Genomic DNA, 121,896 nt, shown 5'->3' with positions numbered 1-121,896 from the left:
AATTATCCATTTGAAGAAATAATACCATGTGGATAAAAGTAAGTCCTCTAGGTTTAATTCATGGGACCTGACACCATCCGAAGGATAAAATTCTGTCAAGTCAGCTATATTTTTATTCTACTGGCCTAAGAGGAAAATTTCCTCAGCCAATTGATGTTTTATAAATAAAGGTTTACTTCGGCAAACTAAAAAATTTCATGTATTCTGTCAAATGTTAGATTAGGAAATGGCACAACAATTTTCTTCTATCTTAATCTAGTTACCTTCCTTGATACTGAACAACAAGTAAAAGGAATACATGGAACTAGCCAAGGCTGACCCATTAAGAATATGCTTGCCCTCAATAGGCAGGTCTTCTATCTCTCTCCATCAAGAGAATGAAAATGAAGCCCAGATTAAGTCAGAAACAATCAATTTGAGGTTCTGATTATGAAAAATAGATGCTTTAGAAAAAATTTAAATTTCACTATAATTCCCTCTAACTGCCTGCTTCTAAATTCCACAAAAGACTTTCATTCCAATTTATAAAGACAGATGAAAACCACAAAAACTGGTCCCTTTCAGGGGAATTTGTATTTAATGCCCCAAAGGGTATAAGTTGAAGCATCTTTACATCAAATATGGCACACACTGCTGTATTTCATATTCTGGATGGCTCCACTAAAAGCCATACTGCAGACAATGAGTCTTGTTATAAAAGGATCATCTGCACAGTTAAAATGCAAACACCAGTCCACACACAGACACACAGCAAAACCAAACAAGTACACTTCCTTCCTTCCCCGGTGGAAGGGAGGTTTTAGAAATGTATGAAAAATGGCCTTGAAAACCTGCTATATCAAACACCTCTACAGACAAGAAAAAAACAAACAAAAAAAAATCAAACATTTGTTTTCCTTTTTCTTTAATACAGTTGCCATCTTACATGATATACTATTAGGCACCTTCTTAAACAGCATCTAGTCTACCTTCTCGGTGCACCGGTGGGCATTCTAGGATAGAACTCATTACCACTGACATTCATGGAGTACTGTACTGATGTGCAGTACACCTGACTCGTTGGTCCATAATTGAGTAGTGGTATTTTCTAAATGGATTAACGCACACATCCAGACCACATTAAAACTTCAACTTAGAGTTCATACAAGGTCCTTTTCTATAGTAGCTGTCACTCAGGACTGCGGTTTGAAATCCAGGAAGTGGGAAGAATGTCTTTTTATTTTGTTGTTGATGCTTCTTTCTTCCTTTCTCCTTCCTTCCTCCCTCTTTTCCTTTCTTTCTTAATAAGAAGGTTAAAAGAAATGGGTTATTAAGGAAATCAGAGTCTAGTAAACATTGAAAACTTAAGATGGTCACAAAGTCTTCTTGGTACTGATGTTAAATTAGTGGCAAAATGTTTTTCGAAAACAAACAAAAATCTAAAAACCAGCTCAGGCCAGTGTGCTTATTTAAGCAACTGGCGTTCCTCTATGCTCTTGAGGCGTTTCTTCCTGGGCTGTACAAAGTCATCATCTGAGTCATCACTAAATTTATTATCTTCTGAGTCATTTCTGAATTCTAGTTTAGGAAACCTTTTTTCTGGATAAAGATTCTTCAGAAGTTCTTCAAAATAGCTTTCAAGTTTTATACCAGCATTGGCCACTTCTGAATCAGGCTGTTGAATAAAAATAAAAATATGAAATAAAAAAATGTTTAGTCAATAAAAGTAGTAGATTTCTTATATTTTTCTCCCTTTTACCTGAAGATTATGAATATCAGTGGATTGTTTTACAAGAAATGTTTACCTATAGCTTTGATGTAAAGTAAATAATAGTCTGGGGCAAGACAAAGTCTAGAGAAGAGCAGATAAGAAGTAAATAAAGGCGTTGACTCATCTAGATTACCAAAAAGATATCAAAGAGATGCTGTAATCAGAATCCAATAACAGGTATTTTTTAGAACAAATAAAATATCTACCTTTGGAATGAGTAACTGATACAAAGGACAAACTATCATCAAAAAGCTTTAAGTCTGATAGATGTTTAGATGATAAAGTTTTTGAGAAAATTCTTAATTGAGAATTATTTAAATCACATTCTTAATATTTCAATATCACAAAGACTAGAGTCTGGAAATGCCATATTTTAAGAAATAAAGGTGAGAATGACAAAGCATGCTTCTGGGTTAGATAAAGATATTTTCTAAACTGTTTTTAAGTTGTCGACTGTAATTTGCATTTCCACTCACCATATAATAAGCCTTTGACTATACATGTGGATAACGTTTTCCTAATGACCTCTTTCATTCCCTGACATAGACTCAAACTTCTGAAAATTTATGCTACCACAGATAGATATCTTCATCTCCTCATTTGTTGGTAAGGTGTTTGGTTTAACATTACTTTCACATTGCTATTTTCCCCACCTTCTCACCTCATTGAATTCAGCACAGTTTTGAAAGATCAATCTAAAATCAGCTACAAAATCTTCAGGCTTTGTATACATGCAATAATCTTCTTGTAATCTTTTCTTGATGGTTGACAAGTCCATTGGATTTTTAATTATTTTGTAATAATCAGGCACCTTTCAAAAGAAATGTGATGCTATAATAAATAAATTCTACCTGGTCCCATATACATTTTATAAGAAGTAGTATATAATTCAGATTGTCCTTACTGCTTTTCTCAGTTCTGTTTTGTCACTGATAAGGAAATATATTCAGCAAAATTTGCAAGCACTTACATGCTTCCAAACATTGGTAAATGTTTTGTGTCACTTTTATCAAAAATTTTCATCAGTTATTTTTAATGAAAAAAGCCTACTACATTTTCCCTCTTACTATTCTCCTTTTTCATTATTAAACAAAAAAGCAATCATTAGAAAAAGTATTACTTCAGGTAAGATTTGACATGTTTTTGCTGCATATGTTATAGCAAGTGGGCTCTGAATCTGGGTTTGAACCACAGTTCTGCTACTCAATAACACTCTCCTGGGTAAGTTACTGGGTTCAGTCATTTCACTGAACCTGTTTCTTCAAATTTCAAACAGAAATAATTCTACTATTCTCATAGCATTTTGTAAAGATGAAATGAGATAATACATATTAAGGGGGCCTATTTTGCTGCTTCTGTTATTCATGCCAAATGTAACAGTAGGTCAACATTAGAAAAAGCACCAAATTCCAGGTCACATTTTTAAGTGAATTAACTTCTTATTGGCATATTTTTGCCCTGCTTCTTTTGGGCACAAAGGGCCTTCCCCGCTAAAGACTATTTATAGTGGACCCTCGAACTGTGCAGGTACACTTATACACAGATTTTTTTCCACGAAATTCATACAGCAGTACTACAAAATCTGTGATTGATGCTGCAGGCTGACTGTAAAGTCACATGAAGACTCCACTGTGCAGAAAGCTGGTACCCTCAACCTCTGTGTTGTTTTAAGGGTCAACTGCATTTCTTTATCCGATCTTAACTTCTCAAAACTTGTTTACAAGGAAAGAAGTTCACTGCTTCTCAGCTCAGTGTAGTTTATTTGTCTAATTTTCTAATGTTGCATTCAATTAAAAAATTTTTAACAAATCTATTAGCTTTTTAAAGGAAATTCAGATGTCAGAGAATAGAACACATTTTGAGTAGCAGGTTCTTTCCAGCACTCTACAATAATGCACTAAGTGAAAGTGAAACTGAAGCTTGCAAAGTTGTGTCTGACTCTTTGCAGCCCCGTGAACTATACAGTCCATGAAATTCTCCAGGTCAGAATACTGGAGTGGGTAGCCTTCTCTTCTCCAGGGGCTCTTCCTAACCCAGGGATCAAACCCAGGTCTCTCACAATGCAGGTGGATTCTTTACCAGCTGAGTCACTAAGGAAGCCCATAATGTACTAAAGTCACATCAAACTTGAAATATGAAGCTTTTGAAGTCAATGGTAAGCATACACACCTCTTCCTCTATTGCTAATATACCCATTTGAATGCAGAGTTCCAAAGAACAGCAGGGAGAGATAAGAAAGCCTTCCTCAGAGATCAGTGCAAAGAAATAGAGGAAAACAATAGAATGGGAAAGACTAGACATCTCTTCAAGGAGATTAGAGATACCAAGGGAACATTTCATGCAAAGATGGGCTCGATAAAGGACAGAAATGGTATGGACCTAACAGAAGCAGAAGATATTAAGAAGAGGTGGCAAGAATACACAGAGGAACTGTACAAAAAAGATCTTCATGACCCAGATAATCACGATGGTGTGATCACTCACCTAGAGCCAGACATCCTGGAATGTGAAGTCAGGTGGGCTTTAGAAAGCATCACTACGAACAAAGCTAGCGGATGTGATGGAATCCCAGTTGAGCTATTTCAAATCCTGAAAGATGATGCTGTGAAAGTGCTGCATTCAATATGCCAGCAAATTTGGAAAACTCAGTAGTGGCCACAGGACTGGAAAAGATCAGTTTTCATTCCAGTCCCAAAGAAAGGCAATCCCAAAGAATGCTCAAACTACCGCACAATTGCGCTCATCTCACACGCTAGTAAAGTAATGCTAGTAAAGCCTGCTCTAAGCCAGGCTTCAGCAATACGTGAACCGTGAACTTCCAGATGTTCAAGCTGGTTTTACACAAGGCAGAGGAACCGGAGATCAAATTGCCAATATCCGCTGGATCATCAAAAAAGCAAGAGAGTTCCAGAAAAACATCTATTTCTGCTTTATTGACTACGCCAAAGCCTTTGACTGTGTGGATCACAATAAACTGTGGAAAATTCTGAAAGAGATGGGAATACCAGACCACCTGACCTGCCTCTTGAGAAACCTGTATGCAGGTCAGGAAGCAATAGTTAGAACTGGACATGGAAAAATAGACTGGTTCCATATAGGAAAAGGAGTCCGTCAAGGCTGTATATTGTCACCCTGCTTATTTAACTTATATGCAGAGTACATCATGAGACATGCTGGGCTGGAGGAAGCACAGCTGGAATCAAGATTGCCAGGAGAAATATCAATAACCTCAGATATGCAGATAACACCACCCCTACAGCAGAAAGTGAAGATGAACTAAAAAGCCTCTTGATGAAAGTGAAAGAAGAGAGTGAAAATGTTGGCTTAAAGCTCAGCATTCAGAAAACTAAGATCATGGTATCCGGTCCCATCACTTCATGGCAAATAGATGGGGAAACAATGGAAACAGCAGCTGACTTTATTTTTTGGGGCTCCAAAATCAATGTAAATGGTGATTGCAGCCATGAAATTAAAAGATGCTTACTCCTTGGAAGGAAAGTTATGATCAAACTAGAGAGCATATTAAAAAGCAGAGACATTACTTTGCCTACAAAGGTCTGTTTAGTCAAGGCTATGGTTTTTCCAGTGGTCATGTACAGATGTTAGGGTTGGACTATAAAGAAAGGTTAGCGCTGAAGAATTGATGCTTTTGAACTATGGTGTTGGAGAAGACTCTTGAGAGTCCCCTGGACTGCAAGGAGATCCAACCAGTCCATCCTAAAGGAGATCAGTCCTGGGTGTTCATTGGAAGGACTGATGTTGAAGCTGAAATTCCAATATTTTGGCCACTTGATGCGAAGAGCTGACTCATTTGAAAAGACCCTGATGCTGGGAAAGATTGAGGGCAGGAGGAGAAGGGGATGACAGAGGATGAGATGGTTGGATGGCATCACTGACTCAATGGACATGGGTCTGGGTAGACTCCGGCAATTGATGGACAGGGAGGCCTGGCGTGCTGCTGTTCATGGGGCCGCAAAGAGTCGGACATGAGTGAACTGAACTGATTACTTGAAGTCTGCACCTATAAATCAAAATGTGTACAGAGATGGGAGGGGCGGGCACGGGGGTGTCTTTACCTGAAATGGAAAGTTTCTTTCCCAATAGCTTTAGGATATAGATACCTAAAACTCCTGAGAGAAACAATTGATATAAATCATCCCAGAGAATAGTAAGTAAAATACATGAGAAGAAAGAATACATGAAAAAAGAACAGAAGTTTTGGGGCAGTTAGTTAACATTAAAATGTAGTCAAGATTAAAGCATTCAGTATGTATTAATGGGGCTTCCAAGGTGGCTCAGTGGTAAAGAATCTGCCTGCCAATACAGGAGACGCGTGCTTGATCCCTTGGTCGGGACGATCCCCTGGAGAAGGAAATGGCAACCCACTCCAGTATTCTTGTCGGAGGAATCCCATGGGCAGAAGAGCAAGAGGAGTGACTAAACAACAACAATGCAGTAAGTTTTAAGATTTTGATTAATGTGAGAAATTTACTGTTGAAATATGGTACAGAAACTAGATTCTCATAAATCAAGTTTCAGAAAAATCATCCCACTGTACAAAAATGCATTTTAATACTTTAATTCACCATTAATACTTACGGTCAGAGGAACTGGGTCTTGAAAAGCCAGGCTCATTTCATGGCAGTAAAGAAATAAAAGTAGGCGTTCGCACTTCTAAGCATAAAATAAATAAATAAGAAATAATGAAGTCACAACTAATTTTTAGTAGCAATATTAATAGGTCTAAAAGTACCAGAATGAAAATTAAAACCAGATGAATACACAGTATCACTAGAAACCTATCTGAAGTTTTTAAAAATCAAATTTCCACTTATCTCTGCAATTTTTATACTGAATTACTAATAGTCAATAAAATGACTCATAGTCAATAAAAGAAGAACATCCAGGTGTTAAGTGATCCAGAGGTGGATCTCTATCCATGGGGTGTTGGGTCCTAAGGTCCCTCTCTGAATGCAGAGGTTTCCATCATGCACTCTGCTATTTCTCTGCTTACAAGTCTACCCCAGTAACCACCGTGTCTCAGCGATACTGCATGTTTCAGCCCTCTCTTGCATGACAACTTTCATACTGACGTTCTACTTAATAATTTAGCAAAGGAGCTTCTTTAGTAATAAGTAAGGTTAAATACATTAGCTGGCTTTAAGGTATAAATCCAGTACCACTGGGTGAAAGAATGAGTTCTTTCTAGGAAGAGTAAATAGAAAAACCCATCTCTTTGCTGCCAATTCTGAACAAATTCCAAGGAAGAAAACATATCTGTAGTAGAAAATAAAACTGAAATTTATTAAAGGTTGGCTAAATTTAAAAGTCCAGACCACATAAAGGATATACAGTCTACCGTGTTCAATTACTGTATTTTAAGCTTCTAGGAAATGTATATATAGCATTGCTATTTTATTTCATTAAAAAAGTTATAATCTGCCATTATTTAAGATTTTTGTATTCTGTGGAAGAAAAGTACTAAATTGATAATACACTTCTTTGATGACGGCACAGCTGCATCACAATGACGGGGCATCTAACCAAAACAACTAAGTTTAACAGTTTAGGCTGGAAACTTACCCTTTTATCTATTGGTGTTAGTTTGACAAGGCCTTCAGTTTTCCTTTTTTCTGAGTTGTGAATGGGAGCATCACAATCATATTCAACTTCGGGTTTAGATAAGTCTCGGCAGAAAGTGCAGATCCACTCTCCACTGTTGGGGGAGGAAGTATCTGACTGAGTTCCTGCTGCATCACTCCTCTCCTCACCACCTCCCTTTCCCACCCTGCTCCGTGCCATCTGTAATGCAGAATTATTTACTTGGCGTAACTGTTAAATCATTGAGGATTTACCACCTATCGCCTATGTACATGGCACCATGCTGAGAGCTTACCAACAGAAATACAGTTCATGGGCCTAAGGGGTGTTAGTCCAGTGAAGGGGGCATGAAACATACACACAAAAGAAAACAAATAAAACACACACATTAATCTATGGCTGATGTGAGGCACAAATGGCATTTTCCCCCAAATGATTAAAGAAAAAGAAACACTCTTGGTACTATTCTTGTAACTTTAAGTTTGAAATTATACAATGGTTGTTCTCTATTATTATCATCTCATAAGGCCTAAGAATTTACTGAAGATGTTTATAAATAATAAAACTCAAATGCCTGGCAAATAAGATGCACTAAATTACGACAGTTGTGCATAAGAACTATTGTTCTTCACGTAATTCCCTTGTGATAATTTAAAAGGCCAGCTATGTTTTTTTTCCTTGACATAACAGACTAGGTTTTTGAGAGATGAGAGAAGCAAAGGAAATGGGAGACAGGGTATGGAAAACCCTATGCTGAACATTTTTGCATATACATTTATGCCAAGTGGATTTCTATTTAAATTTTTACAAAGGTTTTGTGTTTAAAAAAAAAAAAGGCTTTGTGTTACAGGATCATCAAATGTCATTGCTGTTATTATATATAGTGAAAGATTGTAAGCAAGGGAAGCAAATGCCATCTTACCTTGGAAAATTTGCCAGTGTGGGCACGTGACAAGAGAGATGGAATACTTTGGGACACTTCTCACAGCACAGGAGTTCCCCTCCATTCTGACAAACTGCACACCAGTCCTCATTGGGGTCATCCTCTTTCCTTGTCTCCCCAACATGAAGGGGAGACTTCTGGGAGGCATCTAGCCACTCAGACTTTCCATTTGAGGAGTTTTCCTGGTGAAGTCCAGGTTGATCTCCTGTGCTATCAGGCGCATCTGATCTCAACACAGACTCCTCAGATGCAGCGCTCTGACTGCTATTTAGAAGCAGGGAGGTGAGTATGCTTCTTGGATAGTTGGTCTGCAATGGAAAGAGTTAACTATGTATATGGATTTCTTAAACTGCCATTCTTTATCAGCACTACTGCAATTCTGGATTTAATTTGCTTACTCATGAGCACCTGGTTATTTCAAAGGCGTCCATGAATCTGCAGGAGAGCAGAGTGTGCTTACTGCTAACTGGCCCTAACGGTAAAGAAAACATGGACCTCTCCTGAAAAACATCTTCCAAATGGAAGATCAGCAGCAGTACGGGGGTGTGGGATAATACAGGAAAAATCTTTTCGATGGCTTCAGAAGTGGGGGAATAGGTTCTTAGTGTAGAAGTCAACCATGTAAATTGTAAATACATTTTACTGGAGACATTAATTCAAATTATACCCAAACACAAAACATTCCTACTGTAGATTTTTTTTTTTAATCATTCTTAGAAAGGTATACTGCTTTAATTCTCATTGGTAATTTCACCTCTCCAAGTGCCATTAATAACTTTAAGGTGAACCTAAATTTTATGCTGGAGCCTAGAATGGTGAAAATTTAAAATTAAGAACTAAATCTGTTATTTCCTTTAAATGTTAAAATAAATTCTTAAGTAATAAAATGTAGGTTCAGTTAAAGGCATGGTTATTCTAATATCATTATTTGGAGATAATTATTTTCAAATTATTTAGCTTTTTCCTATGCTAGTTAGTTCTATATTTCTAAAGAGTATGCTTATACTGTAATTTTCCAGATTTAAATTTTAAAGATTTTCTATTTTATTACACATGTATGTATTTTTCATACTATGCAAGATTAGATTTTCCTTCCTGACTCTCCATACCCTCCTTATACTTAACACACAATTTATGCCATCTTCTTAACATAGTTTTATTAAGCACTGATTTCTTTTTAGTTGGCAGGGGCAAGTATAACTGTTATAGCCAGCATTTATTCTAACTGGTCAGTATCACTGCTGTACTGGCTAAGTATCCTGAAAAATCAATTTTTGGTCAAATGCATGTTCAGGTTATATTTTGATTATATCTAGTTCTTGTTTAAATTTGTATTTCAGTGTTTATTTATATCATTATGACTATATACTGTTCATTGCATAACCACAGTATGTACTATGGTCATTTCCTCTTTTGTCTAACTTTTTGTTTTTGACTATGAGTCAATAATTGTTGTTGGTCAGTTAAGTCATGTCCAACTCTTTGTGACCCCATGAACGGCAGCACACCAGGCTTTCCTGTCCTTCACTATCTCCCAGAGCTTGCTCAAACTCATTTCCATTGAGTTGGTGATGCCATCCAACCCTCTCATCCTCTGTCATCTGCTTTTCCTCCTGCCCTCAATCTTTCTCAGCATCAGGGTCTTTTCCAATGAGTCAGCTCTTTGCTTCAGGTGGCCAAAGTACTGGAGCTTCAGCTTAAGCATCAGTCCTTCCAATGAATATTCAGGGTTGATCTCCTTTAGGATCAACTGGTTTGATCTCCTGTGTCCAAGGGACTCTCAAGAGTCTTCTCCAACACCACAGTTCAAAAGCACAAATTCTTTGGCACTCAGCCTTCTTTGTGGTCCAACTCTCACATCCATACATGACTACTGGAAAAACCACAGCTTTGACTACGCAGACCTTTGTCAGCAAAGTGATGTCTCTGCTTTTTAATACACTGTCTAGGTTTGTCATAGCTTTAGTTCCAACGAGCAACTGTCTTTTAATTTTGTGGTTGCAGTCACCGTTTACAGTCATTTTGGAGCCCCAGAAAATAAAATCTGTCACTGTCAATTACCTTTCTCTAAAATCTAATCCATTTGCTTCTTTTTTAGACATCCAACTCTAAGTTACTCTCACAGTCTCCAACAGGGTTATAAAATGCCTCTCCATACTATCACAGTTTTTCCTCCTCCTTCACACACCCCTAATGGAGTCTTCTGTCCCCCTACAGGGCATACAAGTGGAGCTGTTAAACTGGGGACTAACTACCCTTTTCTTTGCCTCTCTTCTCTGTTAGATCCTATTTCTGGGATTCTATGTCTTCCTCTTTCTGGGTTTACTTCATTTTCGATGAAGCATATTTTCAAATATCTTCCTCAGAATGAGTACATGCAATTAAATTTTTGAGAATCTGCATGCATGTCTAAAAATGTTTATTTCATCTTTATACATAATCATTTGAATGGGTACAGAATCCTCCCTACAAAATATCTTTCTTCACAATTTTGATATTTCTCTATTCGTTTCCAGCTTTGAGAGTCTGTGTGGAGGACTTGGTGACATTAAAATGTCTGATCCATTATGTAAGGTGTTTTTCTCCTCTGGAGGCTTTTAGAATCTGTTTAGAATACTGGCATTCTAAAATTGATGATGGTACATATGACTTGCATTTTTTTTTTTCATTTACTTGTTTTGGTACTTGGTAGGCCCTTACAACTCAGATGCTCATGCCTTCCCAGATGCTTATGGGCTTCCCTGATACTTGGTAAAGAATCCGCCTGCAAGGCAGGAGACCCTTGTTCAATCCCTGAGTTGGAAAGATCCCCTGGGGAAGGGAACGGCTACCCACTCCAGTATTCTGGCCTGGAGAATCTCAGGTAGCAAAGAACTGGACACGACTGAGCAGCTTTCGCAAAGAGTTGGACACGACTGAGCAACTTTCACTACTCACTAGAACTGCCCTTCAGTTATAGGAAGTTTCCATGTAGTATTGCTTTGACAATTACCTTCCATGTAGTTTATTCTCTCTTTCAAATACCCAACCTCCTCATTTAATAAGCCTCTTGTTTTGATCTACTGAGAGATTTCCTCAAAGTTTTCAACCTTTAAGTTGACTATTTTTCTGCCTTTAAATACAATAGCTTTTACTTCCTACAATCTATTTAAAAGTTCCTTTCATCTTATCCCTCAAGTAGGAGTAGTACTGCGATCATGATTACATTTTGAGCCCTGGATTCTTCATCTGATTCTTGTTTCACTATTACAACAGGAAAATCGTAATTTTCAGGTGGTCCACTGTTTTCTTGTTTTATTCGAATTGGCTCCAACATGACCACTGGGACTTTGTGTGTAGAATCAGCTCCTGCTGGTTTGCTGGAAGAGCCAGAGCTAGAAATATAAGAAAAAAGGAAAGAAAACAAAATCTAAGAAAGCTACTCAAAGTATCTTAAAAAGAGGTATAACAATAGCTTTATAGGAATAATGCTGTATCTTCATGGCAGTGATAACTGTGTTACATCAGTAAAAATGATACATAACTGAAATGCATCTGTTGTATGCAAAATAATTTCATTTATGTATAAAAAATGTTCCATGTGTTAATCTACCTAAATAGTTACATTATATACCTGGAGAGATGTTTAAATACATTTAAATAAATCCTGAATTAAAACTGACTTCAATATTCTAAGGTTCTAAAATTAGGCAGCCAGATCTTAGAACCATCTTAGAATTAGCACTTTTTTTAGTCTTTCCCATTTCCTTCTCTAGTCAGTGAAAAAGAGAACTCTAGGCTCAAAGAGTAAGAGAATTAACTAGGGACATAATTCATTTGTATGAGAGAGTTAATTCTTAGGTAGGTTGGTAAGAAGTCTGGGGTCCTAAGGAGAAAGGGGTCTGGGGCTCTTGAGGAAAAGAAAAAGACAAACTTTTTCCTACATTCTTGCATCTTAGTCACATAAAACTTTTTTTTTGTGTGTTTGTGGTAGAGTTTTATTAAAGTATAAAAAGGACAGAGAAAGCTTCTGATACAGACATCAGAAGGGTGAAGGACAGTGCGTCCTCACTAGTCTTAGCAAGGGAGCTGTACACTTTTTCAATTGGTTATTACAGTCAAGGTTGTAAAGGTCTTATCAGGCCCACTCCCACAATTTACATTTTAAGATGACAGGATTAGAACTAACAGAATACTATACAAAAAAGATCTTAACCCAGATGGTTTCTAATAACCAAGATGGTGTGATCACTCACCTAGAACTTTTTTTTCTTTAAGCCCAGAGCTAATGATTACACAACAAAACAACTTATCTTGCTCAAGGGTATGTTTTTCTTTAAACTCTGTACCAATAATTATATAACAACAGTGTATCCTACTCCAGGACATGTTTCTCCTTCTTAAGAACCTTCTGACTAATCCTGTCATCTTGAAGTGTATGTTGTGGGAGTGGGTCTGGTAAGCTCTTTCTATTGTTAGTTCTAATCCTATTATCTTAAAATGTAAATTGTGGGAGTGGGTCTGGTTAGACCTTTACAACCTTGAGTCAGTCTTTTGATTTATTGTTAATAACCAACTGAAAAAGTATATAGCTTTCTTGCTAAGACTAGTGACTGGGGCACTCTCCACCCCCCTTCTGATGTCTATGTCAGGAAGCTTTCTCTGGCCTTTTTCACTGTAATAAAACTTCTGTCACAGAAAAGCTCTGAGTGATCAAGCCTGGTCTCTGATCTGGAAGCTAAATCTTTGGAGATAAGGAATCTGAAGGTAAGCTATCAGAACTGCTATTTTAAAAAACAAAAGTTTTTACAGATAGGTACTATGTTCTCTTAAATGCAAGTGTCTACCCTTCAGAGTATGTTTCCTCCATACGATTAGGAAGTAAGAATTGGACTCACTATTCTTACTTCCTAATCGTATGGAGGAAAAACATACAAAAACCACTACAATATTGTAAAGTAATTAGCCTCCAACTAATAAAAATAAATGGAAAAAAAAATGTGAGCAACAAGGGAAAAAAAAGAGAATTGGACTCACTACTGATGAGAAATTTGCAAGCAGTATGGAGTGGTGTGTAATGGAAATTAAAATACAATTTCAACAACTGTAAATTATTTTAAAGCAAATTCAACGCGTGGTATTTAGAAAAGTCAGAACGCCAGTTTTAGTATAAAATTATTATTTGTTTTCCTTAAGTTTTTATTTGTGCATGTCCCTATACAGTGCAGTGTGTTACACATACATCATTTCTGCTTTTTTCTTGCTAGTATGCTAAACTCAAATGTATTTTCTAATTTTCAACACATGCACAGATCTTTTCATATCTTTAAAGATAAAGATACAAAATTGATTAACCCCTTAATTGATTTCACTAACATGTAGTATATAATTATTATACACTGAACAGTAAGTTGTGTCAGTTTACCTTCCTCGGCTCCCAACGCTGGAGGCACTAGGTGAACGTATTGGCGGGTGGACACTTGTCATAGTAACAGGTCCTGAGGAGGAAGAAATCATACACATTCCTAAAATGAATATCTGTATTTAATTCCTATTGAATGTTCTCACTTAGTACTACACTGAAACTGGAAACACATAATGAAATTATATTAAACAAAAAGTAATTGCTGAACTCCCAGCAGAGCTGCAGTGCCCTGAAGTAGCAGGGCTGTTCAACCTCAGCACTATTGACAGTTCAGTTCAGTTCAGTTCAGTCCCTCAGTCGTGTCCGACTCTTTGCGACCCCATTTAGGGCCAGATAATTCTTTGATGTGGGGGCTGTATGTGCATTGTAAGGATGCCAAGCAGCCCCCTTGGCCTCTACCAGTCATTAGATGCCAGTAGCATCTCTACATACACGGCATCTAGGGGTGTAAGAATCAGAAATGTCCCCAAACACTGTTGAATGTTCCACATGAGAGTACCAGGGTAGGAGCTTAGTGAGGACACTAATGTCAGCAAAAGCTTCAGACGACAATAAAAAGTTGGTTGGGCTGATATAAAAGCAGTCCAAGAAAGAAATCCACACAGAGACTAATTAATGGAAGACACTGGAGCGATGTGTAGAAGGTACTTTGCCCTGTGCTGGACACAGAGTCAGTACTGAGTAAAGTTAGCTTTAGTAATCCTGCTAAAATGGTTTCCAGAAATGTGTCAAGTTATACTCCCACCAGCAATGTATCAGAGCATTTCTCCCATTACATCCTTACCAATGAGTATTTTCACTGTTGAAATCTTGCTTATTCAATAGTTAGAAATCATGTCTTTTGATTTCATGACTACTCCTGAGATGGAACCACGCATCTTTCTTCCTCTCGCCCCCTCACTTTAGGGAGTTATTTCCTCTTTAGGGAGTAATCTACTCATGGAGAAGGAAATGGCAATCCACTTCAGTATTCTTGCTGGGAAAATCCCATGGTCAGCGGAACCTGGTGGGCACAGTCCCTGGGGTCACAAAGAGTCGGACATGACTGAGCACGCGCACTGCAGGGTCCTTTGGTGATACTGTGTGCTTTTCTTATTCATTTGTATGAACTTGCTACATAATCAACAGTTTCTCTGCCATCTTTTGTCAACAATTTCCTTTCAGTTTGTTTATGTTTTAAATAAGTACCTCACTTAAAATTCTAAAACTGCTTTATTATGTGGGACTAGTGAATGGCCTGAGATTCTCCTCTTTCCTTATTTGGTCTAAGGCCAAAGTCTCTGGGAGTAGCAACGTTATAAGGCCAAGGTATCTGGGAGTAGCAACATTAGTCAGAGGGCTTCTCTCTTGGAGGAAATAAGTAGTTCTGTCCAAAATTCTTAAAACACAAACACCAAACCAGGGTAGGAGCAATCAACAAAAAAAGTGATTGTTACTGAGACATTTTAACTCTGGGCAGATTCTATACAAAAAGAGACAATACTATAGGCAACTTATCTAAAAGAGAAAGTAAAATAGCAATTTCCTCCTAGGAGTGTGTGCTATGGTGCCTCTAAGTTCTCTTGAAACTGAAAATGTTGAGAGGCTTAACCTTTGCTTCCCACTTTGAAAGTACACTAATTTCAAAGATTACCTAAAACACAGATCCATTTTAATCATCCGAGAGAAAAAGGGAAGGTGGAGGGCGATCCTTTTTAAATTATTATTATAAGTGAAAACTGAAAAACACTAGTAAAACTTTTACAAGTCCACGTCACCTGCAAGGCCTGGCGATGGCACTGATGAGTTCGGGGACTGGACAGCTCTGTTTGAGGGTGGTCGTGGCTGGCCGTGGTCGGCACTGGGATCTTTCCTCACGATGTTGTCCAGCATAATAGTACTTGAACAGTCAATCTGGTAAGAAAAGAAATTATTTCATGGCATTCTGACTCGGCTACTTCAAATTTATAAGAAAATTTTAGTAGATGTAAATATCCTTTTGAGAAGTTCTGATGTATATTTTCCCCATAAACAATCTTGGAAAAAAGCTCTCATACTTCTTAATATTTTCTCATAGTAAATATACCGAGGTTACACTATTTCACAGCTCATAAGCCAGGAGAAAGGAATACTGTGTGCTACCTCCTTAAAAGTGAAAACAAAAAAACTATTTTAAAAATTTTATTTAAAGATAATGGAAGTACCAATTAAAAAAAACTTGGTGAGACGAGCAGCAAAATTTCACATTTTACAAATTTCTTTAGTGTCTGGCTTAATGACAGCCAACTGGAACCTGATATATTTTCTCGATCTGCTCCGATGCTGGTTGTGGCTAAAGAATATGAAGAAAATCTGGTCTTACACAGGGAGGACCTTGTAGCCTCTGAAAAGTTTGTACAGACCCTCATGTCCCCGGCCCAGACTCTGAGAACTCATGCTCTATATGCACTGGATAGATGAAACAAGTCCACATGTCACACATTTTGAGAACATTAACTTCACTTAAATACATTGTTAATGTTTGGTAGGAAAAATCTGATCCCCTGTAGATTCTTGCTTTAACACATTTATAAGCAATTGACTGCTAAGCCAAACTACTGATAAATTTCTACTAAGACTTCTACTAAGATTCAAATTTTTTTAATTTTATTTTTTATTGAAGTATAATTGAATTACAATGTTTTGCTAATTTCTGCTGTACAAAAAAGTGATTCAGTTATACATATATACATTATTATTCATATTCTTTTCCATTATGGTTTTTCATAGGGTACTGAATATAGTTCCCTGTGCTACAGTTCTTTGTTGCTAATCCTTGTTACTTGTGTATTCTATATATATCAGTTTGCATGAGCTAATCCCAAACTCCCAATCCAACCCTCTCCTACCTCCCTTTGGATGCAAATATTTTTAATGCTTAAATATACCATTTGTTTCCTAAGGATGTCTTTGTGATTAAAATCCAGCTTAATGGTTCCAGCCTTTCTCAATCAAGATTCTTCAAGAAAATTAAGTCCTACATTCCAAGGGCATACACTGTATATAATGAATTTACTTCTCGCCTCTGCATCTAGAATGGTACTAGTTATGAAGAAACCTTGGAAGGATGGAGGAAATAGTCCCTCAAAGCAGTTTCTTTCTTCTGTGGTTCAGATGAGGAATCTCAGTTGAGAAAGGCTGGTACACAAAGGGTCATCTGTATTTGAGGGCTGTAGAGGAAATTTTACTTTCTGTGGGTCTTCTTTCAGTTGGGGGAGGAGGGAAGTAAATGGGGTTATTTTCCTTTAATATTCTTTGGGCACTACCTTGGCCAATACAATACTTATGGCCAGAGTGCAAAAAGTACTGGATTGACTAGATTTGTTAGATCTTAATGTAATAAAAGTTATTTACACTGTGGAGGAATACTAAAAGCTAAAATAAAATTATAGGAATGAACAAAAGTTTTCCTATTATCTATGCATGAAAATAAAATACATATACTCTACCCATCTAAATAATATACAATTATTTAAAAATGAAGTAACTCCAGTAAGGTTAGTGATTCAACTTTTAGGAAATATGAATTGATCTCAGTAATTTGAAAAAGTAAATAATATAACATTTTAGATTTCCTTCACAATCCTATAAGATTTCTTAAAAGTTCTTAATGTTTGCATGAGTGATTACCTAAGCTTGTAGGATGAAAAAGGTGAAACATATATCAACTCATGTGTAATTGATTTGTTTCTTCAATGTTATATTTTCTGTCTTGAAAAAAAATTTTCTTTTTGAGCCATGCCACAGGGCATGTGGTATCTTAGTTCCCTGACCATGGATCAAACCCACACCCCCTGCACTGGAATTGCAGAGTCTTAACCACTGGACTGGCAGGGACGTCTCAAAACAGACTAATTAAAAAGTCATACTGACAACCAGTTTAGAGGTATATGTTATTTAATTTAAATAAAAAAATCAGAGGTAATACTGCACTTGTCAGTAAAATGTTATCATTTCTCTTATTAAAACCTGCCTCCAACCCTTCTGATGTCTTAAATGTTAGCCTTACTCTCTAACCCTATTTTAATAAATTACATTCCAGCAATTCTTCTCCCATGTTTTCACTTCCCTCCTTCCCTAGCTTAGATTCCATAACTAATCACCATAATCATTCACTAACTCATTAACTCCAGTGCCCTGAAAGACATTCTGCAGTATGTTTAAATGTTAATACTAATCTTTTTATGATTCCTGCTGTTACAAGATTTTTAAAGGATAAAAACAACTTCCAAACACAAACACACAGCCTATAATCCAACACACCCATGGCCTTTCACCAGATTCAAGTTCAGTTAAAATTTCTGAAACAGATTTTTTAGTAGAAATTTTGTGTATACTTACATCTGGAAGAGAAGGAAGATTGTAGGGACCTCCCACCGGTGAGCTCAAATCAATCACAGGTGAGCCGAAAGCCTTCGCATCATACCCTGCTGCACTAGTAATGGTGGGGCTGGAGGGAGTAGATGACGTGCTGTTGGCAGTCGAGGGGGCCGCGTGCCCACTGCTGATCTGCCACTGTGGTAGCAAGAAGGGAGAAGAAAGGTTGCTTATCAGCAAGCCTGTTACATAAAATGTCCATCTAATCCCTGTTCCAGATACAAGACAAAGTAAAAGACACATTCTACTATTTGAATTCAACCGTAATTTTCATGGAATGGGGAGAGGACACTGGTATATATAATTTTCAGTAATTCTCTCCAAACATAAATAATAAAAAGCACTGATTTCTCCCAGAAGACAACAGTATACACCAAAAACCACAGCACCCAATCTTGGAAAGCTTATAAACATCAGAAAAGAAATATAAACATGTACATAGCAACTACAAATAAAGACAGAGCACTGAAAATACACATTTTCTTCTGTCCCTACCTGATATACCTGAAACTAAAATGACAGTTAAGGGAATGTCTTTTTTTTTTTAAAACAACACATTGACCCTAAAGACAAAGAACTAAAAACAGGACAATCGTTGAGAGTCTGTTTAAGGATTAAATCTTATGTTCCCTTCCTACTGTAACTACCCCAAAATAATAAGGACTTCCTTCACCTCCACAGAATAAGACTGGAAATTATGTTTCCAGAATAGGTAAAACAGTGTCTTTGGACTCATGGGCACCAGGCTCAGTTGAAGGCAGAAGTATTACACTGAAAATGAAATGAAGATTAAGAAACCATACACACACTGAATGCTGAGCTTCAATGAGCATCAGGCCCTGCATTTCAGACATGAAACAAAGAGATCTTTTGGGAACGGAACCATTACCTAAAGACGGCGACATCAGTAACTCTCCTAATAAACATGCCAAGCAGCCCTCACACAAGAGCAAAATTCAGCAGTAAACAATAGCCCCACATTCCAGCTTTTAGTTTTTTTAAAAACACCCATTCCTTATATACAAACAGGCAACTAAGCATCAAGAAACATCTGAGAAAACTGTCATTTATGTTACAGGTTGAGATAAACCCATTAATACTAGGAATGCTAAAGTTTACAGAGATGAACCACCCTGCTGTCTAAAATTTACTTTGAAACCTATCAAAAGTAAGAAGGTTTGACTGATGGATAAATGGATAAATGGATATACAGATAACAAATGAGACAGCAAATAGAGCAATCTGTCCCCTATACAACTCTCTCAACTAAGTTTGAAAATTTTATGATAAAATACTTGAGGAGAAAAAAAGCAGCTAAGAGGTATCTTAAGACTATGCAGAGGAGAAAACTCCCAAACACAGTATCATTTATATAGGGACAACACAATACAGAGAGACAGTGACAGAAATATTCTAACTTTGAAAAACCTAACTTATAATCTTCACTGAAAAAACTAAGTAAAAAACTCTGTGAATATGAATGCCAACTTAACCACCTACCACCCACCCCTCACACCTATCCATCCATCTGTCTCTCTCTTCTTCCTTCCCACCCCAGAACAAGCACAGTTACAGTTCATGTGTATCTTTCCAGGTTTCTTCTATGTATATGAAATTAAACAAAAAAAATAAAAACACTCGCAAAAATTTGACGTTTCTTCCCATATATACTTAGAAGATCATATATAGATTACTGCCTTTTCTTATTAGCTAGAAAGCATTTCCATCGTACCAGTATATATTATAATTTAAGCGATTCTATTAAGACAAACTCTCCATTATATTTTCCTCCTAGTTTATTTATTCATTCATGTTTAGACTTTTGACCAGAAAACATTTTAAAAAACACTCTTAGAGTGTGTGTCTACCCGTTAAAAATAATACACAGAGGACTTCCCTGGTGGCTCAGTGGTAAAGAATCTGCCTGCTAATGCAGGAGACACGGGTTTGATCCCTGATTCGGGAAGACCTCACATGCCGTGGAGCAACTAAGCCTGTGTACCGCAACTATTGAGCCTGTGCTCTAGAGCCCGGAGCCACAACTATTGAGCCTATGTGCTGCAACCACTGAGCCGACATGCCCTAGAGCCTGTGCTCCACAACAAGAGAAGCCACTGAAATGAGAAGCCCATGCCGTGCAGTTAGATAGTAGCCCCCTCTCCACAACCAGAGAAAAGCCCGAGCAGCAGGGAAGACCCAGCACAGCCAAAAATAAACAAACAAGCGAAGGCTCAGCAGTTGTGGCTCCTGGGCTGTGGGGCACAGGCCTAACAGTTGTGCACAGAGCAACTGAGGCAGCACAACAGTCGCCCCAGTGCGTGTGAGACGTCCAATCAGGGGTCAGACCCATGTTACAGAGCCATGAGGGAGATGAACAGGAGTACCCAGAATGTGGTCGGTGCTTTTATACACACTACCATCTAAGTCTCAGCACAACTCGGCAAGGTACTCACTCATTTAATAGTAGGGGCAAATGAGATTTGAGAGAGTAAACTTGTACAAGGCCACAAAAAGTATTAGGAAAATAATCAGAATGTAAGATCTAACTGTAGCTTGGTCTCTATTCACCTCATCTCTAATGATGAAATATAGATAGGTATAAATTTTATTGAAAATAATTAAAATGTCAAAATGTCATTTTAGAAAATTTATATCAAGGTCAAAGTAAGTATAAAAACACACAGATACAGCATGTGTACTTTTAGAATATTACTTTAAAATCATTTGATTAAAATGAATATCACAGAATTATGGGGAATAACATCATATTCTTTATTTTGGTCTTGGCAAAAAAATTAAACTGAAATCAATCTACTAGTTATAAGCTGGAAAGACCTGACACAAGTATTTGGAGAAGATGAAGTGCTGGGAGAACTTTAGCTTTTTAAAACAGTAATACCTAAAAAGCATTTTACCTGAAGACATTAAGAATATAAATATTAAACCTTCTAAAATTTAAAGGCGTGTGTGTGTGTGTGTGTACATATATACTGTTTAATACTTCATATTAAAACTGTGTGATACTAAGTTTGTTTCCAAGAAGTCTCCTTGAAACACTCTGAAGATTCATTGATTGGTCTCTTTTGAAGTATGCCATCTGTATTTGTTAGAATACTTCCATACTCACCTAAAAGCTACACACGTTAATATTGAAAAATTCATACCCATGACTAATTATTCAGGGCCTTAACTTCTGTATAAGTAGCTTGATTTTTTCTTGTTAATTACAAAGCATCGAGATCCTTTCTCCTAGCTTTGTCTCTTTAGGTCTGTATTTTATAAACTTTGTAATTCACAAAGTAATTCACCTGTTTTATGGCTTGTTGAGCCAAGAAAGCCATCTGCAAGGGGTTGGGCTTCATTGCTTGTCGTGGCGTATTCTGGTTTGATGGGTATCTTAGTTGTTGATGATGAGGAGGGAGAACTGGTCCATTGGGCTTGGGGCTATGATTCTGAAAATTTATCAAACGTGGAGGAGGTTGCTGGAAAAAAGACATTACATCAATTCAGTGGCAATCAGCTCCTGAAAGACGAATTACAGAGAACTCTATTTTATAACTTTTATAGAAAGAAAGCAATTCTGCCACAGATGAATCATTTATTAATATTACAATAAGGGTATGGGGGGAGGGGACAGCCGCCCAGAATGTGTATAAGCATTTAAAGTAAAGAAGTTTTACTAGGAAAAGACCCTTGGGAGAAGATTTTTCCAATCAGAGTTAGATCTAGACCACAATGGGAAATGGGGAAAACTTGTCTTTGGGATTTTTCCAAGTCCCTGATGACTACCTTCTGCAAAGAATTGCCCTCTTCAAATCTAAAATAATATGATAGTAGAATAACAATTACTGATAGTTACTGAGTAGTTATCACATGTTGAGTACTAGTTAAAATGCTTTACATGCGTTAACTCATTTAATCTTCACAAAGATCCTCCTCGGAGGCAGGGATTATCTCTGTTTTACAGAAAAGGAAACTTGTCCAAGATTAGCAAAGATAGGAAGGAATGGAGCTAAGATTTGAACTCAAGTTCTCCGGCTCTAAGGTCTGTGCAGACCTCTAAGGTCTGTACTCTACGCAGACATTAATAATGAAAACACATGATATTAACAACATTTAAAAATGAGTGAATTTTAGATCTTATTGAGATCAGACTACATGCCAGGAATTGCAATTGGCGTTTTACACGTTATCTCATTATTACTCCCCTCAGTCAGTTTAGAAGCTCAGTTGTGTCCAACTCTTTGCGACCCCATGGACTGCAGCATGCCAGGCCTCTCTGTCCATCACGAACTCCTGGAGTTTACTCAAACTCATGTCCATTGAGTAGTGATGCCATCCAACCAAGTCATCCCCTTCTCCTCCTGCCCCCAACCCCTCCCAGCATCAGGGTCTTTTCCAATGAGTCAGCTCTTCGCATCAGGTGGCCAAAGTATTGGAGTTTCAGCTTCAACATCAGTCCTTCCAATGAATATTCAGGACTGATTTCCTCTAGGATGGACTGGTTGGGTCTCCTTGCAGTCCAAGGGACTCTCAAGAGTCTTCTCCAAAACTACAGTTCAAAAACATCAATTCTTCTGCACTCAGCTTTCTTTATAGTCCAACTCTCACATCCATACATGACCACTGGAAAAACCATAGCTTTGACCAGATGGACCTTTGCTGGCAAAGTAATGTCTCTGCTTTTTAATACGCTGTCTAGGTTGGTCATAACTTTTCTTCCAAGGAGCAAGTGTCTTTTAATTTCATGGCTGCAGTCACCATCTGCAGTGATCTTGGAGCCCAAAAAAATAAAGTCTGTCACTGTTTCCACTGTTTCCCCATCTATTTGCCATGAAGTGATGGGCCCAGATGCCATGATCTCAGTTTTCTGAATGTTGAGTTTTAAGCCAACTTTTTCACTCTCCTCTTTCACTTTCATCAAGAGGTTCTTTATTACTCCCCTACCCCTGCCATTTTACAAATCAGGACACTAAACATTAAAAAGCTGGGATAACCAGAAAAAGTCACACAACTCATTAAAGACAGCACTATGGTTTTAATCCAAAACTAGTCTGTCATTTCATTAGTCAAACATGTTCTGGTGTTTAACTGGGGGTTGAGGTACTAATCACAGTTTAGAGGGTGAGTTTCTCTAAAAGAAAACAGATTTTGAAAGGAAACCCTTCAAGGACAGCACTGGTTGATTACAGGACAGCGTAAGGACAAGTTTAGTTTGCTCACAAATGCTACCCTTAGAAATTGACACCAGTGTTCCACAAAAAAGGTAACCTTAACATTGCAGTCTCATCTTGACTATCCAATTCTACGGTTGGCAAATTATTGCAATGTAAATACTTATTTTCAGACTATATTAACTGTATATGACCAGAAGTTCTCAGAAAGGGAACTTATGAACCCCCATATTCAAAGAGGGGGCAAATAAATGAATTTATAAAGCTGAAGTAGCAACATCTTAAGGCGGACAGCTATAAAGTGTAGCCTTGCCCTTTTTTTGTTCTTTTCCTTCTCTCATTTTTGGAATTTATCTCCTTTCCTGGGTAAATGTCTTCTCTTTCTCCTCTCCTGCAAATTAGCTGGCACTGGGTTTACACTTAGTAACTTACAAGAGTGACCAGCAATTACAGACTTAATGAAAAGTAGACTTAGACACTGTTTCAAGATCAAAGGAAATTCTGTGGATAGAGAACAGAAAAATATGAGAAAAAGAGAGAAAATGCCAAAATTTTACAAAAGCCTGAAGCCATAGCAATTCTTGATTCTTCTATTAAAGTTTTTCACTTGAAGGGTTTTATATCACAGAAACACAAACAAAAAATAATTGGGGAAGTATAGTGGAAAACTTCTAAATTCTTCCAAAAGACTATTTTTTAAAAAGTGGAAAAGCACCCAAAATGATCCTTAAGGGAGAACAAAAGCAGATAAAAGTTTTGCCTACTCCTGCCCTGACTGGGATTTATATATTGATTCAGTCAAGAAATGACATTCAGGGGAAAGAAAAAAAAAAAAAAAGACATTTGATGCCAGAGTACTATACTCCTATGAGAAATCAGTGTGGAACTGGATGTCCACTCTCCCATCAAGGAATCCCAGTGTAGAAAGATCTAAGGTGATTGATTTTTATCTCCTCTCCTAAACTGTTATCGTTGACTGAGTTAATTTCTAAGAACTCCACGACAGGAAAAGCAACTTGAAAGAACAGGACTAGAAACTAGTTATGAACATAAAAGAAACAGCAAAACCAGTGCTATTTTAATTAAATGGAATTAGCCTGCAAGAAGGAAAAAAGGGAGAGAATAGAGAAATAATTGAGAACTTAAGTAAAGTGACATATATTTATCATTATCCTCACCCTCATCGTAAACACTTTTATTATTATAGGTTGTAATTTTACTCTAGGTCAGTAGAACCATGAAGGATAGCAAATGTCCTTCTAACATCCACTCACTGTTTAGGAAAATTAATATATACAGAACAGAAAATCTGACCCAGGAGTGAGAACCATTAGGCATACAATAACAGACTCAGATTTAACAAACTTCGAGCTGTCCACTGCAGTACGACAGAGTATGCTGGACACCTCTCAATAAAGAGATGCAGAGTGTTTATTAGTTTGTACCACACAGTCATATAACTGTGTAGTCTAGCTCTGTATCACCCAGTTCTTTAATCATTCAGATTACATGGCTATTTTCAAAGAAGGAAGAAACAGGGAACTCCTAAGTAAGTGATTTTTAGAGCAGGCCTTTAAATTGACCTGTGTCTTCAGGCTAGAGGTAGAGTATGACAAAGAGGCACACATATACACCTGTCTACAGACAGATATTTTACCAGATGTACATGCAAATAAACTGCTAGAGAACTAAGAAAGCAGGTAAGCAGGGCAGTGTAAAAGTTTAAAGAAGAGGGAAAAAACTGATGAGTGAAAAATGTAGGAGCAGATATTTGGTAGAGAGAAGATAAAAATGAGAGATGACTAGAAGAGGGTTCAGGGGTCACCGAGAAGGGACAGAAAAAGAGCAGTGTGCGAAGTAATGACGTAAAGATGAGAAAATTACAGCTGATATTCTAACAACACGGGTTTAGACTGTGTAGGTCCACTTAGACAAGGATCTTTTTCAATAGTGAATACTTCAGTACTGCACAATCTGTTTAGTTGAATCCTCAAATGCAGAGCAGTGGATATGGAAGAACCATGGCGGGTGGTGGGGGGTGGCTGCCTGTAAGTCATATGTGGATTTTCAACTGTATGGAGGGTCAGTGCTTCTAACCCCTGAATTAACTGTTCAAGGGTCAAATGTGTTGATAAGTGGGAAAATTAGGCTGTATAATAAAGATTGTACATTATATATATATATCATACAGCAGTACACCACAGAAAGAAATAATAAGATCAAACAAATTTCTGAGATAAGCAGGCTAAAGGCTCTATCAAGGTCACTTCTGTTTGGTTACTGCTTCTATAAATAGCTGTTTCCGAGAATGTGACTGAATCACACAGCATACAGTAACTGCCTCAGTTCCTCACTTTTTAATGAAAAGGGAATTAATGCAAATGATGGATTTATCCTGTTTCAGGTTAATAAAGTAATAAAAATCACTTTTTCCATCTTTCAGATACTCAGATAAATATTAGTCATGTAAATGCTTAGCACTAGTCACTCATTAAATATTTTCTCTCTTTTCCTCATCAAATATATGTCCAAAACAATTTCGGTGCTCTGCAGTCTATCTGCAATATGTTACTCTGCAGTCTGGGGGGGGGAGTAACAAAAGAATTCCTCCATTTTCTTAACAAAATTTCAACCCTGCCAGTGGCACTCCTGGGATCAAAAGTGTACACATCTTTTCCCACAGAACACTCACCAAACAAAGACCTTTTAAATTGCTTGCTATTTGCTTCCTTTAAAAACCTGGGTTAAAACAAAGTTCGAAAGCAATAATCAGCTGGTCATACTAATTAATATTCTCTTGGATTTGACATGTCTTCTTAATCAAATTACCAGACAGCCATAAATCACAAATAAAATCACCTCAGGCCTACACAGAAGCAATTTAACAAAATCAGGATTCACACATGCCCATAAGTCTTATTCAGGGTTGAAGCAAGTCTCCTATGAAGATCATCTGTCTTGTATAACTGCTACCAAAACATGCTATTATGCCCATTAATTGCTTTTTCACAAAAGAACTGCATTATGTATGCATTCCTCTTAGTGCTAGAAAAACACTAGTAAAAAATTTCTCCTCTAATGACATGTTTCCTTTTAATCAAGTAATAGATAGTATTCCTGATTCTTTTTTTGTTTGGTTGATTAAAAACTGAGCTAAGTCCTGTTCTCAAGCATAATGAGAATTCTTAGTCTAGTTCTGCATGCTTTGAACATTACTAATACTTATTAATCCCTGTGCCATTTCATTTGAGTCACTTACTGCTCAGTTCAGTCACTCAGTCGTGTCCGACTCTTTGTAACCCCATGAATTGCAGCACGCCAGGCCTCCCTGTCCATCACCAACTCCCAGAGTTTACACAAACTCATGCCCATCGAGTTGGTGATGCCATCCAGCCATCTCATCCTCTGTTGTCCGCTTCTCCTCCTACCCCCAATCCCTCCCAGCATCAGGATCTTCTTCGCATGAGGTAGCCAAAGTATTGGAGTTTCAGCTTCAACATCAGTCCTTCCAATGAACACTCAGGACTGATCTCCTTTAGGATGGACTGGTTGGATCTTGCAGTCCAAGTGACTCTCAAGAGTCTTCTCCAACACCATAGTTCAATAGCATCAATTTTTTGGCGCTCAGCTTTCTTCACAGTCCAACTCTCACATCCATACATGACCACTGGAAAAACCATAGCCTTGACCAGACGGACCTTTGTTGGCAAAGTAATGTCTCTGTTTTTTAATATGCAGTCTAGGTTGGTCATAACTTTCCTTCCAAGGAACAAGCGTCTTTTAATTTCATGGCCGCAATCACCATCTGCAGTGATTTTGGAGCCCCCAAAAATAAAGTCTGACACTGTTCCACTGTCTCCCCATCTATTTCTCATGAAGTAATGGGACCAGATGCCATGATCTTAGTTTTCTGAATGTTGAGCTTTAAGCCAACTTTTTCACTCTCCTCTTTCACTTTCATCAAGAGGCTTTTTAGTTCATCTTCACTTTCTGCTGTAGGGGTGGTGTCATCTGCATATCTGAGGTTATTGATATTTCTCCCGGCAACCTTGATTCCAGCTTGTGCTTCTTCCAACCCAGCGTTTCTGATGATGTACTCTGCATATAAGTTAAATAAGCAGGGTGACAATATACAGCCTTGACGGACTCCTTTCCCGATTTGGAACCAGTCTGTTGTTCCATGTCCAGTTCTAACTGCTGCCTCCTGACCTGCATACAGGTTTCTCAAGAGGTGGGTCAGGTGGTCTGGTATTCCCATTTCTTTCAGAATTTTCCACAGTTTGTGATCCACATAGTTGAAGGCTTTGGCGTAGTCAATAAAGCAGAAATAGATGTTTTTCTGGAACTCTCTTGCTTTTTCGATGATCCAGCGGATATTGGCAATTTGGTCTCTGGTTCCTCCGCCTTTTCTAAAACCAGCTTGAACATCTGGAAGTTGCTGAAGCCTGGCTTGGAGAATTTTGAGCATTACTTTACTAGCATGTGAGATGAGCGCAATTGTGTGGTAGTTTGAGCATTCTTTGGGATTGCCTTTCTTTGGCACTGGAATGAAAACTGACCTTTTCCAGTCCTGTGGCCACTACTGAGTTTTCCAAATTTGCTGGCATATTGAGTGCAGCACTTTCACAGCAGCATCTTTCAGGATTTGAAATAGCTCAACTGGGATTCCATCACATCCTCTAGCTTTGTTTGTAGTGATGCTTTCTAAAGCCCACCTGACTTCACATTCCAGGATGTCTGGCTCTAGGTGAGTGATCACACCATCGTGATTATCTGGGTCATGAAGATCTTTTTTGTACAGTTCTTGTGTGTATCCTTGCCACCTCTTCATAATATCCTGGTTCTGTTAGGTCCATACCATTTCTGTCCTTTATCGAACCCATCTTTGCATGAAATGGTCCCTTGGTATCTCTAATTTTCTTGAGGAGGTCTCTAGTCTTTCCCATTCTGTTTTTTTTTCTCTATTTCTTTCCACTGACCACTGAGGAAGGTTTTCTTCTCTCTCCTTGCTGTTCTTTGGAACTCTGCATTCAAATGGGAATATCTTTCCTTTTCTCCTTTGCTTTTCACTTCTCTTCTTTTCACAGCTATTTGTAAGGCCTTCTCAGACAACCATTTTGCCTTTTTGCATTTCTTTTCCATGGGGATGACCTTGATCCCTGTCTCCTGTACAATGTCACAAACCTCTGTCCATAGTTCATCAGGCTCTCTGTTTATCAGATCTAGTCCCTTAAATCTATTTCTCACTTCCACCTTATAGTCATAAGGGATTTGATTTAGGTCATACCTGAACAGTCTAGTGGTTTTCCCTACTTTCTTCAGTTTAAGTCTGAATTTGGCAATATGGAGTTCATGATCTGAGTCACAGTCAGCTCCTGGTCTTGTTTTTGCTGACTGTTTAGAGCTTCTCCATCTTTGGCTGCAAAGATATAATCAATCTGATTTCAGTGTCGACCATCTGGTGATGTCCATGTGTAGAGAGAGTCTTCTCTTGTGTTGTTGGAAGTGGGTGTTTGCTATGACCAGTGCATTCTCTTGGTAAAACTCTATTAGCCTTTGCCCTGCTTCATTCCGTACTCCAAGGCCAAATTTGCCTGTTTCTCCAGGTGTTTCTTGACTTCCTACTTTTGCATTCCAGTTCTCTATAATGAGAAGAACATCTCTTTTGGGTGTTAGTTCTAAAAGGTCTTGTAGGTCTTCATGGAACTGTTCAACTTCAGCTTCTTCAGTGTTACTGGTTGGGGCATAGGCTTGGATTACCGTGATATTGAATGGTTTGCCTTGGAAACGAACAGCGATCATTCTGTCATTTTTGAGATTGCATCCAAGTACTGCATTTTGGACTCTTTTGTTGACCATGATGGCTACTCCATTTCTTCTAAGGGATTCCTGCCCACAGTAGTAGATATAATGGTCATCTGAGTTAAATTCACCCATTCCAGTCTATTTTAGTTCGCTGATTCCTAGAATGTCGACATTCACTCTTGCCATCTCCTGTTTGACCACTTCCGATTTGCCTTGATTCATGGACCTAACATTCCAGGTTCCTATGCAATATTGCTCTTTATAGCATCAGACCTTGCTTCTATCACCAGTCACATCCACAACTGGGTATTGTTTTTGCTTTGACTCCATCCCTTCATTCTTTTTGGAGTTATTTCTCCACTGCTCTCCATTAGCATATTAGGCACCTACCGACCTGGGGAGTTCCTCTTTCAGTTCACTTACTGTAAATCAGTTCAAATTCTGAGAAACAGGGAGTATAAATTAAGAAATAAAAGGAACTGAAAATAATGAGACAGTTTTTGTGAATTAAAATAAGAATGGTACATGGCGGGGAAAAAAAGACTTGTTCTAAATGGAGTGGATAGAAGCTTTGTCTATAACAACAGCAGAAATGTATACTGTCTAATATTGCAACTCTTCTAACTAATGTATGGTAATTAATCCACAGGATCATGATTTTGATTCATGCTCTGAACTTGTTACTGTATTGTTAGTACTGTTGAGTTTATGACTATATGAAAACATGTGTAGACTCTTCCACCCACTCTACATCACAAATAGAATTTACATGCATATTTTCTTCAGACCCTTGAGAGGGATAAGTAGAAAATAAACACATGCTTTTCCCATTTCTTCACCAGTGATTGAAATCTTTGTTATGAATTAAGAAATTATACAAATAAAAAGATGACAAAACTTAAAAAAAAAATAATGGTGCATGGAACATTTGCTCAAATAAAGTTTGAAAAAGGCAGACTTCTAACAAACCACACCCTTGCCCTTTTCTATTTCATTCTGTCCTAGTTTCCAGATGCACTGGGTTTTCTAAATGCTGCATCTTCACAAAGGATAGATACCTGAAGCATTAGTCATCCTGAAGCACTAATGTAACAATTATGAGTTACAGGTACACAAGTTTCCCATCAATCATATGCATGGGTTATTCAGGAATGCAATCATTTATCCTCTGTTATAAAGATGACAAAAAACAGATGAGAATAGATGTCCCAGATGAATAAACCATTAATTTCTTTTTCAGAAGAGCTACGAACTAGAGTTAAATTAGGGACCCTTGATGCGACAAATTTTTATAAATTAATATATTTAAATCATGGAGGAAGGACACCTTGGTTATTTTAGCAGCTGCTGAATACAACTGTACTATAATTATCTAAGTTAGGACAGGCCTGCTTCCAAATTTACCTGGTGAGAGATGGAAGGTTGCTGGATGGGCCCCTGCATTCTAGGGTTTGGTAAACCCACAGGTGCTGGCCTCCGTTGCACCTGTTGCCTCTGAGCCATTACCTGTTGCTGCATATGCTGGAGTCGTAACTGAGCTAGGCTGATCTGGGTTGGAAACTTGGATAACTGGTTTGAAGATAAACCACCTGGTGGCTGTGAATTCTGTTCCACGACAGGATTCTGCTTAGGCATTTGTGGTTGACTCTCTTTATCTTCAATTACTAAAGAACCTAATCAAAGAGAAAAAGTTAAGTTCTAAAGATTTTCTGATAGTAACATACCGTATTTTGTAAAAGGCTATCTTTGCTCATTTTCAGGATTTCCAAGGAACTTCTTTTTGTCTTAGGAACCCTTTACACACTTAAAGATAGAAACTCCAAAGAGTTTCTATTTATGTAGGGTCTATCAAACAAAATCTACCACATTCAAAACTAGAAATGAGAATTAAAAAATATTTTTCCATACTAATTCATTTAAAAGTGACAACCCAGAGTAACATATTTTTATGGAAAAAAACAAAAACAAAAAACAAAAAACTTTTATTTTTATTTTCAAAAAAATTTAGTGAAGAATGGCACTATTTTACATTTTCAAACATCTCTTTAAATGTCTGGCTTAATAGCTGAACTCTCATAACTGTTTCTGCAGTATCTAATATATTGTTTAAATTGAAATACATGCAGAAAACCCAGCCACATATGGGTATGTACTTGGAAAAGGGATACCTATTACCACCTGAAGGAGCTTCAGACTACACTGTGAGAACTGCTGTTGTATAATCAAAACAAAACACGCAAACCTGACACTGGATGTGAGAACAATACCACAGAGTATTTCTGATTCAGTTATCTCTCTACGACTTAGCAATTGAATGACAACAGCTAGTTCTTTACACCTTCACGGAGCAAACTATGTTAATCCTCTGATGGCGAACACCATGCTTTATAACTACACTGTTAAAAGAGATTAAAGGTACCTCTCACAAGGTCTGGTCCAAGAGTAGGGCAAAGCTTGATTTCTTCAATAGCAGAGACTCAAAAAGTTCCTGATTTACTAAGCATATGCATCCTTAAAAATATGGTTATCATTCATTAAATACTTACTCTGTATTAGGTACCGTGACAGGAGATCTATGTATATTGTTAAAATCCTTCATACAGATAAGGGATCTAAGGTTCAGAGAGACCAAACAACTTATCCAAAGTCCCAAAGACACTAAACTGAATATTCGTCCAAGACATTACTTTTCCCTTGTACTCTTCCATAACATGTTTCTCAGAAGCCATAAATACACAAGCTTGGGAAAGTTGTATCCTTCTCAGAACATTTAAAATGTGAATCTCACTTTAAATGACAAATTATAGAGCTATAGCTACAGTAAAGGATACTGTCTTACAAATTCCTCACAAATAAGAGGTGTTTTTGTTTTTGCTGATTCAGATTTACCTAAACTATATTCACTTATGTGTGTACAGTTACATATTTTCTTAATTTTACCTATGTCTACATCATGTGGACTATTTTTTAAGTGATATGCTTATAAGTACATATAAGGCGACAAGACTGTTTCTGTGGATATAAAACTGTGACAGATTCTCTGTATAGATACATATGTGGTGGAGGGTAGAGTAGGGTAAGAGATAGTTATATACATGCTTTGTATTAAGATGCTTCTTTAGTTATATAGGTGAGAATATGTATGATTCCAGCTGCTGGCTATGTTATCAATCAATAAGTATATACTTCTAAACTGTGCTGAGGAGTCTCACCTTATCATTTCTTCAAATCTTATTACCATTCTTTCTGTTCTCATGTATGGATGAAATTTATGTAAGCATATTTCTTCCTTTCTTGGAGTGTTCTGAGAGCACTGGCTCTCTTTCCAGCCAGTTCTTTCTTACCCAGAATCTAGCTTAGACAATGAGAGAGCAACCCTATTTGATGATTTTGAAACAAAGTCAATGAGCCCAAAAACTGCCAAAAGGTGGTTAATGAAGAATGTATACGAAATTCTTATTTCTGTTTCTATAATTTCCCTGTGAGAAATTAAGAAAGGAGGCAAAAATTGAAGATTTTTTTTACTAGCACATAATGTAACAAGGACTGCCTGCAAGGACATGCGATGTTACCAAATGATAATAAAAGTCCCCCCTTTTGATTAACTCAGTAGGCTCTAGTACTTCAAATTTGGGCAGTTATCTGTATGCATGATACACTTCAATTAGGAGGTTAAAAATTATTTAATTATTACATAAAAGGCAAAACAAAAACAAAACAGAGAGAGAGAATTCCTCCCTAGCAAGAAAAAGCAAATAAATGAACTATTAGTACCTGACAACTGGGTCTCAAGAGTAAGTAAGCCAATAATTGTATGAGAAATACTGTTTTAACAGAAAACATTCTAAAAAGTACTATATTAATGGCAGACACATGTCAAAAGTTTTAACAACTGTTCTGATAAAGATGTCACTAACAGTACAAGCAAGATTCTACTTGCTTGAAGAAGAAAAACAACAACTCCTAAATCCAGAAGTCTAGACACTCAGTGAGTCAATAAAAGGATGTTTCATATCACTCACATATTTATATGTGTGTTTATATTCATGCATGTGTCACACATATACACACACTAATGAAATACCAGGAAAAATCTATATCTTTAAAACAAGATAATAAAAATATTTAGGGCGTGGAAGGGAATACATTTTCAACAAACTCATAATCATTAAGAGTTCCAGAAACAAATGGCACTTTGAGAAAATCGACATAACAGCCTACCTAAATTGATTATATTTTGAGCCCAGAAACTAGGATCACAGTGAAACTGGATGGTATTGTTGGTCACTGGGGAAGCATCACACCTTGCTCGAAGGAGGTGCCGTAACCGGTACGTAATCTAGAAGAAAGCAGAGAGACAACTAAGCATCCAAGTCTTTCTTAGGCAAATAATTTATCAAGTTCCCAACAAATACATAAAAAATGCTTTCTGTATCACATATATGCCAACACAAGTGTTCATATGTAAATTATAAAAAGTGGACAAACAACACAGTTTTCCTTCAAAAATGTGTTAGAAATAAAGTTCTGTTTTACTGTTGAACACAAAACAAACCTATCCTAAAGTGATAGGTTAAAGTTAGTTCACTGAATTACAGGAGTTTCACAGATGCACCAACCATATATTTGTAAAGTAAAATCACATTCTGCTTTTGTTTTACTTACTCTTTCAGAGAATTCAGAGTGGAGATTAGGGGGCTAATGGATTACAGAAAATACAAATGAATCTCTGCTCAGGACATTAAGTACAGCCTTAACCAGACCTGCTAGTAGGATGGCTCTTCTTGCTCCTGTGCTGTGAATCTCAGTCATCACACCACCTCCCACCCTCCTCCACACTGCAGTCCTCAGTGAATGCTCATTCTCTCTCAGTCTTTAAAGAGTTCAGCTCTGGGCTCATGATCACCATCTCCAATATTATTCCTGCCATAATCCTAGATGGGCCACGGGACTGGAAAAGCTCAGTTTTTGTTCCAATCACAAAGAAAGGCAATGCCAAAGAATGTTCAAACTACCACAACTGTGCTCATTTCACATGCTAGCAAGGTAATGCTCAAAATCCTTCAAGCTAGACTTCAACAGTGCATGAATCGAGAACTTCCAGATGTACAAGCTGGATTTAGAAAAGGCAGAGGAAACAGAGGTCAAATTGCCAACATCTGCTGGATCATAAAAAAGCAAGGGAATTCCAAAAATAACATCTACTGCTGCTTCACTGACTCTGCTAAAGTCTTTGAACTGTGGAAAATTCTTAAGGAGATGGGAATACCAGACCACTTTACGTTTCTCCTGAGAAACCTGTATACAGGATAAGAAGCAATAGTTCCAACCAGTCATGGAACAACTGACTGGTTCAAAATTGGGAAAGGCATACATCAAGGCTGTACACTGTCACCCTGCTTATTTAACTTCTATGCAGAGTACATCATGTGAAATGCCGGACTGGAGGAATCACAAGTTTGAATCAAGACTGCTAGGAAAAATATCAACAAACTCAGATATGCAGATAATACCACCCGAATGGCAGAAAGTGAACAGGAACTAAAGAGCCTCTTGATGAAGGTGAAAGAGTAAGAAAGCTGGCTTAAAACTCAACATCCAAAAAACTACGATCATGGCATTTGGTCCCATTACTTCATGGCATATAAAAGATGAAAAAGTGGAAATGGTGGCAGATTTTATTTTCTTGTCTCCAAAATCACTGTGGACAGTGACTGCAGCCACAAAATTAAAAGACGCTTGCACCTTGGAAGAAAAGCTATGACAAACCTAGATCACATATTAAAAAACAGAGACGTCACTTTGCCAACAAAGGTCCATATAGTCAAAGTTATGGTTTTTCCAGTAGTCAAGTATGGATGTGAGAATTGGACCATAAAGAAGGCTGAGCACTGAAGAACTGACACTTTTCAACAGTGGTGCTGGAGAAGACTCTTGAGAGGCACTCAGACTGCAAGAAGATTAAAACCAGTCCACCCTAAAGGAAATCAACCCCGAACATTCATTGCAAGGACTGATGCTGAAGCTGAAGCTCCAGTACTTTGGCCACCTGAAGAGAAGAGCCAACTCACTGGGAAAGACTGAGGGCAGGAAGAGAAGGTGGCAACAGACGATGAGATACTTGCATGGTATCACAATCAATAGACATGAGTTAGAGCAAACTGTGAGAGATAGTGAAGGTCACAGAAACCCAGTGTGCTGCAGTACATGGGGTCACAAATAGTCAGACATGACCTAGCAACTGAACAACAAATTCTGGATGATTTTATATACAATTAGATGACCTTTCTTTCCAGATTATTCCCTCTAGTGCCCAGATCCCAATAATCCTACAAACCCTAAAGGTCCTAGAAACTTTTGCTCTTAAAATTTTTCCTGTCCTTTGACTTTATCTTACCTCCCAATCTTACAATATCCCTCTGAAGTGAAGTGTTAGTCACTCAGTCATGTCCAACACTATCTGTCAATTTCTCCTTATCTAGCTTAAATCCCAGGAGTAATCCTCATAATCATTTCCTTGCATATAGTCTCAACACCTTTTTCTCACATGTCAAATTACACACACTCCCTTCTCCTCAACCTTTCTCTGAAACACCAACCAACAAAAAACACTGGTTAAATCTAACTTTCTAATGACTGTAATTGGACTGGTAAAGGGACTGATCGGACTTCAAAAACACAGCCTATTTACTAAGGTTCACAGGCTATCATATGACATTCCTCTGGTCCTTCATGTCCATACTCTCCTAAATGACTATTTCCAATGACTATCTCTTACCAAACCTCCAGCATCTCCTGAAAAACAAACAAACAAACAAAAACCAGGAACAGTCAGAGACCTTCCACAAAGTTCCATCACCTACCAGTACTAGTGGTCCCTCCTATCACAGTGGATTAACTGGCCAGGCTTCCAGCTAAAGCGAATCATGCACTCATGCAAGTCCAAGTGTTAGTTGCTCATTTGTGCCCAACTCTCTGCAACCCCATGGACTATAGCCCACCAGGCTCCTTTGTCCGTGGAATTTCCCAGGCAAGAAAACTGGAGTGGGTCGCCATTTCCTTCTCTAGGGGATTTCCGGCCCAGGGCTCGAACCTGGGTTTCCTACACTGCAGGCAGATTCATTACCATCTGAGCCACCAGGGAAGCCATTACACTTGCACAATAGGGCCCAACACCCTTGCTGATTCAAAGACACTACTCAGCAACTTTCTCCCCTCAGGCTTTCAGTAGCTTTTCACACAGGTGATCACTTGGCCCTCACGGAAGCAAAGCATTTTCTTCATTTGGCTTCCAGCGAGCTACAGTCTCATGGTTTTCCCCTAATTTCACTGGCGGCTACTTTTTAAGGTCACCGAGTATAGGTGTGCGTTCCAGTGTCACATCTCAGTCTCCAGTGTTGGTTCTTCTTCCTTTCCCACACCAGCGTGTCTTGCAACTGCTCTCTCTCCTACACCCACATGCTTTTTAGAGATCTCATCCAGTCTCGCCATTTACCCAACTCAAATTTGTATCTCAGTACTTATTCATCCTACTGCGTGTCCATTCACTGTGTAACTCTCAGGCCTCCTTGTTGTCCATGTCACAAGTAACTCCCATCTCAGTCTCTCACTTGCTGTCGGTACCTGTGCTCCACCTGAATACTCTCTGCGAGTATGTGCCTGGCTTGCTTTGTCACCTTCTTCAGGTGTTTGCTCAAATATCACCCTCTTTAGGTAGAATTCCCTATCTGAAGCCACAATCCTACCCTAGTGCTCCCAGATTCTTCTCTTAACTTACTGTTTTCTCTACACACTCAACACCATGCAATGGTCTATATATTTTACTTGTTTTGGTACTATCTCTCTTCACTAAAGTGCAGCTTTTTAAGGGCCGATATTTTGCTTTGTTTTCTGTTCTCTTAGTATTTAGAATGCTGCCTTAAATATAAAACAGGCATTCAATAAATGTTGAATAAATAAGTTTGCTTCCTTTAACTGCTAAATTATCTCAAATAGCTATACTAAATTTTGAGTAAAAATGTTTATTCTGGGACAATGTAGAGTACATGGCACAGTGTTTGGCAAACAGCACTCAACACAACGCTCTTTTCCCTAAGTTTTTCTCGTTTCCTTAATTCTTTGCATCTTAGTAATTCTCACTATAAAACATTCTCAATATGATGCTAATCAAAAGAATGATACCCCCAATTTTTCCTTTGTAATATGCTTTATCATTTTCTAAAATTGAATAATTTATTTTGAAGTAATTTTAAAATTGGAGAAAAGTAAAAATAACCCTTCACTCAGATTTCCCAACTGTTAATATATTAAGCACATTTATTTCAGGGTCCACTCAGGGATTCCTGTGCACACACAATACCATTACCAGTCTTTTTACAGACCTTCCGATATAGCAAGCTGAAGACATTAGGTTCTGTCTCCTCTAAACACTCCAGTGAAGACATTCTAAATCAAAGATCCTCTAACATAAGCAACAAAGTACAAATTCAGAAAGCAACTCTGTTGCAACATAACCACTCAACCCAGAGACTTCATTCTAATGCCAACTGTTCCCACAGTGACTCTCTCAGGATGCTCACTAGAAATACAGGTTGCATTCAGTTGCCATGTCTCTTCGGTCTTTCCCTGATATGTATGTCTTTGATGATTTCAGGCTTTACATTCAGTAGGATGACTTTCAACCTGGGTTGGAGTGTATTTCCTCCAGTATAGGTGAAATATTCTTGTCAGGAAAACCACACAAGTGATAATGTGCACTTCTCAGGGCATCATATTGAGAAGCTCAGGATATAAACTGTCCAACCATTGCTGATACTAATCTTCATCACCTAGTCATTCTGCTGCCCAGTTTCTCTACTGTAAATTCACCACTCTCCCTGTTTATAACTGATCAGTATTTTGCAGAGAGGTATTTCAGGGTTATATGAAAACCCTATTTCTCACCAATGCTCTATTTACTACTTTAGTACCCAGCGATAACTCCTTTTCAGTTTCCTCTAAGACACTAGGTGGTTCAGCTGGTAAAGAATCTGCCAGCAGTGAGGGAGACCAAGGTTCAACCCCTAAGTTGGGAAGAAAGCCTGGAGAAAGGAATGGTAACCCACCCCATATTCTAGCCTGGGAAATCCTAAGGATAGGCAGAGGAGCCTGGCAGGCTACAGTCCATGGGGTCAAAGAGTTGGACATGACTTTGGCCAACACTTTCACTAAGACAGTGACCAAACTGCTTCTTTATTTTCACTATTCTTTCTCTACTTATTTATATTCTCAATATAAACTCTTCCCTTCTTTGTCATTTGCCTATTTTTCTCATCATGGGCTCATTTATTTCTACTTAATCCAATGTGTTGTAACCCATTGTTTATTTAGTTTGAGCCTCAAATTTGTGGGTGTGCCCAGGGTGACCCACTTAGGCTGGATCCTGGTCTTTTTGACAAATCTTCATCATTTCATCAGTGCAAGATATTCTGGGTACTACTTTCCCTCACTTTGTTTGCTATTTAGAAACCCACATGTGGAAGGACAGTGGGTTCACTGCTACTGAGTATAGCAAACATATGCACATACACATACATACTTATCCATCTATAATTATTTCCAGATCTGTGTACATGCATAAAACTCTGTTGTTGTTCAGTCACTCAGTCGTGTCTGACTCTTTGTGACCCCATTGACTGCAGCACGCTGGGCTTCCCTGTCCTTCACCATCTGCCAGAGTTTGTTCAAACTCACAGCCATTCAGTCAGTGATGCCATCCAACTATCTCATCCTCTGTCGTCCCCTTCTTCTCCTGCCTTCAGTCTTTCCCAGCATCAGAGTCTTTTCAAATGAGTCAGCACTTTACATCAGGTGGCCAAAGTATTGGAGTTTCAGCTTCAGCATCAGTCTTTCCAGTGAATATTCAAGGTTGGTTTCCTTTAGAATTGACTGGTTTCATCTCCTTGCAGTCCAAGGAACTCTGAAGAGTCTTTTCCAACATCACAGTTCAAAAGTTTCAATCCTTCTGCACTCAAGTCTTCTTTATGGCCCAACTCTCACATCCATACATTACTACTGGAAAAACCATAGCTTTAGCTATATGGGCCTTTATTAAACTCTGAGTTCATAATTATACCTCTATCTTAGGGATCTTTATAGCTTTATTCTTTTTTCTACATTTCTAAATATCTTCTCTAGTAGGAAACCAACCAACCAACCAACCAACCAACACTTGGCTGCCATTGCCCTCCATGTATTTACTTACTGGCTCAGTCCATGTACTGATACTGCTGCGTAACGTAACCAAATCCACATGACACTATGCTTACTGCCTGTGTTCCCCACTCACCACTTCACGCCTGTGGCTGGGGCTGCCTCTGTGTGGTCTCCCAACTCTCTTTACTACCCTGAGTCCTCATAGTCACCATGCGAAAGGCTGCATGCCAGGAAGTAGAGTTGATCATTCTTATTTTAACAATCCTTTTTGGCACACTATAGAAACTTAGCACTTCCAATATATGAGTTTTAGCATGGAACTTGAAAAATAAAGCTTTCTTGCCCCCCAAAATTATTAAGTCAGAAACATAAGTACTTCCTTAGATGGTAATCAGCTTAATTAGAGGAACTATAAGGTAAATCACTTGGAAACACTTTATTTTTCCTTTGAGATACTATGCTGTAAATTCCTTCTTTTGCTGATGAGAAACTAGAAGACATGGGATTTATTTTTAACTCAAATAACTAGTACCTATTTGCTAATTAAGTTGTGGCATGGTCTAAAAGTAATGCTAAATTTGGCCAAACTCTGTTCTTTATCTTAGATAACAATTTCTGCTGTATTTTACTGACATTCAATGTAAATATATAAAACCTCTTGTCAAATTATATTACCCATCTCAAATGGAAACCATTATACTTATTGAAACCCTTGATGCATGTTTGAGATAATTCTGAGGAGTCATAAACCTTGACTAGTGTAAAAGATAAATAACGGGTCATTAAATGTATTTGTTGATGTCTTCAGATGTATCTGAACTTAAGTTCAGGTTTCACACTGAAAACTTAGCTACTATTCAAAAAGCAAAAGAAAAAATTTTTTAAAAATATGAAAGATGTCAAAAGCTTTTGAGATGGCAATACTGTATACTGCCTCCTTTCTACTGAAATTAAAATAAAGAAATTTAGTATTTGAGTTTCCAATCCTGTAAAATATACCAGAAAGTTTTACCTATATTTATTTATAGCTTCTGACAGTTGATATTATCTAACACCTTATTTATTTACTATCAATCTTTCACTGAATTCCTATATATCAAGCACTGGGTAACATAAAATTTCTACCCTTAGAGAAGTAAAAAGTCAGACTTCTCTGGTGGTCCAGTGGATAAAAATCTGCCTGCCAATGCAGCAGACATGGGTTTGAGGCCTGGTCCAGGAAGATCTCAAATGCCGTAGAGCAACTAAGCTTGTGTGCCACAATTACTGAAGCCTGCATACCTGGAGCCCGTGCTCCACAAGAGAAGCCACAGCAATGCGAAGTCCACACACTGCAACAAAGAATAGTCCCTGCTCACTGCAACTAAAGAGAGTCCACAGCAATGGAAACCCAGTGCAATCTTAAAAAGGAAAAAAAATCTAATGAAATTCAAAGAAAAATATGCAAATGTAATAACAGTAGATAAAAATAAGTAACAGTATGATGGATATATGCATAAGGGCTTTGTAAACTCAGGGAAGGTTAATCCAACCCAGTGTTGATCATGGAAGGCTGCCAAAAGGAATGGAAGACAAATCTAAACTAAACCCGGTAGTCTCTAAAAAGAAACAGCATCCTAAGAAAGGGTAACAGCAATCCAGGCAAAAGAGCATGATATATTCTGAGCACTGAAGACTAAAAGTAAGGAACTGCAAAGAGATATTCAAGAAACACAAAGAAGGTCTTTGAAGGTTAATTATAAAGGAGGGAAAGGGAGTAAAAAAGATTGTGGAATTCCCTTTTACTGCTTATATACTCTAACTACTTAACTACTTATATACTCTAACAGTTTCTTAGTCACTAGCACTACAAAAATACCCATTGCTAGTACACTCTCTTGGTCTCCTCTGTCAGTATTTCTTACCTTTCTTCTAAATAACACAAGGATAAACTGAATGTTTAACAGATGAGAGAGGAAACCTAAGGAAATACTGTGAAAATGTTTTCAAATATATTTAAAACTGGACTTCTGAAAGGATTCTCCTATTCCAATGGGTTTGGTCTTTTACTGAGTATAACTCCTATTGCCAAAAAAAAAAAAAAAAATGAACTAAGAATCTCAAGCTAAGCTTGAAATTTCAGGCCAGTAAGACTTTTCTTTTTAATTTTTAAGCATATAAAAGCCATTATTTAAAAAATAACCTGAGAAAACATGTCTATATTTATGAAGCATCGAAGCTCTAAAGGACAGAGTTGCATAGTACAGTGACTTTCAAATTTTCTTAGGATAAAAATCCTTCTAAATGTTTACAAGCAATCACAAGCTTCAGCTCTGCATTCGTCACAGGTAAATCATCTTACTAGCTCTATCTGCTGCCAGCGATGCAGCAAGGCCCACCACAGTTCAGTGAGGCAGGAAGCTGGTGATACTGGTTCCTTACGCTTCCTTGTGTCTATTTTCTCCTGTGTATGATACAGAGAACAGCCTCCCTCTCTATTCCAAGAGCTCATTGTGCAGATTAAGTAATCCTATCCTCTAACTTTACTGTTTTCTTACTATAATCACAAACAAAATAGTAGAATAAAATTAGAGAAACATTAAACTGATAAGGAGACTATCTGTGCAAATATGCTTTCTTATGTACAAATAAAAATATTCATTATGGGTCTAGTAGAGAAAAAGACAATTCTCTCACTTGCTCCTTTATCTGTGTTTTGTTTGACTTATAGGAAAATATAAGTAACAGAAAAAGTATGAACTGTATAGAAGCTGTTTTTCATTAGACTAATGAAGCAGTAAAAAAAGAAAAAGAAAAAAACAGCTCAAGATTGAGAGAACATATCATTGATAATTATAAAAGAAAAAAAATCTTAAGAGTTGAATGTAATTCATGATTAGGAACAGTTTTAGAAATAGTTACAAATCAGTTTTCTAGTAAGTCACTCAATATTTGAACCTAGTTTACACAAGTTTATCCTGAAATGCATTTCCTTATTTCAATATAGTCATAGAAAATTTCTTCCATAAAACAGAGTAGGTGAACAGAAAACAGATTTGGATGTCATAATTTGATTTCAAGACAAATCTCTGTGGAATCTTTAAAACAAGTAGAACAGAGTTTTTAAGAATGCCTATACAGGACTTCCCTGTGGCTCAGATGGGAAAGAATCTGCCTGCGGTGCAAGAATGCCTATATGGTGTGACTCCCACAGCTAAATGTCTTCTATATCCTTGCTACTAAAGATGTGGTCTACAGACCAGCAGCATTAGCATCACCTGGGAGCTTGTCAGAACCACAGATCACATCTACTGAACCAGAATCCTCAGGTGATTAGTATGCAGTAAACACATTTTCAGTACCAAGGTTCTAGACTATTCTGAAAATAGTTGGACAAATGACAGCCACTTTTCTGTAGCAATGGGGTTGAAATATCCAGCACCATATATCACTGACAGGGTAAACAATGCAGTGTTGACAAGAGGAACAAAGCCTCTGGGTTTGGCTGTCCAAGTTGGAATTTTGAGTGGCCTTATGTGTGTTAATTCATGCTTTGGTTTCATCACTCATACAATGGGGGTGGATAGGTACACCCATCTCATAAAAATGATGCAAAGTTTTAAATAAAATATTACATGAAATGCTTAGAATTAAGTGCCTGGCACACAACAGGTAATCAGGAAATGTTTACCATTATCATTATTGTTAGTATTAAGTTCAGTTGTCACTAAGGGAAAATTTGGAAAAGAACAAAATAGAAGTGACAGTGGCAGAATAAATTGAAGACATACCTAAATCATGGGAGCTTAAAGATTTTTTAAAATCAAAATATTTTGATTGATAAAGATTAGAAAAAGGTAAAAAGCATTTAAGTATAGATTAATAAACATTTATAAATTTTGAGCATTCTAGTAACTCCACTGTATCTCTCTATATTAAACCACACAGTTGATCTTACCAGTCGCTTGCTATAAAGTAATGCTGTGCTGCTGCCACTGGAAACTGCCCATTTAGAAAAATGCATGACATGTTCCAACTGTTTAGAAAGTCCAGCCACTTCCTGCTGCTGTTGCATAAGTTTCATTCGATGATCTTTTGCAAGACTCTGAAAAAAAGTTTCAAAATTAGTTTTGCATGTAACACATTTTAATGATTACCAAATTAAGATAACCACCACCTCTAAGAACCAAGTGACAATAACTTATCCCTAGGTACAAAAGATCACTTTCACTGAAGTAAAAATCATGTCTCCAGTGTCACAGTCACCCCGATGCTACCTCATCTCTGCTGCCCAAGGCCTTGTGTTGGGTTTTACATATTCTGGGATTTAGGCTTCTGTTCATCCATCTTCCAGTATCCAAAAAGGCACAAAACCATGGATTAGATATCTTTGTGACCCTATGGACTATAGCCCACCAGGTTCCTCTGCCATGGGATTCTCCAGGCAGGAATACTGGAGAGGCCTACCATGCCCTCCTCCAGGGGATGGTCTTGACTCAGGGATCAAACCCACGTCTCTTATGTCTCCAGGATTGACAGGCGGGTTCTTTACCACTAGTGCCACCTGGGAAGCCCTTTAACAAAAGCAAGTGCCCATTAAATTCAACACTAACAAGTAAAATAGGTGTACCACCCAGCAATCGAGTAAAGCTACCAGATCACATGATTTACTCAAACACATGATTTCCCCTTTCAGGCACTCTTATCCTGATTGCAGCTACTTTGTGCCAAGTCACACCACATGGTAGACAATATTTATGCTTTCTATGTAGTAAGGAAAAAAAGGGGGAAGCATATAACTTTTGTCTATTGAAAACTGCCATGAACCAACTGATACAGTGACTAATGGAATGAATGCACTCTCAGAAAAGCCACAGAAAAGCACACTACAGAATTTTCTCCAAGGGAAGTACACAAACAAGAACATGGGTCAGTCCAGAGGAGAAGAAAGCCCCACTAAATGTGGGCTATTTTAAAGGTCTCTACCCCCACGGTCTCCTTTACCTGGCAAGAAAAGGAGGAGAAAACAGGACCTTTCACTGGCTCTAAGAAATGTTACGTAAAATTGCTATACTCCAATATGGAATTATATTCTCAACAGAAAAAGTGAACCTACACCCTGGCTTCAAATTTGGAAAATACATACATGCTAAACTGAATTAGAGGCTTCCCTGGTGGCTCACATGGTAAAGCGTCTGCCTGCAATGTGGAGGACCCGGGTTTGATCCCTGGGCTGGGAAGATCCCCTGGGGAAGGAAATGGCAACCCACTCCAGTCCATGGATGGAGGGGCCTGGTGGGCTACACAGTCCATGGAGCTGCAAAGAGTCAGACATCACTGAGCAACTTCAAAATGAATTAAGTCACTGCAGTGACTACTAATGGCTTTGTTGTGTCTAATCTTAAGTACAGAGATGATTTGCTAGGCTCTCTCTGACCACACAAAACCTAAGTGTTTCTTAAAGACATTCTAGAAAGAATAGAAATTCTGTTGACTTTTACAGATGTTGCAAATTGAGAATCAGAAGCCCAAATTTCTTGGTCTTCTATAGTAATAACTATTTGCCTGACTTTTTTCAAGTTATTAGAAAACACTGATTACATTTATTTGCCTTAAAGGAGGATCCTATGAGCCAGGAGAAAGGGTATGAAGACTGACAAGAATACTTAAAAGTCACTGTAAAAATTGTAAGTCAATATATAAAGTTGATTTAAAATAATACTGATGACCAAGTTTACTTTTAGAGATTTGAAGATGTGGTCATCTTGTGTTCTTTCCTGGATTTTTAAAAATCAAGCAACCCTGATTAACAGTGAAATTTGGAAACAGCTACGGCAACGTGTGCACTATTCACTCTGAGAAAGCAAATCAATGTGACATCTGATTGTAAGTAGAGCTCTCTGACATCTTTTAAAATAGTTTAAATGCTTCTAGCTAAACAAACCAACAACCTCCCAATGCACCCTAGAACCTTGAAAAGATAGTTACTATAAATGAGGTCTGATTCCTCCTAGCCAGAAAATTTTTTCACTATGTATTTGTTTCCAAAAGGAGAGAGAATCATTTTGGTCTCTGCTTCCTGTATGTTTGATAAACCACGGGAATGATCATGCTTTTCCAAGAGGAAGAGATCTTGCTGACAAAGACCTTACAATTTTGTCGACTATAGATAAAGAGGTTGAACTAACTTATTTCTATGAGCTTTCTGCCCCTTAAATCTTCAAACATTAGGATTCTTTTATTCTCTTCTTAATTTTCTTCTCTTAAAATCCATTTGTACCAATATATTAAAAGAATACCAAAATATCATGCATTAGTGTTGCATTAAGATACCATGTAGAAGTTGTAGCTTCATATTATTTGAGTCAAACATTTACTCTGGATCTTGACCTTTTATGTGTGTAAAAAAGCTGATTAAGACAGTAATATTTTTCTTACCTGCAGTGAGAAAAAACTATCCTAAGTACCTTGAGCATCACTCCCTGAGTATTGCTTTCACAATTAAGACTGTTGAGGGGAGGAAGCACATCCTTTTATCTAATTTCTCCTAAGGTTAAATGTATATATTTGAGATTTAAATATAGCTTAGGGTAACTTACTGAAAAACTTTGCTGCACTGCTTTGGGGACCCAAAGCTGTCAGTTCAATGAATCTCTAAAACAGTTCATCTTGTTTTAACATTTACCAAGCTCCTTCTGCAAGCAAGGCATTATGCTTTGTGCTATGAAGTAAACAATAAGGAGTAAGACATTCCTAGTGTATTTTAAAGTCATAAATGGTCAGCTACAAGGTAGAGCCTAAAATATTACTGAATCACAAATAAAAACAATTGTATGAAAAAGGCTGTGATTCCAAATTCACAAATACATAAGAAAACACTTAATATAATCACTACTTTTGTCCCATTAACAGTAACTTACCTCAAGCTGATGCAGTAAAGCTTTACCTTTTTTATTTATTTCTACCATCAATGTAAATATGGCAACTTTAATGTCCTGTTCCACCTGCTTCTGATTTTGATTTACTTCAATTATCCTGAAAATTAAACAAAAGGGGAAAATCTAAAATCTAAGGCATATTTGTTTTACAATACGCAATATTGATTTTCTAATGTCTAAATTAGACCAGAAAGTTTTCAGCTCTTAAAAGCTTGGCTATTCCTAAGGGTCCTTCAGTTTAAATTGACTTTCTTAAAGATGAGAGAGCAAAAATATAATTCTTCCAAAAGACAGTCACTTCAGTTCAATCTTAAAAATGTATAAAACTGTAAAACAATGAACACATTTTAAGGAAATAATATTCAGAAAAATTATGATGACATGTGGAAAATTTCTCAGCCTGTAAGGACAGACAAAAAAAAAAAAAAGACTTATAAACAAGATAAGGAAAACCATGACTCTGAATTCTACTGTATTCACTGCAACTAAGAAGTAGAAAAGCTTAAATGTGTCACAATTATCTTAGTCATCTGAACTGCTGCCCATTCATTCTATCTGAATAAAAACCAAAAGACCATAATAATAGTTAGCTACTTTTAATAACACATTTGTCTTGAAATAAGCAGCCAGATAACATTATGTTTTTACATACCACCATACATTTTTTCCTTTGATCAGAGAAAATGTTTTCATGGAGATCAAGATGGATGAGAAAAAAAATACACAGCATCAAACCAGAATACCTTATAGAAGCAGATAAAAATGAGGCATCCACCATCAAACATTACGAGGTAAATAAAAGGCTTCATTTCTTCTGTCTGCTTCTCCCATAGTTATCTTCCAAAACTTAAGATCAAAGGGGCAGGGATTTTATTCTCTGTTGGAAATTCTTTTTTTAAAAATTATACTTGATTTACAATGTTGTATCAGTTTCAGGTATATGGTAAAGGGATTCAGTTACACATACACATATATGTATTATTATTATTCAGATTATTTTCCCTTATACATTACTACAAAATATTGAGTATAAGTTCTCTGGGCTATTTACTCCCTGCCATGTTGGAAATTCTTCAAGATAATTATTGAACATCAACATTGGCTATCGGATCAAGGAAGTAAACAACCTCAAAAAACAAACAAAAATCTCATGATGGTGGAACAGAATGAAAAAAGGGACAAGTAATACCATGTTTGCATATGAATAAAAATGAATTAATAGTGAAGCCAGTCCAGTAAATTTAACCTTTTTATAATCAAGTAGGCTATAAAGATATTAATAATTAGCCACTAATTCAAAATTTTAAATTCTTACCATTCAAAAAATAAAATCCCTCCATATCATAATGTATTATTTTTAAAAACTAGTATAAACAACTTTTAAAAAAAGTAAAACGTGCTCGCTTCGGCAGCACATATACTAAAAATTGGAACGATACAGAGAAGATTGGCATGGCCCCTGCGCAAGGATGACACGCAGATTCGTGAAGCGTTCCATATTTTTATAAAAAGAAAAAAAAAAAAGTAAAACAAATTTGGAAAACTCACACTGTCTGATTTTAAGATTTACTATAAAAAGTTCTAGTCATGAAGCAAGCGTGGTATTAGCAAGAAAGAAAATGGAATGAATTGGAAAGTCCAAAATAATATTATACATATATAGTCAAATGATTTTCTACAAAGGTGCCAACGCAGTTTAACAGCAACAGGATATAGTCTTTTCAACAACTGGAACAAGTGTTGGAATAAATGGATATCTTTTTTTTTTTTCTTTAAAGTAAACTTTGGCTCAGAACTCATACCATATACACAGTGAAAGAAAAAAGTCAAAAGGGTGAATTTCATCAAGGGTGGATAGTTTATATATATATATATAATTAGTTATTTTGCAATTGCTACTCTTTGCCATTAGATGGGAAAAACTATCCTTATCACTCCATAAATATTCATTATATACTTCCCATTACTTAAATACAAAAATTTTAAACCCACCAGATATGTCAATTTTGCCAAATACAGTACTTGGTTGGAATATGGCAAAGAAAATAGTATTTGGTCAGCTGCAGTTTTTATATGAAAGAGAAAGGTAAAATGAAATGAGAGCTAATAAAAAAAGAATAATAAAAACTAAAAGACACACCACAGAGCTTTTATTACCACAAGGTATAATAATAAATAGATATAACAACAACAACACCAGGTTATCAAAAAAAAGTTAAATTATACTTAAAATCTTCTTTAAGAAAACCAGGTAAACCAAGGAATTCCTTGGAAATAGTACCAAAGGTCCCACCTAGCCATGCTGCAAAATGATCAGAGTAACAGATTGTGACAACTGATCTTAAGGAAGATGAACTGTAAGAGGCTGATCTATTTTTTCCCTGTGAACAGCACTGAAAACTCCTGTAAGGCCTCCCTTATTCAGGCTCTTTCTTGATCTTTTTAAGCAGTGACATGTTACTTCTGTGTGCACAACAACAAAGGAAAGGCGTCATGGAGCTTCACAGGTGTTATACAAATGTCAGTGTGGGTCCCAAGTGGATAAAAAGGGGTACCAGACAAATTCCCTCTTCTCCACAGAGGTCAGTGGTTTTCTCCCTCAATCACTGAACTGTAAGACATGGACAGCTGATGATTTGATTCCTTGGAGGGCAAAAGTATAACAGGTAATATGTAGAAACTCTTTTAAGTATTGTACCTGTTAAAGAGTAAAAGGTATGTGAAACAGTTTTATAAGCCCTGTCTCCTGATGTTCTATGATATGTTCTTCTTCCTTAAAATAGCAAGTATTTATCTAATTGTTAAAATACTTTACAGTTTTTATATCCTGGCATTTCTTGGGAAATTGGAAAATAGCAAATAATTAAAAATTATTATTAATATTTACCTGATAAATGAGCTGTTAATAATAACAAAGTTTTTAAATTTCATGGCCGAGACTAATACTCTCAAACTTTCCAGAAATTCAAAGTTTCTGGACAAGTCTTATCAGCTCTGTGTTATTACACCCATCTGACAACTCATTTGGATGTACTTCACCATGAGTTGAGCAAACTGTCTGTTCTTAAAATTAATATACTTAATACATTGTATATAAAGATGATTTAAATAATACCACAAATATAAATTTACCTGTTTTGGATCTGATTTCCTGTGAATTTTATATATTTTGTTTTTTCCATCAGTTTGGTGATTAGTGTATCTATGATCACTTTCTGATTCTGAAAAGCTTCTTCTATAAATTGGTATCTGAAAAAATAATAAGCAAATTATTTCACACAAATATGTCTGTCTAAAATGAGGAAAAGCCCCAAAGCAAACAAATAATAGAAGATCAAGATAATGGGTATGCTTAGTTGCTCAGTCGTGTCTGACTCTTTGCGACCCCATGGACTGCGGCCTGCCAGGCTCTTCTGTCCATGGGATTCTCCGGGTAAGAATAATGGAGTGGGTTTCCATTTCCTTCTCCAGAGGATCTTCCTGACTCAGGGATTGAACCTGGGTCTCCCACAATGCAGGGCCATCTGAGCCACCAGGGAAGCCCACTTGTATGATAATGGGTATAAAGGATGTAAACAATAATTAAAAAAAAATACCAAATATATCCATAGAAGGCAGCCTTTCCCTTCATTATCCCTTAAGAACAAGGGAGTCTTTATAGATATTACTAAATTAAAAGGACTCTTCTGATCCAACTTTTCACTATGACTATTTCATTAATTTCTGCATTGTATCTATCATATCCTTTTTGCTACTGACTTTGGGTTTAATTTACTGTCTTTTTTAACTTGAGATAAATGTTTACTTTATTTTTTATCCTTAACATAGAATATATGCATTTAATGATAATTTCCTCTAATCACGGCTTTAGCAGTATACCTCAAGGATACTTTCATTATCATTCAGATAAAAATATTTTCTATTATCTATTGGAACTTCCTTGATGCTTTATTTAAATTGATTTCTAACTTGGGCTTCCCTGGTAATTCAGCTGGTAAAGAATCCTCCTGCAACACAGGAGACCCTGGTTTGATTCCTGGGTCAGGAAGTTCCCTTGGAGAAGGAAAAGGCTACCCACTCCAGTATTGTGGCCTAGAGAATTCCAGATTCTCTGCTTCCTTATTCAGCCCGGAATGTTTTAATTTGGAAACTTTGATCCATCCATGTTTATTATAACTACAAATATATTTAGAGATCTACCAACCTATCAAAGTATTATTAAATACCACTTGCTCTTTGTTCCTTTTTTCTTCTTTGGTCCGAGTTTAGACTAATTATTAATTTTTCCACTTCCTCTGTTATCATGATAATCATATTGATTTTTACTACTCTTTTAGTAACTACTTTCTGCATTAGAAAATGCATATTTTGACTTATCATCTAAGATTAATTTATATTTACTACCGTCTTCCTAAACAATGCTAAGGACATGAACTCCATATCCTCCTAACACGTCTGCTGTGTGACATATAACACACACCTGACACACACTAAGACATTATTGTCAAGTCAACACTTATTCTGATTTACTCATACTTACTTTAACTACTACTCTTTCCATCACGCATCACCTACTGTTTTTCTTCTGCCTAAAGTGCTTTTGTGAGTATTTACCAGGGATATATTCTCTGTTTATTTTGTCTGAATATGTCTTTCTCATTAACTCTCATCTCTGAAGAATATGTTCACTGGGTATAGAATTTTAGTTTTATAGTTATTTTCTTTTTCAACTTCAAAAATATTACTTTACTTTTAAATTATCCCGCTGAGGAGTTATGAGGCTTCTAGAATATGAGCTAGATATCTTCACATTACAAAGTGCTAAGCCGTTATACTCTGCCCTCAAATGCTGCTTCCTTCCCATTCTCTCTCTCCTTCTTGGAGCCAAATTACACACTGTGTTACATCTTTTTGATCCATTTTACATCTTTCTGTTTATCATGCTAATTTTGATGTTTTCTTAATTTTCTTCCAGTTCATGAATTCTCATTTACTAGCATGTCAAATCAGCTCTTAAACCCTTTACTGAGTTAATCAGTTATTGTAATGTTAATTTCTAGACATTGTTCACATTGCCTTGTACCACATTGCCTAACATATTTGGTTATTTCTAATTGTGTGCTGAACCCATTTTGCCAAACTCATTATTAAATAGATTTGAGGTCTAGGGTGATGTCTTCTTCCAGGGAGGATTCACATTTTATTCTACCAGGTATCTTGAGGCACAAGCAGTATGATTTCAGTTTAATCCAACTTTAGGTACTGGTTAGATTTGATTCTGCATTTTAGTTCTGGTGAGGAACTATTTACTAACTAGTTGATCTTTATCAAAATAGTGTCGACTTTCAGGATCCCAACGCAAGGCAAGGAGAAGCCTTTAACCCTTGTGACCCCGGAACTCCAATCCCTGTCTTTTAGGTGTGAGAACTTGTTAAAAGCATCCTTCAACCTCTAGGCAAATGCTTCAAAGGGGAAAAAAGCCTGTACCATTCTCTGTCCCCACTGCAACCCAATCCTGATCTAGTAATTATTGTTGATGTTCAATCGCTAAGTTTGGACTGACTTTTTGTGACCCCATGGACAATAGCCTCCAGGCTTCTCCTGTCCATGGAACTTCCAGGTGAGAGTACTGGAGTGAGTTAATAATTCTTTATTACCAACTCTAAAATATCCATGGTTTCTATATTTTGTCCATGTTTTCTAGTTACCGTCACTGGTATAGTGAAAGTGAAAGTCGCTTAGTCATGTCTGACTCTTTGCGACTCCATGGATGATACAGTTCATGGAATTCTCCAGGCCAGATACTGCAGTGGGTAGCCTTTCCCTTCTCCAGGGGATCTTCCCAACCCAGGGATTGAACCCAGGTCTTCCACACTGCAGGCGGATTTCTTACCTGCTGAGCCACCAGGGAAGCCCCTGAGTTACACTGGTATAAGCTCACTGGTATGGTTGGTCCAAATTACCTAGTCTGCCACTACTGGAAGCCTAGACTTTTTAAAGCCAATTGTATTTATATCAGCATATCATAATCTTACTGTTTAATTGTTGCTAACTCAAATGCCAATGGAGGACAGATGTAAAAGTTAGCTGTAGTAGGAACTATGATGAATTAGAGAAGTATGACTATTTTAAAGAGGACTAAAGTTAAGTCCAGTCAAATGCTGACATGAAAATATATGGCGCCTAGGGCTACAACAGATTCAATTTTCTTTAAAAACAAAACAAAAAACCAAAACGAAAGACTTACAAATTTTTTAAATGTAAAATCTCATCTACAATGCTGGCAACTAATTCTATATATTTTTAAAGTGTGCAGGCCAGTGGTTTTCAACTGGGGTGATTTTCCTCCCCAGGGCATTTGGCAATATCTGGAGACATTTTTAATTGTCACAATTGGGAGAATGCTACTGGAATCTAGTAAATAGAGGTAAAACACCATAAAATTAAACACCATACAATGCACCAGATAGGCCCTACAACAAAGAATCACTTGGCTCCAAAGTCAATAACACCTAAGTTGAAAAATCCTTTAATAGGTCAACATACTGCTAGCCAAAGGAAACATTTACAGACTGCCATTTTGCTGTGATGCCAGCAGTCATCTAGTCCTCCTAAAGCTATATTATAAATCTATGCATATAATCAAAGATGCAGGTACCTATGTTCTTTATGTTCTAGTAACTGGCAATCCCGACATGTCAGTTTGTCACATGTTTCACAGTAAAGCTTCAGCTGCTCCTTCTTATGAAAAGGACAAAATACTGGTCGTTGACTGGTCACACCAACTGCCTCTGTAGAGACATGCAGGAGGGAGCAAAAAGAAGAAAATTAACATAATTAAACAGTAAATAACTATTAGAGTGTTCATTTAAATTCAAATCCACTGAGATGTAAAGGAGGTACAGCTTCATCACATCACCATCACCACTAGGTTTTACAGACAGTAAAATATCAAGTAGTTTTTTCATTTCTGGAGGAAAAGATGAACTTTTCACTTTAAATGTTAACATTAAAATTAATTCATGAGAAAAAGAAAGTGTGTAGCATAAAAGATGTCTTATGAAAAGTTATGACCAACCTAGACAGTATATTAAAAAGCAGAGACATTACTTTGCTAACAAAGGTCTGTCTAGTCAAAGCTATGGTTTTTCCAGTAGTCAAGTAAGGATGTGAGAGTTGGACTATAAAGAAAGCTGAGTGCTGAAGAACTGATGCTTTTGAACGGTGGTGTTGGAGAAGACTCTTGAGAGACCCTTGGACTGCAAGGAGATCCAACCAGACCATTCTAAAGGAGATCAGTCCTGAATATTCATTGGAAGGACTGATGCTGAAGCTGAAACTCCAATATTTTGGCCATCTGATGTGAAGAACTGACTCATCATTTGAAAAGACCTTGATGCTGGGAAAGATTGAAGGCAGGAAGAGAAGGGGACGACAGAGGATGAGATAGATGGATGGCATCAAAGACTCAATGGACATGAGTTTGAGTAAACTCTGGGAGTTGGCGATGGACAGGGAGGCCTGGAGTGCTGCAGTCCATGGGGTTGCAAAGAGTCAGACATGACTGAGCGACTGAACTGAACTGAACTGATGAAATAAAAGAAAAAAATCTTAAGAAAATAGCCCAGATAAGTGAGTGAAACCAACTGGAATTCTCCTTATTCCAAATGTAGTTTTTGTTTTTAATGTGCGATGCAGAAAAATCTAATAAAAATGTACAAAAGAGGTGATGGAAAAATTATTTCCCCACTTTTGCAAAACTCCTAACAGAGGATACCCACTGACACAGAGATAATCATAAAATGTACATTATTACATTGCAGTCATCCACATAAAACTTCTTAATTAGTTATTTAGGGTGGAGATAAGACCAGGTAATGCTTATGTTACAACATTAAATGGAAACGCAGAATACAAATAAATAGAATGACTGATTAAACAATACTAAGGTAAGCTGATAAAGGACAGAAATGGTATGGACCTAACAGAACCAGAAGATATTAAGAAGAGATGGCAAGAATACACACAAGAACTGTACAAAAAAGATCTTCACGGCCCAGACAATCATGATGGTGTGATCACTCACCTAGAGCCAGACATCCTGGAATGTGAAGTCAAGTGGGCCTTAGAAAGCATCACTACGAACAAAGCTAGTGGAGGTGATGGAATCCCAGTTGAGCTATTTCAAATCCTGAAAGATGCTGCTGTGAAAGTGCTGCACTCAATATGCCAGCAAATTTGGAAAACTCAGTAGTGGCCACAGGACTGGAAAAGATCAGTTTTCATCCCAATCCCTCAGAAAGGCAATCCCAAAGAATGCTCAAACTACCACACAATTGCGCTCATCTCACACGCTAGTAAAGTAATGCTCAGAATTCTTCAAGCCAGGCTTCAGCAATACGGGAACCGTGAATTTCCAGATGTTCAAGGTGGTTTTACAAAAAGCAGAGGAGCCAGAGACCAAATTGCCAACATCTCCTGGATCACTGAAAAAGCAAGAGAGTTCCAGAAAAACATCTATTTCTGCTTTATTGACTACGCCAAAACCTTCGACTGTGTGGATCACAATAAACTGTGGAAAACTCTGAAAGAGATGGGAATACCAGACCACCTGACCTGCCTCTTGAGAAACCTGTATGCAGGTCAGGAAGCAACAGTTAGGACTGGACATGGAACAACAGACTGGTTCCATATAGGAAAAGGAGTCCATCGAGGCTGTATGTTGTCACCCTTTTTATTTAACTTATATGCAGAGTACATCATGAGAAAAGCTGGGCTGGAAGAAGCACAAGCTGGAATCAAGATTGCTGGGAGAAATATCAATAACTTCAGATATGCAGATGACACCACCCTGATGGCAGAAAGTGAAGATGAACTAAAGAGCCTCTTGATGAAAGTGAAAGAGGAGAGTGAAAAAGCTGGCTTAAAACTCAACATTCAGGAAACTAAGATCATGGCATCTGGTCCCATCACTTCATGGCAAATAGATGGGGAAACAGTGGAAGCAGTGTCAGACTTTATTTTTTGGGGGCTCCAAAATCACTGCAGATGGTGACTGCAGCCATGAAATTAAAAGACGCTTGCTCCTTTGAAGGAAAGTTATGACCAACCTAGACAGCATATTAAAAAGCAGAGACATTACTTTGCCAACAAAGGTCTGTCTAGTCAAGGCTATGGTTTTTCCAATGGTCATGTATGGATGTGAGAGTTGGACTGTGAAGAAAGCTGAGCGCTGAAAAATTGATGCATGTGAACTGTGGTGTTGGAGAAGACTCTTTGAGAGTCACTTGGACTGCAAGGAGATCCAACCAGTCCATCCTAAAGGAGATCAGTCCTGGATGTTCTTTCGAAGGACTGATGGTGAAGCTGAAACTCTAATACTTTGGCCACCTCATGAGAAGAGTTGACTTGTTGGAAAAGACCCTGATGCTGGGAGGGATTGAAGGCAGGAGGAGAAGCAGATGACAGAGGATGAGATGGCTGGATGGCATCACTGACTCAATGGACATGAATTTGAGTAAACTCCGGGAGTTGGTGATGGACAGGGAGGCCTGGCGTGCTGCGATTCATGGGGTCGCAAAGAGTCGGACACGACTGAGCGACTGAACTGAACTGAAGGTAAGCTGAGGGGAATTAAAAATAAAATTAATGAACTAAAAATATGTGGAGGGCAACTAGATAAATTTAGGGATAAACACAAAAAGTTAAACTACTGTCTAGTTTATCAAAAAGAAGGGAAAACAAAATTCTGGAATAAAAGGAAAATAAATAACCAGACAGAGAAAGTTAGCAATATATTAAAAGAATTTTAAAAGCACAATACAACAAGACCAAATGGAATGAATCCCAGCAAAGCAAAGATGGCTCAATACTGTCATAGCTTCCCTGTTCCCATCTCCTTGAGGTTCAAGTCATCTCGGCATCACAGTAGATGATGGGTAGTCAGACATCCTTGCTTGGCTTGGGACATCCTGGTTTGTGCCTGCTCTTCAGGAATAATTATATTATTATAATTATTATAGCACCTGATTTAGATAATTAACATGTCACCCATTTATAGGCTTCTTTTATTTAAGAGGAATTTTGATTCTGACCCACAGTCATCCTCGTAGCCCTAAGTCACATCATGATCAGCCTGGATGATTGAGAAGTCTGTAGAGAGCACCACATAAAGACAAGCCTCTCAGACTTTTTCATCTCTAGAGACCTATACTTTATTTTAGCTATTTATACCGTTTCACATATATCATGGTCTCACCCTAGATTTTCTATTGTCTGTTACTATTCCATTTCTGTAATCATAAATTCAAATATCCCACTCTAATAACTTCTACTTTCTAACTTTCCAATTCTTCAACTACTCTCATTATACCTCACTGATATCTCCAGTCCCTAACCACTTCTATCCCAACAACTTCACTTTCTTTCTACAGTTAAAACTCCAAATTCTTCATGTCAACACACGCCATTATCCGCATCATTTACCCCTTGGAAATCCAACTAAACTCCAACCATAAATAGTTCAATTCTTCTCTATAAACATCACACTCCAGGGGACTGACAGAGGAAGTTTTAAGTGCTATATCAAATGCAACCTTGATGCTACCAAGTAATCTTATTTCCAAAGCTAGAGCTCTCTTTCAACTGAAGCTATTTCAAGTATCCTCCATGTCCCTTACCTTTTAAGTCCTTAATTTTTCTAATCTCTTTCTCAATAGACATTGGACTTCACAGAAAAACAAGTCTTTCTAGTACTAATCTATTAAATTTACCTGATACTATACCTGGCCTTTTCTCTTTTTTCTTCATTGGTGTTCTTGGAAATTATATCCCTTTTCCTGTGTCTCAGAACTCCTAGCCCCATCTTTTACTACACTTCTTGCATCTTACTCTCAGATACAATCAGTGTTCTCCCTCTGGAAATTTGTGCCATGTGCTTTGGTTTTCTCCACCCTTCTCATTTATGTGATGAACTTCTATTCACCTTTGAAGTCCCAGATGTGGCTTTCAATGTAAATCCTCAAGTCTACGTTTGATACTCCTTTCATGTGCGTCTACAGAACTTATGAGGCTAAACTATGATCGCTAATCTTTTCATAGTCTTCATCATACTGATACCTCCTGGAGTGTGGGAAGTGCCTGTCTTACTCACTCCTTCATCTCTTTAATCTAGCAAAGTTCCTAGAATATAGAATAGACATTCAAACCCTTGTTGACTCAGTGAATAAAAAGCAGTGAATTAATTTTTAAACAAAAATATATTAGTGAGCCGTAAAGATGAACAAAGAGCTGATAAATATTACAACATGGATAAAACCTGAAAACACTGAGGTAAGTGAAATAAGCCAGACATTGAAGGACAAACATCATATGATTTCACTTGTATGAGATATCTAGAGTAAGCAAATTCATAGAGATAAATCATAGATTAGAGGTTAAAAGGGACTGGAGAGGAGAGGGGAATGGGTAATTATTATTTATTGGGTACAATTTATTTTGGGGGTGCTACGGAAGTTTTGGAAATAGTGGTGATGGTTGCATAACACTTTGGATACAATTAATGCCACCAATTTGTACACTTAAAAATGGTTAGAAAGTCAATTTTTAAGTTACATATATATTTTACTATAATGTATTAGTTAAGTTTACATTATAAGCAACACAACAAAAATGCAGAAACCATCATTACATAAACAGCAAAGCTTCTTTAGTTACCTACATAATAAATATCACAAAACAGGTTTAATATAAGAATATCAGTGAGAAAAAGAGTTGTAAAACTTCTTTTAACTCACCCACCCCTTATCATCTTAAAAAGAAAGAGATAAAGAAATTTTAAAAGCAACTTGTTTTTAGTTATACATTCATACCAAATCAAGGCATTTATAGGAGGAGGGTTGTGAATAAATAATGCAGAAGAATTCTAAATCTACTCAACATTTACTTACCAACATTTACAAGTATTCAAGTTCAACTACAATAGACTTTCTTGTATTAAAAGAAAGAGTATATTTAATGTTTACAACTGTATCAAAACAAGTTAGTATGGGAAGGAAAGAATGATCTGGGAAGGACAGAGAAAAAATGAGATTTAAAAACTAATTTATTACCTGGAGATACTTCCTCTTTTTGTCTCACAGTGTGGTCTTTTGTGAATTTCACCCTTTGATGAGCTCTGATGCATGTCTTGCAGAGCCATTCAACACACTCCACACAAAACCCATTAGCTTCTGCATTGTCCTCACAGCTTGTACATACCTAATAAAAGAAACATGTCCCATCAATTTTTGAGAATAAAGAAAAGGTGATCACACAACTAACCACACATAAATGAACCCATACTTACCAGATGTCTTAGGCAGGTTACTTAGAATGCTCATCTTAAAATAATGGCAATAACATGAATTTTACTAAGTGGTTATGAAGAATAACATGGGGGAAGTCAAACATTATTGGGATAATCACACTAATACGAAACTACAGATTGAAGAGCGCCATAAAGGAAAGGTATGAGAAGCTATAAAAACATATGATGGGCGAAAGTCACTTGTGAGTAGGGCTGAAGTATTGGGGAAAGTGAGGAGAGATCACCCAGGCAAGGCTTTCTCTGAAGAGATCATATTTGCACCAAGATAAGAAAGCTGAGTCATCAATTACTGGTGAAAGTCTTCTAGGCAGAGAGAAAAGCATGTACCAAAGCCTCCAGCAAGAACATGGCAGGTTCAAAGAACTGACAGAAAGCCAGTACACTAAAGTGGAGAGATCAAGAGGAAGACTGGCAAGAGAAGAGCTGATGGCAAGGCAGGCAGAGGCCAGACAACCACATGACACTTTTGGTCTTTGTCTGAAGAAGTCTCCTAAAAGCTTTTAAGTAAGTGATGTGGCCAAAAAGTGCATTTTTAAAATCACAGAAAGTGCACAACTGTCCCTGCAGTGTAGAGACCAGACCAGAAAAAGGGCAAGTGTTTCTGCTCAGAGGAAGTAGGAGCCCTCTGCAGTGCCGGAAGTGGAGATGAATGAAGGCGTGGGCAGTAAAGCTGACTGGTTTGGAGGGTGCCCTGGATATGCGAGATGAAGAGACAGCAAGGGGTAGTACCTTTTCCCCAGCTTGTATAACTGTGTACATGTTGGCCCTATTTTCTAAGAACAGATGCTAAAGTAACACAACACATAAATAGTCCTCATAACACCATTTATGATTGGGGAAAAAAATGTTTTCCCCTCAGTCAGTGGTTTACATTAGTCAAATTCCAAATACCTGGATAATACTTCTATAACCCAAACTTGCTCTTTCTCAGTTCTTGCCTTCCACCTTTCTAACATCATTTGATGCCACAAATCATTTTGATTCCTTGACACTTCCAGATCCTCTTATCTCCCAGATTGCCTCTTTGGATCCCACCACTACTCTTTCTCCTCTGGATTCTGTAAATTTTTGTTAGGTTTAAGGATTGGTCTCATCCACTCCCTCAGCTTCAACTATCATCTCTATAATGATGTCACCTGAAACTTAATCTCTACATTCTGGAGCAAAAAGGAGTAAGGGATTTCTATACATACTTTTAGGGAAGGATGTCCACTATAAAAAGTAAAACTAAAAGCTAAGTGTTAAAGCATACCATACTACTGCTTATCTAAGAAAGACGCAGATGAGCTGGAATGACTTATTTGCTTAAATCTTTAAAATAACATAAAATTACTTAGATTATAAAACAATATTAAAAGTGCAAGGATAAACCATAAAAGAAATCAAATGGTTAGCTGTAAGATAAGAGAAAAAACAGGGTAGGTGAAGATGGAGATAGAAGTTTGAGTTCCCTGAAAACATTCTGTGTCATAGATTTTTCTTTGGAACCAGTATATAAATATTTTATATGTAGTTTCACAAATTTCAAATTAAAAAAAAAAACCAACTAAGTTCAGTTCAGTTTAATCGCTTAGTCGTGTCTGACTCTTTGTGTCCCCATGGACTGCAGCATGCCATCACCAACTCCTGCAGCTTATTCAAACTCATGTCCATCAAGTTGGTGATGCCATCCAATCATCTCAGCCACAGTCCACTCCTGGTCTCATTTTTCCTGACTGTATAGAGCTTCTCCATCTTTGACTGCAAAGAATATAATCAATCTGATTTCAGTATTGACCATCTGGTGATGTCCATGTGTAGAGTTGTCTCTTGTGTTGTCAAAAGAGGGTGTTTGCTATGACCAGTGCGTTCTCTTGGCAAAACTGTTAGCCCTGCTTCATTCTGTACTCCAAGGACAAATTTGCCTATTAATCCAGGTCTCTTTTGACTTCCTACTTTTGCATTCCAGTCCCCTATAATGAAAAGGACATCTTTTTTGGGTGTTAATTCTAGAAGGTCATGTAGGTTTTTATAGAACTGTTGATCTTCAGCTGCTTCAGCATTAGTGGTTGGGGCATAGACTTGGATTACTGTGATATTGAATGGTTTGCCTTGGAAATGAAGAGATCATCTGTTGTTTTGAGATTGCATCCAAGTACTGCATTTCGGACTTTTTTGTTGACTATGAGAGCTACTCCATTTCTTCTAAGGAATTTTGCCCACAGTAGTAGATATAATGGTCATCTGGGTTAAATTTATGTCCATTTTAGTTCATTGATTCCTAAAATGTTGATGTTCACTCTTGCCATCTCCTGTTTGACCACTTCCAATTTACCTTGTTTCATGGACCTAACATTCCAGGTTCCTATGCCATATTGCTCTTTACAGCATCAGACTTTACTTCTATCACCAGTCACATCTACAACTGGGTGGTGTTTTTGCTTTGGCTCTGTCTCGTCATTCTTCCTGGAGTTATTTCTCTACTGTTGTCTAGCAGCTTATTGGGTACCTACCAACCTGAGGAGTTCATCTTTCACTGTCCTATCTTTTTGCCTTTTCATCCTGTTCATGGAGTTCTCAAGACAAGAATACTGAAGTGGTTTGCCATTCCCTTCTCCAGTGGAGCATGTTTTGTCAGAACTCTCCACCACGACCTGTCCATCTTGTGTGGCCCTACATGGCATGGCTTATAGCCCTAAAAAAAAAACCTAAAGCCCTAAACAAAACCATAAACAAAAGCAAAATGAAACAAATGAACCTGCCTATCAAGTGGGTGACTTAACCATATAGGGAAAAATTACTTATTTTAAATAACCTTAAAACATGATGATTTGGTTGAATATCCCCAGTACATACATTTAGTAATTGTTACCTTGTTTTCTGTTTTGACAGAGACAATTCTATAATTTCTACTTTCAGTACTAACTCTATTTGTCTTCACTCTTACTCTGAAAGCCTCATATATGCTTAATGAGCTGGTTCCACATTAGAGTCTAGCAATAGGTGGTACTGGAGGAAGATTGCAATGCCAGAGGAAAAGATCATCTTAGTTGGCTTCCTATTTGCTCAACTTTTCATCTATAATTCTAGATTCGACTTAAAAATGTCAATATATCCTTGATATATTTTTCCTTTTTCCTCCCTCTTTTAAAAATAAAAAGCATTTGCTACATCATTCTCTTGAAAATCATAGAAAAATGGCCAACAAAGCGCTCAAGAGCATCTATATTATGTTCTCCAAATACCATTTCAGACTAAAAGGAACCAAGGCTCTCAGAAGAACCAATTCCTGCTGGTTGAAGGTATAGAACAGAAAATGAACAAGATCTTGTCAAAACAGAAAGCAAGAGAGATAGCAATGACTACTGGGCTGTGTCGGAAGGACTCAGGAATCCTCATTGCCAAGATGTCACAAATTGAGCACCAAAAAGAATAACTACAACACATTTCATTTTAAAACTCCATGAGTTAGTTCATAACAATAAGCACACATACCACTTGTTAGTCACCTCTGAAGAATCTTAAGAAAATAAATCACTACTCTAAAAATTAGCAACTCAAGGGAAAGAATTGAGCATTTATCTACCTCTCTGTAAACCTAAGAATAAATGAAGGATGCTTTTCTCTTCCTATTCCAGTTGAGAAATAAAGGAGAATGACAGAATGAAAATGTCATCCTTTTTCAAAGTCTGAGTGAAATTTGGAATGCTGGCAGTGATCATTGATGGCTGTTAACATCAGAAAAAAGACAACCAAGCATCACAATCTTTCTGCTTGAAAGACACACAGACATATGGATGGAACTATTCTTACGTCCTCTCACCCAGTGGGACTCAAATATAAACCAGCCTCTACATTTTTATCACCAGTTTACACAAAATACAGCAGAGAGGGAAGCATGTCAAATGACTTAAGAGGTGCACAAAATTCAGAATAAGGCTAATTTTACTGGACTAACAACTCAGTTTACCCAGCAAATACATTAAAAGGGAGGAGAAAGAAAGCCAAGCAGGGAGAAGGGATAATTTGAAATTAATTAACGATATGCTTGAGACAAACCAATCAAATGCATGATAAGTTCTCCAGTATTCTAGGCTGCCACATTAAGAGGAAGCAAGAGACTCAAGACTTAATACACTTACCTGATTAGACTTTTCTACTGTACTGCTGGGAACCTCAGTAGTGTCCTTCACAAAAAAGTTATCTATGATGTGTCTCTCTGCACACTCTTGGCTGCAAACAGGACATCGAATGACTCCAACTGGGAAAGACAAAATTGTATTTTTAACTTCTTTTTTTTAATTGACACATAATTGATATAACACAGTAAGTTTAGGCTGCACAACGAAAGGAACTGATGTCTGAATATATTGCAAAACGATCACCACAAAAAGTTCAGTTGAAATCTGTCATTGTACACAATTACAAGTTTTTTTTATTTTTTGTTTGGTGGTGAGAACTTAAGATCCATTCCCCTAGCTCCTTTCATATATGTGATACAGTTTTATTAACTATAGTCCCCATATTGTACATTATATCCCTATGACTTACTCATTCTATAACTGGAAATTTATAACTTTTGACCCTTCTCACCTTTTGCCCACCCCCAACCCCCTACCTCATGCAACCACCAATCCTATTTATATCATAAGCTCAAATTCTAAGTTTGAAAACAAACATATGGAGTCCTAACCCAACACATCTCATCCAAACTGTGAATGAATTCTTTTACAGGTCCACTCTCTTCAAATTCATACCTGTTGTTACTTAACATAAAGCAATTCACTTTTATGTACATATATGCATTTTATACTTGTGTGCACTGTGTGTGTATACATATAGTGTGTGTGTTTATGTGTATGTCCCACACTAGTATATTAAATGATGAAAAAATGCTCATAACTTTAAATGAGATGCTCTTCCAAATAAATATCCCCTCAGGCTATTCTTTTTAATGTTTAGCAACTTCTCTCAGAAAGATGTGCAGAATCATATGGACCTTCCTAAAGAAATTAAATTAGACTTCTGGTTCTCTCTGGACCTACAAGATCAGGATTGCTAAAAGTGGAACACAGACATACTTATTTTGTTTAGAATATCCATGGGAATTCAGAAAACACCAAATTTGCTTCCTTTAAGTGCAAACAGTGTTCCTTTGGGGGAGGGGAGATCTTTCACAGAGCTCGTCCCCGTGTCCCCTTTCCTTTTGTGGGAGTTGTGAAACAATAAATGAATGAATTAAAATCTAAATTTTTAAAATCTTAATTAAAAAAACTAAAACTATTTCACAATAACAAAAATACATTAAGTACTTAGGAGTAAAGTTTTGAAAATGTGTAAGGTCACTGTGTAGAAAAATGTTAAGCTTATTTAGAATCATTAACAAAAAATACCTAAGTAATGAAAACACCATGTTCTTGAAGGTGAAGATGCCAAGTCTCTCCAAACGTTATCTATAGATTCAATGCAGTTACACACACGACAGATGTGGCACTAGGAACTAGTGGGAAAGGGGAGGAAAACGTCATGGTGCTACAGCTCTCTGCAGTGGGAGAGGGGTGAAATCAGATCCCTACTTGACTTAATTCAAACTTCTGGATAGGACAGATGAAGAAGTTTAAAACTTTCATGAGGAAATATAGGAAAGTATCTGTGTAACCTCAGAGCTGGAATAAGTTTCTTAATCAAGAAAACAAAAAGCAAGAGCATAAGGGAGAAATGAATGAATTCAACTTCAGTAAAGTTAATAACTGCAGTTAGGCAAAAGATTACCACGAAGAAAATGGGAAAATAAGCCCTCAAGTGGGAGAAGGTATAGATAGAACATAGAACTGACAAGAAATCAGTAATTCAAATCTGTAAAAATGTGGCAATGAACTTCATAGAATAGAAAGATTGAATAAACATGCTGTTCCTTATTCCAGATAAGCACAGCTAAAGACTACACATTCTATACACAACTGAGAAAGGCAGAAAGGAGGCAGGCTGTCTAGAGACCTCAGGACCCAAAGAATGACAATGGTGAGTTTGCTTGGTTTTCTTTTAGCCTCATATATGCTAAAGTGGGAGCTCATGTAGCTGTCAACTCAAAAACACCAAAAGGTATTAAAAAAAAAAAATCACAAAAGGCTGCTCCCTCTATTCAAAGGACCAGGAACAGGGCAGTCTGGCAAGACAGAAAACTGCAGCTAAACACCACAGAAAAAACACTGTTTCCTCTCCCACCAGCAGAGTTCCAGTGGGAAGCTTCAGCTTCAACCCTGGCCAAGCAGAAACCAGCTGCCGCAACCATTCCCTGCTGCCTGTGTCAGAGAAGCCTGGTGGGGAGCTAGGGCTTTGGTCCTCACTGGATGGTAATGAGACCCCCAGCAGTGTCCATGGAGATGATGTGAGGAGCCTGATTTTTATGCCCAGAACAGTAATCAGGTACTCCCCCGCCTCCAGGCTGAAGGCCTGGTGTAAAGTCCAGACCTCCCTCATCCCTATATCCCTTCTACTTTGATGTGTCAGTGAAGAACACATGAGAAACACTAAATAGGCACCCATACCCCTATCATCCAGGGAGGTATTAGCAGTGCCCAGTGGGAGCATCAACTTCCACACCACTGACCAGTGAGGAGGAAGTTCTCTCACCAGGACAGCAAGGGATGCAGCACAAGAAACTTAAGACTTCAACCTCCACCTCATAGGAGGTAAGAAATAATAAATGTAAGAGCAGAAATCAATGAAATTGAAAAACTGAAAGTTAATTCAACAAAAAATTTGTGATTTTGAAAAGGTTAAATAAAATTAACAAACCTCCAGCAAGACTGATAGAGACAAAGGAGAAGACACAACTTACCAAACATTAAGAATAAAAATGGGGATATCACTACAGACCACAAGACAGCAAAAGGATGACAGGAAGTACTAAGAACAGTACTCACACAAAATGACAATACAAGTGAAATGGACCAGTTCCTTAAAAGGCACAAACCACTATAAAATAATTTGAATAGCCATTTAATTATATGGAAATCAGTTCTAAACAAAATTAAATACTAACAAACATGTATAGTCCTAGTATGCTGAAAGCTACAAAATTTAGAAACCAAAAAAGATCTAAATATATGGAGACAATGTTCATGGATAGAGATAATCAATGTAGTAAAAAGTAATGTGATCTACCAGTTTAACAGAATTCCTAATACAATCCTAACATTTCCTTTTGCAGATAGAGACAAGATTGTTTTAATATTTATATTAAAGGGCAAATGTGCTATAATAGCTGAATGGATAATGGAAAGAAGAATAAAGAATTACTATCCAATTTCAAGACTTACATAGCAAGAGTAATTAGGAATGTCTGTTATTGACCATAGGATAGACACACAGATAAATGAAAAAGCATAGAGACTTGAAACAGACCTACACAAGTAGGGTCAACTGATTTTTGACAGAGATGTAAAAGCATCTTTATGCTGACTAACTACAAAATGTTGATAAGAGATACTGTTCGTGGACTGAAAGATTGTTGTTGTTCAGTTGTTCAGTCATGTCTGACTCTTTGCAACCCCATGGACACCAGGCTTCCCTGTCCTTCATCAACTCCTGGAGCTCGCTCAAACTCATGTCCATTGAGTTGGTGATGCCATCCAACCATCTCATCCTCTTTTGTCCCCTTCTCTTCCTGCCTTCAATCTTCCCCAGCATCAGGGTCTTTTCTAAGGAGTCAGCTCTTCACATCAGGTGGCCAAAGTATTGGAGTTTCAGCATCAGTCCTTCCAATGAATATTCAGGACTGATCTCCTTTAGGATGGACTGGTTGGATGTCCTTGCAGTCCAAGGGACTCTCAAGAGTCTTCTCCAATAGCACAGTTCAGAAGCATCAATCCTTCGGCACTCAGCTTTCTTTACTGTCCAACTCTCACATCCATATATGACTACCGGAAAAACCATAGCTTTGACTAGATGGACCTTTGTTGGCAAGGTAATGTCTCTGCTTTTTAATATGCTGTCTAGGTTTGTCATAAAGCTTCTTCCAAGCAGCAAGTATCTTTTAATTTCATGGCTACAGTCACCATCTGCAGTGATTTTGGAGCCCAAAAGAATAAAATCTGTCAGACTTAATTTTCTTGGATTGAAAGATGCATCACAGTAAAGACGTAAATTCTCACCACACTGGTCTGTTGGGCTAGGTGTATTCCTATCAAAATCGTAGCAAGATCTTTTTGTAAATATACATAAGATTATTCCAAGATTTATGTGGAAAAGGAAAAGAACTAGAATAGCTAAAACAATTCTGGGAAAAGAAAAATACAGTGAAAAGAATCACTATCCAGTTTTAAGACTTACATGCAGTAATTTAGACAGGATGGTATTGGCAGGATACATGCATAGATGAATGGAATAGAATACAGCAACAAGAAATACACCCACACAAGTAAGTGCAACTCATTGTGACAAAAGCGTGAGAACAATTCAGTGGAAAAAGGAAAGACTTTTCAACAAATGGCTGAAACAACTGGGTACTCATAGGAAAAACTGGACTTCAACTTAACCTTCACTTTTTATATAAAAATTAACTCAAGGTGGATCAGTTTTAAATATAAAACATAAACTAAAATCTTTGGAAGAAAACAAGAGAAATCTTAAGAACATAGGACTTGTTGAAGGTCTTAGATATATAAAAAACCCAATCCATAAAAGAAAAATATGGATGAATTTGATTTCATCAAAATTTAAGACTTTTGTTCTGCAAAAGACCTATAAAGAAGATGAAAAAACAAGCTATGCACTGGGAGAAAATATCTGCAAACCACCGATCTGACAAAGGATTCACATCTACCATGTATAAAGAACTCTCAAAACAAAAACAACCCAATTAGAAAATGGACAAAATACATAGAGGATATGCAATACCAATAAGGATATGCACATGGCAAATATGCACATGATAAAATGTTCCACATCACTAGCCATCAGGTAATAAATACAAATTAAGATCATGATGGGTTATCAGCACAGAGCTATTAAAAAATGTGGAGATATTAGATCTCTTACACATTCCCACTGAGATTGTGAAATTACAGAGCCATTCTGGAAAACAGTCTGGCAGTTTCTTAAAAAACACTAAACATAACATTTATCATATGAATCAGCAGTCTCACTCCTGAGCAGAAATAAATTTAGGTTCACACAAAAATCTGAACTGCTACTGCTGCTATTTAGTCACTAAGTTGTGTCCGACTCTTTTTCGACCCCACAGACTTCACAAATCTTAATTAAGTGTTATTCATACGAGCCCAAAACTTGAAAGGACCCAAATCTCCTTTAATAAGCTAATGGTTAAATAAACTGTGGTACATCCATACCATGGGATAACAGTTGCAATCAAAGGGAACTAATTATTGATAGACAGAGCAAACTGGATGGATCCTAAAGGCATTAGCGTGAGTTTTTTAAAGAGTCAATTTCAAAAGGTCTTATGAATGATCTTACATAACATTCCCAAAATGACAAGAATACAGAGATGCAAATGCCCATCAGCAGGTAAATGGATAACCAAGTTATAACATATCCTTATGTTAAAATATGACTCCAAAATGACAGGAAACATCTACTGATAAATGCAGCAACATGGGTGAATATCAGAAAATGGCTATGCCAAGTAAAAGAAACCAGACACAAAAGAACACACTCACTGTATGACTGCATTACATGAAAACCTAGAAAAGTCGAAACTCTTAACAAGAGAAGGCATATCAGTGATTGCCAGGGGCTGGGTAGGGGAATTCACTGTGAAAGGGAACAAAAGAATGTTTTGAAGTGATGCAGATATTCTGTGTATTGGTGTATTGATTGTGGCACTGATACCAGACTGTATACAATTATCAGAACTCATTGAGCTGGACACTTAAAATCATGGAATTTTATTTTGCTTATGACTTATAATTCAATAAAGTTGGACAAATGAAAAAAATATATTATTAGGCATATAGGAGCAAATGTTCAATATACTTCAGTTTGACTTTTACAATAAAAAGTCCCTATCATAAAAAAAAAAAAAGAATACAGAGATGCAAAACAGATTAGTGCTTTGCCTGAAATTAGGGACAATGTGGCCTGGGGGAAGAGGGTATGTTTGACTATAAAGAGGTAACAAGAGGGAGAGCTTTGGTGATGGGATTGTTCGGAACTGTTCTGCATCTTGTGAGGTTATATGAATATACACATGTGATTACTTTGTAATCATTACTTTGCCAACAAAGGTCCATCTAGTCAAGGCTATGGCTTTTCTAATAGTCAAGTACGGATGTGAGAGTTGGACTGTAAAGAAGGCTGAGTGCCAAAGAACTGATGCTTTTGAACCATGGTGTTGGAGAAGACTCTTGAGAGTCCCTTGAACAGCAAAGAGATCCAACCAGTCCATCCTAAAGGAAAGCAGTCCTAAATATTCATTGGAAGGACTGATGCTGAAACTGAAACTCCAATACTTCGGCCACCTGATGCGAAGAGCTGACTCATTTGAAGAGACCCGGATTCTTGGAAAGACTGAGGGCGGGAGGGGGAGGGGACGACAGAGGATGAGTTGATTGGATGGCATCACCAACTCGATGGACATGAGTTTGAGTAAACTCCAGGAGTTGGTGATGGACAGGCAGGTCTGGCGTGCTGCAGTCCAAGGGGTCACAGAGAGTCAAACACGACTGAGTGACTGAATTGAATTGAACACATGTAATAAAGTTGCATTAGAACTATACTCACTATCATAACAGTGTTCATTTCCTGGATTGATATTGCACTGTAGTTATATAAGAAGTAATCACTGGGGAAAAAGCTGGGTGCAAAGGACCTCTCTCTAACTTCCCATCAATATATTATTTCAAAACAAAAAGTTAAAAAAAAAAAAACCAAAACAAATAACTAAGCTTTATTTAGTGCTCTTCTTGTAGGTAGTATTTTATCCTCATACAGAGGAGGAATGAAGACAGAGACTCAGATTAAGCTGACCTAGGTCACACAGTAGTGGGGTTGTGATTTGAACCCATGGCCAAGTGACCACAGAAGGCAGGCTCTGTACTGCCACACTTTACAAAAATGTCATAGAAAGCTATGGGGTCACAGATTGCATCACTGTGACAGACAGGATATTAGTCCCTGAATTAAGAACCCCATTTGTGTATGATGGTGAATTTAACCTAAGTGAATTTAAAACCAAGTAAACGCTACCTCAACAATACTCTCTTACCCATAAAAAGTTAGCGGGTAAACATAATTTCTATTCAAGTCTGAGTACACTTAAAGTTCCTCTATACAGACACAGATATGTAGAGAATGGACTTGTGGACATACATGGTGGAGGAAGAAGAGGGTGGGACGAATTGAGAGAGCAACACTGACATACACACTAACATGTAAAACAGAGAGCCAGTGGGGAGCTGCCGTATAACACAGGGAGCCCAGCTTGGTGCTCTGTGAAGACCTAGAGGGGCGGGGCGAGAGAGAGGCTCAAGGAGGAGGGGATATTTGTATACTAACAGCTGATTCAAGTTGTTGTACACCAAAAACTAACAACACTGTAAAGCAATTATCCTCCAATTAAAAATAAAATAAAGTTCCTTTATACAGACTGATAGAGATCAGGATCTGGAATATATCCTTCCAGAAGTTAGAGTGATTAAAATCTGATTAACTAAAGAAAAATAATTCTGTGAGAAGTGTGAAGATACTTTCTTTTTAATCATTCATCACTGTGTGCTTAATGGCCATAGTTGTTTCTTTCTGGTATTTATAAGGTTGAAAAAGTTCTAAATGGTGCATAGACTCCTGTAAGTCTGTTTTCAAATATTACCTTTGATGACGCCTGCACCCCGCCCCCCACCACCACTCCCTGCACCTTCCTGCATAAGAAATTCCCCTAATCCTGCTCTGATTCTTCTCTCTTGGGCAGCTATCCTTCTATTTCATTTATATTTATTATTTATCATCTGGCTTTCACAAGTAAAATGTAAATCATCTGCTGAGTTCACTGATATTCCAAGCACCTAAACATGTACTTGACACACAGCAGTACTCGATAATATTTAGTGGATGAGTGAATGAACTTCCTTAGTGATGCACACGCCTTGTGATTCACACTTTCACCATGAAGAAACTCTGCAGCACTGGGAAACATGCTCAAAAATGTTCACAGCACTATTTTTCATAAAATAGAATGAGAATGAGAAACAATGAGAAACAATCTAAATGTCCATCAACAGTAGAACAAAAATACTACAGTATATATAAATATTATAACACTATACAAGTTGGAATCAAGATTGCTGGGAAAAATATCAATAACCTCAGACATGCAGATGACACCACCCTTATGGAAGACAGCAAAGAAGAACTAAAGAGTTTCTTGATGAAAGTGAAAAAAGAGAGTGAAAAAGTTAGCTTAACGCTCAACATTCAGAAAACTAAGATCATGGCATTCAGTCCCATCACTTCATGGCAAATAGATGGGGAAACAATAGAAACAGTGACAGACTTTATTTTCTTGGACTCCAAAATCACTGCAGATGGTGATTGCAGCCATGAAATTAAAAGACGCTTGCTCCTTGGAAGAAAAGCTATGACCAACCTAGACAGCATATTAAAAAGCAGAGACACTACTTTGCCAACAAAGGTCCGTCTAGTCAAGGCTATGGTTTTTCCAGTAGTCATGTATGGATGTGAGAGTTGGACTATAAGGCAAGCTGAGCACTGAAGAATTGACGCTTTTGAACTGTGGTGTTGGAGAAGACTCTTGAGAGTCCCTTGGACAGCAAGGAGATCCAACCAGCCAATCCTAAAGGAATTCAGTCCTGAATATTCATTGGAAGGACTGATGCTGAAGCTGAAACTCCAATACTTTGGTCACTTGATGTGAAGAATTGACTCATTGGAAAATACCCTGATGCTGGGAAAGACTGAAGGCAGGAGGAGAAGGGGATGAGATGAGACAGAGGATGAGATGGTTGGATGGCATCACTGACTCAACGGACATGAGTTTGATTAATCTCCGGGAGTTGGTGATGGACAGGGAAGCCTGGAGTGCTGCAGTCTATGAGGTCACAGAGAGTCAGACATCACTGAGTAAACTGAACTGAACTGATATGACAATGAAGTCAATGTATGTAAACTACAGATGGCTGAATTCTCAAAAGTATGTTGAGTGAAGAAAGTCCCAGAAGAATATATATTATACTCTATGCTGCTGCTAAGTCACTTCAGTCGTGTCCGACTCTGTGAGACCTCATAGCAGGCAGCCAACCAGGCTCCTGCGTCCCCAGGATTCTCCAGGCAAGAACACTGCAGTGGGTTGCCATTTCCTTCTCTAATGCACGCATGCATGCTAAGTCGCTTCAGTCGTGTCCAATTCTCTGTGACCCTATGGACAGCAGCCCACCAGGCTCCTCTGTCCAAGGGATTCTCTAGACAAGAATACTGGAGTGGGTTGCCATTTCCTTCTCCAGTTATACTCTATATCAAAGTTCAAAAATACTATTTAGGAAAGCATGTATAGCAGATAAACTATAAAGGAAAACAAGAGAATGATTAATACAAAATTCTGGATAATGGCTATGCCAAGGAAGGAGGAGAGAATAAGCAGCTCCCTTGCAATACTAATTTTATCCCATCTATCTTTCATGAACCAAACCACTTTGAAGGCCTAAGAGCACATGGAAATAAACGAGTGCAAGCCAATGAAGCTTCATGCCTAGCCTAGGGATAAGAGAGCCTGAGGACTAGTAACCCTCACAGCTACCCAGCTCTAGTGTATTAAGTATCATCCCCACTGTACAGATCAGGAAACTGAGCCTCATGACTTGCCTGTGGTCATTTGACTACTAAGTGCCAACTGCGGAATTTGAAATCTGCCTAAGGATACATCTTGCGTACATTCTACATGGAAAATATTTAAATGAAAAGGATATGCATGCATGCTAAGTCACTTCAGTTGTGTATGACTCTTTGCGACTCACTGGACTGCAGCCCACCATGCTCCTTTGTCCATGGGATTTTCTAGGCTCCAGATAAGAATATTGGAGTGCTTGCCATGTCCTCCTCCAGGGGATCTTCCCAACCCAGGGATCGAACCCGTGTCTCTTTATGTCTCCTGCATAGGCAGGCAGGTTCTTTACCACTAGCACCGCCTGGGAAGCCCATAGGATATAGCACAGACTATAAAGCTATATGCCCTATATATTATTCCTCTTTATTGACTGTTTTATATCCCTGAAGCAATCTTTATGAGACTCTATTTCCTCTTCTGTAAAGTAACAGCAGCATGATAATCATGACAATGGTTACCATATTGACAATTTGTGCTTGTTATTGTGCTAAATATTCCATGCTCAATAGAACAAAATCTGAGGCAGAACTGTTATGAACATTTTATTAATAAATGTATAAAAAGGGCCTAATGATGTTGGGCTGGTACCTGGTAAACCTGTGCATCACACTCTGTGCTCCCAATTAAAATCAGATTAATAGTTGAGTCCTTCTGAAAGGCCCAGCACAACATCACCTACCTCATTCCCTCAGTCACAGAGGTACCTCAACCTAAAACAAGAAACAATGAGGCCAAATGCTGGTCAATCTCAAATTTGCATCTTTACCCATACTTCATTCCCAAGCTCAAGATGTACCTTGTCAGTGTAAGAAAAAAAACAAAATAAAACAAAACAGGCATTGTGTATTATACAGTAAACACCTGAACACTTATATGAAACACCTGAACACTATTCTGGAAAGGGTGGGAATACTGCAGAAACATAATACAACTCCCAGTTTTGAAAAGGGAAAATTTGGAATCTGAAAGGCAAGCAGGGAGCCAACTTTAATTCAAGAGAAATAGAAAGCAAACATACCAGTACAAATTGCTTCTCTTTGCTGATACCAGAATATGTGCTAGTACAAGCTAAATAAGGAAATCACCTATTTATTAATCAAGTTGAAACAACTAACATTTCTGTATTTATCTGTGTTTTAAAGGAAAAGGGCTGTTGAAGCTATTACATAAATTTTTGTGTTTGCTAAAAAAAATCATGAAAAAAATCATGAAAGACTGCAAGATGATCAAACCAGTCAATCCTAAAGGAAATCAATCCTAAATATTCATTGGAAGGACTGATGCTGAAACTCCAATACTTCGGCCGCCTGATGTGAAGAGCCAACTCATTAGAACAGACCCTGATGCTGGGAAAGATTGAAGGCAGGAGGAGAAGGGGACGAGAGAGGATGAGATGGTTGGATGGCATCACCAACTCAATGGACATGAGTTTCAGCAAGCTCCAGGAGATGGTGAAGGACACGGAAGCCTGGTGTGCTGCAGTCCATGGGGTTGCAAACAGTCAGACATGACTGAGTTATCAAACAACAACAACAAAGGTCACAAAAGAACATGGCTGATATAAGAGATTAATGACAGATCATAAAGAACACATTTATAAAAGCAGCTGGATTTAAGCTTTAGTAGATCTGGTTTTATTCTTTTCTACAGAATAAATGTTTACAGTTTGAAGACATAAACTCCATAAAAGAGATGAATGTGGATTCAAAGCCTCTTACTGCACACTGGATCACAGACATAAGTAAGCTGACGGTTAGGACCATGAGATGGATCACACCAGTCAGGCAGGCATGGGAGAAAAGGAGAGATCTATGAAATGGAAAATGGTGCTCTGTCCATGGTCCTGTCAATACTATTGATGGCTTGCTACTTAAGTGTATGAATGTATATATAACAAAAGACCCAATTAAAATGCTACCTACAAGAAATCCAATCTAAATATACATACAGGTTTAAAAAAATCAAAGTATGGAAATATAAACATATTCAAATAAAAAGCACATGAAACCTGGAGGACTGTATAATTTTATAAGACAGAGTAGATTACAAAACTACAACTATTATCAGATATAAATTTAGGACAGTGTATAATGATAAAGAGCTTGGTTCCTTATGAAGACACACAATCCTGAATGCTCAAGTACCTAATTAACAGTGTCAGAACACATAATGTAAAAACTGATACTTAAAGTGAAAGAAAACAAGTCCACACGACGGTTGGAGATTTCAACTCTCCTCTCAGAAATCAATAGAGCAGTAGACAGAAAATCAGTAAAGACAGATTTGAACAAAACAATCAAATAACTTGATCTAATTGATGTTTAAAGAATACCCAGTGTTAGTAGAATACATATTCTTAAAGTGTGAATGGAATATTCACCAAGATATAATATATACTGGACAATAAAACAAGTATAAAAAACAAACACACACAAAATATGTTCCATGTGAGAGAGCTAATTCTTAGGTAGGTTGATAAGAAGTCTGGGGTCCCCAAGGAGGAGAAAGTTGTCTGGGGCTCTCTAGGAGGAAAAAAGGATAAACATTTTTTTTCTACATTCCTGCATCTTAGTCACACAAGACTTTGTTTAAGCCCAGAGCTATTGATTGTACAACAAAACAGCTCATCATGCTCAAGGGTATGTTTTTCCTTAAACTCTGTACCAATGATTATATGACAACAATGTATCCTTCTTAAGAAGGTTAACTAATTAATTCTGTCATCTTAAAAAAAATATATGTGTGTGCATATATATACACACACACATTTTTTTCGTGGGGGTGGGGGTGGGGCGGGTGGAGACTGCTATGGGTCTTAGTTGTGGCATGTGGGATCTAGTTCCCTGACCAGGGAATGAACCTGGGCCCCCTGCATTGGGATTGTGGAGTTTTAGCCACTGGACCACCATCATCTTAAAGTGCATGTTATGAGAGTGGGTCTGGTAAGATCTTTTTATTGTTAGTTCTAATCCAGTTATCTCAAAATGTAAAGTGGGAGTGGGTCTGGTAAGACCTTTACAACCTTGAGACAGTCTTTTGATTTATTATTAATAACCAATTAAAAAAGTATATAGCTCCCCTGCTAAGATAAGTGACAGGGCACTCTCCCTCCCCCTTCTGATGTCTATGTCAGACGCTTTCTCTGGCCTTTTTCACTGTAATAAAACTTCTGCTACATAAAAGCTCTGAGTGATCAAGCCTGGTCCCTGATCCTGAAGCTAAACCTTCAGAGATCATGAATCCAATATCATTCACTGTAAGCTATCACATGAATACAATGAAATAAACTTAGAAATCACTAACAGAAAACTGGAAAACTCCCAAATATTTGTAAACTGAACAACTTACTTCCCACCATGTGTTAATGAAAAAAGGTCTAAAAACCAATGATCTAAGAATTCTCTTCCAGAAGCTAGAAAAGAAAATTAATCCCCCAAAAAAGTAAAAGGAAGGAAATAAATAAGGAGCAGAATACAATAAACAGGAAAATGGGAATAAAGAGAAAAAAAAAAAAATCAATGAGACCCAAGACAGACTTTGGGGTGGGATAAAATTAATAACTAACCCAGAAAAATGACCAAAATGCAAAGTAAAACAGGCCATTTCTACAGAGTCCATGGAGCTTTAAAAAGTATGGGAATATTATCTGTGATGACCCAAGGATGAAAGAGCAGATAAGGAGGGTCTTGGAAAGCAGGAAGGAAGAACCAGGCCCTTATTGTCCTTCCCTCCATGTTGTAACTATTAATGGATTTCGGGTCCTCCTGAGTAGTGTAACCTGTCTCCCCTCCTACCCCACAGGGAGAAGGTAATTGCCCTACTCCTTCCCCCACCCAGTATCCAATCAGCAAATGACCTACAAGACCCCATCCCACTCCTTGTACTCTGGGTATAAAAGTGGACTAAGGAGCCTGGTTCTCTCTTGAGCTAGTCTGCTGTTCTAACAGCATCTCCTACTCTAATAAACTTTATTTTCCTCTCATTCTGTCTCATATCTGGAAGTTCTTTTCCAACCCATGCCCAGACCATGACATTATCAACCCGATTAAATAGGTTGATTCTTTAAAAACATAATTATCAGAATCTTCTCAAGAAGAATCAGAAAACCTGAATAGCTCTATATCAATTAAAGAAATTGAATTCATAATTTAAATTTTTCCCATAAACAAAGTTTAGACCTAGAAGAGACCACTGGATTCCAAACATTTAAAGATAATTCTAACTCTAAACAATTCTTTTAAAAAATAGAGGAGGGGCACTGCCCATCTCATCTTATAAGCCCAATATTACCTTGATACTAAAATCAAGGAAAGAAAAGTACAGACCAAAATCTCATTAACGAAATATCAGAAAATCAAATGCAGAAATACATGAAAATAATAATACATCATTTAAGTAGCGTTTATTACAGAAATGAAGAGCTGGTTAAGCATCCAAATCAATTAAAACAATTCACTATATTAACAGAATTAAGGAGAAAAACCATATCTTTGAAAAATTCAATACCCACCCAAGATAAAAAACAAAACTTCTCAGCAACCCAGAAACAGAATGAAACTTCCTCAACCTGATAATGACCATGTATTAAAATTCTGTACCTAGCATATTTAATGATGAAATACCGAAATACTGTTTTCTGGTGTGACTTGGAAGAATGTAAGGGTGTCCACTCTCACAAGTTCTATTCCAAGCTGTTTTAGTTTCTTTAGATAAAGATAATATTTTTTGTTTTTAAAGTTTACTTTTAGTATAAAATTATTTTTGAATAAGTAAAACATTTACTCATCAAAAGTAAAAAAAATATATTAGAAAGTATACCAAGTTTCTCTTTTGCCCCGATCCCTCTATCCATTGCATTCCATCTGCTCCACTTCCCTATAGGTCACCATTTTTATTAAACCATGTTTGTGGTTTATCCTTTTAAGTAACTTTTTCACTCCATAAAAGTTGTTTTTGCAAAAATTCTTTTTGAAAAAAAAAAAAAAAAAAAAAAAACCTAGCAAACTACTATATACATAGTGTATAGCATCTTCTATGGAGTATTGTTGCCTAACAAAACTTAACCTGATTTTAATCAGTTAAACTTCTAGTTGAGGGGAATTACCTGAAGAGCCTATGAGGGAATACCACACAAATCCAGAATGCAAAATATTTTACAATCCAACTGATTGCTTCTCTCCAACATGTACAAAATAAAGACAGGAGAAAATAAAAGACAGGAGAGGGAACTATTCTACATTAAGAAAGACTTAAGAAGTATGACATCCAAACATGATGGCTAATCCTTGACTGCTTTCTGGTTAAAAACAGCTTAAAGCTGAGCTTCCTGGGTGGTACAGTGGTAAGGAATCCATCTGCCAATGCAGGAAACAAGGGTTTGATCCCTGATCCAGGAAGATCCCACAGGCCATGGAACAACTAAGCCCATGTGCCAGAACTATTGAGTCTGTGCTCAACAAGAGAAGCCACAACAGTGAGAAGCACATGCACCACAACTACAGAGTAGGCCCCACTTGTCGCAACTAGGGGAAAGTCCACACACCAACAAAGACTCAGCACAGCCAAAAATTAATTAATTGATTAAAAAAAAAAGCACAAACAGCTTAAAGCACATTTCTGGGGGGTAAATGTGAAGGCAGACTTGTACTAGAAAGAACACAAGGGAATAATAGCTATTTTAGTTGTCCATGGAAATTATATTGGGATTATCAAGGTTACTTTTTTTTTGGAGATGCTAGTTCAACTATTTTAAGGATGAAATGCCAAACCTGTGATGTACTTCAAAGCAGCAAAAATAAATTTAAAAAAATTAGTATTAAAAGCAGAAAAAATATGTTGCCAATTTTTAAGGCTTTATGTATGCTTTTTCTTAATTTAAAAAAAACTGGATCTAGTTACAACAGAAACAGAGTTACTCAGGTCATTACCAGCTGGTAAAGAATCTACCCGCCAATGCAGGAGCTGCAGGAGACATGGGTTCAATCCCTGGGTCTGGAAGATCCCCTGGAGAAGGAACTGGCAACCCTTCCAGTATTCTTGCTGGCAAAATCCCAGGGACAGAGGAGCCTGGTGGGCTGTAGTTCATGGGGTCACAAGAGTTGGACACAACTGAGCATGCACACACAACAGAAAAAGGCATACAACATAGAACATGATAAAAACCGAACTCTTTCAGGAAAGTCCTAAGAGATGAAATAAATACACCATCAGTTTTTGTCTGCATCTTAAAAGGACCTACTTTATCTACATTGTAAAATTCTTCTCTCCTGCCCTTTGGATTTTATAATACTAAACCCATTATAAAATCCAGCACAATAAAGCACTCTCAAAGCAACAACAGCAACAGATATTGTCACATATATAAGCCCTGTTTTTCTCAGTAAAGATTTACAAAAGGAAAAAAATAAAGTAGCAAAAAAAGCAGCAAAGAATGTCATTTAAAAAAAAAAAAAAAGGCAGCCATCAGGGATTGGGTTCTCTACCAAAACAAGCATTAAGCTGGAAAAAATGATCAAAATCAACTAACCCAGAACTATGAAACTGGTTCAGACATTTACAGCAATCAAGGAAGACTTTAATGAAGGAAGGGGCTGCTTAGGTAGGAGAGCTGCTTGCATGAACCAGCTACCATGCCCAAATATCTTAAATTCTGCTGCAGAGTAGGGACAGCAGCCCACATCCCTGGGGTGGCTGGCTGGTGTAGGTGGGCAGTAAGGATCTTGTACTCTAAGATTTGGGGGTTATGTGATTTAGTTAACATGGGGGTTCCCTGATGGTCAGCTGAGATGCTTGACTTTATTCAGCTCCCCTGCAGCAGCTTCTCTGGCAGCACACATCAGAACATTTAAAAAGGAATACACACTTTTCAATCTACACATTTAAGAAACCTCTGAGAGGTCAGGTCACAGGCTGAGATAACAGGTCAATAACACATACAAGTAAGGCTTTGCATAAATAGTTTGGAAACGTTGCTATACAGATACCTGAAGACCTCAACAAGCAACAAAATCAACCCCTGAGGAGGAGAACCTGACTTCCAGAGTTACCACAATACTCAAAATGTCCAGTTCTCAACAAAATATTACAAAGAAATCAGGAAATATGGGTTCATTCATAGGAAAAAAGAATTTGACAGAAATGGTAGAGTTGAATAGGCAGAAGAAACAAACATCAGCAAAGCTGAAGATATGGCTATTACCTTCCAGTCTGAGGAGTAACAATGAAAAAAGAATGAAGAAATGCTCACTGCAACACTATTTACAATAGCCAAGATGTGGAAGCAACATGCATGTCCATCAACAGATGGATGGATGGATAAAGATGTGGTATATATACACAATGGAATATTACTCAGCTGTAAGAAAGAATGAAATAATGACATTTGCAGTCACATGGATGGACCTAGAGACTGTCATATTGAGTGAAGTAAGTCAGATGTAGAAAGACATATCATATGCTGCTGCTTATATGTGGAATCTAAAAAATATGGTACAAATGAACTTATTTACAAAACAGAAATAGAGTCACAGATATAGAAAACCAACTTATGGTTATGGGGGCGGGGGGGGGGGGGAAGGGAGGGAAGGATAAATTGGGAGATTGGGATTAACAAATATATAGTACTATATATAAAATAGATATTTAATAAGAACCTACTACGAGCACAGGAAACTCTACTCAATGCTCTAATGATCCATAAGAAAAAAATCTAAAAAAGAGTGGATATATGCGTATGTATAACTGATTCAATCCTCTGTACAGCAGCAACTAACATAACAACGTAAATCAACTATACTCCAATAATTTTTTTTAAAAAAGGAAGAAAAGAATAAAGTGAACAAAATTTGAGGGACCTGTTAGGTACCATCAAACATACCAATGTAAACATCATGGCACTTCCAGAGGAGAAGAGAGAGAGAAAAGGGCAGGGAAAAAATGTACAGAAATAATGACTGAAAACTTCCTAAATCTGATGAAAGACATGAATCTATATGTCTAAGAACCTCAATAAACTCCAAGCAACATAAACTTAAAAAGATCTTGTTAAGAAACATAATAATGGTCACTCTCAGTTCAGTTCAGTAGCTCCGTCATGTCCAACTCATTGTGACCCCATGAATCGCAGCACGCCAGGCCTCCCTGTCCATCACCAACCCCCAGAGTTTACTCAAACTCATGTCCATTGAGTCGGTGATGCCATCCAGCCATCTCATCCTCTGTCATCCCCTTCTCCTCCTGCCCCCAATCCCTCCCAGCATCAGGGTCTTTTCTAATGAGTCAACTTATCACATGAGGTGGCCAAAGTATTGGAGTTTCAGCTTCAGCATCAGTCCTTCCAATGAACACCCAGGACCGATCTCCCCTAGAATGGACTGGTTGGATCTCCTCTAGAGCCCTCTAATTTTTCTACTCCTCAGGGATTACTAAGTTTTCCTCACTGACTGCTGGAGCAGTCCATTTGTGACTTTTCCAAACCAGTTTGCAATGTATGAATTCCTTATGAAGTGTGGTCTCTTCCATACTATTTAGTGACCAGCCAGTAAACTGACAAAAATTTCCTTAAATGCCTGAATCCAAAAGGAGAGAGGTAGCACCTCTAAATCTCAGCAAAGCCAGAGTCCAGCCCTCTAGTCCTAAAGGATACATGAGACTGATCAAGACACACAACCTCCAAGTTTGGAGCCCTTTTACCATTCTGCAGCAGCCTCTCCCTTTATCAAGCACTCCTCTGGTTCTTTTGAGTGTGTGATCAAAGTCCAGAGTCTGAAACTGCTGATTCTAATAATTTTTTTGCTTTTTTTAAATAAATTGTTTCAGTGGAGGGACTGATCCCTAGAGAATCCTGAAGTGTGTATAACTCTAAAGGAAATTTCATACAAGTAATATAAAAAAGAAAAATCATAGGCCACCTATCTCCTAAACATGGAAGCAAAAATCCTAACAGTAGCAAACTAAATTCTGCAATGTGTCAGGAGGATAATGTAACATCATCAAGTAGACTTTGGACTGGGAATGCAAGCTATTCTACTATTAGAAAATTAAATCTTTGAATTCATCACATAATAGATCAAAGAAAAAATTATTCTCACCAGATGCAAAAAAAAGTGTTTTCTCTGGGTTGGAAGATACCGTGGAGAAGAAAGTGGCAACCCACTCCAGTATTCTTGCCTGGAAAATCCCATGGATGGAGAAACCTGGCAGGCTACAGTCCACGGGGTTGCAAAGAGTCGGACACAACTGAGCCACTTTACAGACAGCTTTAACTGCAAGCTTCCCTCCGCATTCTCTTCCCACTGATAAGATCCCCTAACAAACCACTCCTTAATCGAAGAAAACAGACAGTTTCTGCTGATCCTTCAACAGTGGGTTTCGGCTCCTTGCCAGCTCACAGAATTATTCACACACGTCAGGGAATCAGGGGACATCCTACTTTCAGAACAGTACATACAAAGCCTACCTCCTAGAGTACCTGGTGGCTGACTCTGTCCCTGTGTGGCCTTGCATGGCACGCGGTGTCCTCCTCCACCACAGGTTGTGAGTACATGTGACTAATACACCACTGAACATCTCATTTGTCTAGTGTTAGGTGTGGTGTGTTGGGCCATTCTTATGATGGGAGTCTCTCCCTCACCAATAGGATAGGAGTTGTCTATTAAACAATACATATTAGATGTTTAGTTTAGTAAGTTAATATCTATAATTTTATAAAAGAGATGTATGAAATCTTTATAGTAAACCTTAAATGTAAAACTTTTCTCTGTGAGATCAGGAACAAGACAGAAGCACCACTGGCACCACTTTAATTCAACAGTGGACTGGAGATTTTAGGCAGCATGGTAAAGCAAGAAAAAGAAAGGTTTAAGGATTGGAAGTGATGAAATAAAAGTGTTGTTATTCACAGAGTATAAGATTATTCACAGATGATATGACTATATATGTAGAAAAGCCAAAGGTATAGAGAAATTACTAGATTTAGTAAGATTCAAAAGTTACCAAAAAGAAATATATATATATAAAAAATACTTACAGGAACAATTATAAATATTTAATGAGTTACTTAAGAAAAATGTAATAAGAGTTATGGATTAGAAAACATTACCAACATATAAATTCTCCCCAAATTGAAACAATTTTCCACAATCAATATCCTACCAGTCTTTTTGTGGAACTTGAAACTGGATTCTAAATTTCATATGCTAATTCAAAGAGCTAAAGATAGTCAAAGGATGTTTCTTAAGAATAACAATAAATAGTGGGAGGGGAGGTTTACACAAGGACCTCTTACCTGCTATTAAAACCTGCTGTAAAGACATAGTGTTTCAGAAAGTATGGCATTGGTTGGGGGAGTGACAAGTAGACAGAAAGATCAGAACTGGCTGAAAAACAGAGATCAAGTACTGAGAAACAGACTCATGCATATACAGAAAGCTAATAACTGATAAGGATGGCAGTGCGCTGGGAAAAGAATGGTATTTTCAACAATGGTGCTGGGGCAGTTAAGAAAAAGTTAAACTAGACCCTAACCTCTTGTCACACATACAAATCAACTCGACCAGAAACATAAATGTGAAGGGCAAAACTACAGAACTTTTGAGAGAAAACAGGAAAATAATTTCATCACTTTGGGGTATGGAAAGATCTTAAAACTAAAGGAAGATTCATTAAATTAAGTTTGGCTGGGAATTCCCTGGTGGTCCAGAGGTTAGGACTCCATGCTTTCACTGCCAAGGGCCGAGGTTCAGTCCCTGGGCAGAGAACTAAGATCCTGCAACTCATGTGGCACAGCATACATCAATCAGTCAATAAGCAAATAAACAAACAAAGGTCTTGTTTAAGAGACCCTATAAAAAAGAAACAATGGCAGAAGGTATCTAGAATGTTAAAGAACTCCTATTAAAACAAATCAATATAAAGATAGGAAAGAGACTTGAATAAGCACTTCACAATAACGGAAATTCAAATGGTTGATATGTGTATCAGATTAAAAAAAAGTTAAGAAGAAACACCCATCAGATTGCCAGAAAAATAAAAGGAAGGATAACATCAAATGCTGGTGAGCATCCACATCTTAGCCAACAGGAACATAGGCTAGTTGCTGGTGGGTGTATGAGAGAGCTGGTAAAAAAAAAAAAAAAAAAAGAGCTGGTAAAAGTTAAATCTAATTTTTGCATACCCCATGACCCAGAATTCTACTTTTCAGTAAAACACACACACACACAAAACTTGAGACTCCTGTACATGAACAGCAAGATACATTAATGAGAATGTTAATAGTTGAAACAAATAATAGCTGTCCAAAATGAGCAACATTTCAAATGCCCAGTAACAACAGAAAAATTGTGGTATATTTGTACAGTATGTTATTAAACAGTATCAAAAATGAATGAACTATAGCTTATATGCAGTAACATGTATGACTCCTTCAATGATTAATGAAAATAGCAAGAAATGAAATATACCAATGTTGTTCCTTTTACACAAAGTCCCCAAACAGACCAAATTATATTTACCATAGATGGGGAAACAGTGGAAACAGTGGCTGACTTTATTTTTCTGGGCTCCCAAATCACTGCAGATGGTGACTGCAGCCATGAAATTAAAAGACGTGCTTACTCCTTGGAAGGAAGGTTATGACCAACCTAGATAGCATATTAAAAAGCAGAGACATTACTTTGTCAACAAAGGTCCGTCTGGTGAAGGCTATAGTTTTTCCAGTGGTCATATATAGATGTGAGAGTTGGATTATAAAGAAAGCTAAGACCAAAGAATTGATGCTTTTGAACTGTGGTGTTGGAGAAGACTTGAGAGTCCCTTGGACTGCAAGGAGATCCAACCAGTCCATCCTAAAGGAGATCAGTCCTGGGTGTTCACTGGAAGGACTGATGTTGAAGCTGAAACTACAATACTTTGGCCACCTGATGTGAAGAGATGATTCATTGGAAAAGACCCTGATGCTGGGAAAGATCGAGGGCAGGAAGAGAAGGGGATGACAGAGGATGAGATGGTTGGATGGCATCACCGACTCAATGGACGTGGGTTTGGGTGAACTCCAGGAGTTGGTGATGGACAGGGAGGCCTGGCGTGCTGTGGTTCACGGGGTCGCAAAGAGTCGGACACAACTGAGCGACTGAACTGAACTGAACTGAAATGAGGAAAGTGACTATCTACGAGATGGGAAGGGATAATGGGAAAGGGAGACCCAGGCAACTTCTGGGGTACTGGCAATGTTCATTTCTTGATCTAGGTGGTAGTTAAATGAGTGTTCACTTAAACTGTTTATTGCATGTGTGTTTTCGTCACAATTTTAAAAAGTTTAAATGTCCTAATTTGGGGGGAGGGGGGAACCTATTCAACAAAACTGAAAAAGTAAGAACAGTTAGGAAATAGCTGAAACAATCCTAAGAAATAGAGAAAGTCTGATCTAAGAGGATTTAAAGAAAAGGGAACAGATTTCTGATAGATATGAAAAGAAAGTTGACAAAGTCAAGGAAGGAGCTTTGACTTTTAGCTTAGTACTTTTTAAATGTATACTGAATATGTAGGAAAATAAAACACAAAAATAATGGATTATTTCACAATCAAGTTAAATATTTAAACAAGTTGACTTTTACTAACTAAATAGTGTCATAGGTATGATTTTTAAGAGACTTTTTCTACTTTTAAAACAATTTAATTTGCCATGACCTATTAATCATCATGCTTTCCAGTTCTTTTAATTCTGCTAATACATGACACCAAGTATTTTTAAGTTGTATAGGGTTATTATAAAAAAAAGGAGGCCCCTTGCCCAAGTGCACAATGAAAGATGATGGATAAACTCCCAAAACTCTTTCCCTCTTTATCACCCTAACATTTCTATTAGTTTTCCATTAAATCAAAATATGAGCATTTACTAATATTCACAACTGAATCACAGAACATATTACATTTATACTTCTCAGTTTTGCTGGATGTAATTAACAGTTTCTACATTTTATAATTTGCTTAGTTTTTAGGTATTCGTCACTAAATCAGCCCTGAACTTTCCAACAAATCCCTTTCAGTATGTTCAAGTATATCAAGTGGTCTATGAATTTCACTTTTTACTCAGATGTATCCTTCTCTGAAGTCTTTCTCCAGCTGCTCCCTGGTGGCTCAGTGGAAAAGAATCCACCTGCAATGCAGGGGACTCGATCCCTGGGTTGGGAAGATCCCCTGGAGGAGGAAATGGCAACCCACTTCAGTATTCTTGCCTGGAGAATCCCATGGACAGAGGAGCCTGGTGGGCTACGGTCTGTAGGGTTACAAAGAGTTGGACATGACTGAGCAACTGAACACACATACATACATAAACATACACAATCTTCCCTCAAGTCTGCTGCAAGCTACCATCCTGGACTTTGCTTCACTATCATCCTGGAAATTCCTTGGCCTGATTCCATTAACATAATTATCTATTTGCTTTATGCTGATGAAACAGGGAGTTTCAAAGTATCCATGCCAGAATAATAACTAAAAATAAGCCACAGAATGAAACATAAAATTTATTGTTCTATTTAGGATATAACAATACAGTCTATTTGCTTTATGCTGATGAAACAGGGAGTTTCAAAGTATCCATGCCAGAATAATAACTAAAAATAAGCCACAGAATGAAATATAAAATTTATTGTTCTATTTAGGATATAACAATACAGTTAATGTTGTGATTTAAAATCAGTTGAAAAAATCCTTTACTATTATTATCAACCAGATTAAGACACTTGGTTGATTATATTCATTTGTTCAGGGGTGGGAATTTTTTTTTGGGGGGTTGCTATTACTTTATCTTTTATAACACATTTATATTGTTTCAAAAATCAATACTGCAATATAAGTTACACTGACATGGGTCTGGTTTCATCCCTATCCCTTCCCTATTTCCTCTTGCCTCCATCAGTAGCCATTTTTAGTTTTTTATTATTTCTTTTAAAAATATAAGCATATATATTCTCTTTTTCCTTCTCACTTATTTCTCTTCTTCCCCCTACTTCTTTTTTAAAACATTATTTATTTATTAAAAAAAAAATGTGTGCATTAGTTACAGCACACAACTTGGAGTATGTGGGATCTAATTCCCTGACGAGGGACTGAACCTGGGCCCCTGCATCAGGAGTGTGGAGCCTTAGTCTCTCTCTTGCTTATTTCTTGTTACTGAGATACTGCTTTTAGGCTACCTCAGTGGACAGAGGTAAGAAACACACACTAACACATCTCACTCTACTTCTCGGACGTCAGCATGACACATTCTTTAGCATCTTGCCACTTTCCACTCAGCAATACACCCTGGAATTCGCTCCACAGCACACTGTGGAGATCTTCCGCGCTGCTTTTCTACATCTGCACAATGATAGGGTATCACACCAGTCTACTGCTAGTCACTCCAACTTTCCACTATTGCAAGCACTACCGCAACAACCCTGAGTATATCCAGTTTCACACTTCTGCAATCCTACCTTTGGGATATATTCCTGAAAGTGAATATTGCTGGGTCAAGGAGGAAATGCATTTCCCATTTTGCTAGGTGTTGTCAAATTCCACACCACAGAAGTTCTACCATTTTCACATTCCCATCACCAACACTGCTGAGTGTCTTACTTTCTCCAGTTTCATGTATAACATGTTTTTTTTTTTTTTTGCCATTGTATTCAGTGAAAACATGGTGTTTCACTATAGTTTTAATTTGTATTTCTACTATTATGAGCATATTGCCATGCTTACATGTATTACTTCTACTTTTCTGTTACCTAAAACCCACTCTTTATTAAATCTTTCCTTCTGCATTCTTTTCTTTTGGTGTCTTTCTACCTTTTGAGTATTCACTGTTTGTCATTTTCACTGATGTAAACATTTTACACTAAGAATTTTCTACTGATAATAGCTTTGGCTATAACCCAGATGTTCACGAGCCATATCCAGTCTGTCACCTGTTTTTGTAAATAAAGTTTTCTTGGAACAGCCAGATTAAATTATTTATATATCTTATGACTACTTCCACATTACAATGGAAGAATCTGAAAGTTGCAAAAGACAACATATGATCCACAAACTTTAAAATATTTACTATCCTTCTTTTTTTTTTTTTTTTTAAAGTTTACCGACCCCCAGTATAAAGGCTTGATTCTGATGTGTTATGTCAGGAAACTCAACAATTTTATTTGAATTTTCATTTTAAGCCAAGAGTTGTTTGGCAGTATGTTTGTTAGTTTCCAGGTAGAAGGGTCTTTTTCAATTTTCTGTACTGATTTTTAGTCCAAAAATGTGGTATCTATTTCAGGGACGTTTTTGGATTGTTTTGTTTATCTATCAACAAAAAATCATTTTTTTCATCAATGCTCCACATGCATTTTCAAGATGATGCATTCTCCCATATGTAATATACAGACATGAGATCCACCTTTTGGTTGTGTTATTTAGGTCTTAAATAACCTAATAAAATTTCTGGTCACTTGACACATTTTCAACTGAGATTTTTAAGTCTTCTTTTATTAATATGCTCTAATTCTTACTGACTCTCCTGAAACTTTTAAAAAAATCATCAAAATTGCCATTAATATCAATCTGTCCAATAATACATTTTCATTAAGACTTGCAGCTTATAATCTTATGTTACCTCTTCAAAGAATTTCTAGCCTGAGTTCTACTTTGTGCAACATCAAATAGTGACCTCTGTTTTCTTTGTCTGGCATATCTTTGTCTAACCTCTTATTCTTAACTTTCGATTTGTCGTTGTATCTTTTGCATACAGCACAGGGGTAGATTTTGTTATGTTAATTAACTTCAAAATATATTTCTCTTAAGAAGCCAGTTAAGCTCATGTAATGATATGCCTGATATGGTCTCAATTCTTTCACAGAGAGACAGACAATTATTTCACTGTGTTTATTTCCTTTGTTCTTTTTTGCCCCTTCCGTACTTCTTTTGAGGCCTCTCAGGTGGCACTAGTGGTAAAAAAAAAAAAAAAAAAAACCTGCCTGTCAATGCAGAAGACATAAGAGACATGGGTTCGATCCCTGGGTTGGGAAGATACCCTGGAGAAGGAAACAGCAACCCACTCCAGTATTCTTGCCTGGAGAACCCCATGGACAGAGGAACCTGGGGGACTACAGCCCATGGGGTTGCAGATTTGGACACGACTGAAGTGACTTAGTATATTTCTTTTGGTATCTAAGGAACAGTTTGGGTTTTTGTCCTAATGGTCCTTTTTATATAAATACCTTTATATAACCTTAGTCCTTTCATAAATACTGTCTATTGATTCCCTAGTATAAGTAATATAGAAATTAGCTCCTTTTGCCTCTCATATCATCTCTGCACTGAATCCCCCAGTATCTATTTAAAGTAATATTCTTTGATGCCGTAGTGAATTTCTATAAGGCAATCAATAAGCCTATAAAATCATTTCTTGGTTGCTTGAAATGTATTCTCTAACAGCTTCCTCAGGAAAGATTTACATGAACTATATTCTTTAAGTTCTTGAATAATTGTATTATGTCTACCTTGTCAGGGCATGTAACAAACAAGTGAATACTAATTTGTCACCCCTTCTCCCTGTTATTAATAATTCAATTCTACAGTTAGACATAAGAATTTCCTGCAGAACATCTTCCCTGTTGTTTTTTGAAATAAGATCTTTTGACAGTAATATACAGATTCAGCAGCATAGTACTGGCATAAAAACAGACAAACAGATCAGTGGAATAGAACAGAGAGGCCAGAAAGAAGCCCAGACACACACAGACCACTGACACTTGACAAGGGCAGCACAGCACAAAGAACAGCCTTCTCAATAGCAGTGGTGAGAAAGTGAAAACATCCACATGTAAGATGAATCTGGATCTATGCTTTATACCACATATCAACATGGACTGAAGACTGATCACTGACCTGAACGTAAACATAAAATTAAGAAACTGTAAGGAGAAAACATTGGTGGTAAGTAAAGACTTCTTAGATATAGCACAAAAGAAAATAAGATAAATTGGACTTCATCAAAATAACGAATCAAGGATCCTTGGAGAAATAATTCAGGCTGATATAGAAAAAGTATAAGACAAATCTAGAAACTCTGTGTTTTGTCAGAAAGTAAAGTTCAAAAATCAACAAGGCTGTGTCAAACAAGAAGTAGACTTGAAGGGGTCTGTACTACCCAAATGGGAACAATCTGATTATCAAAATTAAAAAAAAAAAAAAAAAGAAATGGATTATAACATATTAAATAAAAAAATCAGAGAAGCCCCTAATAATGATAAATAAATGAAAAAGGGAAATGTCACTGAAGCAGTAAAATGTCACTGAAGTAAATTATCAACCAATAAGCATGGAATGATATAAAAAAATCACCATTTAGCAACATGACATTAACAACTGATAAATGCACGAGTTAGCAGTGCATGTCCATCCAAGGATTTGGGAAACTGAATATTCATAGATCCCCAAACTCATAGGAAGTATTCATTACAAAAGGGACAAAAACCAATCTTTTGGGTGAAGAAAAGCATTCACCACCTTAAACAAGTGAGTAAACTTGTCTGACCAAAAAGAATAATAATCAGAAGAGAAGAGAAACTAAAGGCAAAAAAGAAAAGGAAAGATATACCCATGTGAATGCAGAGTTCCAAGAAGAGCAAGGAGAGAGGAGAAAGCCTTCCTCAGTGATCAATGCAAAGAAATAGAGGAAAACAATAGAATGGGAAAGACTAGAGATCTCTTCAAGAAAATCAGAGATACCAAGGGAACATTTCATGCAAAGATGGGCAATAAAGGACAGAAATGGTATGGACCTAACAGAAGCAGAAGATATTCAGAAGAGGTGGCAAGAATACACAGAAGAACTGTACAAAAAAGATCTTCATGACCCAGATAACCATGATGGTGTGATCACTCACCTAGAGCCAGACGTTCTCGAATGTGAAGTCAAGTGGGCCTTAGAAAGCATAACTACGAACAAAGCTAGTGGAGGTGATGGAATTCCAATTGAGCTATTTCAAATCCTAAAAGACGATGCTGTGAGAGTGCCGCACTCAATATGCCAGCAAATTTGGAAAACTCAGCAGTGGCCACAGGACTGGAAAAGGTCAGTTTTCATTCCAATCCCAAAGAAGGCAATGCCAAAGAATGCTCAAACTACTGCACCATTGCACTCATCTCACACGCTAGTAAAGTAATGCTCAAAATTCTCCAAGCCAGGCTTCAACAGTGAACCGTGAACTTCCAGATGTTCAAGCTGGATTTAGAAAACGCAGAGGAACCAGAGATCAAATTGCCAACATCTGTTGGATCACAGAAAAAGCAAGAGAATTCCAAAAAAACATCTATTTCTGCTTTACTGACTACGCCAAAGCCTTAGACTGTGTGAATCACAACAAACTGGAAAATTCTTAAAGAGATGGGAATACCAGACTACCTGGCCTGCCTCCTGAGAAATCTGTATGCAGGTCAAGAAGCAACAGTTAGAACTGTACATGGTGAGAGACTTTACTTTTTGGGGCCCCAAAATCACTGCAGATGGTGACTGCAACCATGAAATTAAAAGACGCTTGCTCCTTGGAAGAAAAGCTATGTCAACCTAGACAGCATATTTAAAAGCAGAGATATTACTTTGCTGACAAAGGTCCGTCTAGTCAAAGCTATGGTTTTTCCAGTAGTCAAGTATGGATGTGAGAGTTGGACTGTAAAGAAAGCTGAGCACTGAAGAGTTGATGGTTTTGAACTGTGGTTTTGAAGAAGACTCTTGAGAGTCCCTTGGTCTGTAAGCAGATCCAACTAGTCCATCCTAAAGGAGATCAGTCCTGGGTGTTCATTGGAAGGACTGATGTTGAAGCTGAAACTCTAATATTTTGGAGTCAGAAGAACTGACTCCTTGGAAAAGACCCTGGTGCTGGGAAAGATTGAAGGCAGGAGGAGAAGGGGACAACAGAGGATGAGATGGTTGGATGGCATCACCGACTCAATGGGCATGAGTTTGAGCAAGCTCCAGGAGTTGGTGATGGACAGTGAAGCCTGGCGTGCTGCAGTCCATGGGGTTGCAAAGAGTCGGATATGATTGACTGGACTGAACTGATACTAACATGAGAAATAAAACACAGCAAAATCTGGCATCCTTAGTAAGGGGGTGTAAGGACAACACTAAGTTCTTACACGTAGCCTTTATGCTTGAAAATCAGTTGGATATAGTCTCTACATCGGTAGGTAGACTTCTTTAATGCTGAGTCACCTTGGATATTGTTTTTCTCACCTTTTCTTCCTGTGAAAATCTCAAAATCTTTACAGTCTTCTGGACTCTAATGTTGATGTTGGAGTCCAGTGATAATCTGACATTCTTTGCATTATAAGTGATGTAGTCTTTTTTTATAGATGTCCAAAATGTTTTCTTTAAAACCCTGGAACATGTTTCAGTGGTGGCTGTAGGTACATGATATGCCCTTTCAATATAGATGTTTATCATATTTTCAACGACATTTTCTTGGAATGTAATTTTTTTTTTCCTGTTCCTTTATTTTAGTACTCTTCAGGTACAGGGAAGCCTGGTGTACTGCGGTCCATGGGGTTGCAAAGAGCTGGACATGACTCAGTGACTGAACAACAACTATTATAAATGTTCATTTATTTATGGGTATGAGAATAGAAGATCTTGTCTTTTTCTCTATGAATTTCTTTGATCTCTTTCTCTACTTGTTTGATTTGTTTTCATCTTTTCTACCCTTTACTTCTTTTATGGTAGTTTCTAGAGTGTCTTGGCTTCCCAGGTGGCTCAGTGGTAAAGAATTCGCTTGCCCATGCAGGGGATGTGGGTTTGATCCCTGGGTAGGGAAGATCCCCTGGGGAGGAAATGGCAACCCACTCCAGTATTCTCATCTGGAGAATTCCATGGACAGAGGAGCCTGGTGCGCTATAGTCCCTGTGTTCACAAAGAGTCAGACTCAACTGTGGGACTGAGCACGAGGACAAGAGTGTCTATTCAAGAACTTTCCGTTTTAATTTCTGAAATACTTATAATTTTATTCCTTAGCTCTCAGTTTTTCTTTTCATGACTTCTGTAGCACAGTCATCTCATTTCCAAATTTTGTAATTCTGGTTTATGTTATTTTTACATAACATTCTGTTTTACTTGCAGAAATAGGTTTCATTATATCTCTACTTTAAGGTACAATGCTATCTCCATTTCTTTAGATCTGTTATTCAGAGAGATGTTGTCTTTTTTTCTTATATAATATCTTTGAAAGGTGTAAAACCACAGTAGATTCCATAATTCATATTATGTTGTTTTCCTATATTTGTAAGAGAAGTTTCCTATGACGAGTTGTAACAGGCTAATCTTTTATACTGAAGTTATCTCAGGATGTATGCCTTGGGAAAGGGTCTGGTGGAACTTTTACAACCTAGAGGTATTCTTTTTATCTATTCTTAGCAGCCAACTGAAAAGTATATAATGTTCTGCTCAAATTAACCAAGTGGGTACTCTCTCTACCTTCTTCTGATATCTCTGTCAGAAGTCTCTGCTCCTTTTCAAAAAACTTCCTTGCTGCAAGCCTCAAGTGGTTTCTATTATCTGCTCAACTCAATAAAGGAATTTTTTTCCTCACAAGAGCCATGAGCTCAGGTACAGACTACACTCTGTGGCTACATCACATCAGAACCGGTTTCAGTATCACCATAATTTTGATCTTTAGCAGCAAACATGATCTGCAATCATAATACATTTTACTGGGAAATACCATCCACTTTGAGGACACACAGAGAAACCTTCTATATTTATGACTTTTCTTGCCTTCTCTCCTGTTTACAATAAAGAAAATGTTTCTTCTCCTATCCAGTCACCAATGCCTCTACCTATGCCTTGGATCAATCCTACTCTGCCTTCTCAGAGGCCTCACACAGTCACACATCTCTTTTGTATGTTCAGTAGCTCACTTGAATGGATCCCAAAATAGATCTACAATATGACCCAGCAATTCCACTCCTAGTATGTATCTGAAAAGAGCAAAAATGCTAATTCAAAAAAGACATGCACTCCAATGTTCACAGCAGCATTATTTATAATTGCCAAGATACACAAGCAACCTAAGTGTCCATCAACAGATAACTGGATAAAGACGATGTGGTATGTGTGTATACACACACACACAGGAAAACTACTCAGTCATAAAAAATCAAAATTCTGTCATTTGCATCACCATGGATGGACTTGGAAGGCGTTAGGCTAAGTGAAGTAAGTCAGAGAAAGGCAAGTACTGCATGATATCACTTACATATGTGGAATCTTAAAAAAAATACAGTAAACTAGTGCAGAAAACAAAAAGGAAGCACATTTGCAGATACAAAGAACAAACTAGGGTTACCAGTATATATGTGTTTGTGTCGGGGCGGGGGGGGGGGGGTCAATATAAGGATAAGGGGAAGGAGATACAAACTACTGCATGTAAGACAGTATTGCACAACACAGGAACTATAGCCAGTATTTTGTAATAACTGTAAAATGGAGAGTAACCTTTAAATATTGTATAAACAATAAACAAACATGCTTAAGTCTTTCCGAATTGCAAAAAGAACAAATATTCCTCAATTCCTTTTTTCTTCCCGGGTATTGCCTTATCCCTTTCCTCCCTCACCCAGAAGTAAACTTTTTTCTTTTTACAAAGTTGGTAAATTTTCCATCTATGTCTCTTTACCTCCTACTCACCCTAACATGGTTTTCCCTTTTACCTCTCTACCAAAACATACTTTTGCAAGACTTCCACGTTTCTAACCCTAAAATCCTCTTGGCCTCTCTTACTAGCCCTTGCAGGAGCTTGCCACTATGAACCACTATTGCCTTTGTTAACACTTTCTTTCTTTTACTTCCATGATACTACATTTTTCTGGTTTTCTCCTACTTCTTGTCTGTCTCCTTTGCAGGTTCATTCTTATCCAGTAGTCGTTCAGTTCAGTTGCTCAGTCATGTCCAACTCTTTACGACCCCATGGGCTGCATCACGCCAGGCCTTTCTACCCATCACCAACTACCGGAGTTTACCCAAACTAATGTCCATTGAGTTGGTGATGCCATCCAACCATCTCATCCTCTGTCATCCCCTTCTCCTCCTGCCTTCAATCTTTCCCAGCATCCGGGTCTTTTCAAATGAGTCAGGTGGCCAAAGTACTGGAGTTTCAGCTTCAACATCAGTCCTTCCAATGAAGACTCAGGACTGACCTCCTTTAGGATGGAATGGTTGGATCTCCTTGCAGTCCAAGGGACTCTCAACAGTCTTCTGCAACACCACAATTAAAAACCATCAACTCTTCAGTGCTCAGCTTTCTTTACAGTCCAACTCTCACATCCATACATGACTACTGGAAAAACCATAGCTTTGATTAGATGGACCTTTGTTGGCAAAGCAACGTCTCTGCTTTTTAATATGCTGTCTAGGTTGGTCGCAACTTTTCTTCCAAGGAGCAAGTGTCTTTTATTTTTTTATTTTTTTTTTTTATTTTTTTAAATTTTTTTATTAGTTGGAGGCTAATTACTTCACAACATTTCAGTGGGTTTTGTCATACATTGATATGATTTACACTTATTCCCCATCCCGATCCCCCCTCCCACCTCCCTCTTCACCCGACTCCTCTGGGTCTTCCCAGTGCACCAGGCCCGAGCACTTGTCTCATGCATCCCACCTGGGCTGGTGATCTGTTTCACCATAGATAGTATACATGCTGTTCTTTTGAAACATCCCACCCTCACATTCTCTCACAGAGTTCAAAAGTCTGTTCTGTATTTCTGTGTCTCTTTTTCTGTTTTGCATATAGGGTTATCATTACCATCTTTCTAAATTCCATATATATGTGTTAGTATGCTGTAATGTTCTTTATCTTTCTGGCTTACTTCACTCTGTATAATGGGCTCCAGTTTCATCCATCTCATTAGGACTGATTCAAATGAATTCTTTTTGACAGCTGAGTAATATTCCATGGTGTATATGTACCACAGCTTCCTTATCCATTCATCTGCTGATGGGCATCTAGGTTGCTTCCATGTCCTGGCTATTATAAACAGTGCTGCAATGAACATTGGGGTGCACGTGTCTCTTTCAGATCTGGTTTCCTCAGTGTGTATGCCCAAAAGTGGGATTGCTGGGTCATATGGCAAGCAAGTGTCTTTTAATTCCATGGCTGCAGTCACCATCTGCAGTGATTTTGGAGCCCAAAAAATAAAGTCAGCCACTGTTTACACTGTTTCCCCATTATTTGCCATGAAGTGATGGGACCAGATGCCATGATCTTAGTTTCCTGAATGTTGAGCTTTAAGCCAACTTTTTCACAAGATAAAAGTTTTCACAAGATAAAAGTCCTCTTACACTTTTATCAAGAGGCTCTTTAATTCTTCTTTACTTTGTGCCATACGGGTCGTGTCATCTGCATATCTGAGATTGTTGATATTTCTCCCGGCAATCTTGATTCCAGCTTGTGCTTCCTCCAGCCCAGCTTTTCTCATGATGTACTCTGCATATAAGTTAAATAAGCAGGGTGACAATATACAGCCTTGACAGACTCCTTTTCCTATTTGGAACCAGGCTGTTGTTCCATGCCCAGTTCTAACTGTTGCTTCCTGACCTGCATACAGATTTCTCAAGAGGCAGGTCAGGTGGTCTGGTATTCCCATCTCTTTCAGAATTTTCCACAGTTTATTGTGATCCACACAGTCAAAGGCTTTGGCATAGTCAATAAAGCAGAAATAGATGTTTTTCTGGAACTCTCTTTCCTTTTTGATGATCCAGTGGATGTTGGTAATTTGATCTCTGGTTCCTCTGCCTTTTCTAAAACCAGCATGAACATGTGGAAGTTCATGGTTCATGAATTACTGAAGCCTGGCTTGGAGAATTTTGAGCATTACTAGCGTGTGAGATGAGTGCAGCGGTGTGGTAGTTTGAACATTCTTTGGCATTGACTTTCTTTGGGATTGGAATGAAAACTGACCTTTTCCAGTCCTGTGGCCACTGCTGAGTTTTCCAAATTTGCTGGCATATTGAGTGCAGCACTCTCACAGCATCATCTTTTAGGATTTGAAATAGCTCAACTGGAATTCCATCACCTCCAATAGCTTTGTTAGTCGTGATGCTTCCTAAGGCCCACTTGACCTCACATTCAAGAACGTCTGGCTCTAGGTGAGTGATCACACCATCATGGTTATCTGGGTCATGAAGATCTTTTTTTGTACAGTTCTTCTGTGTATTCTTGCCACCTCTTCTTAATATCTTCTGCTTCTGTTAGGTTCATACCATTTCTGTCCTTTATTGCCCATCTTTGCATGAAATGTTCTCTTGGTATCTCTGATTTTCTTGAAGAGATCTCTAGTCTTTCCCATTCTATTGTTTTCCTCTATTTCTTTGCATTGATCACTGAGGAAGGCTTTCTTCTCTCTCCTTGCTATTCTTTGGAACTCTGCATTCAATTGCGTATATCTTTCCTTTTGGCTTCTCTTCTTTTCACAGCTATTTGTAAGGCCTCCTCAGACAGCCATTTTGCTTTTTTGCATTTCTTTTTCTTGGGGATGGTCTTGATCCCTGTCTCCGGTACAATGTCACGAACCTCCATCCATAGTTCTTCAGGCACTCTATCAGATCTAGTCCCTTTAATAGATTTCTCACTTCAACTGTACAATCATAAGGGATCTGATTTAGGTCATACCTGAATGGTCCAGTGGTTGTCCCTACTTTCAATTTAAGTCTGAATTTGGCAATAAGGAGTTCAAGATCTGAGCCAGACACTGAAGTGTGTAGCCTTTCCCTTCTGCAGGGGATCTTACCAATCCAGGGATGGAAGCCAGGTCTCCTGCATCACAGGCAGATTCTTTACCAGCTGAGCCACAAGGGCAGCCCAGTAGTCATTACACGTAAGAATTCCTAAAGGCTTGTCCTAGGTGATCTCCACACTCTATTTTCTAAGACCAGAAGAAGAAACAGAAGACAGCAAGAAGATAAAAAAGGAAGGGTCAGGGAAGTGGGAGGAGAACTTGAACAATAGGACAAGTCTAGAAGATTGATGAGGAGAGGAAGAAATAGAAATCAACATGCATCAGTATAGAGACAGACAGACACTAAAAATATCAAGTGCTTTAGGCTCTCTTCCTGGCTAAGCTTAGTGATGAAGATATTTAGTTAAGAGATCCCCGGGAGCCTATCCATCCATAATCAAAATAAAGATACTCTGGTAATTATGACTGCTATTTAAGAATTTCTATTAAGAACTCCTATTAAGAATTAAGTATTAAATAATATTACTTAAGAATTTAAATTTTGTTGTACCATAATATGAATACCTATGAACTATTTTTATTAAAAGAAATCAAAACGAAGTTCTTTGAGGAATAGGATTGTTTTGCAACTTTAAGGAGAATGTGAAAAATGTTTTTAAAGACTAGACAAACATGCAAAAACATTGAGATAATTCAGCTGATAGTCATATTCATGCATTGTTTTAAACACAAATATCTGAATAAGCACCCTACATATATATTATGTATATATACTAAAAACTACTGTACCTTGTACATAATAAATCACAAAAATATAAGATATTTTTAAAGAATGAAATACTCTTAAATGTATTTCTAATCATGAAAGTTTCATACCATTACGGACTAATGGTCCAAGATGTAATATACACTTAAGGCGCAGTTCATCATTAAAATAGTAAATGTCAATTTCAAAGAATCTTCTTATTAATTTTGAAACTTTCAGGTCCACTCCTTGTTAGACCTAGATAGTCACTGCTGTTAACTTCCTAACAAGACTGATGAAAAACCTATAATGTGTCAGTTCGGCTATTCTAATGTTATACTTGAAAATTAGTATTAAGATAGCTAAAAATGAGATTTCAAACAATTTAAGCATGGTGGGAAAACTCACACCACCATCAACTCCATACACCTGAAAAAATTAAACACAAAATAAGGCAGCAACCAGGCACTAACGGTTATAGCTTTCTACACAATGTGGATCTCCTCGCCAGCTAACCCACCACTGATTGCATATTCAGGTGTCAAGAATGACAAGTATCTAGTCCTCTACAAAACATTGACGACATTATCAAGTATGAGCAGTCTTGATTTCTAAGAGCTCAGCTTTCTGTCACTGGGGAAGAAGCAAGTCAACAGTACTCAATCTTGATTATAGATTTAACTGGAACTACCTCTACACTTTTAATTGGATTGGGGATCACTTTTTTTTTTTAAGAATTTATCATTTTTTAATTGAAGTACAGTTGATTTACAATGTTGTGTTAGTTTCAGGAATACAGCAAAGTGATTCAGTTTTTTATATACATACATACATACATACGTGTGTGTGTGTGTGTGTGTATATATATATATATGAAAGTGTTAGTTGTTCAGTCATGTCCAACTCTTTGTGACCCCATGGACTGGAGCCTGCTAGACTCCTCTGTCCATGGGATTTCCCAGACAAGAATATTGGAGTTTATATAAAAATACATACATATTCTTTTTCAGATTCCTTTCCATTATCATCATTATAGGAAATTAAGAATAGTTCCTTGTTCTATACCATAAAACCTTGTTGTTTATCTATTTTAGAAATAGTAGTGTGTATCTGTTAAATCCCAAACTCCTAATTTATCCCCCCACCTTCTCCCTCTTTGGTAATGGTAAGTTTGTTCTATATCTGTGAATCTATTTCTGTTTTATAAATAAGTTCATCATTTTTAAGATTACACATAAAAATCATATATGGCATTTGTCTTTCTCTGACTGACTTACTTTGTATGATAACCTCAAGGTCCATCCATGTTACAAATGACATCATTTCATTCTTTTCTTGTGGCCGAGTAATAAGCTGGGAAAGACTGAAGGTGGGAGGAGAAGGGGACAACAGAGGATGAGATGGTTGGATGGTATCACTGACTCGATGGATCTGAGTTTGAGTAAGCTCCGGGAGTTGGTGATGGACAGGGAAGTCTGGCGTGCTGCAGTCCATGGGGTCACAAAGAGTCAGACGCGACTGAGTGACTGAACAGAACTGAGTAATATTCCATTCCATTCACATCTTCTTTATCCAGTCTTCTGTCAATGGACACTTAGGTTGCTCCCATGTCTTAGCTAATGTAAATAGTGCTGCTATGAACATTGGAGTGCATGTATCTCTTCAAATTACAAGTTTTCACCTTTTCCAAATATAGGCCCAGGAGTAGAATTGCAGGATTATATGGTATTTCTATTTTTAGTTTAAGGAACCTCCATACTCTTCTCCACAGTGGCTACACCAATTTACATTCTCCCCACCAGAGTAAGAGGGTTCCCTTTTCACTATAACCTCTCCAGCATTTATTATTTGTAGACTTTTTGATGATGGCCATTCAGCATGAAGTGCTACCTCATTGTGATTGTGATTAGCATTTCTCTGATATTTAGCCATGTTGAGCATCTTTTCATGTACCTGTTGGCCATCTGGATGTCTTCTTTGGAGAAATGTCTTTAGGCCTTCTGTCCATTTTTGAGTTTTTTTTTTTTAATTGAACTATATGAGCTGCTTATGTATTCTAGAAATTAATCCCTTGTCAGTCACATTGTTTGCAAATATTTTACCCCATTCCTTAGGTTACCAGTTTGTTTGTTTATGCTTTCCTTTACTGTGCAAAATATTTTAAGTTTAATTAAGTCCCATTTGCTTATTTTTGTTTTATTCCCATTACTCTAGTAGACAGATCCAAAAAATACTGCTATGACTTATGTCAAAGAGTGTTCTTCCTAATGTTTTCCTCTAGGAGTTTTATAGTATCCAGCCTTATATGTAGGTCTTCAATCCATTTTGTGTTTATTTTTGTAAATGGAGTTAGAGAATGTTCTAATTTGATTCATTTACAAGTAGCTGTCCAGTTTTTCCAGCATTACCTATTGAGGAGACTTTTTCTCCACTGTATATTCTTACCTCTTTCGTCAAAGATGAATTGACCATAGATTTGGGGGTGGGAATCACTTTTAATGGTTATGGCACACGTGCCCTACATCTAAAAATTTAGGGACTTTTCAGACTCTGGAGACCACGGGACTTTGAGCGGCATCCATATGGAACTTCCCTAGGAATGGAGAATAGAGGGTTTTACACCAGGATCCTGGTAATGGCCTATCATGACCTTCAATCTTTGACAGTTAAAGTCCATAAGCTTATCCAAGCACATGTAAATTGTGTAACGATTTGCAGGTGAAGAAAAACACAATAGAGTCTACAGTAGAGAAATCTCATCACCTCCAAGGCAGCTGTGTATAGTTTTATTTTTGTCTTTCGCTTTTATGAAAGATTCCCAGGTCTCAATCTTCCAGGGCTCTAAGCACAACTAAATCTGGTGGGTAGGCAAGGGGAGATTCAGATACAGCACCAGGGACTGCCTAATTTAACAGGGCAAATGATGATTACAGACACACCACTTGCTAAGCCAGGTATTCCCCAGGTGCTATATATGCCAAGAAAAGCCTTATTGCTAACTCACACAAAGGTACCTTTTGGGCTTGCAGCAACCCTCACTTCTCTTCATCATATGGTATGTGCAACGCAGCCAAGTGGCATGCTTAGTCATGAGACCACAACAATCTATACAAGCAAGTACTTTCAAATTTAATTTATGCAAATAAGTTCTAATGTTTTCCCTTCCTCACTAGGTATTTTATTTCATTATATGGCACACATTCCATTTTAGAGACTACTGGTCTAGTATATACTTGAAAATACACAAGTAAAATTTGAGAAAGGGATCAAGGTTATAGGAAGATACAAGAGACATGTGCATCTATGTGACAGTTTAAACTGGTGCAGTCTCTAAGAAGAAAGAATTAAAGGGAAAAGTCTAGAGATCTAACGACCAAAGTTTGCTGATTACCACATCTGAGTAGAGAGGGAAAAAGCAATGTGATTAAAAAATGGTCTTCTGACATCCACTGTCCATCAGGACAGAGTAACTAACAGCAGGACAAGCTTGTCTGACATGAACAACTATATTTAACTAGGAAGAATACATATGAAGTTAACTGTTCTCAGGCACTGAACACAGAAATGGACGCCAGTGATCCCTGAAAAAGGGAAAACTCAGGAAGTGAGCCCCTATAATATCTTGATTCTCTACCTGGGAACTATATTCTGGCTGTGGTACAGGGAACTAGGGCCTAAGCAGGACACAGATTAGAAGCCAGAGGAAAATTTGGGGGGTGAAATAGGTAAGCACTCGAGAGAAGGGAACTGCACAGAGGAAGGGTACCGCAATCTATGAAGGGTTTCTCTGATTCCTTGGCTGAGGCTACCATGCATGTGCAGGGTGAGACTTATAGAAGTTTACCAGAGAGCAGCTGCTAAGGGATTGAGAGGGGAAAAAAGATACTAGAAGCCCACAGGGAAGAAAGAGAAAATAAATAAAAAGATGGCAATCTTAAACTGGATCATACTAATAATAACTTAAAATGTAAATACATTAAACAATTAAAAGTAAAATTTTACAACTTGGATAAAAAGCAAGACACAATCATACATTACCTCTAAGAGATAAAATATAAAGGTTAAAAGTAAAAGGATGGAAAAAATATACAATTTAAACACAAAGATAAGAAAACTGATAGCTATAATAAGATAACAGGAGTACATCAAGGCTCTATATTGCCACCTTGCTTATTTAACTTATATGCAGAGTACATCATGTGAAATGCTGGACTAGATGAAGCACAAGCTGGAATCAAGATTGCCTGAAGAAATACGTATAACCTCAGATATGCAGATGACACCACCCTTATTATGGCAGAAAGTGAAGAAGAACTCAAGAGCCTCTTGATGAAAGAGAAAGAGGAGAGTGAAAAAGTTGGCTTAAAACTCAACATTCAGAAAATGAAGATCATGGCATCCGCTCCCATTACTTCATGGCAAATAGATGGGGAAACAGTGGAAACAGTGACAGACTTTATTTTCTTGGACTCCAAAATCACTGTAGATGGTGACTGCAGTCATGAAATTAAAAGAATGCTTGCTCCTTGGAAGAAAAGCTATGACAAACCTAGACAGCATATTAAAAAGCAGAGACATCACTTTGCCGACAAAGGTCCATTTAGTCAAAGTTGTGGTTTTTCCAGTAGTCATGTATGGATGTGAGACTTGGACAGTAAAGAAAGCTGAGCGCCGAAGAACTGATGCTTTTGAACTGTAGTGTTGGAGAAGACTCTTGAGAGTCCCGTGGACTGCAAGAGGTCAAACTAGTTAATCCTAAGGGGAATCAACTCTGAATATTAATTGGAAGGACAACTGATGCTGGAGCTGAAGCTCCAGTACTTTGGCCACCTGGTATGAAGAGCCGACTCATTAGAAAAGACCCTGATGCTGGGAAAGATTGAGGGCAGGAGGAGAAGGGGACAACAGAGGATGAGGTGGTGGGATGGCATCACCAACTTGATGGACATGACTTTGAGCGAGCTCTGGGAGATGGGGAAGGGCAAGGAAGCCTGGTGTGTGCAGTCCGTGCGAACACAAAGAATCAGACACAACTGAGCTACTGAACAACAACAGATATCATGAAATAGTATGAAAGATAAAGAAGAACATTTCAGTGTTAGGGCAGGCAATCCATCAGTAAGACAAAGCTTCAAAATACCTGTAACAGAAACTAACTGGAAAAAAGGAATTAAGTGATAAATAAGCAATCATGATTGAAGATTTTAACATTCTTTTTTCCATAACTAATAGAACAAGCAACAAAAACAAAAAACAAACCTGACAAAAAACAATAAAAATATAACGTATTTTTACAACACTATCAACCAACTTGACCTAATTAACATTTACAGAACACTACTCCCGGCAAACTGAGAATTTAAATTAAGTGCACATTCATCAAAATAGATGATATGCTAGGACATAAAATGTCTCAATAAACTTCAAAAGATTTAAATCCTACAGAGCATTTTTTTTTTACTCTAATGAAATAAGCTATCTAGAAAGTCCCCCATACATCTATAAATTTAGCACACTTCTAGGCAACCCATTGGTCAAAAGATGAAACATCATTGAGCTCCTGAACACACTACAAGGATAAAAGAATGTTATGAACAAACTCATGCCAATAAATGTACCAAATAGCTGAATCATATACTTTTATTCACACAATTTACTGAAATAGATTCAAGAAGAAATAGAAAAAATCTGATAGCCCTATTTCTATTAAAGACACTGAATTCCTAATCAAAATCCTCCCCATAAAGAAAACAAGCCCATGTGGATTCACTAGTGAATTCTGTCAAATATTTAAGGAGGCATTAACATTAATACAAAAACTCTTTCGGAAAACAGAGATGGAGGGAACACCTCATACCATATTTTTAGGTATTACCTTGATGCCAAAATCAGGTAAGAACATAAGATAACTGTATCACCAATGTTCTTCATGAATATAAGAAAAAAAAAAATCCTTAAAGTATTAGCAAGTCAAAATCAGAAATGCACAGAAAGGACAATACACTGTGACCAAGAATTCAAGACTGGTGTAACATATGAAAATCAATGTAAGTCACCACAGTAACAGGGAAAAAAAAAAAACAAAATCCACCACATAACCATTTTAATAAATATGGAAAATGCATTTGACCAAATTCTTCATTCATTCATGGTAAAAACCCTTAAGACATTTGAAGTAGAAGGGAACCTGTTAATTTTTTGATAATGGGCAATTATAAAAAACAAAGAAGCTAACATATTAATGGTGAGCAACTTAATTTTTGTTTTTTAAATTGGAGGATAATTGCTTTACAGTGATGTGTTAGTTTCTGCCATACAACAACGTGAATCAGCCATAAGTATATCCATGCCCACTCCCTCTCGAGCCTCACCCCACTTCTCTAGATGGTCAGAGAGCATGAGGTTGAGCTCCCTGTGTTATACTGCAGCTTCTCACGAGCTGTGTTATGCACGGTGGTGTGTGTGTTTCAATGCTACTGTGTATGTTTCAATTCATACCACCCTCCATCCCCTGCTGTGACAGTGCCCAATTTAATGTTTTATCCCTAAGATCAGGAATAAGAAAAAGAATGTCATCTATCATTTAATACTGAAACTAACTAAACTTCTCTGGAAGTCCTAGCTAGTGTAAGAGAAAAAATTGTCATGAATTATAAAAAAAATGAAAAGAAATAAGTAAAACTACCTGCAACCAACATGTTAGTCTACGTTGAAATTCCTAAGGAATCTACAAAAACTACTAGATTTAACTGAATTTATTAGCAAGAGAGTGGGATACAATCAACATACAAAAGTCAATTGTATTTCAAAGTGTAAGCAACAATTGGAAATGAAAAAAATTTAAATACCACTTTCAATATTGTTAAAGAACATTGTATCATAAAATATTTCAGAACAAACTTCACAAAAGAAATCAGCTCCCAGAATTGATGGTTACGTGTTATAGACTGCCAGTTAACAAAGGGAACTGATGGACTCATAGTTTACTCTCCCTTTGACAACTAAAGTGACCCCTTTCTAAAGTGTGCTCAGTCTTCTTTAAAAATAGCTCTTAGAGCTTGCTACTCTTTGGCTGAACAGTACATCCCCACTATAAAATATTAAATAACATTGTAACATTTCACAACATTATAACATTTAAGATCAGTTTGTCTCCTGATTTCATGTATTATAATGTATCTAAAGAAAATATTTTCCAAGCTCTTCCCCCTTTCCTGGGCATTACTGCATACTAAGAAAAGTCTTGTGGTCACTCATTTTCTAACTGGTAGCCATACAAAATTTAAACAATGTTCTCAATATGGGCTTGGCGGCTACCATGAATTGTGTCTAAGCATTTACAAAAACTGTATCTTTGTTGTTACAAATTAGCTTTGTTTCTTCTTTACAACAATCAAACCATTATGTTGATTTTTGTTAAAAAAAAAAAAAAAAGTTAGAAAACACTTCCTAAAGTTCATTTAGGATAACAAAGGGAGCAACAAAAAGCACTTAACAGAAAGGGAAACTAGGTTTGATGGTGCTGAGAACACTACATTTTCAATTTGGTCTTCATTTTCTAAAGAATCCTCTTTGAGCAACTGTACTTTGGAATAATACAGCTTGAACTAAAACACACACACACACAGAACAAAACCCAACCACTAGGGTTTATGATTATCTAGAACTCTTAAGTAAAGCTGTGACATACCGAGTTCTCTGGGGTGAGAGGTCTAGAAAACTATTTGCAACAAGCATACCAGGTTATTCTAGTAAAGTGAAAATTTGGAAATCCCCTATCTAAATCTTTATGCTTTCTTTATAGTCCAAGTCTCACATCCATACATGACTACTGGAAAAACCATAGCTTTGACTAGATGTAAATCTGAGTTTAACTGCAACACATGTTGCCTCAACAAAACTAGTTTTGTTTGGCCTGCAGAAAGAGTCCACACTGAGTACGTGTTAATTACTTGCCAATATTTAATACTAGAGAAATGTTACATTTCTCCAGACCTCAGACTTCTCATTAAAAATTAAAGATCCTCCAACCCTGGTCCTGCCCTATCACAGGACAACCAGCTGAAGCTAAGTAGAGTTTGCTCCCTTCCTTTCTCTCCCACCATTCCCTATTTTACCCAAGCCTTCTAGTTCCCCATCTCAGTTACTTGCTTAGCTCCTGACAGGATTGTGGTTTGACCTTTGATGCCTGTCCCCACAAGTTCATTAGGAGAAGAACAACAGAGATAATGAACCTTATTTACAGTTGATCCTTGAACAAGCTGGGGGTTAGGGGTGCTGACACTTGTGCAGTTAAAAATTCGAATATAACTTACCGTTGACCTTCCCCATGCCAGTTCTGCTCCTTGGATTCAACCCATGACAAATCATGTACTACTCTAGTATTTACTATTGAAAAAAATCTGTGTTAGTGCACCCTTGCAGTTCAAACCGTGCTGCTTAAGGGTTAACTGTGGTTCTGAAATAAAGTGTCTATTAACTTTTGCTACAGCTAGTATTAGAATAAGTCTGCAAGGAGAGAGGAAGGGAGAAAATATTCAAGTTATTAAGACTCAACATAGTATTCTTAATTTATTGAAGATAATCCTAACTTTTTTTCTTTAGCAATATATGCGGAAGTATTGGTTTGTAAAAGACACCTTCCTCAGTATAAAAAAAACAAAAACATTACCTTCCAATTTAAAAGCTTTCCTGAACTCTGGCTTACAATACAAACACAAAGAAAAAATATTTGGAGACTGCAACATTTTGAGAACTTTATAATTGCAAACTTGCTTCAGAATTGAGGATCAGAGCTTTTATTACTCATGTTCTCATTCATTCAGATCTAAATCTCAAGCCCTGGAACACAATACATCTTAATTCTAGAATTATGCAAAATTCAGATCCTAATTGGCTACTGGCCATTTTAAACATTTAAAATATAAATAAAAACAACCCTTAAATGTGTCTAAAAATTAAGAACTAAAATTTAAGTTTCACCTGTACTAACTTTCCAACAGGTGGGCCATGTCAAGAGCAAATTAGCATGAAGGATCTGAGATTTTTACCCTACTTGCAAACTAACAAAGTACTAGCTTAACATGGAAGCTGGGAGAAGGCAGGAGACTGGTGAATCGGAGACAAAGGGCAGTTTATTACTTCCAGTAATAACATAAGCCAAAGCATCAACACTTCAGCACTGGTTCCCAGAGCCCCAGTTCTCACCTGGCAAGGTGAAGAGGGTCAGTTGACACTTGCTTAAGCAACACAAGCAATGGGCTGTGTTGCAGGAGAGGAAGCCCAAGTTTAGGGAACCCTAATCTTTTATGATGGGCAATAAGCATGCCTGCCTTCTACCCCGGGAGACATTGATCTGTTACTATTGCACCATATACATGGTTCCTCTTTGCTGTGATGGTAGACACTGTCTCTACCATACAAGGCTTTTCCTTATACAAACATCCTTTAAAAAGAGAAACAAAGGGCAGTCAGTCAGTACCTCCCCTGGCAAGCTCTGCAGAAACAGCCAGACCCATGGAAAACTGTCTTTCAACTAGACACTGTTCCTTACATACAAATAAATCAAGAGTCTAACTGCAACCTATTTAAAAGCATCAATTTCACGTGTTCTTTGATCTAGCTCAATTATTTAATTAGCAATTTTTCTGTAACTACATCAACTAGTCCCTTTTAAAAAGGCAGTATATGTAAAACCGAATTGTTTCCGGTTACTTTGTCTTTTTTAAAGGGAGGTGCTCAAATATTCGCCATGTAAACGTTGAAAACCTCAATTATTCTACTACAAACAATTTACTGTGCTTACTTCAACTTTGTGTTTCAAAACCTGTTAACGTTAGCAATGGGACCTACCTGTCAAAAGTCTCATTATACGATAACAAACACCACAAAGAGAACAGTAACTTCAACATTTCCAGCTGCTGTCCACAAAATCCAAGAAAATGCTGCAATCCAAATCACTTTTTTCTATTTGTCTTTACCATTTACCGTCTCAGAACAAAATCTCCCCAAAGAGAAGCACCACAAAACACCATCTCTTAGTTCCTTTGTCCCTATCGGAGAGAACTAAGGGCTCATCAAGGTAAATAACCCCAAACACGCAAGACAAAAAACCAAAAAACAGAATCCGATATGTAACCAAAGAAAAGTCCCCACCACCGCATCTTCATCCCTCCCTTCCCCTCGCCAGCTCAAATAACGTGGGTACAGACGAGATGATTAGGATCACCTGGACAAAGCTGCGGGGAGGCAGAGGGTAGCGGTTAACTAGATGCAGCCGGCAAAGGGCCGGAGAGAGACAACAGTGCACTCCGACAGAGGTTTACAAAAGTACGGGTTGCACGGGCCACGCAGCCGGGAGGAGAAGGCTGGGGGGCGGGAGGGTGGGAGCAGCAGCTCGGCCAAGTCCACAGCGCCGGGGGAAGTTGCTCGCGGGCCGCGCGGACGCCGCAGAGCGCGCGGGCCCTCCATGTCACCGCCGCCAGCACAGACCCTCCTCGCCCCTCCCCCGCCGAGCACCCCGGGCGGCGGCGACGTGACAGCGGGTCGCCGCGCCGCCCCGGGGCGCCGGCCTCCCCACCCCACCCTACCCTCCCGCCTCTCACCTTGGGTCGCGAACGGCGAGGAGCCGCTGACCGGCGAGCCGGGGGCGGGGACGGGCGGCGGGGTTTCGGCGGAGCCCAGCATGGGCGCTGGCAGCATGAGGTAGCGCTGGGGCGCGGGCAGGCAGCGCTGGCAGAAGGAGTGCAGGCAAGGCAGCAGCTTGGGCGCCCGGCTCTGGATGTTCTGGTGGCACACGGCGCAAGTGTCCAACAGGTTGAGCCGGGCCGCCTCGCCTCCGCGCTCCGAGTCGGGGCCCTGGCGACTCTCGGCCTCGTTCTCCCCGCTCGGCGCCGCCGAGGGCCCCCCGGCAGCTGCCGCCGAAGCGGCCGCGGCCGCCGTCGCCGCCTTCTCCACAGCCACCTCCATTGTCCTGCCCCCGCCGCCGCCGCTGCCGCCGGGAAAGGGGGAGCGCGTTCTCGGCCCGCCGCCGCCCCCGATAGACCTCCTTCTCCTCCTCCTCCTAGGCCGCTCCGCTGACCCGCAGGAGAGGGAGGGACGGAGGCGCGGGCCGAGGAAGCCTCCTCAGGCCCCGGGGATCCGCCTCCCGGGTGGCGCGGCCGGAAGAAGAGGATCTGTCAGCGGGGACTGCTCTTCGCATCGGGGAGGTTGCGCCCGGTTCGCTTCGCCAACCGCCGCGGCGCTCGTCGAATCCAGCCCGCCCTCGCCTCCCAGCCTTTCTCTGGGGCCCGCGAGCCCCACCTCAGGCCACGCCCCCGCCCTCCCTCTCCCAGCAACCGAATAGAAGGCAGGGAGAGAGCCGTCCTATCCAGCCGCGTCTGATCGGCGGGCGGGGCCTGCCGAAGCCCGCGAGGCTCAGACAGCTGCGGCCGGAGGCTGGGAGGTGGGAGGGCGCTTGCCCAGCCCCGCCCCCCGAGCTCCGGGAACCGCTGCCTCTGATTGGTCCTTTGTGTGTGTTTCAGTTCAGTGTGTTTAGCTCCCCTAAAAAGATTAAGCGTTTATTTGTTAACGATCGACCACATAATTCGGTCCGACTGTGTTAGCTCCTCCTATGGGGCGGGGCTTCACAGTGTCTACCCAAAGCTGTTAATTAACTGCTTGGAAAAACTATTTACTACTGCGGACAGAGGTCCTGTAGGAGGAGTAAATATGGTGGGAGGGTCGAAGGATAACGAAGTCGAGTGAAGAGCAAAAGGAAGAATTTTTCAAAAAGGGAAAATGTATAGAAAAGATATTGTGGAAGTAGCATGGATTTTGCCACCTGGATTTACTAATCTCTACGACAAGAGGGGAGGTTCTTTTCAAAGTCCGAAAATTTTAAAGGTTTTCCCCATGAAAAAGGTGAAATTAATTTTTAAATAAAGTCAGTGATTTGCTTTTTAGGTGAATAAAACTGATTTATTCTTCAAGGGATTAACGAAGACTGTTTTATTGCATAAATATGGCATCATTACAAGAAATGGAAATAAATGTCAATACTGATATCCAAATAATTCTAAAACATTCTTTTTCATTTCCCCAAACCCTCACCGCCCCTCCCCTCCCCACCCCCACACACAAACTTAGATCAGAAGTTACAGTATTTTCACCTTAAAAATGGCCACACTTTACAAAAGTATAGAGATAGGGTAGGGGAAACAAGCCTCTGTACACACATGACTGTGAGGGAAAAAAACTGTATGGAAGTGCCATTTTAAAGAATACATGAAGTGATGCTGGACCTTTGCAGAGAGTAGGATGGGGTCAAAATAGGCTTTGTTAAAATGGAAATGATCTTGTGTAGAGAAATGGTAAGTAGTCAAGATGGCGATAGTCAGGCTCTCTTGCCCTCCTTTGTGTAAAAAACAACTACGTGGTTATGTAACAGCTGAGATCATCTATAGCAATGCACACGTGCATTGTGATGCAATAACTTGCCAAATTGCCACCTTTGTTTTTGTATACCAATATTAAGTCCACCTGAAACATCCCTTGCTGCTGCATCAGCCACTGCAAATAAAGCATGTCTGCAGTTCCTATGGCTCCTCACATTTTCTTCCAGCTTTGTTGCTTGTTGTTGATTCAGTAATCAGTGAGACAATTAGCATAATGGGCAGGATACCTAGCAGGTAGGGGAGCCTGAGGCTCCAATGGATGGAGGAAGCCAGTGGCCACGGCATAGCATGTGGTACTTGGTGGCCGTGGTCCTCTCCATGTGGGCCCTGGTGGAGGACCGGGAGGCGGCAGACAGGTCACTGGATAGCCTTGAAAAGGTGTTACAGACGGCGAGTTCCCGTTTGCCGGACAAAGTGGCATGCACTGCTTCTGGCACTATGGGGTGGATTTTCCTGACTGCTCTGAAGGCTAATATGAATAGTGCCTGCAGGCAAGCTGTCCAAGTGTCCAAATTACAGAGACGAGACAGGAAGAAGAATGAGAGCAGAGTATATGTACACTGGAGCAAGAGATGAGTGGCCTTGATGAACCCATTGCCTAGGGCAATGAAGAGTTAAGGGACAGTGATGATGAACGTTATCAGATCTTGGGTCCCTGCTTGTTAGCTTGGCCCATTGTACAGCAGAAGGTGAAACATGAACAGCCTGTGGCCCCCCGGGGTGGAGCAGACATCCTCAAGGGGTCCCCAATGTGACTGAGTTCACAACTTGTCCACCATATACCCAGGTGGAGTTGGTTAACTTGGGTAAGCAATTTCGGCAAAGCAAGGGGAACCCTTGGCAGCATGGCTTTTGTGACTCTGGGACACAGGAGTGGAAGGTATTGTTTGTTCCGCGGGATGACACAGAACGGTGGGCATCTATAACCACTCACCCCTCATTAAGACAAAGATTATAGAGTACTAGGCGACTCATGCAGGGGATACCTAGCCAAATGCCCTGGTGGAATGGATTAATGCTGCCATCTGCACTGTGTAGACGGAAGCGGCAGAACTCCTAGAACCCATAAGTGGCATACTTTTGCCGAGTTAACCCAAGTTGTGAGACAGCTAGGCATGAAACAGTCTTATGTTTAACCTAAATACTTGCGGTCTAGATGATGAGCATTTTACAGGCAGCATGCAAGATGGCATTTTGAAAAATGTGCCCCAATGGGGGCATAGTGAACAATGCCCTATTTACCTCTTTTGAATCCCTGAATGCTATTCTTGAGCCCTACATGGGACACCCCATCTATGAGGGAGGACTTGAGAAGTGGAGGGGCAACGCCAGGCAAAAGGAAGCAGGAATATGAACACCCTGAAGGAGGGCCAAGCTGGTAAAGTCTCCATCCAGGCCACGTGGTTACAAATGTGGGCCAATTTTCTGGCAGTGGAAATTGACAGAAATAAAATTGGTAAACAGCCCAGTGCTACACTCCTAGAGTTATGGAGGAACTGAGACTGGAGCAGCAGTTTACCAAGTGTGGGAAACACCCACAGCAAGAGATACAGTTCAGTTAAAGATTACATGGCGCCCAAGGATGTTCCTTCAGATGCCCTTTTCCACTTTGAACAGGGCTCAGGCCAAGGTGCCCTCTTGAAGAGCCCAAGTGGAGACCAGAGGCCCCATGAAGAACTTCCATTTCACTGGTCAATTCATTAGTGCAGAGAGTAATGGCTCTGGTTGCCAACAGTGCCGAAGGCAGCCTTCTTTGTGGCAAGTTGGAGCAGCTCCCTGGTCCTAGGGCCCAAATTGATGACTATGGCAGTCAAACAGTTAAGGTAAAAGCTGTGTCCTTACTTTTGGAAATTGGACGGCTCCTTGTGTGGATGTATACTGTGTGTATCCCTGATCACGGAATATATTTTGGGGATAAATATTCTACAAGGCCTAATGTTGCAAACCTCTGTGTGGGAATTTTGTCCCTGAGTGTGTATGGTGAAGACCATTGTGAGGGGATATGTGAAGCATCCCTTACAGTTATTGCCAGCACCTTGGAGGGGAACAGCTGTGAGACAATATTGTCTACCAGGTGGCCTGAAGAAATAAGCATTACCATCATTGAGCTGGCTAAAGTGGGTGTTGTAGAGCCCACTCATAGTCCCTTTAACTCCCCACTGTGGTCTTTTCAGAAGTCTGCTGGCTCATGGCGGATGATGGTGGACTACAGAGAACTCAATAAAATCATGCCACCCTTGCATGCCTCCATACCACTGATCTGTGACTTGATAGACCAATTTACCACAGTGTTGGGCACTTATCACTTCGTAGTGGACTTAACTAATGCTTTTTTCTCTATAGCTATAGCTGATGAGAGTCAAGGTCGACTTGCGTTTACTTGGGAGGGGAAACAGTGGATGTTCCAGGTCCTTCCCCAAGGGTACCTGCATAGCCTAACTATATGTCACTGGCTGGCTGTGGGAGACTTAGAGAAATGGAAGCACCCAACATCAATGAACCTGTTCCATTATATTGATGATATGTCACTAACCTCTGATTCTCTTGAAGATTTAGAACAGTGTGCACCAGAGAGCATTTGGAATCATATGGGTTGGCTGAGAATGCCACAAAAATCCAAGGGCCTGGATTGTCTGTCTAGTTCTTGGGAAGACAAAAGTGATACTGGAAGTGGTAATTGATAAAATATAAATGTTTCTACAACCTATTACTTTGGCTCAATTGCAGACCTATGAGGGACTCTTAGGATACTGGAGGGCGTAATACCTCATCTTGCCCAACTGGCATGCTCCTTCTACTCACAAGGAATGGTGGCCTGGAATGGTCGGCTATCATAGAACAAGCATTCTGAGTTACTAAGTGGACACTGTAGCAGGCTGAGGCATTTCAGATTATGGATCCCATTAAGCCCTCAGAGTTAAATACAAACATCACCCTTGAAGGGTTTGGATGGGTCTGTGGGAACAGCAAGAGTAACTACATGCCCCTATGGGGTTTTGGTCTCAATTATGGAAAGGGACGGAAATGAGGTACTCGATGGAGAAGCAGCTAGCAGCTGTGTATGCCACTTTATTATCCACAAAAGTGATTACAGGGAAGGCTCTGGTACATGTTAAAACAACGTACTGGCTGGCTATGATCTTGGGTGTCATCTCCCAAGACCAGAGAGTGGCAAGACCCCAACCTTGGCTAAATTGGGAGCATATCTAGAACTAAGGAACTACTTGTCTGACAGTCCTTTGTCACAGAAGCTGCAGCATATTCTAGAGCCTGTTACATTTACAGTAGAAATGTTGGGAGACACCCTGACAATGATGGAACCAGGACCCTTACCATTTAAAGAAGGTAAACCACCAATAGATGTTCAAGCCAGGTACATTGATGGGTTCAATGGAGGCCAGGCCTCCTTCTGGGCTGCCACTGATATCCAGCTGGCCAGAGATACCATATGGTTTGATTCCAGAGTTGGTCAAAGTAGGCAGTGGGCTGAATTACATGCTGTCTGGATAGTGGCCAAGAATGAAGCAGTGCCCCCTTGCTATCTGTACAGATAGTTGGGTGGCTTATAAAGGTCTAATGTTACGGATCACCACATGGAAGGCACAAAACTAGCTGGTAGGCCATAGACCCCATGTGGGAGCAAGCCATGTGACAAGATCAGAGGGACTTAAGGCATGAAAAGGACATAACAATACATATGACTGGGCATTTGCCTTTGGCGAGCCAGAAGAATGATAAACAGACATGCTTGTGCATGTCTGGTGGGTGGAACAGGCTCCGCCCAATGAGATAGCAGCTTGGGTACACCAGTGCCTGCACCATGCAGGGACGAAAACCATGCGGGCAGTCCCTCAAAGATGGGATCTTCTTATTTCATGGAAAGAGATAGCAGATGCCTGCCATGATTGCCCCACATGTGGCCAGGAGGAAACCTCTATCCCCATAGACTGGCAGCCACTAATGGACGAGTGGTAAGGGGAAGGGTCCTCTTGGCTCAGTGGCAAGTGGACTTGACAGGGCCTCTGCCAACATCAGACGATGCCAGCTTTGCACTAACAGCTGTAGACCCAGCCACAAGTTTGCTTTTTGCCTGACCATGTAAGGCCACAGATCAACTCCGTAGATTCAAGGAGCTTAAAGCCATCCTCTGTTGTGGTCCTTTAATGGACCGGAACTTGGTGGTACGGAGTCGATGATAAGAAAGTAAAAGAGAGAAAGAGGCTGATATTTCCTGGTTTACGCAGAGGACCAGTAAAGCCCTTGACACAGGACTTGCATCGCTCACGAAGGCACCAGGCACCCCCTCAAGGGGGTGAAGGCACAAAGTGCCTTCTTGAGAGGGTCTTAGAAGCCTGGCAGGAAAGTGAGCACGACGGGTCTCCACACTCCAGAGAATCAGCCAGAAAAAGAGAGAGAGAGAGGGAGAGAAACAAAAAAAGACCTAGGGACCTAAGCTCTGACGGAGCAAAGGCGCTTTAATGATTTTCCTATGAGTATATATAGGCTGTGGTACAAGAAACTTCTTTCAGGAATGATAGAGATCAGAAAACCAAATGTACAGCAACCGTTACAAAGGGAACAAGGGGTAATGTTATTCACAAGGTCAGGAGACAATCCATATCTCAAGAAAGGGGAGCAAGACTAAGCAGTTTTGTCCTAAAGAGGATGTTTACTAAAGGAGACCAAGCCTGCCTCACACAATGACCTCAGTCCCTGGGAGCAGCATGCTGTTCCGCTTGAAGAGGGACAAAGGACTCATGAGAGACAGCATGTAGGAATCCTCCCGTCAAACATTCCCTGACAGTCCTCTAATCATAGAGAGTGATCAAAGCACCCATTTCACTGGAAAGAAGGTTTGGGAATGGGCACATAGACTGGAATACAATGGATATTTCAAGTCCTGTACTGTTGCAAAGGCGAAGCCAATTCTGACTCCATGCTGGAACTGTTTCATTGACCTGCTTTTTGTTGCTTTTGTTTTTACAATCAAACATAATGACCTGCCTCAGAGGACTCTGCGCCTCTGCCTGACTGTAAACTGAAGTGCCTTTGTTCAGCATATAGGTAATCTGACCCTGCCCATCTGTGAGTGTTGTTCTTCAGTCACTCAGTTGTATCCGGCTCTGCAACCCCATGGATGGCAGCATGCCAGGCTTCCCAGCCCTTCTACCATCTCCTGGATCTTGTTAAAACTCATGTCCGTTGAGCCACTGATGCCATCCAACCATCTCGTTCTGTATCATTCCCTTCTCCTCCTGTCTTCAATCTTTCCCAGCACCTGTGAATAGCTACAACAAAAAGAACACATCCTTTCCAAAGGCTGGCCATCCCTTTGGAGATGTTTTGCAAGACTGAAGACCATTTCATTATTCAGTGTCCTATCTTTTTGCCTTTTCATACTGTTCATGGGGTTCTCAAGGCAAGAATACTGAAGTGGTTTGCCATTCCCTTCTCCAGTGGACCATGTTTAGTCAGTTTGTCAACAAAGTGTGGAAAATTCTTAAAGAATTTTCCCCCGCTCCTGCATCCCTCTGTGCTAATGTTAGCCTTGATCAGGATTATCAAGAGGCCTATAGTGTAATTCCTGTCCCTCATGGAACCTTGGGTATGTGGGTATGTGGGCCATATAGGTGGCATATTTGCCTGGGTATTGGACCGGATGTATTCTTGGGGCTACTCACTAATAGTGAGATACCAAGGGAACATTTCATGCAAAGATGGGCACAATAAAGGACAGAAAAGGTATAGGCCTAACAGGAGCAGAAGATATTAAGAAGAGGTGGCAAGAATACACAGAAGAACTGTACAAAAAAGATTTTCATGACCCAGATAATCATGATGGGATGATCATTCCCCTAGAGCCAGACATCCTGGAATGTGAAGTCAAGTGGGCCTTAGGAAGCATCACTACGAACAAAGCTAGTTGAGGTGATGGAATTCCAGCTGTTCAGTCCAGTTCAGTTCAGTCACTCAGTTGTATCTGACTCTTCACGACCCCATGGACCACAGCACACGAGGCCTCCCTGTCCATCACCAGCTCCTGGAGTTTACTCAAACTCATTTCATTGAGTCGGTGATGCCATCCAACCATCTCATCCTCTGTTGTCCCCTTCTCCTCCTGCCTTCAATCTTTCCCAGCATCAGGGTTTTTTCAAATAAGTCAGTTCTTCACATCAGGTGGCCAAAATATTAGAGTTTCAGCTTCAACATAAGTCCTTCCAATGAACACTCAGGATTGATCTCCTTTAGGATGAACTGGTTGGATCTCCTTGCAGTCCAAGGGACTCTCAAGAGTCTTCTCCAACACCACAGTTCAAAAGCATCAATTCTTCGGTGCTCAGATTTCTTTATGGTCCAACTCTCAAATCTATACATGACCACTGGAAAAACCATAGCCTTGACGAGACGGACCTTTGTGGGAAAGTAATGTCTCTGCTTTTTAATATGCTGTCTAGGTTGGTCATAACTTTCCTCCCAAGGAGCAAGTGTCTTAATTTCATGGCTGCAGTCACCATCTGCAGTGATTTTGGAGCCCCCCAAAATAAAGTCTCTCACTGTTTCTGCTGTTTCCCCATCTATTTACCATGAAGTGATGGGCCCAGATGCCATGATCTAGTTTTCTGAATGTTGAGCTTTAAGCCAACATTTTCACTCTCCTTTCACTTTCATCAAGAGGCTCTTTAGTTCTTCACTTTCTGACATAAGGGTGGTATCGTTTGCATATCTGAGGTTATTGATATCTTTCCCAGCAATCTTCATTCCATCTTGTGCTTCCTCCAGTCCAGCTTTTCTTATGATGTATTCTGCATATAAGTTAAATAAGCAGGGTGACAATATATAGCCCTGATGTACTCCTTTTCCTATCTGGAACCAGTCTGTTGTTCCATGTCTAGGTCTAACTGTTGCTTCCTGACCTGCATACAGATTTCTCAAGAGGCAGGTCACGTGGACTGGTATTCCCATCTCTTTCAGAATTTCCCACAGTTTCTTGTGATCCACACAGTCAAAGGCTTTGGCATAATCAATAAAGCAGAAATAGATGTTTTTTCTGGAACTCTCTTGCGTTTTCGATGATCCAGCAGATATTGGCAATTTGATCTCTGGTTCCCGTCTCTTTTCTAAAACCAGCTTGAACATGTGGAATTTCACAGTTCACTGCTGAGCTATTTAAATTCCTAAAAGATGATGCTGTGAAAGTGCGGCACTCAATACGCCAGCAAATTTGGAAAACTCAGCAGTGGCCACATGACTGGAAAAGGTCTGTTTTCATCCCAATCCCAAAGAAGGGCAATGCTAAAGAATGCTCAGACTACTGCACAATTGCACACATCTCACACGCTAGCAAAATGATCCTCAAAATTCTCCAAGTCAGGTTTCAACAGTATGTGAACTGTGAACTTCCAGATGTTCCAGTTGATTTTAGAAAAGGCAGAGGAACCAGAGATCAAATTGCCAACATCTGTTGGAGCATCAAAAAAGCAAGAGAGTGCCAGAAAAATATCTATTTCTGCTTTGTTGACTATGCCAAAGCCTTTGATTTTGTGGATCACAACAAACCGTGGAAAATTCTGAAAGAGATTGGAATACCAGACCACCTGACCTGCCTCTTGAGAAATCTGTATGCAGGTAAGAAGCAATAGAACTGGACTTGGAACAACAGACTGGTTCCAAATAAGGAAAGGAATATGTCAAGGCTGTATATTGTCACCCTGTTTATTTAACTTATATGCAGAGTACATTATGAGAAATGCTGGACTGAATGAAGCATAAGCTGGAATCAAGATTGCTGGGAGAAATATCAATAACCTCAGATATGCAGATGACCCCACCCTTATGGCAGAGAACGAGGAAGAACTAAAGAACCTCTTGATGAAAGTGAAAGAATAGAGTGAAAAAAGTTGACTTAAAACTCGACATTCAGAAAACTAAGATCATGGCATCTGGTCCCATCACTTCATGGTAAATAGATGGGGAAACAATGGAAACAGTGACAGACTTCAATTTTTTGGGTTCCAAAATCACTGCAGATGGTGACTGCAGCCATGAAATTAAAAGACACTTGCTCCTTGGGAGGAAAATTACGACCAACCTAGACAGCATATTAAAAAGCAGAGACGTTACTTTCCCACAAAGGTCCGTCTCGTCAAGGCTATGGTTTTTCCAATAGTCATGTATGGATGTGAGAGTTGGACCATAAAGAAATCTGAGCACCGAAGAATTGATGCTTTTGAACTGTGGTGTTGGAGAAGACTCTTGAGAGTCCCTTGGACTGCAAGGAGATCCAACCAGTTCATCCTAAAGGAGATCAATCCTGAGTGTTCATTGGAAGGACTTATGTTGAAGCTGAAACTCCAATACTTTGGCCACCTGATGTGAAGAACTGACTTATTTGAAAAAACCCTGATGCTGGGAAAGATTGAAGGCAGGAAGAGAAGGGGATGACAGAGAATGAGATGGTTGGATGGCATCACTGACTCATTGGAAATGAGTTTGAGTAAACTCCAGGAGCTGGTGATGGACATGGAGGCCTGGTGTGCTGCAGTCCAAGGGGTTGCAAAGTTGGACACTACTGAGCAACTGAACAGAGCTGAACTGAAGTGATGCTGGACCATTGAAGAAACAGGGGTGGGGTCAGAAAAGCCTTTTTAAAATAGAAATGATCTGGGAAGAAGAGATGACATTTGGGGAGGCCAAACTAATCTTGGGGAGTTATCCTAGCTTTCCCCCAAGATGTTTCCTTTCCCAAAGTATCCCTCTCTGAGCAGCCTCTTTTCCAAACAGATCCTTAAATCCAATCTCCATAGGCCTCCCTGGTGGTTCAGTGATAAAGAATCCACCTGCAATGCAGGAGCCATGGGTTCAATCCCTGGGTCAGGATGATCCCCTGAGGAAGGAAATGGCAACCTATTCCAGTATTCTTGTCTGGAAAATTCCATGGACAGAGGAGCCTGGTAGGCTACAGTCCATAAGGGTCCAAAAGAATCAGACATGACTTAGGGACAAAATGACACCATTGGCCTCCAGAGTGAAGTTTCCTTTTAATGACTCTCAAAGGCTATTTATTTTATATAGTAGTAGTTTCTTAGATCTTAATTTGCATAAGAATCCCCTGCCAAATTTACTTAGTAGCTGGTTCTTAGACCCCTCCACAAATTCAATCTTAGTAGCATCTCCTGATTGTGATGTGGATGACCCAGGAATACCTTTACCTTCTGGTTTTGTTTGGTTTTGTTGTTTTAGTTTGAGCGTGCAGACATGTAGTACAAACTGCTCGAGTTAATACAGGAATTGCTCCGTCTAAGTTTCCACACCCCACCTGGGAACCCCTTGGAAAAATTTTTTTAATGATTGGTCAATCTATAGCTATGATCCAATGACAAGAAAAATGGCCTAAAAATATTAGATCTTTATTGACATAGGATAGAAAAATGGACTGAATTTCCCTATGTTCAGGCTTCCTTGGTGCCTTAGACAGTAAAGAATCTACCTGCAATGTGGGAGACCTGGGTTTGATCCTTGGGTTGGGGAGATCCCCTGGAGAAGGGAATGGGACCTACTCCAGTATTCTTGCCTGGAGAATTCCATGGAAAGTGGAGCCTGGCAAGCTACAGTCCATGGGTTCACAAAGAATCGAACATGACTGTGCAACTTTCACTTTCACCTTTAGAGAAACAAATTTCTTAACCTATCTGTCACCTCTCCATGGTTTCATCTCCACAGACTTCTCAGGCTGAAGCTCCCACTACTTTATGCTCAGCAATTTTAACTGTTCCCTGCTTTGCACATGCTTTTTCCTTTGTTTTGAGATGCCCTTCCCTCTGTACACTATGTTTTTGAAACTGTACCTTGAAAATAGTCATATAGTAGGAATGCAAAATCTGTATTATACACTAATGCTTTTAATATGCTAATAATTCATTATAGAGGTGGTATAGAAGGTTCACTGGAGGCAGGCATGGCAACCCACTCCAGTATTCTTGCCTGTAGAATCCCATGGACAGAGGCTCCTGGGGAGTCTACAGTCCATAGGGTCACAGAGTCAGACACAACTGAGTGCCTGGCACACACACATACACATACAAGATTTAAGCAGAGAAAGACAGGTGCCTTTTATTCCCTCAGATGGGGGTGGTTTAGAAGAAAAAGGAGGTAAATAGGGAAGTCTTGTTTATAGAGTATGTGTGTGTGCTCAGTTGCTCAGTCATGTCTGACTTATTGTGCCCTCATGGATTGTAGCCCACCAGACTCCTCTGTCCATGGGATTTTCCAGGCAAGAATACTGGAGTGGGTTGCCATTTCATACTTTAGGGAATCTTCTTGACCCAGGGATCAAACCCATGTCTCCTGAGTCTCCTGTATTGACAGGTGGATTCTTTACCACTGAGCCACCTAGGAAGCCCCTTGTTTGGAGAGAATAATAAATAATAAAAGTAGTGTGTACATACTGATCCCAATATTTACATCATGCCAAAAATAAATTGTATGTACATATTGATCCCAAACTATAAATATTAAAAAAATAATGTGGGTATTAATAAATATATATATTTACAGCAATTCACACTTTATTCTTCATTAATCACAGCCGTCTCTATTGGAGTATCAAAATAACACAAGGAAGAGAGGGGTCATTTTATTCATATCAAAGTTGAATACAAGAAAAAACGTGACAAATAAAATAAGGCAACTCAAGAAAAAGCCCCATACCACCTTCATGGACACTTTTTTTTTTTTTTTGCATCTGATAGCATAGCTACAAAAATATGAAAAAAACTTAGCTGCAAGAAATCTAAGGAGAAATCAACAGATGGAATATAGTGATGTTCAGACATATTTTTGGCAAGACAAGGAAACTTTAAACAAAATTTTTTCTCTGCCCATTGGGCCTTTTCCTCCCCTCTGGTGTGTATTGTGCATCTGCATTAGTCAGACTTCCTTAGAAGATAACTTCTTTCTCAAGCTTATGTGGGGTCATGATGACCCACTACTGACTTTACAACTGTGCTTTTCCTGGTAACCTCCTGTAACTTTTTTTTGTGTGTGTATAAGCCATCAACATGTCCTTTGGTGTATAATCCTTTGTTTCAAAAAGGTGTTTAACTGTGCTTTAACCTCTGATGGGTGGAACAGTCCTCAGAGCTTTTTGGAAGACTATCTCTTGAGTTATAATCCTAATGTTAGCTTGAATAAAATTTTCTATTACTTCCCTAGATTGACCAGTGGCTAATGTTGTTTTTTTTTTTTTTTTTTTTGCAACAGTGAGAAGCATTATACAATATTAATAGGAAAACCTGAGAAACTTTTCTAGCTATGATTAGGCTGCAAAACTGGAAGACATACCATAGAACAGGAGCTGGAGCTCTCCATAGAAAAGGTGCAACAAAGACATGGCCAGAGTTACAAGCTAAGATCCAAACACTGGTCTAGAGAATTTATAGTATTACAGCTTTCAAAAGAGATGTTTACCAATTAGGATTCAATTCAGCTGCAATGAGCAGAAAGTCCCCAAATCACATAAACTTAAACAGGATATAGTTCAATGACCAGAGGAAGGCAGTCTAAGGTTGGTATGGTGGCTCT

The 121,896-nt window shown here is 38.5% G+C and overlaps 1 protein-coding gene and 1 non-coding gene across 3 annotated transcripts; one reads left to right on the top strand and one right to left on the bottom strand.

The window, feature by feature from the left end:
* Nucleotides 1-887: 887 nt before the first annotated feature.
* On the bottom strand, nt 888-109,181 carry TRIM24 (tripartite motif containing 24). 2 transcript variants are annotated; one of them, XM_043463825.1, is made up of 19 exons: nt 108,487-109,181; nt 62,672-62,790; nt 58,294-58,441; nt 52,842-52,974; nt 49,316-49,432; nt 46,166-46,280; nt 43,204-43,350; nt 33,294-33,411; nt 30,579-30,745; nt 21,402-21,575; nt 18,058-18,231; nt 15,456-15,591; nt 13,699-13,771; nt 11,500-11,668; nt 8,274-8,602; nt 7,334-7,466; nt 6,350-6,424; nt 2,412-2,561; nt 888-1,654 (listed from the first exon to the last, which is right to left on the bottom strand). In XM_043463825.1, exons 1-19 carry the CDS (start codon nt 108,848-108,850, stop codon nt 1,445-1,447), a joined length of 3,051 nt encoding a protein of 1,016 aa, XP_043319760.1. In that variant the 5' UTR covers nt 108,851-109,181; the 3' UTR covers nt 888-1,444. The 2 variants fall into 2 exon arrangements, with proteins under 2 accessions (XP_043319760.1, XP_043319759.1); XM_043463824.1 differs by having other exon boundaries at nt 30,477-30,745; nt 108,487-109,147.
* LOC122438974 lies at nt 47,580-47,687 on the top strand. Its single transcript, XR_006268719.1, has one exon. It is a non-coding gene; the product is annotated as a U6 spliceosomal RNA (small nuclear RNA).
* Nucleotides 109,182-121,896: the final 12,715 nt, after the last annotated feature.

This window comes from Cervus canadensis, chromosome 3 (assembly GCF_019320065.1).
Source record: "Cervus canadensis isolate Bull #8, Minnesota chromosome 3, ASM1932006v1, whole genome shotgun sequence".
In the NCBI taxonomy this organism is placed as follows: domain Eukaryota; kingdom Metazoa; phylum Chordata; class Mammalia; order Artiodactyla; family Cervidae; genus Cervus; species Cervus canadensis.
This window is presented reverse-complemented; position numbering and strand designations above follow the sequence as displayed.

Excerpts from the sequence above, each read along its gene's own strand:
- TRIM24 (XM_043463824.1), bottom strand. The coding sequence starts at position 108,850 with ATGGAGGTGGCTGTGGAGAAGGCGGCGACGGCGGCCGCGGCCGCTTCG. Across the intron at positions 11,669-13,698 it reads AGCGTTGGGAGCCGAGGAAG|CTCTGGCTCTTCCAGCAAAC; the intron begins GTAAACTGACAC and ends TTATATTTCTAG. Across the intron at positions 7,467-8,273 it reads ACACTGGCAAATTTTCCAAG|TGGAGAGTGGATCTGCACTT; the intron begins GTAAGATGGCAT and ends CTCCCCCAACAG.